We start from the raw sequence: 144,179 nt of genomic DNA on the forward strand, positions 1-144,179 counted from the left end.
GTTTTGTTTTTTATCTGGATCTGAAATTCAGGCTTAGACAGCAGGAATAACTACTCCCCTTTTTACTGGGAGTTGTTCTTGTTTTGGTTTTTGTTGTTTCCCTTCTTGTTCTTCTATTTTATTCAGTTCTGGCATTTCATGGTTTATCAGCAGGCACAGCTCAATAAGAGGCTATGAAAAGAAACTTCTAGGTTAGTCAAATTCTTTCTTTGTTGAGCATTGTGCTTGCTCTACTGATTTGTTCTAGGGTCCCCATGGAAATTCCTAGGGCAATGCAAACTCAGCTCACGACCACCTTGAACCACTGGGGAAAAAAATACATGAAAAATGTAGCTCAAGACCTGAGCAAAAGAGGTTATTTTTTCATAGATTCACTTTTCAGAAATTAGAAATGACACCAAAATTAGTAAATTGGAATTGCAATAGATGACGTGCTGAAGGGATGAGATTGAGGAGAAAAATTTCTTATTTTTTTCCTAGATTTTGTCAGGAATTTTGATGAAAAACACCATTACAATCTGGACAATGACTTTTTGAAAGTATGTATATTTTTCTCTTAGTGATCTTTTTCTTTGTTGAAATTCTTACATATTTAAAGAAGTGTTCTTTCAGGAAAACAGCTATCCACCAGTGATTTGTCTGATCATTATTGTTAGTGTTAAACCTACATCTCAGCATGCTCCTCTTACAACCTGATCTCAACTCGTAGATTGACTTGGTTTCTTATAACTTGATGTGGGGAAGACCACAGTGAGACACTGTTACAATTGAAATGTAACAGATACTGAAGGGAGTCAAATGATTTCTTCTTATTTTCCACTTATTGCCCATCACAGTATCATTTCATTTATAAACAATATCCTATTCTGTACATTAGGTTAAGTTGTGGTTACTTGTACATTTTTGAACTTCTCTTTGACTTTAACAAACTCATTTAGTACAATTTCCTTTTAAACTCTTGTGCTTAATTCTCTCCTATTCCAGGGAAGAAAGCAGTTTAGTAGTGTATAGATTTAATGAGCGTACTTTGTCATTTATGAATGTAGATGAAATTGTTGCTAGAATTGACATCTCTGAGCCACAACTCATGGCTATATTTTATTAAAGTAAACATCCAGAAGAGAAGAGGAACAATCGGACATTCAGATATTTTGTCAACATGCTGTGAAGTGTCCAGATGTTTTAGAAACATCTGGTGTTTGACAATTTTGTTTATTCCCACGACTGTTTTGTGTTGCATAGGCACAGAGATGTCCCCTTAATTTTTTTTTTTTTTTTTTTTTTTTTTTTTTTTTGCGGTATGCGGGCCTCTCACTGTTGTGGCCTCTCCCGTCGTGGAGCACAGGCTCCGGACGCGCAGGCTCAGCGGCCATGGCTCACGGGCCCAGCCGCTCTGCGGCATGTGGGATCCTCCCGGACCGAGGCACGAACGCGTGCCCCCTGCATCGGCAGGCGGACTCAACCACTGCGCCACCAGGGAAGCCCTGAGATGTCCCCTTAATTTGAAGACCCTAATAATCTCTTAGAGCAATGCATTTCATAACGCATACCAGAACCCATGTTTTATATCACAGCCCACTATATTTGTGCATATTCACACCTACATCCACACCCCCCCATAAATGTTTAATTGAAACAACTGCTTCACAGAGTAATACATAGCCTTACTACATGTGATGGATTTTTCTGTTTTCTATTCCATTCCATTATTTTGAAAAATAAGTAGCTCTGCATTAATTCCATTGCTTATGGAATTAAAGGGTTGTAATTATCATTTCAAAAACTTCTATTAGAGTGTGCTTTCAAACTAGGGTGTCCTCCTTGAAGGATAGTGTGGACATAACATAATGGTATGTAACCTTGCAATAACATTCAGAAAACTAGTGCAGTTCAAGCTTTACTCTTCACAAGTACACTCTATGTGTTCATAGTGGACTTCTTGAGTAAGATAAGTATCTTTTAACCCCTACAGGGGTCCCACCAAGGAAAGAAAGGAAGATGGGAGTTAGGAGACAGGGTTTCCCATGTTTGATTGCTTTTCAACAATTTTAATTGCCAGCCTTAGTGAAGATTCCCTAGAGAAAAAATTAGCTGTCAGTAGCAGCAGGCAAGATGCTAGTTCACTCAGGAGCTGTCAGCTCCATGTAGCTAAAATTTCCCAGTGCCATCCTTTATTTAATTAAGGTAGAGGAGCCTCAGTGTACCATATTTGGCTCTGCAGGTGGGGGATGACTTGGCACCCCATTGTCAGAAGGCTCTTGGATCTTGCCTATTATAACCACTTAACACCTACAAATCACCTGCTTGCATTAAGCACATCACCTGATTTGTGCCTTGGTGGCCTAAAGGTAAAAATGTCACCAGACGTCTTGTTTACCTGGTAGCCTCCTGTCTAAAGTATTTAGGCTTTTCATTCAGCTCTTGACCATTCCTCTGACCACATTACTTTTCTAGACCTAAAGCAAATCTCTCCATGGTCCTCATTATCTCCACAGATTCAGGAACACTGAAATATTTAAACAAGGTTACTCTTATTCATCCCAGGGAGATGAAAATCTCTCCTACCTTTAATGGTATCTATGGGAAAAGAATAAACCTCAGGCTTTCATAATGTACACTGCTTTTTTTTTCTGGAAAATATTATTTACAATGATCTTAAATCATTTCTGCTTAAATTTGGACATATTTTCTCATGTTCTCTCTTTATGATAGTGGAAAACAACTGCTCATCACCACTCTTGTAAAAACAAAAACAATTTAAAACTCCATATATTTATATATTTAATTGGAGGATGAATAATCCCAATCTCATGTTTTTCCTAAAATATTTTCAATAAATATTATCCTCATATCTATCTCTGTTTTCCTAAATTATTTTAATGTCTTTGCCTTTATCCTTTATTGTGGAGGACAAATCTGGCCAGTATGCTAGTCTGGCTATGGCATGACTATGAGTGTCAGGTTTCTTAAACTTTAACCTACCAATCATGTATCCCAGCTTTTTCTGTATCAGTGATTTATATTGAGTAGATGTCAGGTATATATTTCTTTAATGGATACATTTAACTGCATTGCTATTTGGCTAATAAATTTTGACTTCTGCATTTGCACTTTTTGTGTTCCCATTATTTCTTTAGTTTATTTTCCATTATAAACAGTATTATACATTTTTATTCCTAGAACTTGCTATTCATGCTTGGCTACTTCTCCAATTTCTCAAGGTAACTTTGAATTCTAGTCTATTTTTTAATGACTGCTAAGGTTTATGTAACCTAAAGAATTAATAATAAACTTTCTAATCCCTTTATCCAGAGAACCAGTGAAATTATCTTGTTTCCAGGACTGACTCATCTTGAACACTAATTATTAAGCATATCCAAGACAAAATTATCAAATGATGAATCCTTGATTTATTCCTACAGTCAGCTGTGTCTGTATAATATAGGAAACTAGTGGTTCTGTGATCCTGATGTTTATCAGAGTATGGACTTATCATGGTAGCTGTACATCTACCAAAATTCATTGAAATATGTTAGGAATTACAAAAAAAGTAGGGCCATATGGAAAATGCATAGACTGCCAGTTTGTTTTCAGATGGTCTACTGTACTCAAAATTGAATTTAAGTTGTTTCTTGTTCCTTTTATAGAGTATCACATTTGGTCAGATTTAGCTCATTTAAATGTTATTGTGAAATGATCTAACACACTCTAGGTACTAACTGTACCTACTAACTGAACTCTTGGATAGAAATGTTGGTTGGGAGGAATACTTGATAGTGTTCCATGATTTTGTTGGAGTCCAGGTAATAGAGACATCTGGTGATGAAGACAGGGAAGAAAATATTCTCCAGGTTTGAGAATGTTATTTTAGACTTAGACCTGCTTTCAAGATGAAAAGTGCAAGATACAAATGAAAAGATGACTAGGAAATCAAATACAATGTTCAACTGGAGAGGACTAATAGAGATCATTAATGGTGCCTGGGCTGGGGCTGGGGTTAACAATGGGGAGAGACATATTGGGAGAAAACAGTGCTTTTTGAGTGTGAAATATTGGAGGAATAGTGAACTCAGTAATGACACCATGTACATAATTTCCACTTGTATTATGGAGAATTGCATTAATTACGGGTCAACCATTTCTCCACGTTTCTCAAGAATATTTTGGCTGTTATAGTTTTATTGATATATATTATGTTTCAATGTACATCCTGCACATAGGTAATTTTTTTTCCTTCTCTAAGAGTGATTCATTTTCAAATATGTTATTAGCAGGAATGCACAGATTCACTGACAAGAGAGAAATAACGTAGGGATTCATCTAAATGGAAACAAATGGAGCCATATTTAGAGTTTTGTTCATCCTGTTAATCCAATTCATTCTATCACTCACTAGATATCTTTTTTTTTTTTTTTTACTATATATCTGTTGACTTCATACTGTGTATAGCTGGGAATGGAGAGGAATAAAAAAGTAATGTAAAATACAGAGCCTTCTTTCCAGAAGTTCATAGATTATATAAGAATACAAGTCATATTCATATGAAACAGTGCATAATGATAAGAGGTGTTATGTACTTAAGGCCAAAATTAGCATTAAAGAGAGCCATATGGACTCTTGTGGGCTGGAAGGGATTAGATAATAAAGAAGTCCTCAGAATTACCCACCTCAAACTGTCAGCTTACTCTAAACCAGATTTGGGGACAGTTCTCTTTCCAGGGAGGAGAAATTTATGAAACTTCAGTTCATTCATCTAGATGGCTCAGAATCACATCAGAATGGCTGCTGGTCCAGCTTTATCCTGTGCCCCAGTTCTAGGGCTTGGGCCCCTGTGTTGTATGTGGGACAAAGTCACAGCCATATACTGTGCTGCCGATTACTTAATCCTGTACTCCTATGCTTTTGTGCCTTTAATATTCAAACAAGGGATGTATAATAGAATTGCCAAGCCAAGAAATGAACTGTAGTATATATTAAGTCAGCATGTTTTTGCAGACTTTGCCAACAATACTTGGGATAGTATAGTTCTATGAGAACAACTCAGGGTGGTGTATTAGAAGATGAGTATGTTGGAAGGCCCAGGGCCTTTGTTTGTGGGTATTGTTTATTTCTGAAATGTTTGATCATACATAGAATTCAGTCAACTAAGGCAGAGTGATGCCAATGGACTGGTAGAATAATGAGGGTGAATGGACTAGAGGATAAGGTGAGGATGAAGTATGCAGTCTATGGGAGTGGGAAAGAAGGTTAGAAGGAAGGATGGGACTGGAGCCCTGTAAGGCAGAGAGCATGATATATTTTTCATTGTGTCCTCATTGCTTAACATAGTATCTGGAACATAGTAGATATAAAACAAAATCTGCCGGGTGACTGATGGAGAGAGAATACCAGATTTGAGATTCTGATTTTAAATGATGATAAAAGATAAGGGATGGTGCCCCTAGTGTAGGCCAAGGTTGAAGAAATATGATGCCAGAGCATCTCTTGGACATTGAGGAACAGTGAGTCAGAGTATTGCCTGGAGGCAAGTGATTTTATTACAAACAAGAGGAGAAAGGAAATCTCAAAGAGAATGAAAGTAGAAAGTGGGTATGAAGCTCATTGGGAAGTGAAGAATAAGCAGATCTTTCATCCCAGCCCCTTGAGGTGGTAGAGGTGATGGGACCCAGGGAAAGGACAGGTGACAGTCTTAGAAGAGAATGTCACATGGTAAGTTTGGTTAATCCATACTTATCAAGAGGAAGAAATGGTCTTAATCAAAAATGTAAAGGAATTTGTTCAAAACAGAAGAGAGGTTCTAAATCTCTGGCACACATGAGCAGTTTTGGAAGAAGAGGACCTAAGAAGAATGAGCTGATATGAATAGGGTTAAGAATACAGGGATAAAAAGTGAAAATAATCATAGGAATTAAGGTAAATGGTGTAAGAGGGATTGGAAACATGAATTTTAAAATCTTAAACATATTTATTTTGCTGCAGTTACTGGGTCTCCAAGTGGAAATAACCAGTGAGCAGATGAAATGTTTGAATGCAGTTATTTATGTCTTTTGTTTTGATTATTTTCAATATTTAATATTTTGTAAAGGAAATAGGCACTATTACAAAGCATGGATAATCAATGCTGGAGAACAGTTTAAGATTGTTTAAGGTCATGAAGTTAACATGTAGTGAGCCCTTAACTATGTGTCAGGCCATTTGGAGAGCTTTAAAGACATAAATTCATGTAATGTCCAAAAAGGCCCTGTAGAGTAAGTACCAGTATTATCCCAAAGCCATGGGGTAGAAAAAAGGGTAAATGAATTATAAACAAAAAATAGAAAATTATAATCAGAAGAAGGTAAATAAATAAACAGAAATTTAGTAATGGAGCTAGGATGGGGCTCTAACCAAATTTTTCAAACAGAACCTTCTTTTACTTCCCAGTATTAACATGGTTTTTAACATTAAATCTCTCTGACAACCATCAACCTTTCTCCATTATTGTGGTACCTTCCTCTTGGCAGAGACCATTCATTTTTCTGCATTTAGCAAAAACAGGTAGAATGGGTTAAACAATTGAGGGAGTAAACACTGACAGAATAACGTGAGCCAATGTGCAAGCATTACAAAGAGATGAAGGATGACACATCATAATTCAATGGGATGATAAAATGTGATGGATTTCCTAACCACCCAATCTTTCATTGGCAGGCTTGTCCTGTTCTTTCTGATGCAGCTTGATTATTCTGGCATGCAAGATACTGAATGACCCTAGTGTTACAAGCTACTGTAATACACTGTTGATCACTCACTCACAGGTGAGATGAGTTAGTTTACAGATAATCCCTAAACTTTTCCTAAAATTATCTGAGTTTATTTTCTATGCTATCCAAAATTCACTGAATATCTACAAAGTCGCCTCGATTATAAGCCCAGGAAATGAGAGGTATATCCAATGAGGATGGGAGATGTGAACTACATAAATTGTAAGTGACATGAGAGCTGCTGGGAACAGTGATTAAATCATTTCTTCTAGTGCCATGCCTAACAGACTCTCCATAAGTGTTTATTGAATTGAATTAAATTTAATTAACATGGAGCCAATAAAATATTTTATATGATGTGTATAAAATTACAGACTATTTCTAGCATAAATTTAAAATGTTGATTTAGATCTCTATTTATTGACCTGGAGAGAAGTTCACAATGTACTGTTGGGTAAAAGAAGTAAGGTTCCAAAATACAATGTATGCTAAGTTATGTTATCTAAGTAGAATATTACATACAGATAGTTCTTTTTAATTGATATATCTGAGGCCATATAGCCTAATTGTTGAGTATGTGGTCTTTAAAAAATTTTTTATTTAAATAAAATTTTTGGCTGTGCCACATGACATTTGAGATCTTAGCTCCCTGACCAGGGATCACACCCGCACCCCCTGCATTGGAAGGTGAAGTCTTTTTTTAAAAATTAATTAATTAATTTTTTATACAGCAGGTTCTTATTAGTTATCTGTTTTATACATATTAGTGTATATATGTCAGTCAAAGGCAAAGTCTTAACCACTGGACCACCAGGGAAGTCCCTGTGGTCTTTTATTTTTTTTAATTTTTATTGGAGTGTAGACGATTTACAATGTTGCATTAGTTTCAGGTTTACAGCAAAGTGACTCAGTTATACATATATATATATATATATATATATATATATATATATATATATATATATATAATCTCCACTCCTTTTTAGATTCTTTTCCCATACCGGTCATTACAGGGTATTGAGTAGAGTCCCCTGTGCTATACAGTAGGTCCTTATTAGTAGAAAACAAATTTATGGTTACCAGGAAGGAAAAAGGGAGGGGATAATTAGGAGATTGGGATTGAGCATGTGGTCTTTGGAGTCAGACAGCCAAAATTTTAACTCTGGATACCCCTCTTACCAGTCATGTAACTGTGAGCAAATAGTTTTTCCAGGCTTCAATTTTCTGATTTATAACATGGGGAAATCATGAACATTAAAAGAGATCATAGGTATAAAAATTTTTTAATATAATGCCTGGTTTATAGTAAGCATTGCAAATAATGTAACTATTACCCTTCTTATGAGAGAAATATGGAATAAGGTTTACCAAAATGTTAACAAGTTTCTTTGTCCATTTTTAATATTACTACTTTAAGCAGGAATAATTTTAAAATTATTTTACAATTTTTTTTTAATTTTAAGGAATAAAATAACATAGAATCTTTGTGTTAGAAGAGAATTTAGATGGTATTTGTCCCAATTTCCCAATAAGTGTCTTAGTACCTAACTAAATTATACCATCTCTGAGCACAGACTCTATATCTTCTAGTCTTTTTGACACTACTTTAATGTGGTATGCTTAGAGAAATCAAGAGTCTTTGTCATTTCTCTCCCAAGGTATAGCCACCCCATCATGGGATGTGTGTACTTAGATTCTTAATACACTTCTCATTCTCCCTTTGCATCTGAGAGGGCTTTAGTAACATGGCCTCCTGGGGACCAAAGGAAAACGTCATTCTTTATCACTCTTCTGGATCTTTTTCATAAGACGAGCTTATACACAGAAGAGTTTAACTTTCCCTGGTATCATTAGCCTTAACAGCTGTCTCCCAAACAGCATCCTGAGTCTTTACAAAGCAGATTAGGAAGATTGCAGCACAAGTAGTACACCACGAAGGGTATCCATGAGGGAACATCTACTGGAGTCCCTACTCTCAGCCCTCTTACAGGTGGCCCCTACACACATATTTCATGCAGTAGTTCTGAGAATCATCCAGGGATCTGGGGGGAAAATGAAAAGAAAACAAATCTGTTCTTGAGAATGCGTATTCGAGGTTACTTTTTGGACCTGGGGTTTTAACCTGGGATTGATAGTCTGTTGAACTGCAACTCCCCAATTTTGTCTGCACTCCAATTACCTGTTGCCCTGGCCATGCCCAAGGCTCTTCTAGGGGTGAGCCTTTAGCCAAGAAGGTACTCTAATCCTTGGGTAGAACTGTCTGGTGGGAGCGTTGAGAAAGGGAGACCTAAAATATATGTGGAAAGAATAGAATTAAATTAGAGGCTACATACCATACAGCTGTCAAAGGAGCCACGTACAGGACTTAAAATACAGATACAGTATAAAAGATTAGATGCACACCACTTCCACCTTGACAGGCATTAAAGAGATTGCGCTTGCTTTTGCTCCCTCATAGGTTTTATCCCCTTTGCCCTTGTGAAATAAGCCCTGATTTTAATCAACACACATTTATACAAAGCTGCCCACATAGAGGAAGAGATTAAGAGCAAACCATCTCGCCTCAGGCAGCTACTCAGTTCACTAAGAACATACTCATTACCTTTCCCTGATCCTTCCTTCCTTTTGGTGACCTCCAGAATTCTTGGCTCTGATTGCACTTAAGGCAAACCTAAGCTCCTTCCTTAAGTTGACTTCTCTCAGCTTGCCTGGTAAAAAGGCACCACTGTATTGCTCTGCTGGGACGACAGTAAGTTAAAAACAAAATAACAATGTTGAAGAATGTGCCAAAAGCCCGGGATGATGGTATTAAAATATATTTCCAACATTCTGGAAAACTCTTCCTGTCAGAGAGATGAGAGATTTGTTTTTTGTTTCGTTTTTTTGGACTCTGAGAAGTATTACTTTGCTATGTTTATTTTGAGGTTCTCAGAAGACATAAGCTTTATTGTAGCTTTCTTGGCATAGCCAATTTTAGGTATATACCTGCTTGTGGCATTAATCCTTATGTATAAGCAGAGACTGCCGTTAGCAATGGAAAACTGCTGAAATCCATGGATACATGCTTGGTCCTTTTCCAGCTACTTGCTGGATCTATACCTCAGTTGCCTCACCTACAAAATGAGGATAATAATTGGTCTCTTCTGTTAGTGAGGATTAAATGAGTGAATCCTTAAGGAGGTTCATCTGCTTTTGTTGTTTTCCTTGCCCTACCACCTAGCTTTCTGTGTTCCTCAGCCACATCCTTCACTCCCACCCCTAATAAACCAATTCCACTTTTCTAGCTTTCATTTTTTATAAAGCCTTATGGTTTCACCCCACCCCCACCCCTTTACCAATTGTTCAGAAGTCAGTTGACCCCCTTCCTTCATTTCATATTATTCACTAATTATCAAAATATCTGTATCAGGAAAAAATATATTTTCAATTAAGAAATAAACATCTCCTGTTCTCATTGGCAGGTATAGTACTCTTTGAACACTTTTGTTCTCTTTAGAAAAATACTTGCAGAGTGCCATCTCTAGTTCCTTTATGGAAAAGATACATTTTAGTAACAATTGTAACATTTTTACTTTTAATACATGAGTAGCTATAACCCGTATTAACTTAAATGCATTTTTACAAATGATAGTACAAGCCTTTCCACTGTTGTTGATTAATTTGATTAGCACTATTCTTAAAATCTTACAATGGACAGTTTTAGCATTAAGTTTATATGAGACCTCAGTTAGAAGCTGTTGATTGAGATATTGCTAAAACATGACTGAACTCCTAGGGGTCAATGATTTAATATTGCTCTAGCTGTCAGTAATTGTGTTGCTTGGAAGAACATGAATGATCATGTACGGTTAGATTGTTTATTTGAGATTTTTCTTGTTTCTTGAGGTAGGCTTGTATTGCTATAAACTTCCCTCTTAGAACTGCTTTTCCGGCATCCCATAGGTTTTGGATCATTGTGCTTTCATTGTCATTTGTCTCTAGGTATTTTCTGATTTCCTCTTTGATTTCTTCAGTGATCTCTTGGTTATTTAGTAACATATTGTTTAGCTTCCATGTTTGTATTTTTTATGTTTTTTTTCCCTGTAATTGATTTCTGATCTCATAGAGTTGTGGTCAGAAAAGATGCTTGATATGATTTCAATTTTCTTAAATTTACTGAGGTTTGATTGGTGCCCCAAGATGTGATCTATCCTGGAGAATGTTCCATGCGCACTTGAGAAGAAAGTGTAATCTGCTGTTTGTGGATGGAATGTCCTATAAATATCAATTAAATCTATCTGATCTATTGTGTCATTTAAAGCTTGTGTTTCCTTATTAATATTCTGTTTGGATGATGTGTCCATTGGTGTAAGTGAGGTGTTAAAGTCCCCCACTATTACTGTGTTACTGTCGATTTCCCCTTTAATAGCTGTTAGCAGTTGCCTTACATATTGAGGTGCTCCTATGTTGGGTGCATGTATATTAATAATTGTTATATCTTCTTCTTGGATTGATTCCTTGATCATTATGTAGTGTTCTTCCTTGTCTCTTATAACATTCTTTATTTTAAAGTCTATTTTATCTGATATGAGCATTACTACTTCAGCTTTCTTTTGATTTCCATTTGCATGGAATATCTTTTTCCATCCCCTCACTTTCAGTCTGTATGTGTCCCTAGGTCTGAACTGGGTCTCTTATAGACAGCATATATATGGGTCTTGTTTTTGTATCCACTTAGCGAGCCTGTGTCTTTTGGTTGGAGCATTTAATCCATTCATGTTTAAGGTAATTATCAATATGCATGTTCCTGTGACCATTTTCTTAATTGTTTGGGGTTTGTTTTTGTAGGTCCTTTTCTTCTCTTGTGTTTCCCACTTAGAGAAGTTCCTTTAGCATCTGTTGTAAAGCTGGTTTGGTGGTGCTGAATTCTCTTAGCTTTTGCTTGTCTGTAAAGCTTTTGATTTCTCCATAGAATCTGAATGAGATCCTTGCAGGGTAGAGTAATCTTGGTTGTAGGTTCTTCCCTTTCATCACTTTAAGTATATCATGACACTCCCTTCTGGCTTGTAGAGTTTCTGCTGAGAAATCAGCTGTTAACCTTATGGGAGTTCCCTTGTATGTTGTCATTTTTCCCTTGCTGCTTTCAATAATTTTTCTTTGTCTTTAATTTTTGCCAATTTGATTACTGTGTGTCTCAGTGTGTTTCTCCTTGGGTTTATCCTGTATGGGATTCTCTGTGCTTCCTGGACTTGGGTGGCTATTTCCTTTCTCATGTTAGGGAAGTTTTTGACTATAATCTCTTCAAATATTTTCTCAGGTCCTTTCTCTCTCTCTTCTCCTTCTGGGACCCCTATAATGTGAATGTTGTTGTGTTTAATGTTGTCCCAGTGGTCTGTTTGGCTGTCTTCATTTCTTTTCATTCTTTTTTCTTTATTCTGTTCTGCAACAGTGAATTCCACCTTTCTGTCTTCCAGGTCACTTCTCCGTCCTTCTGCCTCAGTTATTCTGCTATTGATTCCTTCTAGTGTATTTTTCATTTCAGTTATTGTATTGTTCAGCTCTGTTTGTTTGTTCTTTAGTTATTCTAGGTCTTTGTTAAACATTTCTTGCATTTTCTCTAGCTTTGCCTTCATTCTTTTTCTGTGGTCCTGGATCATCTTCACTATCATTATTCTGAATTCTTGCTCTGAAAGGTTGCCTATCTCCACTTCATTTAGTTGTTTTTCTGGGGTTTTGTCTTGTTCCTTCATCTGGTACATAGCCCTCTGCCTTTTCATCTTGTGTATCTTTCTGTGAATATGGTTTTTATTCCACAGGCTGCAGGATTGTAGTTCTTTCTTCTGCTGTCTGCCCTCTGGTGGATGAGGCTATCTAAGAGGCTTGTGTAAGTTTCCTGATGAGAGGGACTTGGCAGTATTATTTAAAGGAGTAATTCTTCAAGTTAGTTGTCAAAGTCAAGATGGCCTGAACAACCATGGGGACAGAGGAGAGGAGAATGAAGTAATTTTAGCAGAAAAAAATTAAAAACATGAAATAATATGGGACCTGGAAATCAGGTTTAGTAGATCATGGCAAGAGACAAGTTACAAATAAGTGGGCTTAGACCATATGGGGCACCATTCAAGGGCCTGATTTTGGAGAATATTATCTCGTGGTTGTATTTGAAGAAGACAAAGGTTAAATTAGTGATGTTTAGGCAATAATTGGTCTCTTGATGTAATCCAGGAGGAAATTGTAGAAGGCAGGACTAGGCAGAGTTATTGATAGAGGGATGGATTCAAGAAATTTATAACAGAGATTAGAGAAAACCTGGACCTCAGTTGGGAATGGGGGATAATGGAAGGGGTAGGGGATGGATTGGTGGCATCATTGGCCATGTGGTTTGGATAATGTACTGGATAGTTTTTTCAGTAAGTGAAAGAATGAATACATAACGGAGGGGGATGTTAAAGAAGAGTTCTGTTTGCTGCATAACAAATTATACTCAATTTTAGCAGCTTAAAATAACAAGCTTATATTGTCTCACCTTTTCTTTGTGTCAGGAATTTGGGAGCAGCTTAGATGAGTGGTTATAACTCAGGATCTTCCATGATTGCTTCAAGGTGTTGGATAGAGTTGCAGCTATGTGAGGCTTGACTGAGGCTAGAGGATCTTTTTCTAAGATGATTCACTCACATGACTTGGCAGGTGGCTAGTGTCAGACAGGCTTCTCCAAAGGTCTGCTCGAGTATCCTTATGACATGTTAGTTGGCTCCTCTCAGAGCAGGTAATCCAAGGGACATCACAGAAGAAGACACGATGTCTTCAATGATTCAGCCTCATAAGCCACACATACTATTTCTGCAAAATCCCAGTGATTACACAGGGCAGCACAATTTAATGTGGGAGAGAATGTTAAAACAGTGTGAATAGTAGGAGGAGTAGGAGGCGTGGATCATTAGGACTGTCTTTGAGGCTGGCTACCAGAAGGCATATTGAGTTTAAGTCACAGGAAGTAATAAGCTCCATAAGTAGTAATCAGTCAGATAGATGGGTCAGGAACACAGGAGAGAGTTCAGTCTAGTAAAAAGAATGTTTAGAGGGATGATAGGACAAAACCATAACATTCTGGAAAGTCTACATTCAAAAGTTTGTCACAGGGAAGCAGTGCATTAACAAGGCTGAGAAGGAGGGATCAGGGAGTGAGGAACATAGCCAGAAGATAATAGTTGCCCTGAAATTAATAGTGGTGAGTTTCACATGGTGGAAATACAGATTAAGAAGAATGTATTGGGGGCCTCCCTGGTGGCGCAGTGGTTGAGAGTCCGCCTGCCGATGCAGGGGATACGGGTTCGTGCCCCGGTCTGGGAGGATCCCATATGCCGCGGAGCAGCTGGGCCCGTGAGCCGTGGCCGCTGGGCCTGCGCATCCGGAGCCTGTGCTCCGCGACGGGGGAGGCCACAACAGTGAGAGGCCCGCATACCGCAAAAAAAAAAAAAAAAAAAAAAAAAAAGAAGAATGTATTGGATTTGGTAATTATGACATAATTCATGACCTTTACCAGTGAATTAGGAGAGAATTAGAAAACTAATGACACAGAATATGAAAAAAAAGTGAAGAAGTGGAGACAGTAAGTAGCAATTATATTTTCAAGGACTTGGCTAAGAAAGGAAGTGAAAAAGGAGCTATGGCAGAAAGAGGAACTGCAGAGAGATCATGTATGTGATGGGAGGAAACCGAGGATGTTGGGAGAGGAAGACTGAACATTTAGGAAATAGAAAAGGTAACTAAAAGAACAGGGTTCCAGAAGAGAAAGGAGATTTTCATGGCAAGAATCCAAGTAGAAGGCTTACTTCAAATTTGCATTAAAGTTTCCTTTTCTGCAGAGGTGAATGTCTGCAGGAATATGAAATAGTTGAGATTGTTCATGTTGGAGATAGCAATTTTCTCTGAAAAGTATGAGTTCTTGTCAAAGTGGGGTTTAGGGCAGAAGTGGAGTGGAGGACCTAAGAAAATCGGTAGTTTAGAATAGCCTTGTGGAGAGAGAAAATGGGTGACCACACCAGGATGGTAAAGTGCTCAGGATCTCCACTGAGTTTGAAGACCATAAATTTATGGTGGCACCAATGGGTACTCTTGAACTTTAAAATATGGAGTTTAGAAAACTAGGTAAAACAGAGGCCGTATTGTTTTGTGGTTAAAACAGACTGTGGAACTGGGTAACCTGAGTTTAAATGCAGTTCTGCTACTTAAAGCTTTATAATCAAAGGCAATTTTACCTCTATGAGGCTGTAGTATTTAACTTACAGAGTTGTTGTAAGGATTAAATTAATCAGTATATGTAAAGTATTAAGAAAATCAAACAGTACATGCTGAACACTCAATAAAAAGTAGTTATTTTTATGAAGGTTATTGAATTTTATTTTTCTCGCTTAAAAAATTTCCTTCCACATATTTGTTTCTCTTATTTTAATAAACAGTATAGTTTAGTTTCAAGCATTTTTAGAAACAAATTTGAACTACAACAAATGAATTCTCTTGGAAGCTTAGTAACCTGATTGTATAGATCAAGATGTTTTGTGTAAGGACTGAAGGGAAATTCAGTGACTAATCAGTAAGTCAAAAACCAAAACCAGAATCACCCTTTCCACCACTCCTCATGCAGACTTCTCTTTGCTGCAAACTTCAGCATCTTAGCAACCAGGCGTGCTGTGCCTTGGACAACCATACCTGCTTGGTGACACTAGAAGTCCTTTCTTCCCTCTCATGGGGATTTGCAGCTTGGAAGAGTTGGTGTGAAACTTTCCAGGCCAAGCAGAGGTGGGATGGTATGACCCTGGGCCTTCTGCTAGACCTGTCTATACCTCCGGCCCCACTTGAAACCCCAAAGGATAAAGGAATTGCAGTCGAGAACATCCAGTCATCTGTCTCGAGCACAGTTACTACACAGAAGCACAAGGTCTCCTGAACAGAAGAAAAGGCTGGGCTTTTTCAGCACTTTACCCTATCTCTACCTTGTGGCTGACAGGATCTTGGTGCTCTGGCTGGGTGTCAGCCCTGAGCCTCAGAGGTGGGAGAGCCAAGTTCAGGACATTGGACCACCAGAGATGGCCTCACATGATATCAATCGGCGACAGCTCTCCCATAGTTCTCCATCTCAACGCTAAGACCCAGCTCCACTCAATGACCAGCAACCTCCAGTGCTGGACACCCCATGCCAAACAACTAGCAAGATAGGAACACAAATGCAACTATGAGCAGAGAGGCTGCCTAAAATCATAATAAGTTCACAGACACCCCAAAACACACCACCAGACGAGGGCCTGCCCACCAGAAAGACAAGATCCACCCTCATCCACCAGAACACAGGCACCAGTCCCCTCCACCAGGAAGCCTACACAACCCACTGAACCAAACTTCCCCACTGGGGGCAGACACCAAAAACAACGGGAATTATGAACCTGCAGCCTGCGAAGAGGAGACCCCAAATACAGTAAGTTAAGCAAAATGAGAAGACAGAGAAATATGCAGCAGATGAAGGAGCAAGGTAAAAACCCACTAGAGCAAACAAATGAAGAGGAAATAGGCAGTCTACTTGAAAACAAAATCAGAGTAATGGTAGTAAAGATGATCCAAATCTTGGAAATAGAATGGAGAAAATATAAGAAACGTTTAACAAGGACCTAGAAGAACTAAAGAGAAAACAAACAGTGATGATCCACACAGTAAATGAAATTAAAAATTCTCTAGAAGGATTTAATAGCAGAATAACTGAGGCAGAAGAATGGATAAGTGACGTGGAAGATAAAATAGGGGAAATAGCTACCGCAGAGCAGAACAAAGAAGAAAGAATGAAAAGAATTGAGGAAAGTCTGAGAGACCTCTGGGACAACATGAAATGCACCAACATTTGAATTATAGGGGTCCCAGAAGAGGAAGAGAAAAAGAAAGGGACTGAGAAAATATTTGAAGAGATTATAGTTGAAAACTCCCCTAATATGGGAAAGGAAATAGTCAATCAACTCCAGGAAGCACAGAGAATCCCATACAGGATAAATCTAAGGAGAAACATGCCAAGACACATATTAATCAAACTATCAAAAATTAAATGTAGAGAAAAAAATTAAAAGCAGCAAAGAAGGGCTTCCCTGGTGGCGCAGTGGTTGAGAGTCCGCCTGCCAATGCAGGGGACACAGGTTCGTGCCCCGGTCTGGGAAGATCCCACATGCCGTGGAGCAGCTGGGCCCGTGAGCCATGGCCACTGAGGCTGTGTGTCCAGAGGCTCTGCTCCACAATGGGAGAGGCCACAACAGTGAGAGGCCCGCATACTGCAAAAAAAAAAAAAAAAAAAAAAAAAAAAAGCAGCAAAGGAAAAGCAAGAAATAACATACAAGGGAATCCCCATAAGGTTAACAGCTGATCTTTCAGCAGAAACTCTAAAAGCCAGAAGGGAGTGGCAGGACATATTTAAAGTGATGAAAGGGAAAAACCTAAAACCAAGATTACTCTACCCAGCAAGGATCTCTTTCAGATTCGATGGAGAAATTAAAACCTTTACAGACAAGCAAAAGGTAAGAGAATTTAGCACCACCAAACCAGCTTTACAACAAATGCTAAAGGAACTTGTCTAGGCAGGAAACACAAGAGAAGGAAAAGACTTACAATAACGAACCCAAAACAATTAAGAAAATGGTAATAGGAACATACATATCGATAATTACCTTAAATGTGAATGGATTAAATGCTCCAACCTAAAGACATAGACTGGCTGAATGGATACAAAAACAAGACCCATATGTATGTTGTCTACAAGAGACCCACTTCAGACCTAGGGACACATACAGACTGAAAGTGAAAGGATGGAAAAAGATATTCCATGCAAATGGAAATCAAGAGAAAGTTGGAGTGGCAATTCTCATATCAGACAAAATAGACTTTAAAATAAAGACTATTACACGAGACAAAGAAGAACACTACACAATGATCAAGGAATCAATCCAAGAAGAAGAAATAATTGTAAATATTTATGCACCCAACATAGGAGCACCTCAATACATGAGGCAAATTCTAACAACCATAAGAGGGGAAATCGACAGTAACAAAATGAGAGTAGGGTACTTTAGATTGGTTCAAGATGCTGGAGTAGAAGGGTGTGCTCTCATTCCCTCCGGCGAGAACACTGGAATCACAACTAACTGCTGAGCAATCATTGAGAGGAAGACACTGGAAACCACCAAAAAAGATACCCCACATCCAAAGACAAAGGAGAAGCCACAGTGAGATGGTAGGAGGGGCACAATCACAATAAAATCAAATCCCATAACTGCTGGGTGTGTGACTCACAAACTGGAGAACACTTATACCACAGAAGTCCACCCACTGGAGTGAAGGGTCTGAGCCCCATGTCAGGCTTCGCAACCTGGAGATGCAGCAACGGGAGGAGGAATTCCAAGAGAAGCAGACTTTGAATGCTAGTGGGATTTGATTGGAGGACTTCAACAGGACTGGGGGAAACAAAGACTCCACTCTTGGAGCGCACGCACAAAGTAGTGTGCGCATCGGGACCCAGGGGAAGGAGCAGTGACCTCAAAGGAGACTGAACCAGACATACCTGCTGTTGTTGAAGAGTCTCCTGCAGAGGCGGGGGGTGGCTCTGTCTCACTCTGAGGACAGGGACGCTGGCGGCAGAGGTTCTGGGAAGTGCTCTTTAGTGTAAGCCCTACCAGAGTCAGCCATTGGCCCCATGAAAGAGCCTGGGTAAGCTCCAGTGTTGGGTCACCTCAGGCCAAACAACCAACAGGGAGGGAATGCAACCCCAGCCATCAGCAGTCAAGTGGATTCAAGTTTTACTGAGCTCTGCCCACCAGAGCAGCAGCCAGCTCTACCCACCACCAGTCCCTCCCATCAGGAAACTTGCACAAGCCTCTTAGATAGCCTCATCCACCAGAGGGCAGACAGCAGAAGCAAGAAGAACTACAATCCTGCAGCCAGTGGGAAAAAAAAACACATTCACAGAAAGATACACAGATGAAAAGGCAGAGGGCTATGCACCATATTAAGGAACAAGATAAAACCCCAGAAAAACAACTAAATGAAGTGGAGATAGGCAACCTTCCAGAAAAAGAATTCAGAATAATGATAGTGAATATGATCCAGGACCTCAGAAAAAGAATGGAGGCAAAGCTAGAGAAGATGCAAAAAATGTTTAACAAACACCTAGAAGAATGAAAGAACAGACAAACAGAGATGAACAGTAGAATAAATGAAATGAAGAATACACTAGAAAACCTACCTAAGGAGGCAAGAGACCTGTATGCACAAAATTATAAGACACTGATGAAAGAAATTAAAGATGGTACAAATAGATGGAGAGATATACAATGTTCTTGGATTGGAAGAATCAATATGAAAATGACTCTACTACCCAAAGCAATCTACAGATTCAATGCAATCCCTATCAAACTACCACTGTCATTTTTCACAGAACTAGAACAAAAAATTTCACAATTTGTTTGGAAACACAAAAGACCCCAAATAGCCAAAGCAATCTTGAGAAAGAAAAACGGAGATGGAGGAAGCAGGCTCTCTGACTTCAGACTACACTACAAAGCTACAGGAATCAAGACAGTATGATACTGGCACAAAAACAGAAATATAGATCAATGAAACAGAATAGAAAGCCCAGAGATAAACCCATGCACATATGGTCACCTTGTGTTTGATAAAGGAGGCAAGAATATACGATGGAGAAAAGACAGCCTCTTCAATAAGTGGTGCTGGGAAAACTGGACAGCTACATGTAAAAGAATGAAATTAGAACACTCCATAACACCATACAGAAAAATAAACTCCAAATGGATTAAAGACCTAAATGTAAGGCCAGACGCTCTAAAACTCTCAGAGGAAAACATAGGCAGAACACTCTATGACATAAATCACAGCAAGATCCTTTTTGACCCACCTCCTAGAGAAATGGAAATAAAAACAAAAATAGACAAATGGGACCTAGTGAAACTTAAAAGCTTTTGCACAGCAAAGGAAACCATAAATAAGACCAAAAGACAACCCTCAGAATTGGAGAAAATATTTGCAAATGAAGCAACTGACAAAGGATTAATCTCCAAAATATACAAGCAGCTCATGCAGCTCAATATCAAAAAACAAACAACCCAATCCAAAAATGGGTAGAACACGTAAATAGACATTTCTACAAAGAAGATATACAGATTGCCAACAAACACATGAAAGAATGCTCAACATCACTAATCATTAGAGAAATGCAAATCAAAACTTCAATGAGGTATCATCTCACACCAGTCAGAATGGCCATCATCAAAAAACCTACAAAAAATAAATGCTAGAGAGGGTGTGGAGAAAAGGGAACCCTCTTGCACTGTTGGTGGGAATGTAAATTGATACAGCCACTATGGAGAACAGTATGGAGGTTCCTTAAAAAACTAAAAATAGAAGTACCATACGTCCCAGCAACCCCACTACTGGGCATATACCCTGAGAAAACCATAATTCAAAGTCATGTACCAAAATGTTCATTGCAGCTCTATTTACAATAGGACATGGAAGCAACCTAAGTGTCCATCAACAGATGAATGGATAAAGAAGATGTGGCACATATATACAATGGAATTGTGCTCAGCCATAAAAAGAAACTAAATTAAGTTATTTGTAGTGAGGTGTGTGGACCTAGAGTCTGTTATACAGAGTGAAATAAGTCAGAAAGAGAAAAACAAATACTGTATGCTAACACATATATATGGAATCTAAAAAAGAAAATGGTCATGAAGAACCTAGCAGTAAGACGGGAATAAAGACGTAGACCTACTAGGGAGTGGGCTTGACGATATGGGAGGGGGAAGGGTAAGCTGGGACAAAGTGAGAGAGTGGCATGGACATATATACACTACCAAACATAAAGTTGATAGCTAGTGGGAAGCAGTCGCATAGCACAGGGAGATCAGCTCAGTGCTTTGTGACCACCGAGAGGGGTGGGATAGGGAGTGTGTGGGAGGGAGGGAGACGCTAGAGGGAAGAGATATGGAGACATATATATATATGTATAATGGATTCACCTTGTTATAAAGCAGAAAGTAACACACGATTGTAATGCAATTATACTCTAATAAAGATGTTAAAATAAATAAATAAAAATAAATATATTGAAAAAAATACACTAGAAGGAATCAGTAGCAGAATAACTGAGGCAGAAGAATGGATAAGTGACCTGGGAGACAGATTGGTGGCATTCACTGCTACAGAACAGAATAAAGAAAAAAGAATGAAAAGAAGACAGCCTAAGAGACCACTGGGACAACTTTGAACACATCAACATTCAAATTATAGGGGTCCCAGAAGGAGAAGATAGAGAGAAGGGACCCAAGAAAATATTTGAAGAGATTATAGTCAGAAGCTTCCCTAACATGGGAAAGGAAATAGCCACCCAAGTCCAGGAAGTGCAGAGAGCCTCATACAGGATAAACCCAAGGGGAAACACGCCAAGACACGTAGCAATCAAATCGGCAAAAATTAAAGACAAAGAAAAATTTTTGAAAGCAGCAAGGGAAAAATGACAAATAACATACAAGGGAACTCCCATAAAGTTAACAGCTGATTTCTCAGCAGAAACTCTACAAGCCAGAAGGGAGTGTCATGATATACTTAAAGTGATGAAAGGGAAGAACCTACAACCAAGATTACTCTACCCAGCAAGGATCTCATTCAGATTCGATGGAGAAATCAAAAGCTTTTCAGACAAGCAAAAGCTAAGAGAATTCATCACCACAAAACCAGCTTTACAACTAATTCTAAAAGAGCTTCTCTAAGTGGGGAATACAAGAAAAGAAAAGGACCTACAAAAACAAACCCAAAACAATTAAGAAAATGGTCATAGGAACATGCATATCGATAATTACCTTAAACATGAATGGATTAAATCCTGCAAACAAAAGACACAGGCTTGCTGAATGGATAAAAATACAAGACCTGTATATATGCTTTCTACAAGAGACCCACTTCAGACCTAGGGACACATACAGACTGAAAGTGAGGGGATGGAAAAAGATATTCTATGCAAATGGAAATCAAAAGAAAGCCTGAGTAGCAATACTCATATCAGATAAAACAGAGTTTAAAATAAAGAATGTTACAAGTGACAAGAAAGGACATTACATAATGATCAAGGGATCAATCCAAGAAGAAGAAATAACAATTATAAATATATATGCAACCAACATAGGAGCACCTCAATACGTAAGGCAACTGCTAACAGCTATAAAGGAGGAAATAGACAGTAACACAATAATAGTGGGGGACTTCAACACCTCACTTACACCAATGGACAGATCATCCAAACAGCAAATTAATACGGAAGCACAAACCTTAAACGACACAATAGACCAGGTAGATTTAATTGATATTTATAGGACATTCCATCCAAGAAAAGCAGATTACACTTTCTTCTCAAGTGCTCATGGAACATTCTCCAGGATAGATCACCTCTTAGGGCACAAACCAAGCCTCAGTAAATTTAAGAAAATTGAAATCATATCAAGCATCTTTTCTGACCACAAATCTATGAGATTAGAAATGAATTAAAGGAAAAACCCATAAAAAACACAAAGATATGGAGGCTAAACAATACCTTACTAAATAACCAAGAGATCACTGAAGAAATCAAAGAGGAAATCAGAAAATACGTAGAGACAAATGACAATGAAAGCACGACGATCCAAAACCTATGGGATGCAGCAAAAGCAGTTCTCAGAGGGAAGGTTATAGCTATACAAGCCTACCTCAAAAAACAAGAAAAATCTCAAATAAACAATCTAACCTTACACCTAAAGGAACTAGAGAAAGAAGAACAAACAAAACCCAAAGTTAGCAGAAGGAAGGAAATCATAAAGATCATAGCAGAAATAAATGAAATAGAAACAAAAAAACAGTAGCAAAAATCAATAAAACTACAAGCTGGTTCTTTGAGAAGGAAAACAAAATTGATAAACTATTAGCCAGACTCAGCAAGAAAAAGAGGGAGAGGACTTAAATCAATAAAATTAGAAATGAAAAAGGAGAGGTTACAACAGACACCGCAGAAATACAAAGCATCCTAGGAGACTACTACAAGCAACTCTATACCAATAAAATGGACAACCTGGAAGAAATGGAGAAATTCTCAGAAAGGTATAACCTTCCAAAACTCAACCAGGAAGAAATAGAAAATATGAAGAGACCAATCACAAGTAATGAAATTGAAACTGTGATTAAAAATCTTCCAACAAACAAAAGTCCAGGACCAGATGGCTTCACAGGTGACTTCTATCGTACATTCAGAGAAGAGCTAACACCCATCCTTCTCAAACTCTTTCAAAAATTTGCAGAGGAAGGAACAATCCCAAACTCATTCTCTGAGGCCACCATCACCCTGACACCAAAACCAGACAAAGATACTACAAAGAAAAGAAATTTACAGGCCAATAGCACTGATGGATATAGATGCAAAAATCCACAACAAAATTCTAGTAAACAGAATCCATCAACATATTAAAAGGATCATACCCCATGATCAAGTGGGATTTATCCCAGGGATGCAAAGATTCTTCAATATATGCAAATCAATCAGTGTGATACACCAGATTAACAAATTGAAGAATAAAAACCATATGATCATCTCAATAGATGCAAAAAAACCTTTTGAAAAAAATTCAACACCCATTTATTATAAAAACTATCCAGAGAGTGGACATAGAGGCAACCTACCTCAACATAATAAAGGCCATATACCACAGACCTACAGCACACATCATTCTCAATGGTGAAAAACTGAAAGCATTTCCTCTAAGATCAGGAACAAGACAAGGATGTCCACTCTCATCACTATTATTCAACATAGTTTTGGAATTTTTAACCACAGCCATCAGAGAAGAAAAAGAAATAAAAGGAATCCAAATCGGAAAAGAAGAAGTAAAGCTGTCACTGCTTGCAAGTGACATGATACTATACATAGAGAATCCTAAAGATGCTACCAGAAAACTGCTAGAGCTAATCAATGAATTTGGTAATGTAGCAGGATACAAAAATAACACACATAAATTTCTTGCATTCCTATACACTAATGATGAAAAATCTGATAGAGAAATTAAGGAAACACTCCCATTTATCATTGCAACAAAAAGAATAAAATACTTGGAATAAACCTACCTAAGGAGACAAAAGACTGTATGCAGAAAACTATAAGACACTGATGAAAGAAATTAAAGATGATACAAACAGATGGAGAGATATACCATGTTCTTGGATTGGAAGAATCAACATTGTGAAAATGACTGTACTACCCAAAGCAATCTACAGATTCAATGCAATCCCTATCAAACTACCACTGGCATTTTTCACAGAACTAGAACAAAAAGTTTCACAATTTGTATGGAAACACAAAAGACCCCGAATAGCCAAATCAACCTTGAGAAAGAAAAATGGAGCCTGAGTAATCAAGCTCCCTGACTTTAGACTATACTACAAAGCTACAGAAATCAAGACATTATGGTACTGGCACAAAAACAGAAATATACATCAATGGAACAGGATAGAAAGCTCAGAGATAAACCCATGCACATATGGTCACCTTGTGTTTGATAAAGGAGGCAAGAATATACGATGGAGAAAAGACAGCCTCTTCAATAAGTGGTGCTGGGAAAACTGGACAGCTACATGTAAAAGAATGAAATTAGAACACTCCCTAACACCATACACAAAAATAAAGTCTAACTGGATTAAAGACCTAAATGTAAGGTCACATGCTAGAAAACTCTTAGAGGAAAACATTAGCAGAACACTCTGTGACATAAATCACAGCAAGATCCTTTATGACCCACCTCCTAGAGAAATGGAAATAAAAACAAAAATAAACAAATGGGACCTAATGAAACTTAAAAGCTTTTGCACAGGAAAAGAAACCATAAACAAGATGAAAAAACAACCCTCAGAATTGGAGAAAATATTTGTAAGTGAAGCAACTGACAAAGGATTAATCTCCAAAATATACAAGCAGCTCATGCAGCTCAGTATGAAAAACAGACAACCCAATACGAAAATGGCAGAAGACCTAAATAGACATTTCTCCAAAGAAGATATCCAGATTGCCAACAAACACATGAAAGGATGCTCAACATCACTAATCATTAGAGAAATGCAAATCAAAAGTACAATGAGGTATCACCTCACACCATTCAGACTGACCATCATCAAAAAATCTACAAGCAGTAAATGCTGTTGAGGGTGTGTAGAAAAGGGAACCCTCTTGCACTGTTGGTGGGAATGTAAATTGATAGAGCCACTATGGAGAACAGTATGGAGGTTCCTTAAAAAACTAAAAATAGAACTACCATATGACCCAGCAATCCCCCTACTTGGTATATACCCTGAGAAAACCATAGTTCAGAAATAGTCTGTAGCGCAATGTTGATTGCAGCACTATTTACAATAGCCAGGACATGGAAGCACCCTAAGTGTCCATCAACAGATGAATGGATAAAGAAGATGTGTCACCTATATACAATGGAATATTACTCAGCCATAAAAAGAAATGAAATTGAGTTATTTGCAGTGAGGTGGATGGACCTAGAGTCTGTCATACAGAGTGAAGTAAGCCAGAAAGAGAAGAACAAATAACATATGCTAACAAATATATATGGAATCTAAAAAAACAAAAATGGTTTTGAAGAACCTAGGCGTAGGACTGGAATAAAGATGCAGATGTAAAGAATGGACTTGAGGACGTGGGGAGGGGGAAGTGTAAGCTGGGACGAAGTGAGAGAGTGTCATTGATATATATACACTACCAAATGTAAAATAGATAGCTAGTGGGAAGCAGCCGCATAGCACAGGGAGATCAGCTTGGTGCTTTGCGACCACCTGGAGCTGTAGGATAAGGAGGGTGGGAGGGAGATGTAAGAGGGAGGGGAATTGGGGATATATGTATACGTATAGCTGATTCACTTTGTTATACAGCAGAAACTAACCCTACAGTGTAAAGCAATTATACTCCAATTAAGATGTTAAAAAAAAACCCCACCATGTGACATAAGATAGTATAGGTAATCAATAAAAAACACCCCTCTCTGCCTCTTTACTTGCCCCTGCTTTTTGCAATGATTTGTCCAGGCAAACGGTCAGAATCCAAATCATTATGACTTTTATATTGTACCTCCTCATTTTTCCCCAAATCTGTTAAAATTATTTTTTAAAATATGTTTTCTTTATGGAGATCCTTCTAGTAATTTCAAGGGGTTCTGCATCCTTAAATTAAACATTAATATATAAATCAATTTTATGCTCAGAAAAAATTTCTTTTTGCCATTGTCTTTCAATCCACTATAAAGTTCTGGAAAAGCCAGATGACACATTGATGTGTGCGTATTAAAGCTAGGCTTTAGCATTTCATGCCAATGTTTTTCTTCATGGTTGTGGCCAGAAGGTAATTTGTTTACATTTATTTATTCTGATGGAAATGAGAGATTTTCTGAATTGATGTACTTTCAGTTATGCTGCTGTAAAATGCAGCAGTTGGTACAAATTCAGTTTAGAACATTCTAGAACGATTAGTACATTCCAGAGTGAACCATGAGTGGTGTAGGAGATGGTGCAGCCCAGTATTTGCAAGAACGTGATGATACCTTCTGTGTGAAATAGATTATAGCACTATACTTCATTTACGACTTATCTGGACATTAGATTTTGCCTTGATGATGAATTTTCTTATCAACTTCTCAAGCAAAGGAAATGAGGAAATTAACAACTGATTTCAGGGAATGATTTTGAAGGTCCACTAATCAAACCTACTTTTGCAAAATAAATCAGAAATATTGAAAAGAATCACTAGCATGTGAATGTACTTTTTATAAGTGAAACTACTGGATTGTGTAGTTAATTTTACATGTATATCAGTTGAAACTAGAGAACTTTAGAGATCAGCTAAACCTTAAAAATGAAAGGGTAACTTCAGGGTGGGAAAGTACTTATAAAAGGTCTCAGGTAATTGTTTACTTAATCCAGGTTTATTATCATAGGATGTACATTTGTGTCAAATGACATGCAGGCAATAAAGTGTTGTAGTCAGTCTTTAAAAAATAAAATCTTAGTGTCATGGGCCCCTGCTCTTGAAGTTAACTGCTCAGCTTGTCACAGTGTCATCCTCAGGCTGGATGAGTGTACTGGTGCACATCTGCATTTTTGGGTGAACAGTGTGGATTTACCTGCTTTCCCACAATGCGCTGTACTTGGTGCAGCACTGCGCTTCTAATGGCTTACATTGATCTCTTGATTCTGTGGTTAATTAAGATGTATTTTGCAGCACATCCCACAAGTTCCAAGGCTCAGAGGATTAGTCGATAGTTTTCTTCAGCTCTGCCATTAGCAGGGCCAACTGTCTTAAAGACATAGTCCGTTTTTTCTAGTGTGTGTGTTTTCTTACATTTCAGGAGATATGATGCACGGCCATAGCAGTCAGAGATGGAGAGAGATAGGCAGCTATGAGAAGGTAGAAATATAAGGGGACTAGGGTTCTAATTCCAGATCAGAGTGTTACAGACTGGGAAAACTTGGGCAGAATTAATCTGTCTGAACCTGTGTCTTCATCTTTATTTATATAAAGAAGACAACATCTGTTGTTGCAACGTCATAGTATTGTGTAAAGCATCAGCTTCATTAAAGTGAGAGAAAGTACTCTGAAGTCTATAGAGCATTACATATGAGCTTCGGAACAGGCATGAATTTAAAAAAATCAAAATACTACTTTAAAATACTTATAGGAAGAGAATAAGGCACAAGTTGATAAGGGAAAAGAAGAAGTGAGAGGTTAGCAATTAAAGTCAAAGGCTTGGGAGGGAGATGATACACAGGAGTGAGAGAAAAGCTGTGGTTTTCCAGGAAAATAAAAGAGAGCTGCATGTAGGGAGATGGAAATAAAGAGGCAGGATAGTGAAAGCATGAGGTGAAATAAGAGGGAGTGTTTACCTTTAACGAGTCCAATCCATTTGGACTATTGTGTTTCCTAAATTCTAGCTGTTTCTGTGCCAAGTAACTACTAATGTCTGTACTTGATAATGCAGGTTCACAAGGATCACACTGATGGCTTGGCAAAATGAATACACCCTCACTTTTCCAAAAGGTCTTGTTGGCTTGAATACAAGGGACTCAAGGCTGTTATCTCAGTGGGCTGTACAGGTCTCATGGCCATAACTCTCTTGCAGCAAAGGAAGCTCAGCCAATAGTGTTATCACCATAAACCTCCAAAGAATCTGACAAATGGTGCTTACCATTACCACATTGTTCTACTACCGTATTTATATGTCCCTGGAAAGAGGCACCTCTGTGGTTGCCAGTAGCTGAACTATTGCACATAGCTTGAAGAAAAAGGGCAATGTAGTTTGAATAATTGGCCAAGGAAATAGTTGGTTATTCAAGAGATGGCCTATGCAAGGAAAGAGAAGTATTGTTTGTTTTCAAAATGTAGGTATGACAGAAAGGAAAGAATGACTGACTGCTGCCCTCATTCGAGAGAATATATTTCAGAGAGGTAAGAGAATTTCACACATAACTAACTGTGTAGGTGAGACCCAAGATGTATAGGAGGATGGATTTTCTATACTCTTTGACTAATATATCTATAACATTCCCTACTATCAAAGCTAAAGCACTTAGTGAAAGTGGGGTGAAGCTGGGGTCTAGGTTCAGATAACTATTGGGTAAGTTTGTCCAGAGTTTCTTAAAATCGCATAATGATTGAATGTCAGGTTAATTTTTTTAAATGAATATGGTCCATATTTGGGAAGCGTTTGTTTTTTCTTTTTCTGCCTTTAGCCCTCAAGTAAATGATCAAATCAGGTGACTTTATAAAGACTAATTTCTTCAGTATGATTTCACACCCATGGTAGATTCTGAGGGAATGTACGTTAATGGGAACATTATGATTCACTTATGGGTAAAACACATCTTGCTATGGGGTTTACCATATTTGCTGATATAATCTAAATTAACTCTTCAGAATCACATGTGCAAAATCCCAAATGTCTGTCAGCAAAATGACTGTTGAGTGGTTCACCCCTCTCTTAAGGACTCGTTTATCCCTTCCCCCAAATTATTTTTCGAAAGGGCATTATGTCTTTGTCACCTAAATCCCAACAAAATGCAATTCAGGGATGTATTCTAAATAGAGAGAGGAAACTAATTTATATTACTGAATATATCTTCTGAAGTACAGTAGGTACTTAGAATTTCAGGATTTAACAGTCCAAGTTTTAAAGATTTGTGAACAACCCAAAGGGCAATTTCAAGGAATAATTTATAACTTTACCAAGGATAGGATTTGAAGCACATGCTGAGAGCTAGGTTTATGGAAGTCAGTCACCAGCCCATTACCCAGGACCACACTTCAACATGAATTCATGGTCTCCCATTACTTCCATGGACTCTGGAATTCTCATTAAGGGTCTGAAAGAGTCACTTTACATTTTATGGGAGAAATAATATCATATTCGAGAGTCTGGAAATTAGAGAAGGTCTCAGAGGTAGCTAGTGAGAATATCAATGGTGAATTTTTTTTTAAACACAATGATTCATTATCCTTATCTCAACTCTTCTACATCTCTTAGGAATTTCTGCATAAGACTTAAGCTAGAGTATCAAATGGATGTTGAATAATAGCTCCTTTAGTATATAAGTTGACAAGCTGTGATTTGAATCCCTGTCTGACTTCCAAACCCAATGATACTATTACACCGTGTGAATCAATTTTGCCACACCCTGTTTTGCAGACCACATTCATGAGTTTGGTTCTCTCCCAAGCTCAAGTTCTAAGACTCTGCTTCCCCTTCTATAGCCAGAGCTCCACAGGCCTTAGTAAAAGAGTACTTAGCTATTCCAAGAATCAACTCTTCTTTCTCCCTGAAAACATGGTGCCCTCTTGGAATGAGACTTCCTGGTAAAAGATGAAAATCTGGGACTCTGGGGTGCTAGTGTACTTTTATTTCTCAAAGATTAAACAGTTTTCTAAACCTAAGACTTTGGTTCTTGGAGAGTCCACGTGGGCTTTCTGGAGTATTCTGAATCTTGCTTTTGTGGAAGCAGAGCCCTGGGCCACTATTAAAAACATACTTCCTAGAGAGCAGCCGGGTATCTCCCAAATCCCACAGGCTTCTCTACACTTAGGCTGAGAAAGAAGCTGCTAATGGAGTTTAAAAGGTTACCTTCATTAACTAAAAATAAATTTCAAGTGAATGGCCTTCCTTCAAAGCAGGAACATTCAGAATGGGCATATGTTAAAATGAAAGGCAGTTGAGTCTTTGCAGTGTTTTCCTAGTGCGTTTTTCCCCTTTTCTATTCAAAAATGTCTGCTACCTCAGAATCCTCTCTGGAATCTGATTAGACTTCAGAGCCTTCATAATGTTTGAAGGTGAGCTCAGATCAATTTCCTGTAACTTTCCTGCTATGGTAAATCATTTATTGGGATGAATGTTTTACAAAGCCAGGCAAGAGAGAACTCATGAAAAATAAATATGGTAAAATACTTGATGCTGTCCTGCAGCAATCTTCAAGGCTTCATCACATTTAAACTCTCCATGGCATTGAAGCAGTTAGAACATTTCCCCTCATTTGGTCTCACTGTGGCCAGTTGAACTCAATATGTGGTGGCACTGAAGCCAAAAAGCATGCATTTTATTTCCTTACATATCCTTTAATTCACTCTTTCGTGGCCACAGATTTCTTGGTCTGACCAAGGGAACAACATGGAAAGTTAGTCATAACAATAGGGAGTGAGACAGACAAGGTGGATAGATCCATTTTTACTCATTTCTTCTGAAAATAAAACAAGCAAAGAAAGAAAAGCAAGGAAAGTACCTTACTTTGTAGGTCATTAAACCTTATTTCTAAGAAGTATGGACAGAATAAAATGCACATATGGACTCAAAAGTTCTTTACAAATCATTTATTTTTCACAGGTAGGCAAAGTTACAAGAACCGTCTTTTGAATAATGAAAATTTGCACCTGAGAATTCTAGTGACCTCCCCTGGACTGATAAAGTGGCATAGTAACCATCACAAACAAAAACAAACAATAAACAATACTAATAGCCACAGGGACAACTCTGGTCCCCCATTGTATCAACTCTACCTGTATCTCCTCTTGCCTTTGTTAGGAACTCCCACATTCTGGTAGCAGAGGATGAAATGAGGGGTGAAGGAAATAATAAAAATAAATGCATCTAGTATGTTTCAGATACATCCCATAATCTCATTTAGTTTAGTACTCATAGCTACCCGTCAAAATTGGTAACATTATTTTCATTTTACTTATAAAGAAACTGAGACTAAATAATGTACTCGAGGTCGTTTAATTAGTGAAGAGTGAACCGAGCTTCAAATCACGTATGTCTGAAATCTGCAAACTAATTGAGATGAGGTCTTAGAGACATTCCAGTTCTAGAGAGCTGGAAGTAAAAAAACGGAAATACGTCTCAAGTAAGAGAGAAGCAAGTTCATCATATTGGGAGACAAACAGTCAGGATCAGGGACAATGGGAGTAAGATTCAGAATGGCGAAGAACTCTGATTCTCAGATATTACACCAAAAGAAGGTAAATTAGAGGAAAAACCTAAATCTTTCTTGTGGATGACACCCTTTCAACACCATCCTGATGTTCTTGAATAATCTCTCCAGAGCTCTCCTTTGGGAATTTGTGCAGATTCTGTGACGATGCCTTTTGTCAAGAGGAGGAATACAGAATGTTTCTTAATTGTCATTTCATTCACAGAGGCATTTAGTAGTGAATTAATAACTCTTTCCTATATCTCCACTCCCTCACTCCACCTGGTCCACGTGCTGCATTGCTGTCTATGAATCCAAGTGGAACTTTGCATTCAGCAAATCACTATTTGATTCAAGAATGTCAGTGGTTCATCTGGATTTTCTAGGCCTTCTGATATATGTGCACGCTTTAGCTGTCCGGTTACATGTCTAACTCCTCGCAGCCTGTATACCCTTTGCCCCAGCCATGCTCTCATCACTTACATCGGGTACAACCCCACCTATCCACCTTTGCCTAAGTGCTCCTGTGGTTTTGAAATTTCTTCCCAGCTCTGACTGCATATTTGAGTCAAGTTATTTAAAAAATATATTAGTATTTAGAAAACATAGGGAGGTAGGAAGAACTGTTAATAATGATCCCCATAATCTCAAAAAACAGATAACTGCAAGCCTTTTTATAAGCCTCTTTGTATATTTTCATCAATTATGCACATATATTCTTAAAAATATGGGCCATATTATATAAACAGTTGTCTTTTTATTGATGTGGCAGGCATTTTTTCCATGTCATTATTTTAAAAAACTTGACTCTTTGAATAATATTCCATTAGATGTAATTTATACAGATATTAACTTGTTATTTGATAGTTTTAACCCTAATACAATTTGCCTATGTTAATAATATTGTAATAAATGTACTTTTGTATAAATATTACTCTGTATCTTCGATTATGTACTTAAGATAAAATCTTAGGGGCTTCCCTGGTGGCGCAGTGGTTGAGGGTCCGCCTGCCGATGCAGGCGACATGGGTTCGTGCCCCGGTCCGGGAAGATCCCACATGCCGCAGAGCGGCTGGGCCCGTGAGCCATGGCCGCTGAGCCTGCGCGTCCAGAGCCTGTGCTCCGCAACGGAAGAGGCCACAACAGTGAGAGGCCCGCGTACAGCAAAAAAAAAAAAAAAAAAAAAAAAAAAAAAAATCTTAGGTGTGAAAATACTACTGTTTCTAATAATATGAAAAATTTCAGGGCCCTTACTATAATATTATTGACAAACTTCTTTCCAGAAAATTGATTTCAATCTATATTTACATCAAGTGAATATAACAGTGTTATCTAAACTTATCCTAAAACTAGCTATCAATTTTTAAATGTTCATCAATTTGATAAACTTATCTCATTATTTTAATTTTCATTTATTTGATATTTAGTAGAGTTACACTTTAAAAAACATTTATCAGTTATATTAACATTTCTTCTCTGATTTAATTTTATGGCCTCTGCCTATGCTCTTGTTTTTAAAAATATATATTTTAAAAGAGTAAAGAGAAAATAAAAATTACCAAATTTTTGTTTTTCCTAAATTTTCTAAAAGCTTTTTTTGAAATTTAAAAAAGAAAAAAGCATTAAATCTAATTAAAAAACACAATTTTAGTCAGCCAGTACTCTGTTTTAAAGAAAGAAAGAAAAGGAATTTGTGCCATACATAAGGGGATGGTTGCCTAGTTTTCTATTTGTCAAAGAGCTTGGATCTCTAAGCCAGGAAGTAGGAAATAAAGGAGTAATAAAGTAATTTTTTTTCCTCTTCTTTTCCTTTCAGTTAGGAAGATGGGTTTAATGCAGAACATGGGTAGGCTTCCATCTCTCTCTCTTAATATTGTTCCAGATCCTGGAAGAAAAAAAAAAAAAAGGTTTTCTTCCAATTTTAGATGGCACTAAGGGTTTATTATTTTTCATTGGTAGTTCAGCCAGGTGCTAGTTTCTCATTTAAGTCACTCCTGACAGAACTGGGATTGTTTGTTCTTCATTTTAATGTTCAGTTACATCCAACTCAACAATAGCTATTTCTGTGGGTTTAAAAAAAATTTTTTTTTCTTTCACAAGAAATGAAATTACAAGTTCCCTAAGGGCTTATAACCTAAAAGATTCTTGGATGTTGGTGGGTGACATGCTCATGTCTGAGAACATGGAGTCTAAATGCCAACTCAACCAGTCCTTGGCTCTTGGAATTGGAGAGGATTATGTTTCAACCTTTCAGAGACCGTTTTCTCAACTGGAATCCTTGGTTATAGGATGATATCATGGTATTCAACTCCAAACTCAAGTTTTACTTCAAATCTCTCTTTAGTAGGAAGCCTTATTCTTGAATTCTCATGTCTCTCCCTTCTGGCCTGCAAAGTTTCTGCAGAAAAATTGGCTGATAACCTTATGGGGATTCCCTTGTATTATACGATTCTTTGTTTCTCTCTAGCTGCCTTTAGAATTGTCTCTTTTTAATTTTTGCCATTTTAGGTATATGTCTTGGTGTGGGTCTGTTTGAGTTCACCTTGTTTGGAACTCTCTGTGTTTCCTGTATCTGGATATCTGTTTCCTTCTTCAGGTTTGCTAAGTTTTCAGCTATAATTTCATCAAATACATTTTTGGCTCCCTTCTTTGTCTCTTCTTTTTCTGGGACCCCTATAATGAGAATGTTGGTATACTTGATATTATTTCAGCGATCTCTTAGACTATTTTCATATTTTTAATTTGCTTTTCTTTTTGCTGTTCTGATTGTGTGATTACCATTACCATTATTCTATCTTCCAGAGTATTTATGTATTTTCCTGTATCATTTATTCTGTTATTCATTTCTCCTAGTGTGTTTTTTATTTCAGCTATTGAATTCTTCATTTATGGATAGGTATTTTTTATATTTTCTAGTTCCTTATTAAAACTATCACTGTGTAATTTATTCTTTTCCCTAATTCAGTTAACATTTTTATAACCAGTGCTTTGAATTCTTTTTTTTTTTTTTTTGCCGTATGTGGGCCTCTCATTGTTGTGGCCTCTCCCATTGCGAAGCACAGGCTCTGGACGCGCAGGCTCAGCAGCCATGGCTCACGGGCCCAGCCGCTCCGTGGCATGTGGGATCTTCCCAGACCGGGGCACGAACCCGTGTCCCCTGCATCGGCAGGCGGACTCTCAACCGCTGCACCACCAGGGAAGCCCATGAATTCTTTATGTGGTAAATCATTTATTTGTTTCATTATCTTTTCAGGAGCAGTTCCTCTGCCTTTTGATTTTGCTTAACTTTCTCTGCCTTTGTGAATTTAGGTCGGTTACTTATTGCGGTCTGGTAGGGTTGTTCTTATGTGGGAGTGTCCCTGTACAGACTGTATGTGCCCGATACCTTTGGTGGAAGAGCTGGATTTGATATGGATGCAAGTCATGTCCTTTCTGAGGGTATGCTGGCAGCTATCACCTGGTAGGGGTGAGACTGGAGATAGAGGGGCTAGAGCTGGAGCTGGGTGTGAGGCCAGACTTCCCCTCTGATCAGTGACCAACACTACCCTAATGGGAATGGGGGTCTGATACCAAGTTGCTGAAGCAGAAGCCCTGGTAGTCAGTACCGAGCTGGCTCTGTTGTATTTAAGTGTTTGTTTTCCACTCTCTCGGAACCGGGACGCTTGCCCACGAAGCAGGGAGTGCTGAAGCAAGTGGGGCTCGTGCAGGCTCTTGGCTTATGTCAGCTGAAGACAGAAATCTGAGCTATCTCCGACGTGCTGCTGCCTAAGCAAGTGCCCACAGTTGTTTTCCTTGCTCTGCTCAGATGCAGCCTTGCATGCAAGTCCCCTTTGTCCCTTACAGCCAATCAGTGCCCCTGGCCTCCGCTGCCTCAGCCCTGTCATGGAGCCATACCACAAGGCAGGGGTGCCCACGTGGACTCTCGGCATGTGTTGAGAGGTGAGCTGTGGTGGAGCAGCCACCATCAGAGATCTGGGCTGCTTTTGATGCGCTGCTTGATTAAGTGCCAACAATGGCTGCCTCTGCCAACCCAGTCCCCACACAGGGGCTGGCTAACCTCTGTGTCCCACAGTCAGGTCTTCTGTCTGGTTGTGGTCACCCCAGATCCAGTGCTTCACTCTGATGTGGAGTGAATGGGGCCAGAGCATTTACTTGGCTCAGGCTAGGGCCCATGCTGAGGTGGTCATGGGAAAGCTGGCAAGCCAGCATGTGCAGTCTTCATGAGTAGAGTCCAGGCTTCCCACTTCACTCCTGTTAGTCCCACCAGCACTCCAGCCAGCCCAGGGGGCTCGTCTCCCCTGCATAGGACCCCAGAACTGGCGACACCCAATTTGTGGCTCTCACCACTCACTCCCTCGTGTGGGTCTCCACCCATGTAATCTCCCAGTTCCGTTGAGTCCCCTTCCAGTGGCACAGATCCCAACCTGATTGCTTTCTTCCCTTCCTCCCTGATTAAGCGTGTATCTTTCTTACAGCCTTAGTTGTACCAGAGTCCTTCTGCCATTTTCCAGTTAGTTCTCAGTGTGAATTATTCCACATGTAGATGTATCTTTGATGTATTCTTGGGGGGAGGTGAGTTCAGCATCCTCCTACTCTGCCATCTTGACCTATGTCCTATGATTTAATTTCTCTCCACTAACTGAGGTCTCTTGTGTGCAGCCAAGGCATATGACTTGTGTGAGGTTTTTGCTCTACCCCTGCACTCTCATCTCTGTTGCTTTTAATCTTTGGAATCCTAGCTTGTTGTACAGGTGTATAATGCTAGTAGGCCAGTACTTGTAAGTGTCAAATTAAAAACAAACCATTTAGTGATCATTCACATAATGAATTAGCTGCTCTGTACTGTATCAATTTCATATTAGATATAAAGCTTACTCACTTCCAAAATGGTTTCTTATGTTGTGTCAATGTTTTCATAGGATCATAATTAGAAATTCTGAAGAGATGATATCTTTCCAGTCAATTACCATAGGATTTGCACAAAATTTACTGATGCCCGTGGCAGGTTCTCAGAGATGGTTTGTTCCAAGTAAGTTAATTTACAACTGATACTTGTACAGCTTCACAAACACTGAGTTCCTTTTGCTTTCCTGTACTTTAAATACTGAAAGAGTGTTGAGAGCATTGACTGGGGTATAGAAGTTGAAAACTTGATTGGTGATACAAATTAATTATCCTCCCCTGCTGTATTCCTATTAATGAGATGTTTACAGCAAATTTCAAAGAGTTTGTGTTAGAACGGGAAACAAAAATCTATTAATGAGAGGTTTAATCAAATGTTTCCCTTATCAATTGTTAGTAAATCATAGCAACTAAAAGCACAGGCTCGCTCATCAGATTTTGAACATGTCAATGTGCACAGTGATGCCTGAAGGACTCTGAGAATCACTTTTGATTGAATCACTACATGGTAGTGTCATTAAAAAATCTTATTTCTTGGCTTACATTTGTCACATTATGTGTGAACAACATACACTGATATATATGATCCCAAATAAGAGGTTCCTATAAATTGTTCGGTGACTACTGAATAGGCAATGCTGTTATTAACCTTTAATAATGACACCTTAGAAAAAGCAAATATATTCTCATATAAAGATATTTCTTTCTTTACTGATGTTACCCCCAAGAATTTCATACACAGGTTCAAGAAAAAGCCTAAGTTCTGAACTGTTGATGAATTTATAGAAAACTCCATGATCGTATTAAAAGTAATTTTCTATCAAATATATGAAAGGAATAAAACTAAAATACTTAAATAACAAATTAACATTTCAAAGTATGTTTTCTCCTCAGGATGCTTTTTAAATCTTCACAATGATTAAAGTTGGATAGATGTTGGTTTCCCATCATAAAGATGAGAAAACCAAGGCAAAGATGGATTAATTTGCATAATAATATTCTTAACATTTTCTGGGTGATAGACTCTTTTTTTAAATTAAAAAAAATTCAGTTTATATTGGAGTATAGTTGACTAACAATGTTGTGTTAGTTTCAGCTGTACAGCAAAGTGTATTTGATTATATCTATAACGCCTCTTCTGTAGAAATGTATATGAAAATATATAAATATTTTTGCATAGAATTTCAGGTTATGAACTTATAGCTTAGGTAGCATAGGGTATTAATATAGTCAGGACTAAAACCCAGTTAACCTGGATTTCAAATCTATGATCTTTTTGTTGTCGTCGTTTTGTGTTCTATCAACTATAGCAGAGATATGCCTTTTTTCTTCTCTCTCTCTTAATGCTGTGTTAAGATTAAGTAGCTTTCTTCAAAACAAAACAAAACAAAACTATTGCATATTTCCCTCTTATACAATATGCTACTGAGCTATATAAAACTTCTGTAAATTCTGCACAATTTCTACTGAGGTTTCTTTTTTTCATGTTGCTTTCCTAGTCCCCATGGGATGTGGAGATAGCATATGCTGATATTATGGTTTCAGACTGTACAACTTGTGCTTCACACATCAGAGAACAAGAACTTAGTAAGCTGTGCCTTATTATTCGGTTCTGCCACCAAAAAGCAACATATTAATTAGGTTTCTAAATATTGTTCTTATAATGGTGATGTTAATTTGTGGAATAGAGTCTATATGAATTATGGGATTTCATGTTGTGTTTCCCTCAAATGGTTTTGGATTTTGGATAAAGAGCAGAAAGTGGTAGGGATAAAATAAATGTGGTAAATAACACTTTCTAAAACAAGAACCTTACACAGAAACATATCTGTCCTTTGTTACATGTATGCTTTCTTTCTTGTTTTTGTATATTTTTTATTTTCTATTTGCAGTAGTAATCTCAAACATAGAATAGCATCTTTTACTATGTTTTTTTCTCTAAAATAAAACTTCATTAAAAATTAATTCAACACTTTTATTTTTCATAGTTTACTTTTTATCATTTTTATCACTAGATTTAAATGAAGGTGATTCTATGAATTAGAAAAACTGCAAACCCTTTTATATTGAGTACATAAACAGAATCGTTGTAATTAATTTTAATACAGAGATTGAGTTTTCTACCTTTCCTTTTAGCAGTTTTGGTTGAGAGGTGCATAATGCTATAGATTTGAGGGCATATTTGTTTTATTGGATGGATAGTTTTCTGTTCTACTTTTCTTTTGAGGTAGGAAGGCTAAGGAATATAGAAGTTCTCTGCTCCTACAGCCTGTACTTAAGACCCTGTTTCCTCACAGCTTAAGCCAAGGGAGCAGTTTCACATACTGCCCATCCAATAGCAGGATTTGAAATGTGCTAAATCCCATGGTCCTTGTTTCATCCTCTCAGTGAGAAAGACATGGCTTGCCTCTTTTGATGCAGTTGGCTTTTTCTTGTCACACTTAACTGTAACACTGCTTCTTCCTTTTAGCATCCTGAGGGAGTATCAGTCAATACAAGTAATCAGGAGTTGTGACTGGGTGTGGGGAGGAGGAAACTGGAAGGGAAGTGAGGAGTGAGGGCACATGGTGGGAGCTGCCCATCAGAAATGGTGAGGAGAAAAGATTAGCATAGTAATGGAGTCAAGGACAGTCCCCTTAACTAGTCTTTTTTACAGTACCTCCAGGTTGGAGTTTAAGAATTCAGTTTTCGAGTTCTGCTTTCCATTTATCTTTCTCATTAGCTTTTCATTTTGGCTCTTCTGTTTGTCTTGCTGTCTGTCTGACTGTCTCTCTTTTCCTTAACCCATTTCCCATTTGTCTTAGAATTTCCTTTCTTTTTTTTCCTACTTCCTGTCTACTGATACTTACATTTAAACAGATCACCCCTAATTAGTAATTTCATATATTCTGTGGAACTCTTTCCTTATTAATAGTTCTTATGGCCTTCAAGAGAAGGTCCAGCAAAAGATAGCAAATGATCTTGTGTAGCAATGACCGGTCTAATATGCAAGAATTAACTCTTTTAGTGAAAATGTATTAAAGTATTCACAGGAAACAAGGAAGAAGTCACTCAGAGTTATTGTGTATGAGTAGTAATGTACTTGCAATAGTAACCTAAAATCTGAGTTAAATGTCTTAAATAAAAGTTTATTTTTCTTACATAATGAGATTAGTAGCTGATACCTGTTGTTGGTTAGTAGCTCAATAATGTCATAGTGAGTAAATATTTCTGCCATTCTTTTGGACTTTCCATAATGATTATTGCCTCATAGTCCCAAGATGGCTGCCTCAGCTCTAGGCATGATCTTCACATTCAAGATAGAAAGGAATAGGGAAGAGCAAAAGGAATCATGTCACCCCTCTGCCCCTTTCATTAGGAAAACCAAAAGCCTTCACAAAAGCCTTCAGGTGACTTCTGCTTGTATCTCACTGGCCATGTCATTCGTCAGTTCTATATCTCATGCATATCCTCCTGGCTACAAAAGATGATAAAAAATGACTGCTTTGCTCTCCCACTCTCTAGTGTAGAGGTGACATGGGAGAAGGAGCTTGAGAACATGAGAAAGTTAACTGATGAACAGTGTTTGCCACATTCTTTTACTGGAAAATAAGGACAAAACATTTGAACATGCATACACCCACATAGATAAGGTAGGAATATAAAATAAACAAATAAACAAATCAGAGGAAGAAACTATAATGGTACCTTACTCATGCTCAGTTTTGTGTTCATGGTAGCAATTGCCCTATACATTCTCTCTCCTCTAAAGTGTGCTTGGGAATTCTTTACTTCCCAGCTTCTGACTTTGGCTATAAGTAAAAGCTTAAAGGTAGAGAAGACCTAATAATGAACTTGAGGAGATCAACAAGATTCCCAACCTACCATAAATTATTCTTGAAATCTTGGCTCTTCTCTGATTTCTGTAGACAACCTCCCTAAAGATCACTCTTAAACGAGTCTGATTGTCTTGTTAGACTTTTTCTTTCTACCAATGAGGGCCACTTTTTGGCTTTCTTATCAGGGGAGAGAGTGAAGAATGGGTTCTTAGCCACATGCTGCCTTTCCCATTTTCTTACTCTAAGACCTTACATTCTGACATACTCAAGAACTGTGGTGAGGCAGTGACTCATACGATCGGTATGAAAGACCCACTCAGGAGATGCCTTAAACACTTAACAGGAAATCTGGGTAAGTGTGAGGCAATTCCATGGACCCCCCAATCTATTTATTATTATTGAGCTAGAGAAGACAGGGAAGGTGTAGAAGACAGACACTGAGAGTAGCTGCTAGATGTTGGGGAAGCAACTAAGGAGAGTTTACTGTGTGCTTATACCCTCAGTTGCTTTAGTTTGTGTCTTGCTGATTCTGTAAGGAAAAAATTGATGAATTATAGGTCTGCGGTGAAGGGTAATCATTTGTTAGCTTAAGTGAGGTGTCTTGCCTTGATTGCAGCGTTCAGTACTGAATACATTCACTGCACTGCAGATCCAGTTGTTGAAATGTAGATTATGTGAAATGTTTGCGAATATATAAAAGTCAAACACACTATTGAAAGCCATGGATGGGTTGTCAAGTGGAGGCAGCGGATTTTAGCTTTAAATGAATAATTTATTAGACTTGACAGTAGAGAAGTGAACATGGCATTTTTGTGTGCCTACTATGTGCCAAGCAAAATAATCTTGTAAGGTAGTTATTTTCCATCTTCATTTTAAAAGATGAGGCCATTAAAGTTCAGAGGGACCAAAAAAATGATACAAATGAACTTATATACAAAACAGAAATAGACCCACAGACATAGAAAACAAAGTTATGGTTACCGAAGGGGAAAGGGTGAGGGGAGGGATAAATTAGAAGTTTGGGATTAACATATACACACTACTATATAAAATAGATAACAAACAAGGACCTATTGTATAGCACAGGGAACTATACTCAATATTTTGTAATAACCTCTAAGGGAAAAGAATCTGAAAAAAAGTATATATATGTATGTGTAACTGAATTACTTTGCTGTACACCTGAAACTAAGACAACATTGTAAGTCAACTGTACTTTAATTAAAAAAAAAGAAGTTCAGAGGGACCAAGTAATTTGCCTAAGTTTACACAAGTGAAAATATTCAATGTTTTATATTTGTTTTTTGTTATATTCCACAATTTAAATGTATTTAGAATTGTTCTCTTAGACATATCTGGATTATATAATTTAACAAAAGGAAATATCATGGAAATTTTATGTGTCTATAACAGAAATCCCCAAATATACACCAGAGTAGTTTCTTCCTTCCTTCCTTCCTTCCTGCCTCCCTCCCTCCCTTCCTTCCTTCCTTCCTTCCTTCCTGCTGAGATACTCATTTTTCCTCCTAGACAATTGTATACCTAACACTACTTCCCCTGAAGCCATCCCCCAGCCCATGATGACACTTAAGTGAAAAGCTGTACAAGATTCCTCTTGACCTCCTAACATGCAATCTATAAACACACTTACCCTTCACTGATTATGAATTAACTGATGCTGCAGCTTTGCTGTCACAGCTGATGAAAACCTAAAATTAGTGCTCCCAGGTGTGTTGTGGTAGGCGCAGAGGGTAGGTACATTTTGGGAGCCCTTTGCATTTCCTGGCGGCACCTTCTTGAGATGAGAAGATTGGCAACCAGTGGATGATGCAGACATGCCAGGCAAGTCCCATGCAGGCTAGATAGACAGGAGGCCAATTAGCAACCTGTGCATGTGCTGTGTTTGGTTTAGAGGATTCGGGTCTAGTGTTTCATCAGGCCGGTCTTTCTGGGAATCCATTGCCCTGCCTCTAGGTCTGGCATTAGACTCATTCTGGATGGTGTGCACTGGACCACCTGTGAGATCTTGTACATGGAGGAAACACTCTCTGGCTTTGGAAGTTTCTCAGATGTGTGAAATATGAGATCCATTTTTACATGGTGCATCATCTTTATAAGCTCAGTGTAGGAGTCATGGGGTAACAAGCCTTTTTTTTATTCAGAGTTACTCTCATGTCTCAGTGAAATGAAGGCATTTGTCTTGTTCACCTCATTTGTCTCAGCCTTTACATAGATGATGAAGTGGATATCCCAAGATCTGGAAAACAAGCAGAAGGAAATGCTATTAAAAACAGATTGGATATGGTGCTTGACTTTACTGACAAAGATGTTCTTGCTTTGTTGGAGGAATAGGATTATTTTGGAATGCCTCCATGTCTATTTTTCTGTTCCTTGCAATGCCCAGGAAGACAAGTGAATATGTATTTACCCAAATTATATAAATTGTTATTATTTCATCAACACAGTTTTTCCTCTTGACATTTGTAGAGTGCCTGTTAATAGTTGTTATTAGGTGCAATGCTTATAACCCCATAGTAAATAAGAGGAGAATTGTATACCCTCTTCACAGGTAAGATCTTTGAAGTACAGGGTGATTAAATATGCATAGGTGGAATAATGAGGTACCTGGCTAATATCATCTATGTGAAGCAGTTTAAAAGACTGAATTATTCTTTCCTTGAACATACATTTATTAAGCATCCAAGATATGCCAGATAGTGTTCAGGTGTTCTGGATAAAAAGATAAATAAGATAATAAGATACCCTGCCCTCATGGACCTCAAATATTAATAGTAAGAATCCTGTAAACAATTAAGAAAAGTACAGTGGTCCAAGTATTGTAACAAATGACTGTATAAGCTGGGTGATGACTTACTGTAATGAATGTGCTTAGGAGTTAAACTGTGAACTCCATTCTATGCAAAAGTTTGTGTGTAAGTGTATGTGCATGTGTAAGTGTATGTGTGTGTGTGTGTGTACTTTTTTCCTTAAGAAAAAGTCCATTATTTTAATTTAAATTGTATTTTAAAGAAATATGACACACATCAAGTTAAGAACCATTGACATAAGGCATTATTAGGAATTGGGTTGAGGTAAGAAGATCTTACAGGTAAAGGCCCAGAAATTTATAAATGTTGCCTTGTCCCAGTTGCTTCTCTCACGTGAAGTTGCCAAGAGAGCTCTACATGAAAAGGACAAAATTAAACTATGGGCCCTAATATCTAATGCAAAACTTTCTGTTAAAGCTGCCTGGACACTTGACTTAGAACCAGATCCAAGCCAGGACTCTTTCCTTCTTAAGGCCCAATCTTACTACCATCCATCCCATGAATAAATTTGGCCAAACAATGACCTATTTTTTTTAAATCAAATTAGCCAGTCCTATTCCCTTTTTGCTGGAGAGATTTACTGGGGTGGTGGTGAGGGATAGCAGCCCCTTTAATTTTGGTGATAGAGTATAGGCATGGGGTAATGCTCAGGAAACTTTTGAACAAGCTGAGATTTAAACCATAAATGAGTTTTCACTGAAGAGACAGTGGCAAAGGATGGGTTTGGAAAAAGTCTGGTGGTAAACATTTCCCTGCCTCAGAAGTATCTCTTCTTCAAGTGATGTCTAAAATATTTACGTCTATTTAGCTTGGGATCTAGAATGCAGTTTTGATGCCAGAACAAGATGTGATTGGTGGATGACTTATTTTTCAGGCTGTTGTTCCTTCACTTTGAATCTGGCTATTGGGTTAGGAAGCCAATCATGAAACTGGTTTCTGAGGTAACATGAGGTAGATAAGATAGGTTTAGGTGTGAGGAGGGGACCAGCATCAGTGCTGGTGAGTCAGTGGATGACACTGAAGAATGGTTTGGAGGTCATGGATGAATCAGTCAGCACTTCAGGTGCAAACAAAAGAAAACTCTGGCTAATTTAAGCAGAATTAGGAGACAACTAGCCCAGCTAGGAATGAAGGATGGGTGTGCAGCAGAGGGCCCAGCTGTCAGGCCACAACAAGTCTGCCTAGAATGCTACCCCTGATACCTCCTCACTGGAAAGTAGGCCCATCTGCCCCTTCCCTATGTTATGTCCACCACCAGCACCGTGAATTCTTGCTCTGTGAGAATCCCATGTCCTTGTGTCCCTATGTTCAGATTCACAGTCCTGGGCAGGGACCTCCAGTTGATAGAGTAACCTGTCTGCCAGAGGAAAAGAGAAGGGGATGCTTGAACCTCTTTAGCTTTTGTAGCATGAAGAAGAGTCCTGTCTTAGCCAAAATGTGTGCATCCAAGCACATCCTTGAAAAAGAAAGAGAATTCAGGTACCGATCAGTCAGAAAAACATCATAGATATCTAGTACAGTTGGGAAGCCTTTGGTTCTTCCTGAAATCTCAACTGTGTTCCTTTCTTGTATGTTGACCAAACTCAGATTCCTCAGTGGAGGAATCTTTTCAACAGACCCATGGAATCCCAAGGCACTTTTGACAGGCTTGAAAGTAAGGAGACGAGTGATAATGACAGCAACGGAAACTGTTTGATTTGATCAAAGAGTGAGTAGACCAAGTCTGCTGTTGATGGTGCCATGACCTCAGAAAATTCACTTTATTTAAATCTACCTCAGTATCTTCATCAGTAAAATGAAGGCGGAATTTCTAAACACCTTTGAGATATCCTCATATAAAAATTCATTTATTCATTGGATATTTATTTTGTACCTTCTCCATGCTAGTCCGTATTCTAAGCTTTAGGTAACAGTAGTAAACAAGGGTGAAGGTCTCTGCTTTCTAGAGCTTGCATTGGACTGCCTAGGCACTCACTTTGGGGAGGAACCAGACAGAGAGAGTGAGAATCAGTAATTCGGTTTTGGATATACTGAATTTGAAATGATTATTAAGCAATCACATAGAAATGCATGGATTTCAGGGGGAAAGAAAGGACTGAAAATATAATTTGGGGCTTCATAAGCATATTGTGTGGTATTTAAAGCCATCAAATAGAATGACATCTTGCAAGTTGTGAGCACAAATTGAGAAGGGAAGAGAGCTGAGGGCTTAATCCCAAAGTACTCTAATATTTAGAGAGCTCTCATAAGAGAAACCTTGAAGTAAGCAGAGAATGAGACTCCAGTGATATAGGAGGAAATCTGGAAATGTACAAAGAAAGTGATTCAAGAATTAAGGAGCAGCCAACCTTGCCAAATCTTGTTGATCTATCAAGTGAACCATTGTCTTTAGCAAGATGTGGGCCACTGAGGGGTTCAATAAATGCTCTTTCAATCAAGTGATAATGATGAGAACCCAATTGAAGGGGATGGAGGAGAGAATGGGAGCTGAGAATGTGGACACACAAAGTATACACAACTCTTCCAGGAAATATCGTTAAACCACTGATGCTAGATGATGTTGCCACCGTCTCAGATCTCTTCTCATTACCTGTCTTTGAATTATACGGTCCAGATTTAAAGTGCTCAGAGAAAACAATGTATTAGTTGGACCCAAGTGCCATGTCTTTGCCCTGAACCAGGGACAGGAAGGATGAAGTTCTAAAACAGGAGGTGGAGTCCTAGTTCCCAACAATACTCAAACAATGGGAGAACCTCCAAATTAGAAGAGGTTATTCAGATGTGGATCACAAAAAGTTAATAAATGTCCTCTGTTCTCTCCATTGTATCTCTTGAAACCATTATGATCTCCCACTGTAGCTACAACTACCATCATTTTTAAAAATTCTTAAATTTTATTTTATTTATTTTTTTATACAGCAGTTTCTTGTTAGTCATCAGTTTTATACACATCAGTGTATACATGTCAATCCCAATTGCCCAATTCATCCCACCACTATCCCCCCCCTGCCCCCGCAGCTTTCCCCCCTTGGTGTCCATACATTTGTCATTTTGACCATCATTCTTTCTCACCCACTCTTTTTTTCTCCTCCAGCCACTGTCTGTTAGGCACCACTACTGTTAGATTAATTTTTATTTACAACTCTGATCATATCACCACCTTCTATAGAAGTTGTAATTTCTCTTCATTGTCTGTAGAATAAAATCCAAACTCCATAGTTTAGAATCTAAGGCAATGCATGATTAAGTCACAACGATTTCTTTCTAGTCTTTTCTGATATCTTTTTAAGCATTTCTTGGTCCAGCAAGACTGAATTACTGTTTAATGTGCATTTTTTGTCTTGCATAGTACTATTCATTGTCTTTCTTGAGATCGTCTCTGTATCACTACTATTCTACTTAGCCTTCTAGAATTCTACACCAGGTGGAAATAATCCATCATTTTTCATAATGTATGTAGTATGTTAACTAACAATTTGTTACATGAATACACATGAGTGGGGTGGGGAAGAGACATTGCTTTCTAAGCTGCATTTCAGTTTTTGTATTGCACAATTAGATAACATATTACTTATATTAGTAAACAAATAAGGTCTTCTGGCTTGAAGTTTCTGTGTCCAGTAGCCCTGTAGAAAACAAAAATGCTTCTCAGACTCCCTAAGATTTCTGTGAATGTCCAGGGGGCTTATGTTTCTTGTTCACTTCTGCCTCTGGAGTACTGGAAGCTGTCTTTTCTAAGCAACATTTATTCAAATATGAAACTTAGACCTTCTCATTTCTCGTAAGATCAATCAATCAATTCATCAAACGTTCAAAGTAGAAATGAGCTATACATAAACAACCACCCACTGAACATGTATGTGATAAGTCACGGTGGGGGGGGGTCCTGATTTTCCCAGCACACAGACTCAGTTTAAGATTGTTGATTAGACATTTCTATCCTTAAATATTCTTGTGGCTGTCCTACAACTAAAGATTCTCAGCTAATTTCACCCCCTACTTAGCAACTCCCTTTCTGGTGCTTTCTGAATGAGTCCCTTCCTTTCATTATTCTACTATTCAAAGACATTTTAACTCTATACTCAATTACCAAGTATTTTAAAGCACCTATGGTTTGGGGCTCATCCGCTATAGTACATGGCTTATCCAGGCACATTTTCAAAAATAGTTCTCTTCCCACAAGTGCCTATTAAGTGTTAGCTGTTAAGATTTTCTTTTTCACCTTGTTATGTTTTTGTAACACCCTTATCTCTTTTACTAGGCAGCACATTGTCAAGGACATGAAGACAGAATCTTATTTATGTGTTCCCTGGGGTCAAGCACAGTGCCTGACACAGCAGGCATCAAACATGTGTTGAGTGAGTGTTTCTTCCAGGTCTGAAGTTCTATTTTCCTATTTTTCCAAATAGTTTATTCTAAACTCATAAAAATGCTTATAACTTTGCCTATTAATTGTTAATAAGTACTGACATAGAATAACTGGTTGAATAAATATTTATTTAAAAGGAATGAACAAAGACTCCCAATCCTAGTGGATAGGACATCAGATTGTGTTGAAGTCAGAGTCAGGGACCTTGATGTTTGGCACCAATATGGTGGTTGATCTTTGCATTAGTTTATATTTGCCATTACTATTGCTTGTAAGTAAAAGACCATCAGAAATCTTCAGGCTTTAAAATAAATAGATTTATAGGCCATTGATACCCCATAGCATTTATGCAGAAGCTGCTTTGACCATCTCTGTTTGTTTCCCCAGGGCATAGCAAGTCTCCCCCATAGGAGGGTATTACCTCCTTTGGGCAGGCACTGTCTTTGTTCCATATATAGCTCCACAGCACTTAGATGTTCAATAGATTCGTTTTTTATATTTATTTTAAAAATAAATTTATTTATTTATTTTTGGCTGTGTTGGGTCTTCATTGCTGTGCGTGGGCTTTCTCTAGTTGCAGTGAGCAGAGGCTACTCTTCATTGTGGTACATGGGCTTCTCATTGTGGTGGCTTCTCTTTGTTGCAGAGCACAGGCTCTAGGTGTGCGGGCTTCAGTAGTTGTGGCACACGGGCTCGGTAGTTGTGGCTTGCAGGCTCTAGAGTGCATGCTCAGTAGTTGGTGCATGGGCTTAGTTGCTCTGCAGCATGTGGGATCTTCCCAGACCAGGGCTCTAGCCCCTGTCCCCTGCATTGGCAGGCGGATTCTTAACCACAGCACCACCAGAGAAGTCCCAGATGTTCAATAGATTCTTATTAAAGTGAATTGATTAGAATTGGGAAGCTTCTCTGAACCTCTTGGTATTGACTCCTGTCTTTATTCCACTCTAAAAGTGGCTAAATCTTTCATGTTCTCCAGAGACCAAGCATATACCCAGCGCTTCCAAACAAAGACTTGCTTTTCTACCTTCAACATTGAAAAAATAGAAACAAACCTAAATGAAAATGAGCCAAACCTATAAAGATAAAATAGTGCAATATCCCTTTTTAGATGAATCAACAAAAACAATACTCTAAAGACCAAGATATTTAATCAAATAAATAAATCAAACGCTAAGTTAAATTGAGAGCCATCAAAGGGAAGCAGTTTTTCAGATCTTTAACAAGAATGAAAAATTGAACCATATGTCAAAAATAGGAATGCTTTATCTTTCTATAACATAGCAATGTTTCTCAAAATGTGGTCTGCATAAGGAGGAGTTCAGGGAGGGAGAGCTATTAGGCATGAAACAAAGGAGCTATTTAGGCAGAGCAGTGCCTATGATGGAGAGGCAGATACTCAAAATTGAATACAAATGCATTGTTTTGAAACGTGTTAATAAGATCCATGAAAATAGAAGACTAGGCGGTTTCTAAAGTAGAATTTACTTTGCTTACTCTAATAGATAACAGAGATATTTTAGAAATGTTTTAATTCCCCAAAGGAATAAATGAGCTTAGTACCATTATGTTGCCTGGAATATGGAAGAAAGCTCATGGAATTTATTGTCAACCATGTGGATTTGAATCCAATTTTACTACTGACTACCTGAGTAACACAGGGCAAATGGCTCATGCTAGCTTGAAATTTAACTTCCTAATTTATGAAATAAGGAGAACAATACATTCTTCAAAGGTTTGTTGCAAGTATTATATGACATAACATGAAAGTGATCTAGGACAGGAGTCAGTGAACTTTTTCTGTAAAGGGCCAGATAATAAATATTTTAGGCTTTGAAAACCACATGGTCTCTTTTGCAGTTGCTCAACTCTGCCTTTGTAGTGCAAAAGCAGTCATAGGCGATATGTAGCAAAGGCTGTCTGTGTTTCAATAAAACTTTGTTTACAAAAACAGGCAGTTGGGCTTCCCTGGTGGTGCAGTGGTTAAGAATCTGCCTGCCAATGCAGGGGACATGGGTTCAAGCCCTGGTCTGGGAAGATCCCACATGCCGTGGAGCAACTAAACCCATGTACCACACCTACTGAGCCTGCATGCCACAACTACTGAAGCCCACATGCCTAGAGCCCGAGCTCCGCAACAAGAGAAGCCACCACAGTGAGAAGCCCACACACCACAATGAAGAGTAGCCCCCACTCGACACAACTAGAGAAAGCCACACACAGTAACGAAGACCAAATGCAGCCCAAAATAAATAATTTCAAAAAAACACAAAACAACAACAGCAACAAAAAGAGGCAATGGCCCAGGTTTGCCTTGCAGGCCACAATTAGCCAACCATGACATCAGGCAATGATGGCTGGTGTATTGGCAATCCTCATAAATAAACTAAATATAAAAAGTGACCCAGCACAGTTGCTGCCACATAGAATATTTTGAATAAATGCATTGTGTCAATCAGTCAATGAAGAAATCAGGGAATGAATATGGCCTGGTAAGTGTAATTACCATCCCCAACCTCACCACTTAATATTTTGTTATTTCACATTGTTATTTTTTGTTGTTTTTATGAGATCATTTGACAGTTTCTACTAATGTTTCAGATATAAGAAGGCAACAGTATTTCAGTTAGAAATTTTCTTAAGATGATTTTTTTAAACATTCTTAAAACAAATGGCTTAAGATATGGTGTTTGGAAAGCTCAGTGCTTAAAATAGGAGGAAGTCTCCTATAACATTCTTTTCTAAACAGTGTTCCAAGAATGACGATGTACTAGGAAAAATTGATAGTGTTCTATAGTAAAATATTTTTGAGAAATGCTGTGTTAAACAAAAGTAAACAGATTTCTGTATTCCAGAAATTCCCATAGGTTTTGATGTTAAAGAGCATGGAGGAATACATTCTGTACAGTTTTCCAGATATTATTTAACTTTTTTCACATACCTATTACCATCTTCCAGAATATAGTCTTCAGAGAATAGTATTTGGGAAACACTGCTTTACAACATAAATCGCATCTTGATACATTTGAAGTAAATGGTATGAATAGACACCTCAGAAAAGAAACTTAGCAAACCAGAGGGGACAAAGTCCTAACAGTTAACTGTTAAAATTTCTTCATTGTTTCATTCCGTCATTTTTTTAGTAATCATTTAGTGTTTATTCAGTTTAAAGTAGAGCTTTATTCCTATTCCTATTCAAAAGTCGGGGGTAGCTTTATGAATAGAAAGTTTAGATACTCTGAAATAAATGGCTGAAATCTTAGGCTCTTTGTTTCACATCTGTAAAATCTTTCTGAGTTTCATGGGAGGATAAACTTTTATTTCCAAAAGGAACTTCAAAGTTATATGAAGATAAAAGAAGAGCTCCAGTGAGTGAACTGGAGTAATATTTGGTAATAACCTGCAGGAGAGCTCATCTGAATTAGAAAGAACTGTGATAATAGATCTCTTATAGTTTAGGTCCATAGAGGTTTGAAATAGGGTTGAAGCAGCCTAGTTGAAACTAATACTCTTGCATTAGAATCATTTACAAAATTTGATAATGGATTTTATTTAACAAATGAAGAAGATGAATCATTTTCAGGCAACCCTCTGTGTATCTAAGGACACTATGCTTTTTTGACTGGTCTCAGAAGCACTAGAAAACACGAAAGAAGTATTTCAACTAAATGATTGCTATAAATTCAGCATCACCAATCACCAATATTTCTAGTATAGGGTTTTCCTGTGGTGTTGGTAGCAGAAAGGAAAAGAAATTATTTTGTAAGTATTGTGAGGCAAAAAATAACTACATTCTACTTCCTTCTCACCCCCCAACACAGACACACACATATACACACACACAGTTATCAGAATTTCTTATAAGCGTTTTCTCTACAATAGTTTTGTTTCTTCTTGTTCAAGATCATCCTGAAACAACATTTTCTATAGAACAGTGGGACAACAATTTGGATCTGTAATATTTTCTGATAAATTATATGTATTTAGTGATCACATTAAATTATTACATAAAATATATATTTAGTAATCTGTACTTCTAAAGTGCTTGGTACTAAGTACATACAAGGCATTCAATTAATATTTACTTTTTAATATAAACAGATATTGACTGATATGACTCAACCCAAATTTAACAATGTTGAACCATTCTTTGAAAATCTGAATTACAGAAAAGCAATATGGAATAAAAAGTACATGCTCCAAAATACTTATGGGTGATCTGAGTTAATTAGATGGTTATAAGCCAGGCATGGTTAATATATATAATTGCCTAATGTTGCCTAGTGTATTGGGTTGGCCAAAAGGTTCATTCATTTTTTTCCATCAGATGGCTCTAGTAGGACTTACTTGTCTTTAACTTCATTCGAAACAATTTTGTTAGATTGTATGTGACAGCTGTCATATCAACATGCATTTAAAAAAAGACTTATCAAAATTGGTGAATTACTGTGTAGCCATTTTAATATTGAAGATGGAAGAAAAAAAGCAACATTTTCGGCATATTATGCTTTATTATTTCAAGAAAGGTAAAAATGCAACTGAAACACAAAAAAAGATTTGTGCAGTGTATGGAGAAGGTGCTGTGACTGACTGAATGTGCCAAAAGTGGTTTGTGAAGTTTTGTGCTGGACATTTCTTGCTGGACGATGCCCCACAGTCGGGTAGACCAGTTGAAGTTGATAGCAATCCACTCGAGACATTAATTGAGAACAATCAACGTCATACCACTCGGGAGATAGCCGACATACTCAAAAGTATCCAAATCAAGCGTTGAAAATCATTTGCACCAGTTTGGTTATGTTAATCACTTTGATGTTTGGGTTCCACATAAGTTAAGTGAACAAAACCTTCTTGACCGTATTTCTGCATGCGATTCTCTACTTAAACGTAATGAAAACGTTCCGTTTTTAAAACAAATTGTGACAGGAGATGAAAAGTGGATACTGTACAATAATGTGGAATGGAAGAGATCGTGGGGCAAGCGAAATGAACCACCACCAACCATACCAAAGGCTGGTCTTCATCCAAAGAAGGTGATGTTGTGTATATGGTAGGAATGGAAGGGAGTCCTCTGTTATGAGCTCCTTCTGGAAAACCAAACGATTAATTCCAACAAGTACTGCTCCCAATTAGACCAACTGAAATCAGCACTCGACAAAAAGCATCCAGAATTAGTCAACAGAAAACGCATAATATTCCATCGGGATAATGCAAGACCATGTTTCTTTGATGACCAGGCAAAAACTGTTACAGTTTGTCTGGGAAGTTCTGACTCATCCACCATATTCACCAGACATTGCACCTTTGGATTTCCATACCTTTAGGTCTTTACAAAATTCTCTTAATAGAAAAAGTTCCATTCCCTGGAAGACTGTAAAAGGCACCTGGAACAGTTCTTTGCTCAAAACGATAAAAAGTTTTGGGAGGATGGAATTATGAAGTTGCCTGAAAAATGGCAGAAGGTAGTGGAACAAAAGGGTGAACACGTTGTTCAATAAAGTTCGTGGCGAAAATGAAAAATGTGTTTTTTATTTTTACTTAAAAACCGAAGGTACTTTTTGGCAAACCCAATAATTTCTCAGAGATTTGGAGAAATATCTAGACCTCTCTTCATTTCATATCTTAGAGAAAAACCTCAAAATCCCCTTAGGAATATAATTGAATAGGGCTGGGTGGAGAGTGAGACTTGACATCCACATTTAGATTGTGGGTTCTGTGACCTGGCCTTTGTAGGGTGTGGAAAGGACCTTCCTATTCTAACTCAGTGGGTATCACAAAGTGATTTAGATGCAGGCAAGAGAAGGGTTATGTGAGAGAGAATAACTGGCCTAATCCACACAGAAGCTATTTTGCTCTTTGTGAATTTGGTAAATAATTAGTGCTATTGTAGAATTTATCATTATCAATATTAATAGTAGATGTTAAATGCAAATGGTCCAAATCAGATCCCATATTTCTCATTATTTTTTTAGTCCATAACCCTTGAAAACTGGATAGCTGTTGTGGTCACGTGCTTTCTTTATGGGGTATGGAGAAAATGAGAGGGCAAAACACTGAGAAAGATCTATGAAAGAACCTGAAATGAATTGGTGGAATTAATGACAGAAATATGAAATGAATGGTGAAAAGAAGAGTAACTTAATCTTAAAATACCCAGCAGAGCCAGTATAATTAAATAGCAACTATGGTATCATTTAATTATTTTCCCAAACAGCACCATCATTATATATGACCAAGACATCATTTTTCTGTATTTATTTGGCAAAGCAGCAAAAAATGAATTGAAACTTACATTATCAATTGCAAAAAAGGCATTACAATGGATTGAAAGTAATTTGAAATTGCACCTGTAAGAACAAAGCACACTCCAAATTAATGTACAGTGCTACTGGGAAATAAAAGAATTCTTTACTCTTAAGTCTTTTGTTTTAAAGAGAACCTTTAGCAATGAAAGCCAAATAATTGTCCTTAAGACCATGAAATGAATCAAAGCAGCCATAAATGGCATTTGTGATTACAAGAAAAATATTTTCTTCTTTTTGAGTCTCTCTCCTTTTATGCAGTGCGGGCAGGGTCCAGTTGTATGACATAGAGCCTCTTAGGTGTTTTTCTTGCCATAGTTTCTTTGACATAACTATTCTCCTTTGTCTGGTTTCATCTTTTACACTACACTCCTTTCTCTTTACACCCACTTCCTAAGGCTGCTCCTTGCATGCCTGCTTCCCACTGTTTATAAGTGTGTGTATGTTACAAGTTATAAACAAGGAACTGCTATTAAGCCAATTCATTAATTAAGGTTCTGTCTGGAGTTCTCCTGTGAAAGATAATAATTTGTTAGCTTCACTAAGATCTTCTTCCTTCCTGAGAAATGTCGTTCTGAGAAAATATTGATTGAGAGTGGACCCCTGCTAGGTAATGTATGTACAGTTTATACATACTTGATGATATTCAAGAGCTTTATCTCTTTTTTGATAGCTAGTAATGACTGTAATAAACTAAAACCACCTCATTTTAAATAAATAGATGTTTTTAGTTGACAATGGAGGCATAGTTCATAAATATGCTAGTGATTATTTGAGAGGGTGTCAGGGTGTAAGGGCAAGAGAGGGTGTCAGGGAGTCATGTAGTTCAGCTGGGCTCCAGCCACATCTTCAATTCCCTAGAAAGCCCAAGCAGAAGTCCAGTTGTATGGATTAGGCCAACATGAGAGGCATGCTCTAACATTTCGATCAAATAAGCTTGCTTGCTTCATCTGCATTTCTAGGCTAGAGCCTCTGGATCTGAATCGAATATTAGCTCCCAGTGAAACTATTAAGTGACTTCTAAGTAAGTTGGTTTTTCCTCTGTGCTCTCTTAACACCATGTTAAAATATCTAAAATGGAGTTTAACATAATAGTATTTCCATTTTTTAATAAGTCTATTTTCCCTTGAAATCATGGGCTCCTTAAGGTCAGGCATAAATTTGCCTTCAGCTTTATATCTTAATGCTTAGGACAGTGCCTGGCATATGTACACAAGAAATGCTCATTGAATAAATGATTGGAGGAATGAACTAACTAAGCTCTATTCCAGGGCCATGAGATATACCTCTGAATGCTGTTTAACCATCCTGAAAATGCGTGTCTTTGTCACATAATTAACCAGGTTCAACGTAGGAATGATTCGATATCTGTGGCAGATGTTGGGGTAAGGTTGAGGGAGAAGTTGAGGATATTTCTCCACCTTCCTAAGCTTTCCTCTAAATTATCTGGACCAAAGTCTCCATCCCAACTAAGGGCACAGTGCCCCACGGTGGAATGCCTCTGGTTCCTTCTACTGCACTACAAGGAAAGCAATTCCAAGTATACATCCTACCAACGAAGGGCTCATGTTGCCCTGGGAAGTTGAACCATAATTGATTACTTATGTGAATATCCCATTGTAGTACTCAATAAAATGGGCCAGGAAGAAAAGAAAGGACTTTAAAATTCTTTTTCTTAGCATCATGTTTTGCCATTGAGGACCTTGATGAGGAAGTTCTCTAAAATTACTTTGGCTTACAGTGATTCTGTCAGTTTTCTAAATACTTAGAAAGCACTTTGCTGAGGGAAGTGTTATGCCTGCATTAGTTTGGAGGCATTTTGGATTAATTAGGCAGTTGGTGATCCAGAACTGTTCAGCAGGCCCAGATTTCACTGCCAATAAACAGAGAAGTACTTTTCCCCAAACTTAACTTTTAACAAAGAATAAGTTTTTCCAGATTTTTTCTAAAATCCAAAGTTAGGGACTTTGCTCAAGTAGGACTTTTTTGCTTAATCTTCACACCCTCCTATTTCAGAGTGCTGAATTACCAAGTAAGCCAAGAGAAGATTATACTAAAAATGGTACTCTCAGAATTGTGAACTTATTCAGCAGAGATTTTACAGGAACCTCAGGGGATTTTATTCAAAATTGAACTTGAATAATTTTCAATAATACTTTCTGGTTTTGGAAAACTGCCTCTGAAAGTTTCTTTTTTCTTCTTTAATGTGTATAAAGAAGAGTAACTTATATATTAGAAAAAAATGTACCTTTTAAAGAGAATCTTGGAGCTCTAAATCCTTAAGCTGTTAGTTTGAGTTTATGACAAGATTTATGATAATAGTTGCTTTGGGAAAAAGTATGGTCAGGCATAGGATTCTGCAAATTCATTCATTCGACAAAAATGTCTTGAGCGCATACTCCATACCAGGCTTTGTCAGAGTTTCCAGACACCTTGGTAATAATTTGCAGTAGGACCAATCTGTTCATCTTTGTGATTTTTCTCAGGCATAACTCAGAAGCCCAGATGTAGAGAAAGACAACTGTGGCCTTACGCAAGACGTGTAGGACAACAAGAAAGTAATGGATTCAGAATGGAGAGTGTGCATGATGGAAGTGGTTAGCCTCATTTTAGAATAAATACTTCCACCCAACAAATATTTAGTGGGTCCTATTACCTTCCAGTCAGTGATCCAAGCACAAGAAATATAAAGATGAACCATCTAATCAAAAGACTGCCTTCAAGAAGCTTTACTTACATTTTGGTGGTGAAAGATAAATGAAAACATAAATTTATTGCCAAGTAGTGATTAAGAAAATCACTGTTCTGGGATGCTCTTCCTCCAGACATCTGCGTGGTGCTTCCATCATCCACTTCTCCTCCCAAAGAGGCTTTCTCAGCAACCCCATCTAAAACAGTGCCATTCCCATACTCTGTCCCCCTGTGCAACTTCTTAATCACTACTTAACAATATATTTATAGTTATGTTTTCCTTTATCTTTTACCACTAAAATATAAGTAAAGCTTCTTGAGGGCAGGGTCTTGATCAGTTTTGTTCATCTTTATATTTCTCGTGCTTGGATTGCTGAGGGGCAGGTGATAGGAGCCACTAAATATTTGCTGAATGGAAGTATTTATTGCAGATGAGAGATAAACAGTCCTAGGACGCCTGCCTGTAATGCTTTGGAAGAGTTTAATTCTGACTAGAGGTAACAATGAGAAAAGGGCAAATAACAGGCAGGGTATGGGAAGGTAAAAGGGCAGACATACATTTAGAATGAAAGAGGTGAGGATTATGGATTTAGATCTTTTGAGTGCTAAGGGAGAGATCATGGGGGCTAAAGTAAGGGTGGCTGAAGTAGCAGGTCATTGGAATTGATGAAGTTCAGGAGGTGTGAGACCAAGATGAAAGGGGATAAATCAACACGTAGCTTTTAAATAAGGATTATTGTGGTGGATGGCTGAGGGGAAAACCGTTGAAGGAGGAAGGAGTGACTCCCAAAAAGAGTGGAATCAACATTTGCTGGGACCCTCCCTATGATGTACTTATTATTGTTCAGTTTTTCAGAGAAGTCTGATCCTCAGAGGTCCAAATGCCTAGAGTTCCATAACTAAGAAACAGCACAGCTAGGGTTAATACACACCGCTACACTGCTCTAAGTATCATACTTACTCTATAAGATCCCGTCCCCTTCTCACTCCTTTCCTCTCGGTGCCACTTCCTCTACTTTTTCTTATTTTCTTTCTTCTCTTTAACTTATTCCCATTGTCCTAAACATGAGATAGTTTAAAAGTTCAAAAAAAGCCATTCCAAGCATTTTTCTCCCTTTTCCGCTCATTTGAAGGGAAGACTTAGAAAAGCTAAAAGGAACATAAGGTAACCTCCTTTCCAAGATTAGCAGGATATTTAGCTAGTATTTTCTGTGCATAAAGGAGAAGAAAGCCTCTGAGAACAAATCACAATAATAAAGAGAAAATGGTGTCAACATTTGTTTGGAAAAATAAATGTACTAAACTTAAATTTCTAGAATTTAGCCTAGGAAAATTACATCTCCATTAACTTAAAATACCCTGGTTCCTAAAGATTTAGCTACCACCTGCAAAATGCCCCATGTGACCTATTTAGGAGTTATGGGGATAAAAGTTGTTAAGAGAATCTCTAGGAGGTTCCAAAAGGATTGAAATGATTTAGGCGTAAAGCAAAATTTTAGCCAAGTATGTGGCAACAGTGTAATACGTATTTTTAAATGTTTTTGTTTTTGGACTGGCTAAAGGACAAAATGAAAGAATTTCAAAGAACATGGAGCCCATTTGTTACAAAGGAAAAATGAAGCAGAATATTCTATTATGCTGATGATCATAGGTTTGAAATAATGGTGACATATCAGCTGACATCTGGGCATTGATCAATGCCCAGAAGTGAGAAGGGGATGGGATCTTATAGAGTAAGTATGACACTTAGAGCAATGTAGAGGTGTGTTTTAACCCTGGCTGTGCTGCTTATTAGTTATGGAACTCTAGGCATTTGGACCTCTGAGGATCAGACTTCCGTGGGTTACTTCTGTTACTATAATGTGGATTTTACATAGGTATGCTTATAGATGTCTAGCTATTTGTGAGGTCTGCAGTTAAGATTATGTATAATGGAGACATAGTTATGACTTTAATTACCTTTATAATGCCTGTTGGCTTCATTTACTTTTATAAAATTGTGTTTCCATTGTTCATTTCTGGGCTTCGTTCTGTAATAACACAATGGCAGCTTTCTGTTAAACTCAAGTTATTCAGCTGGGTCTCCACAGAAAAGGGAAGTGGACTATGAACAAATAGCTGAGAAGAAAATCTGCCCACTCAGAAACATTGACGGATGAACTTCTCTGTATGTGGCTATCTTCTAGGCTCTGAGGTCCAGAAATGAAAAATGGCAGAAAAATCCTTACCCTCATGAAACTTACATCTGGTTGGTGGGGGGCAGTGCAGACCATAAGCACACATATACACATGTATACTATGCCATTGAGATTAGGGCTATGAAGAAACTAAAATGGGCTAAGGGTTGAGAGGGTAACAAGGGAATGAAGATTCAGAGGGATGCTAATTTAGGTAGTCAGAACTGTTAGTCAGAACTGTTTCCCTAAAGGTGATTTTTGAGTAGGATTAATTTAGTCAGTTAATTGGAGGTGAGAAGAAAGAAATGTTATTAGGTACTTATTAGACACCAAGCATTTTGAAAAGCATTATTCTTCACTGAGTATTTCAGGAAGGACGTATAACAACGTAAAACAACAATATAAAGATTACTACACTCATTTTAAAGCCGAGGAATCTGATATTCAGAAAGATTGACTAATTTCCCCAAGATCGTACAATTTCTAATTGAGTCAGGATTAAAACGCAGATCTGTCTGATTTTATGAAACCATGTTCATAAAAAGATTATACTAATCTTTTTATGTGGGAACAGTTAGGAACTGCAACCTTGAAGGTCTAAAGAAGAAAAGGGCGGAGAGTAGTACTAGTAGAGGTGATAATTGTGTGGGTCTTGGAAGAGTTAGCCAGTCAGAAAGTTCTGGGGAGTAATGGGTTACTGATGGCTGCTGAAACAATTTAGCCACACACTAGCTGTCTTAAAAACAAACAGAACTTTACTCTTTCACAGTTCTGGAGGCTAGAAGTCTGAAATAAGTGTCACTGGAAATCAAGGTGTCTGCAGGCTTGCATTCCCTCTGAGCCTCTAGGGGAAAATCTGTTTCCTTGCCTCTTCCAGCCTCTGGTGGCTTCTGACACTCCTTGCCTTGTGGCTACTTTGCTTCGATCTCTACCTCCCTCTTCACACCTATGTGTGAAAATTTCCTCTGCTTCTCCAAGGACATGTGCAATTGCATTTAGGGCCTACCTGGATAAACCAGAATAATCTCCTCATCTCAAGACCCATAATGTATATATGCAAAGACCTTTTTTTTTTTCTTTCCTCATATAAAGTAATACTTATACGTTCTAGGGATTAGGATGTGTATATTCGTCAGAGGGTCATTTTTCAGCCTACAGAAAGGGTTAAAAAAATACCATGCAGAATACAGGACAAAGCAGATGTTTGGAGGCCTTAAATCACCAAGTATTGGATTCACATTGAGAAAGTGAAAGAGTCTGAGGAAAGTCATTGAATAGTATTGGCTTTGCACTGCTTTTTGAAAATATCACTCACCATTCATTCATTCCATTGTTCATTATGTATTTGGTTAATCTCTGTGCTAGAAATTGGGAGAACGTAATGGTGGGATGATAGCTATGATTTCTGAAGCTTGCAATCTAGTGGTGAAGACCTGCTATTAAAAAAAAAATCACACAGATGAACAATGTGATTTGACACTGTGATAAATGCTATGAAGATAAATACAGGGTGCCCTTAGAACTGACAAAAAGTACCCAAAAAGTCCTAACAGTGTTGCATATTGGTACATAATCCATACAATAGCTAATTCATCCTTTCTGTAACACCTCCACTAAGGTGGTGGTGGTGGTGATTTTAATTTTCATTGGCACAAAGATCAGTTTTCTATACCTTGAGTTCCTTAAGATTTCTTGGCATGCTATCTTTGAGAATGTGATATTTGAACTGAAATCTAATGGATGTATAGTACTTAACTTGCCAAAAGGTGGAAGGAACCAGAGAAGAACATTGTGCACAGACACAACAGTTCTAGGATGAGAAGAACAGTGCTTCGAGGGGATGGAATGAAGACCAATGCAGCTAGTGTGGAGAGAGCTAGGGGGAGACAGGTGGGAGATGGACCTAGAGAAGTGGGCAAAGACCAGATGCTGAGGGGCTCTCTAGGCCACACTCAGATGTTTCTTTGTATTACAAAGGCATTGGGAAGTAAGGGAAGAGAATTTGTGGGGTGGTTTGTGTGCGTTTTGTTGTTTTCTACTTTTTAAACTTTACCTAAAGTAAAATTCATTCTTTCTGTTTTACAGATTGAAAAATGCATAGTTATGGTAATTACACCCACGATCAAGATACAGATCAGTTCCAACAGTCCCCCACCCCAGTTCCTCTTGCTGTGCCTTTGTAGTAAACTCCTACCCTGTCCCCTGGTCCCTGACAAATACTGGTTAAACAGAGAAGTATTATTCAAGTGAGAAATGTGATAGCCTAACACTGTGGTAGCATAAAAATTGGAGAGGACATATATTCAAGAGATATTTAGGAGCCAGAATCAATAGAACGTGGTAACATTAAATATTTTAATTTGGAGAGGGAGGAGGAAGTGTTCAGAAGGTCCTCAGGTCTCTGGCTTGGGTAACTAGAAGACTACTGGGGCCCTTTAAGAGTGGGAAGAACAACTATTGTAATTAAGAGCAGACAGAGATTAAGTTCAGTTTATGGTGCCATTGAGACATCCAAGACCAATGGGTAGTTGGGAGGATTTTGGATCTCGAGCTCATTAGAGAGGTTTGAACTAAAGATTTATATTTGAGAGATGGAAGATTTTGAAAGGAATCTTTGCCCTTCTTTTTCACGGCATAATAACATTTTTGTGAAAATAAAATTCACTGGGTGCAAACTGTGTATTAGGTATTGTTCCAAGTATACACGTATTTAATCCTGGAAACAACCTGTAAGTGAAAAACACTTTTATTTTACAGATGAGAAACTAAGACATAGAGCAATTAAGATACATGACCAAGGTTTCACAACTCATCAGACTCAAAGTTGGTAATGCAGGAGCTGTATCTTAAACTCAATTACCAAAGACTTATTCAGATGCATTTTATTTGATGGTTAAGGCAGTGGTACTTACTGTAGGAAATTAATCATAATTGTCTCTGGAGATTTTAACAATGTATTGATAAATATAATTTTATTCATGACCCCTTCCACCTTACCTGTCTATCAAAGCAGGGGAGCAGGGCCTAAGGATATTTTTAGATGTTTCTAGCTGACTTTGATATGTCTCTCCTTTCCTCCTTCACCATCACACAACACCACTCTCAAACACAAAAGTTGACATCCACCGGGTTGGTGGTTGACCCTGAGATTATTGATTTATTGTAGGTATTAATGGATCATAGAAGTAAGCTGCCAACAGAAGCTGAACAAATAGTTATTCAGGCCTAGAGTACGTACCTGGGCACTGATGACCACGAGAAGATGGCATTCTTTCATAAGCCTGCATGGTATGGACCAAGTGTTGGCCAGTAATGTTATAACATTGAATTTTTAGGCATAATCTTGAATGAAGAGGTAAAATTAAGGTTGTTTACAGTATAGGAACTGCATCACATGGACAGATTTCTAGAAATCTATACTGGCAATAACAGATTACATAGACTACAGGTGTATCCTGATTTTTTTATAGACATATTCTTGAAATTCATACTGTCCATTTTCATATATTTACATTTTTCAATGGAGAATGGTATTTAAAGAAGTATTCTCTTTTTTTAAAAAAAAGATCTTCACAGAATGAGTAGCATTTCTAAGCCATCTACTTTGTGAATCTCCATGTTCATATAATGTATTTGCCTATAGTGATATGCTTTTCTCCATTCATGTTAATGGGGATGAACTTTCAAATCTTAATTCACAGAAAACTCTGGTAATTTCTTCTCTCATCTCTTTGTGTAATTTGAACAGTTAAGGGTCTCTCTCATATATCCTCAAGAGGCAATAGTGAAACCTAAATACTTTATTTGTATTTTTTTTCCTGTCATCACCAAAAAGCAAAAACAAAAATAAAACCGAAAACAAACAGTGACAACAAAGCATGTTAACAATGTTGGTTTCTGTTGCAAGACCAATAGTAAATCTGAGATAAATCTATTATTTTAACCTATGAAATTTGCCTCTTTTTCAGTGTTAAAAATCACCCTTTTCAGTGTCAGAGGCAACAGAATTCTTCTTACTGTATTGTGCCTATGTGTTTATTCAGTATTCGCCTGTGGTGAGAATCACAGAATGAATTAGTAAATAGATCATTGGAAGTGACTTTTGCAATACAGCACTAATATAAAAATGGATTTATAATCCACTCCTATTGCAAAGATTGAATAATGATTGAGCCATAACATTTGGAACATCCCCTGTTCACATTCCAGGGGATCATGGCCCAGATATCCCAAGTGATTTGAGTAGAATGGATAATGTACCCCCTCCCTAGAGGGAGCTAAATGCAGTAGGTCAGCAGCATGACCTCAGAAAGTTTCATTTTATGTTATTCTTCCTTTTGGTTCATTACCTTTTTAGCCTTTAGAAGAGGAAGGTAAAGACAAATGGGCAGTCAGTCCAAGGTGACCTCTTGCACAAGAGAGCCATGGTTTGTGAGATTGTGGTCCAGCTCCTAGGTCCCTTGTGATGATGGTTCCACCCCCTTCCAATAATTTACAATGTTTTAACTGCTGCTTTGGCAGGGCTGGGGTAGGGGAGAGGGCAACAGAGAATGAGTAAAAGAGAGAGAAGCAACTTATGTCGGGGAGGGGGAAACAACTTGGCTGTGATCTCAGACTGTGAAGTCCTATGGAGAAGTAACGTGGGAAATGCTTATAATGTAACATAAAACAAGATTCAAATGTGTGCAAGTTTTATCATCTTAACTGTTTTTTAAAAGTCCCAAATTATAGGCATAGGGAGAAAAAAAAAGCTGGAAGGGAATAGATAAAAATGTTAACAGTTGTCATATTTTGGCAGATAATTTTTTTCATGTTTTTTAAATGCTGCATTTTCTAAAATTTTAAATGAGTTTGGCCAACTTTTACATTATAAAAAGATAAAATTTAGGGACAATCTCTGTGATCTGATTGGTGATCCATGAGTCTCATCAGGGTTCAGGGTAGAAAATAAAGAAGTGAGCAACAATTTAAGCACGATCTTCAGAGTATGTTGTGTTCTTACCATCAACTTCCTGAATTTCCATCCGCATCACTACCACTTGTCCCCTCACCCAGTAGTCTATCCTAAAACCTCCAAGACCTCCTTCTGCAAAAATCTTCCTAATCTTCCCATCCTTATGAACATTGAAGTCATTCCAAAATTTCCACTCAGGATCAACACTTAGCTTCTTCACATAGCTGCTCCCAGCAGGGTATCCATGGCTGGTGAAGTAAGCTAATAGTAGATGATATTGTAGTGTCCTTTCATCATGGTGGGAATTTAAGGCACTGTATGATACCTCTGGGGAAATAGTTTTTGAGAAATGGAGAACTTTCAACCTAAATTTAAATTCATAGAGATCTGGATTTAAATCCTATTGATACTTCTATCACTTCGTGCTTCTATAACCTTGAGCAAGTTGCTTAACCTGTCTTTTCTAAAATTCAGTTTTCTCATAATCACAATGGAAAAAATAATACTTATTTGTTTATTGTGATAATTAGTAGGCATAATTCATATGAACTAAATGAACTATGTTGACTATGCTTGTTATTTCTTACAACAAACTAATGAGTCAGGTACTATGATAATGATGGTAGAGAATATTGCATCATTACAACCAAGCCCTAGCTCCTTTATCTCATGAATTAGCAGAGACCCATTGGCCTACTCCCTTCTCCAATTCAGGTTAAATTTAAGTGAATTTAATTTAACATTTATAGAACAGTTACTATATACTAGGTCATATTCATGTATGTTTACTTTTTATAGATTATATGTTGCCTGGTGACCAGCCAATATCTGGTAGTCAGTGTTTGTTCTAAAATTCAATCTGCAATAGTACTGATTGATGACAAGGCCATGGCATCCTTCAAAAAATTTTCTTAGATTATTCAAATCACCACTTTGTGACTTCTTGTCCCCTCTCAAAGGGTGCATCTTTGGCTATGTGGCAAAGATGTTGTGAAACCAGAATTTCATTCCATATTAGCAATCATTGAAAAGGTTAAGGTTTAGGAACAACGAGAGAAATAAAAAGAAGAAATTATTGTGAATCTTCACTGGCCCCTATATGTACTCCCAGAGCTCTCTACAACTTGGAGATTACAAAGAGATGAGAGGGGAGAGCAGATTAAGTGTTGGTTTTCGTTTTTAAATGTGTTTCTCTGAGGATCAGAGGATTTCTTATTATATCTATTTCACCTTGGAAATGGCATCACTGAGTTCCCCGTAAAGGTTACTCATGAATCTGAGGATTTGCGTTCCTGACTCAGAGTTTACTGGCATTTGCTAAATGTTTGGCTTTGTATTCATATTTGTCTTTGACTATGATGAAAGTAAGGCATTGTCTCATTTATTAGATGGCTCTTGGCTGTGCTGGATTAAGGTTGAATCATTTGACATTGGCCCCTACAGCAGCTTGAGTCTTCTGAGATGTTTTGCAGCCACAGCCTGTTTCCATTGGATTTTATTTCTGCCTGTCCTCTCTCTAGCCTCGTAGAGTTGGCTAAGGCCATATGTTAGGTTAGCTGTTGGTGAGTAACCTCTTTTGCTTCTCTCCAAACTGACCCTTCGCAGGTAGCCTAAGGCATTCTCTCAACAAGAGGGCTCCTGAAATATTGATTGCCCCTGCGTCCCTACTTCTTGGCTCTGTTTCTCTAATTACCACATTTGGGAAACACAGGGTATAAGTGGAGCTGCTCCCCTAGTTACGAATGCTAAAATATTCCCTTCTGCATCCTCGTGGAAAAGGTCAAGAAATTAATTTTAGATGAATATCTTCACCTTCTTAGCCAGTTGCTGTATTAATGATCTGATGACAGATTGCTCCTTAAACTGGCCCTAGCACAGGTCACAGTGAAGTGAGAATATGCTGTATTTAATGAGTCAAGAATCAAAGCCCCTAATATTTTATCACTAGCATATAGATGGAAGAAATCATCAAGGAGCCGAGAATGCGAAAGAAGCCTAGTGCCCTAAGACAGGAATACAGACACAGACCTACTAGAGAATGGACCTGAGGATATGGGGAGGGGGAAGGGTAAGCTGTGACAAAGTGAAAGAGCGGCATGGACATATATACACTACCAAACGTAAGGTAGATAGCTAGTGGGAAGCAGCCGCATGGCACAGGGAGATCAGCTTGGTGCTTTGTGACCGCCTGGAGGGGTGGGATAGGGAGGGTGGGAGGGAGACACAAAAGGGAGGGGATATGGGAACATATGTATATGTATAACTGATTAAATTTGTTATAAAGCAAAAAATAAAAAAAAATAACCACAAAATTAAAAAAAAAAAAGAAGCCTAGTGCCATATGTGGGGCTCTGTGTTCTGCTGAGAAGATAAAAGGCCTCTGTGGGTCTAACCATTTTTCTTCGTGCTTCAGGCTTTTTATCCACTTTAGGAAGCTAACATTATATTGATTTTTTTTTTTTTACTTTTTAGTTTTCCCCAAATACAGAATAGTTGAGAGAATGGAATAATGATCACCTGTGTACTCACCACCAAAATTTAGAAGTTGCTAACATTTGGACACAATGACCACTAATGTTGCTTTCCCAAATAGATAGATACCACTAAATACTTACTAGACATCTCTCAATAATGGCAGATTCATATATATCTACAATACTATTATCACACCTAAGAAAAGAAATAGTTATTCTTTATAACATCTATATTGTATATTTATTCATTCTCCCAATTTTCAATATTTTTTATAAATTTTTTCAACTAATAGCCAAGCAACTTTCTGATCTTTGATTTGTTTTGTTTCTTTTAATCTATGAGAGAGCTCCAAATTTGTTTTTATTTTCTTTCCTGACATTATTTTTTTAGGAAACTAGATCAATTTTGTTGTGACATGTACCACATTCTTCATTTGTCTGTTTTCTGGTGGTGATTTTTAACTTGTCCCTTTATCCTCTGTACTTCCTATAAATCAAAGCTTGTATCAAACTTAATATCAAAGCTTAATCAAACTCATATAAAACATATTTGGCAAGACTACTTTATAAATAATGCTGAGTACTTCATATTACATATACATATAAGAAATAGATGATGTCAGATTGTCCTAATTTTAGTGACACTAAATTTGTTCAGTTGGTTGAGAAGATGTCTAGGAGATCTCTTATTATATATTCCCCCTTCAATATTAGCAAGCAAACTTTGGGGTGATGCTTTAGCATTATCAAATTTTGACCTAGTGGTTTTTGTTTTTTTGTTTTTTTTTCTTTCTGGTACACGGGCCTCTCATTGTTGTGGCCTCTCCCGTTGTGGAGCACAGGCTCCGGACACGCAGGCTCAGTGGCCATGACTCACGGGCCCAGCAGCTCCACGGCATGTGGGATCTTCCCGGACTGGGGCATGAACCCGCGTCCCCTGCATTGGCAGGCGGACTCCCAACCACTGCGCCACCAGGGAAGCCCTGACCTAGTGGTTTTTATACTCATTGATCATTATGGCTTTCTGAATCAGTTATTTCATTCATGGTTGCTGAGTGGTGGTTTTCTCATTTTATCATTTCTTCTACATTGATCTCTGGCATTTTTCTAATTATCTTTTTCCCTCAACATGATAGGGATGAGCTCTGCTCCTTACTATAAAAGCAGGATAACTGTTTGATTCTTTCCATTCAAATATAAATTTTCAGAGCATGAAATTGGTGTAAAAGTCACCTCTAAGTATAGCATATATTTTATGTGTGTTAATTTTATGTTCTCTCTTTATCTGTAGTAGCAAAATGGACACAAACTTTCTAATTAGTGTCACATAATCCATTATGGCCATTATTCTTTTTGATGACCAAATTGTTTGAACAGCTGAGAGCCTCTTAAAACTGGCTCCTATGTCTTTTCCATGCGTCTCTGTTGATCTCTGAGAACTTTCTCTCTTTCCAGCACAAGATTCTGGGTTTATGTTGCACTTTCCCTAATCCTGATCTGGAATCAGTCATTTATCCAAGGAGCCATGTTTCCTTCTATTGATGAATGGTATTTAGAAATGAAGATATGGATGCTAGATGTGTTCACTGCTGCCTGGAAACCATTGCTTCCAGAAATTTTCAATGAACAGAACTTAGTGTGTGTGTGTATAAATATACTTTTAAATTGTGAATTCATATTTAATACTTCAGATATCTGCCAAAAGTTTTTTCATATTTGTTTTTCCCTGTTATATGAATTTTAAATAAGCTGAATTAAAGATCCATATTGTTTCACTAAGATCTTTACTTAGTTTTCGAGTGAATAGAATGATCTGAGAAATGTGTCTGCTCTGTTTCTGACTTCTGTTGTCTAAGCAAGATCTACCCCCACTCAGATATTTGCCAAGTCTCTACAATGTCAATACTGCTAAATGAAAAAGAAATTAGTATTAAAGTCTATTTTTCATATACATAATTCCAAATAAGTTTTTGATCAATTTTCTTGTTTTATTTGTTTAAATAAAACTGGTTATCTTGGTGTTGAGGAGACTCAGTGGGAATCCAGTGCAATTCCCTTGTTCACCGGGACTACTACTAGTACCTATTTCCTCTGCACTGGGACTTGGCCTCTGAATTCTTCTCAACTCATCTCTCTAGGCAATCACCACCTATTGGCATGCTAACTCAAACTTATTTACCATCCCTAACCTAGTTCGATGGACTCTTGCTTAGGATAAGAAATTATAGTTCATCTAAGTGGTTAGTGAGGCACATTAGCCCTGTAGTTTGCAATTATGGTCATGTGGAGCAGGCCAAACAAGAGGAGTTAGTAGCAAAGGTAGTTGGATATAGTTAGGGAATATTTTAGCTCTGCAGAAAATGAGGAAGCCGACATGCAATTTGAGAATGCTTAGCTCCCAGAACAGAAATGGACATGAATCATCTCAAAGTCTCACTCCTCTGTTTTGCTTTAGTAAACTGAGAAATTTTTAAGAGAGTCAGGAAGACTTGAAAGGAATTTATGATGAGTCAATATTGCACTTGACAAACTTAGAGAGAAAAGAATGCCCTTAAATAATGTATAAGAAAAGACTGCTCAATCACCAAGCTTCAAGTAAAAATAGTAGCTGAGGTTGTTTCTATCTGTGTCATGGGCCTCCTTTCCTTCGGTGCTATTTTCAGTGTCTTCATTGTTTTGATTATTGGCTAAGAAGGAAGAGGTTCTTCTCTTTGAAAATAAGAGTAAGTTATCATTTTAAGGTAGAGACTCTTTTCTATATGCCCAGACTGCTTTCCAGATTCCCATCAGGTGCTTCTTAATGTGCCTGACAAGGCTGTGGTGTCCTTGCAGTGGTGCTGTTGACTCACTATCACACATTATCACTGTTGACAGAATGATCCACAGGACACATTATCATGGAAAACAGGTCAGTGTTTGGTTTGAAGAGGAAAACTAACATCAAAATTCAAGACAAACCCTGAACTTGACCTGTCCTTCTGAGTGAAGAGCACCTGCTGCACTGCCCCATTCCCCAGCTCCAGGGGGCACCATTCAACAGGAACCTTTCAGAACAGAGAAGGGAAGAGAGCATAAAATCACTCCCTTTTGTGCTTGGAAACATAGAGGAGAACACCTGGGGATTGGACACAATAGGTCTGTCCCTGCTCCCCAAGAAGTACCATTGGCCAGCTGCTTCCCTGTCCTCACAATGCCTTGAGAAGGACTCTTCTTTTTCCAAAGCATCCTCAGCTTTGCTTGAAACTGTTCTCTCTGCACTTCCGCCAACTCATCCTAAGTGGTTAAATTTAGCTAGGTCTATCTAGCCACGTGGGGAAATAATACCTAGGGATGCAGAGAGTGTTTCTTTCAGTCACCTGGGGCATTTTCTAGTCCCGGTAGTGCAATTGTATGGGCAGCCATGGAGAATCAGACAGAGTGAAATTAGCCAAGCTTGTAAAGACATGAGTTGACTGTAAAAGGTATTTTGAGCTTGGCATATTTAACCACTTGCTAACATCAGGTTAGTGTGATTTCAGTGGAGTTCTGTTAAGAATGGACAATGATTTTGTTAGCATTTAATTATGTACAACATTGTATTATCTTCTCATTATGTTAAATATGTGTATACTGTTTTCTCAAGTTGTATTTTTTCAGGAGAGGAGCTAATCAGCTTGTGTTCTTTACTCCCCACAGACACTTGTACAGAACACAGAGTAGGTACACACTGAACCCTTGTTATGTGTAAAGTATTTTCTACCTTCTCTTAATAGGAGGAAAAACTAAGACACATTCTGTCCTTGTAAGCTTCTAATTTGCAGATCCATTTCACAGCACAAATTAATTTGGAAGGCAGTTTGGAACTTGGAATACATTTTCCCATCAGAATAATATTCCACGTTCAGTTTCCACAAAACTGTTTATACAAATATGTTTATACAAATATGAATCTGAAGCATGGTACCAGTAATGTCTTACTATTTCAACAGTTTGACTCTAATGAACCACCATGTATAAGATTATGTCTGATAAACTTGGTAGGGTAAGGAGCTTCTAGAGCCCAATTTGTTGCCATATACATTGAAGAGAGCACTGTTCTCCAATTTAATGAGTTGGGACACTTCAGTTTTCTACTTTTCCTTCTATTTTGTTTATAGGAATTACTGATTTTATGGCATTTGGAGGTAATACACCTTGGGCAATGAAAGGCTGAGCATTTATTCATCCCTCGGTCTTCAAATGAGTTGAGGAGAAGGCCATCCTCATGTATAAGCAGTCACATATGTCAGGACCAAAATGTGGGTTCTTTTCATCTGTGCTGGGCAATAAATGTCAGTAGCAAACAATTGGAAGTGTATTTCTTCTTTTGGAGAAGTATAACTCGAAAGTAATGGATGAATTAAATCTTTTGGTAGCCTGTAGTCGGCTGCATTTGAATATACCCATTCAGTAAAAGAACACATATAAAAATGAGAAAATAAGATAATATTATATGAAGAAAGAATGCATAATAAATTCTACACAGGTAAAATTCAGATTTCACAAATGCCATTTTAACATCTGGGTTTGTATAACAAGACTATTTCCAAATCCTCCTGACAGCCCTTATATAGTCTATTTCGCTGATATGGATAAAAACAATCTTTTGGAAAGAAAACAACTGTAAAACAGATGTATTCAAAAGTTCCTGAATATGTAAATAGTAAACCTTTATGACAAACAAGCTTGGTGGGGCAGGAGTAGGCCTGGAGAAAAGAGAAACGTTAGAGCAGCCTGCTAGAGAATGAAAGAGTGAGAAAAGTCCTGGGAGGAGAAAGTGGTCAGAAAGGAGGGAGATGGGAAACCTAGGGTCATCCAGGGGATGGGGTCTAGCTAGAGCTCTTTCTCCTGAAGAGCAGTCAAAACACTGCTTCCTGCTGCTACCTAAGGATTTAACATTTGCTCCAGTTAGTGATAGCCTCAAAATCAGTCCATATCCTTACCTGTCCAGATCTCTTTGAATTAAGTCTTCAAGTCAGTCTTTTTAAAGGCAATCAGAATAATTTAGCTTCTTGTTTTGTTTTGCTTTTGTTTTTCTTGGACTTGGCAATGTAAAGTTTAGGCAACTAGTTTTGTTCATCTTAGTATACTGAACCTAATGAAGGCCCTTGATCTAGCTGGGTCTGTCTAGATGCCGAGAATGGTCAACGTCTACTAAGGATTCCTGTGCTTGGACCCCTATGTACCCTGCATCCTCCTTCTTTTCTGCAGTTTGTTTCTCTGCCCTAAATATTTACCTGGATCTTCTTTTTTTTTTTTTTTCTATAAACTTGTTTATTTATTTTTGGCTGCGTTGGGTCTTTGTTGCTGCGTGCGGGCTTTCTCTAGTTGCAACGAGCGGGGGCTACTCTTTGTTGCGGTGCACAGGCTCCTCATTGCGGTGGCTTCTTTTGTTGTGGAGCGCAGCCTCTAGGCCCACGGGCTTCAGTAGTTGTGGCACGTGGGCTCAGTAGTTGTGGCTCGTGGGCTCTAGAGCACAGGCTTAGTAGTTGTGGCACACGGACTTAGTTGCTCCGTAGCATGTGGGATCTTCCCGGACCAGGGCTCGAACCCATGTCCCCTGCATTGGCAGGTAGATTGTTAACCACTGTGCCACCAGGGAAGTCTGTACCTGGAACTTCTTATGACTGATTCTTTTTTTGTCATTTTGGTTTCAACTCAAATACCACCTTCTGAGAGGCTTTTTTTAACCAACTAATCAAAATGACTCCAGCACTTCTTATCCTATCATTCTTGTTTAGTGTCTTCATAGTATTTATTGCCACCTGAAGTTATTTTTGTTGTCTGACTCTTCCCGTGGATCTGTGCCAATCTTATTCACTGGTGAATCCCCATCATCTAGAAAAATGCTGAGCACAGAATACTCAATAACTAATAGATAAATGAAAGAATGCCCACTCTCTGCATCCTTTCTGCCAAATCTATGTATTATAGTTGTCCTCTCAGGTTCTGATGTCCTCATCTGATTTCCTCTAAATGTTTACCCCTTCCTATCCTGGAACCTGCACTATTCTGTAAAGCCAAAAGCACTCCATCTTTTTTTTGGGGGGGGGTGGAAACTTGAGGTCTCTCTTTTCCAATTGTTGACAATTAGTAAATTTACATATGGTTCATAACATCAGAAAGGTCATTCACTCAGGGTAAATAAAATTTAGAGGATTTCTACTCTCAGTAGAGGGTTTACAAATAAGGTGATAGTTGGTCCCCATTGGGGACCAACCAAGAGGATGTAGAAATAGACTCAGATACAATTTGTAAGGTACAATGGAAATGGCAGGTGTCTTATGCCTGGTATTATTATGGTCAGCATGTATAGCTTCTTGGGATGAAACAGTGATTTGGCTGGGAATTCCCCTTTCTACCTTTAGAAGTATTTCAGGACAAGGTAAGCTTGCCTGAATATTAAGGAATAGAACTGTACCTTGGTTTACTTTATCTTTTCTCCCCAGTTGTGACTATTAATAGTAAGGAATAGAAAATGCTTCTCCCCAGCTTTTGACATCAGCCTTAAAGTACTTCCTTACTTTCTCTAACTTTTCCTGTATTAAATCAAAGCAGTAGAAAATAGAATAAGCTGAAAATTAAAGGTCTTTCTTACCCTTTGAGTGTTATTTTAATTGGCACAGAAGTAACCAAATATGGGTATACTTGGAGAGTAATAACTGATAACCTTTACCAAGAACGTTATTTAAATATGTGTTTATATATACATATATACCTTTTGAAGCCCTTGTTACATGCCACACAGCTATGAACTCCACCCTCATTTACTTATAGACAGTGTCTGGTACTTAACTGGACAGTGATAAGAAAAATTATTTGTATTGGATACTTTTTTTGAAAGCAGATTTGTTTGGGAGTAGAATACTGGGTACCAAAAAGGACAGGGTAGTAACAAAATGCCTGTTAAGTTTTGAGTTACTTTAGAGTTTCTTAGTGCCACGTCTTCTCTGTGAACCTCTTTGCCTTCCTTTTATTTCCCCTTGGTTGTTTGGGACTAAGAAGAGGAAATGAGAGGTGAGAATATCTAGCATGAGATGAAAGAGTGTAGTAACCAGGAAAGAAAATGGGAAGGGGTTCTATGGTTATAAGAAGTGATATGAAAGGTGTGAGACACTTCCTCAAAAAAACTCCCATTTTTATGCAAGAGAGAGCAAGAGGGTAGGGGAAAGGCATCTGATGACTACGTATAACAACTAAATTTTTCTCTTATTCATAGGTTGACATTTAATTTATTGTCCAATATGGGGTACTCTTTAGAGTGAAACAAGATATTATTAATAAAGTATTAGAAATTACAGATTTCAATAAGGATGTGTGATTACTTATTTAGAGATTAAGTCATCATAATCTCTTTTATAAAGGTATAGCATAAAGACTTTTACATTGCTCAAAACAAACTCTGAGCAAAAACCTGGATCTAAGATGGAAAAGATAAGTGATATTACCTTAAGCACCTGAAAAATTCCTATCTACCTTTCACCCTATACTAACATTTTTAAAACCAGATTTGGAGATGCCTAAGAGTTTACCCTAGTAAAGTGAGTTAAATATTATCAGCCATTTAGCCTCAGTGTAAGTGGATTTATCAAAACGTTTTCCTAAACTTTGTTTTTATTTTTCATTATGAAATCACCTTGTTTATTTTTTAGCATTATTTATATTTTACTTTTTATTTTTTTAGAACAGTGCTTTTTTATTGGAGTATAGTTGATTTGCAATGTTGTATTAGTTTCAGTTGTACAACAAAGTGATTCAGTTTATTTATATATATATGTATATATATACATATATATAAAGTGATTCAGTTTATCTATCTATCTACCTATCTGTCTATCTATCCATCCATCCATCCATAGTAGGTCCTTGCTGTTTATCTATTTTATATATAGTAGTGTGTATATGTTAATCCCAAATTCCTAATTTATCCCTTTGTTTTGATTGGGATGCAGAAATTCAGAGAGCCTAAGGCATAAGTACTAGAGGGGTGTGTGTGTGTTCCTGTGTGTATAAGCATGTGTGTGTGTTAGGGGATAGGGGTTTAAGAGAAATCACCAAGTAAAATGCCGACTAGGAGACAGAGGCATACTAATATTTAGGTCACCAGTGTACCCAGCAGGACTGGCTCTGATTATACAACGAACTTCTACTAATGTCTTCTATATTTTTACTACTATGGAATTTTACTACTTTAAGTCTAGTGTCACAATCAATTTAATGAAAAGTTAATTTTACAGTTTTTAAAAGTTTGAGTGACAATTGAGAGAAGTAAAATAAAAAGAACATACTTGACATGATTAAACAGTGTGTTTTAAACCTTTTGAGTTCTATAAAGAAAGAAAACAATAGATACAAGCAAATCATTATCATAGGTTTCCTCTTCTCATGGAAAGTGAAATGGAAAATCCATATGCATTTTAGTCCTACCCAAAAGTAACATTTTACAAACTCTGGCCTCAGTCCTCAAGATGGTTCAGACATATGTTTTTGCCTTAATATGTCTAGATGCTGTCTCATTCCTTCCCTTCATTTTACATGTGTAGACTCAGCCAACATGCATGTCGAGTGAACTCACCTCTCCCTTAAACATGCACTGAGCAGTTGACTCAGAATTAAACTTTTAGTATTTTGTAGGTCAACCTTAAATCAGTGATGGAGCAGAAAAGAGAACAGAGGGTCTGTTGTACATTTCTCTGTGGGGGAACATAAAAAAAAAAATAATGGCTTGAGAAGCTATGGTAACTAAAGCTGCTAGCAGAGAAATCTGACAGTCACAGAGTGTTCTTCAAGCATTGGGCCAGAAGGGCAGATTTCTGATTTATGCTTCAGAGTCTGGAGGTTTGTGAAAATCCATTGGAGAAAGTTTAATGTGAGGAGGCCATACTCTGAAAAATAAAGTTTACAGGAATCACACTTCATATAAAATAGTCATTTACTCATGATTGTGTTTAATTACCTAATCGATTAGAAAATATAGATTTGTGTCTGTTTATGTAGTCTATAAACAAACAGCTAGTTTATTAAAATGTCACATAAATGATGCAATCCCATTACTTTTGTGCCATGGACTAGGTAAACTCCTCTGCTGTCTATGGAACTCTTACATCTGCGTGTAAAAGAGAAAAAAAACACCAATTGTATAGCTCTGTGGATGGGCCATAATGTTGCCTGCCCTGGTCATGCCCACCCCACCCTCACTTCCTGCTAAAGAAAAGGAAGAAACATCCCCTAAAGATCTCAGCAATACTGATTGCTGAGAGGAAAATGCCCTTTTGCCTTTTTCTCCTTCCCAGTCTTACAATAACAGTTATAGAAAGAAAATACTGCTTTCTGAGAATTTTTCCAAAAGAGAAAGAGACTAAACAACATACTCAGTGGACAAATTTAGAGAACAAGATCTGGAAGCAGAGTAGGGAAAGAAGAGGAAACAGTTGTTGCCAAAATAATTAAAAAGAGAATCAAGGTAATGGTGAAGAAGATAGTTTTTAATCCAGAAAAATTTTGAAAATATATTATAAATTGTAAGTAGGAAATTGACCACTAGCTTATGGAAAAAAAAGAAAACCTCAAAAGTAAATGCACAAATAGAAGTATTTACTTAAGTATATGATACTGATGTTTAAATTTTAGTTTAATACATGATTGTTTCCTCTAAATATCGTGAAATAGCTGGATATTTCTGAATATTAAGATATTTCAGAATATCTACATGCTTAGGGTTGAATAGGTAATACACTCACATATTTAAATTATCAGTTTAATCTTCATTCAAATGTCTGAGTATTGTACAGACACAGTGTAAAAGAAAACCTAAAAAGAATATTAGGAAATGTGTAAAAAGAAAACAGGATAAAAAATAAAATATGTGAATAGAAGCTTTTTATTTTTCAGACTTAAATTTATGTATTACCAGTATTTTTCTTAAAGTGTTTGAATGCGACATAACTACTTTGTAATCCCAGCTCCACCCTCATTTCATACTGGGCTTACTGACAGGTGTGCTCATTTACTTACCTTTCCTAGCAGAGCAAGCTGTGATACATCACTGGGTAAATTACATGTGCTTTTACCCTATTTTTTTCAAACATTCATATAGTTGGACCATGGGAGAGAGCCAGAGAATTACAGTAAGTGCAGTTCTTAATAGTTGACAAGTCTACTAATAATATTTCTTTTGTATTGTTTCTGTTTCTATTCTAAACTTGATTTAAAGATAAATGAGAGTATGTTAAATATTTTTAAACACCTTTATGCTATTTTGGCAAATTCTTTTGCCAGTGTAATTTTCTATCTTTCTTCCTAAGAGGTTCTATTCTGGATTTTTCTGAAATAAGAACTTGCTCTGACCTTGTGTACCTGGGTGGGGTGGGGAGACTTAGCAAGCTTTGTGAGATTGAATGAGAGTCTTGAAAAACCACTTTGTTGATTAAAGATATTTACTGGACGGGAGGATTTGTTTCCCCTTTCTGACTTAAATTCAATTTTCCCCTTCATTTGCTAAAAGGTTGGCTGTCTTAAAGCATTGAATGGATCTTTGCCCTTTACCATGCTTGGACAAAACAGACATTGTAGGTCCATGCTTGACTCAGTGCTGTCCATATAGGCACCATATAAACCTTAAGACATAGCTAGATTGAACTTGAGCCTTTTACCATAATAGCAAATGCTTCTCTATACAAAAAATGTAAATATACCTTATTAAGTTTGGGATTGCTGTGCTCTTCTGTTCAAAGGTCCAGAAGACTTCAGGGAAATAGAAAGTTGCTTTCCATGGGGAAAGTTAGAAGAAAAGGCAAAGGCAACAATTTATGCAATAAATACTATGCTAAATATTTTACATATATATGACTCTATTTATACCAAAAAACCATCTTCCAGCAAGCATATATGTACATGAAGAGGTTCAAAGTTGGGGTGGTAAAATAACTCTTCAAAATTACCCAGATAGTAAGTAAAATAATTGTGATTCAAACTAGTACAGGGAGTAGTTAGAAGAGAAGGAAAAGCAGACACATGACACCGATGTCACTCAGAATAATCCTGAGTTCTAAAATGCTGCCCCGTTGTCAGAATACATATTCAATTATATTTTTAAAATATGTTCTGTATAAAAATTTGCAGATGTAGTCTGGATATAATATCTCTTGAACCTTTTACCCAGCTTTGTTAAGGTATAATTGATAATTAAAAAGAAATGTATGTGTTTAATGAGTGCAAGTTGATGTTTTGATATACATATAATAGTGAAATAATCACCATAATTAAACTAATTTACATATGCATCACCTCACATACTTACCTTTTTCTTTTTTTCCCATGGTGAGAACATTTAGGATTGACCCTTTTAGCAAACTTCAAGTATACAATACAGTTTTAACTAGTCACATTGTTGTGCATTAGATATCCAGAACATCTCCATCTGGGGAGATGTTGGTCGAGGGGAAATGGAGACATGTTGGACCTTTTTAATTGTGATAGGGAGAATCTGATTAACCAACCACTATAAACATTAGGACAAAATATTGCTGCTTGGAATTACATTCTGATTGTAATATGGTCACAGAATCTGACTTGAGCATACAGGCAATGTGATTATAGCATCTGTTACCACACTCATCACCCAGGTGGATTTAGCCATTCTGGCTGCTGGCACCATCTGACAATAGTCTGTGACACTTAACCTTCAGGCAAAGATCCCAAGTGTATGGTGACATTTTCATGTATTAACTGAACACTTTACCCTTTATCTCAATGCTTTTATACTCTCTGACAGAGCCTTGGTTGCTCTGCCTTTACTGGATTTTTACTGTTTCTTCTACAGTTGGAGTTTGACAGGTAGCACATCAATCCAATGTTACCTTGAAAGCAAGCCATATCTGAATGATAGTAAGTGACCTGCAGATGAAATTGCATAACTATTAAGTCAAATGATCATCTAAGGGGCTTCCCTGGTGGCACAGTGGTTGAGAGTCCGCCTGCCGATGCAGGGGGACACGGGTTCATGCCCCGGTCCGGGAAGATCCCACGTGCCGTGGAGCGGCTGGGTCCGTGAGCCATGGCCATTGAGCCTGCACGTCCGGAGCCTGTGCTCCTCAATGGGAGAGGCCACGACAGTGAGAGGCCCGCATACCGCAAAAAAAAAAAAAAAAAATGATCATCTAAGATCTAGTCATCATTGATCTTTGCTCTTTGTTCGATTTAAATGCTACTAATACAGAATCAACAAATTCTCACCAAAATGGGAAATCATAGCTTTGACAACAGTGTGGTGATATGAAACATTAGGTCACAAGACTTGGGTTCAAGTTCCAGCTCTACAGTTAGCTGGTCACATGACTTTGAGCCAGTTATATAACCATTTTAGAGGCTGGAGGTTTTACTTGCAAGATGATGGAGGAGAGGGGTTAGACCAGATCACTTCTAAGATGCATCCCTTCCACCTTGAAGTTCTGTGAAATGTTTAAGAGAATTCAAGATTTCTCAACCCTGCTTAATATCTATTCAGAAGTCTTAGGCAGTGTTTTCTTTATGTAAGAAGAATGTTTTTCATGTTGCCTATCATTTTGCCTTCATTATACTAGCTATCTATTGCTGTGTAATGAATCACCACAGATGTAGCAGCTTAGAACAGCACATTTATTATCTCACAGTTTCTGTGGGTAAGAAGACTGGGCCTGGCTTAGTTGGGTCCCCTATTTTGGATCTTAAGAGACTACAATCACTTTGCCGCATGGATTGTGCTCTCTCTGGAGGCTCAACTGGGAAAGAATCCAGCACATTCAAGCTTTTTTAGGCTGTTGGCGGAACTCATTTCTTTTTGTTTGTTTGTTTGTTTGTTTAAGACTTTTTTTATCGGAGTATAATTGCTTCACAATGTTGTGTTAGTTTCTGTGGTACAATGAAGTGAATCAGCTGTATGTATACCTATATCCCCTCCCTTTTAGACCTCCCTCCCCCACCCCATCCCACCCATCTAGGTCATCACAGAGTACCGAGGGCCCCAACTTTTTGCTGACTATTGACTGGAGGCTGCCCGCATTTGCTAGTGGTGGCTCTCTGCAGTTCCTTGCCGTGTGGGCTTTCCCAGCATGACTGCTTGCTTCATCACGCCCCCAAGGAGTCTCTAGCATCAGTGTCCTAAAATGGGGTCTTAGATAATGTGACATAATCATGGAAGTGACATTTCTCATCACCTTTGTTATGTAATATAACCTAATCACAGGAATGACATCCCATCATTTTTGCCATGTTCTATCTGTTAGAACCAAGTCGCAGGTCCTGCCTAAACTCAAGGAAAGAGGATTACGCAAATGTGTGAACACCAGTAGGCAGGATTATTGGGTCACCTTTGGGTCTATTCACCACAATAGTATTAATAATGGATAATATTTATGAACCTTCACTTTGTGACAGCACTTTTTAATACTGATACATGTATATAATACTATTAATATATTTTGTCAATGAGAAGTGAGTCAAAAAGAGGACTGGTAAATTGTCCAAGATTACACAGAATAAGAATAATTTTTAATCTTTCTATGTTTGGGTTTCTAAAACTTGCCTTGTGGAAACTGTTTCTATTTTTCTATTTCATATACAGGTAGGGAAGCCTTGACTAAGCAGCTGAGTGTACTTTATTATTTCATTGTCCAAATAGCTAAGCTCTCCTAGAAATATTGAATAGGCTGGAAAGTAGCATATATCTTTTTTAAATAAGCAAACTATTTTTATACATACAGGCATGAGTGGCAAGATAACATTGGGGACCACAGGGGACGTGTGCGCTCAAGTGCACGTGTAGATGTTTCAGTGGCAAATTCCAGTGTAGCTACAGCAGAGTATAAGGAGAAAAGGTACAGACTTAGGATATTGTGTCCAGGCTGTTTCCCACAGCTGCAGTGTGAGCAGTTAGACGCTTTGCTTTTGACAACCCTGGGTAGCATTTGAGATACTGCTTCGAATGCTTGAGGATTCATTTTCCATTTGTTCCCGTGGAACTCCTCTAGTGAGACCCAGTATAGGGGATATTCTTAAGGGTGAAACCACTGACAGACTACACTTTCTTTTCCTCTGGGATTTTTGAGGCGCGGTCTTTTCAGCTCCCTGCATTCATGGAGAAAAGTGCCTCCAACACAGAAATGATTTTAAGATAACATTGCCTTTCACTCAGGAGCTAGAAGGGAGGACACAGGAGAATTGAAGGAAGGAAATAACCGGATTTCTTCTGCTCTCCCTATCAAGGCAATACGGGAAGCTGGATTCAGCTTCATTAATACCAATGAGAAATATTGGGTTTAGTCTATCTTTCAATTCACTTAGCTTCCTTTTAAAAAAAATTGAGAGGTTTGTCTTAGTCACATGGTGTGTCATGATTAATCAAGTATATTGGATGGGCAAATGGTTTAATAGTTATTGTAATTTGTCACATCAGACATGGCTTATTATGCATTATTAATACCTAAATGTAAAATTAGTTAAACGAGGTCTGGCTTCTGTTCAAGATGGTTGTATGTTAGCAGCAGCAAGCTTGAAAGACCCCCCCCCCCACACACACACAGGGATGCCTTAACCAATATCACCTTATCCTTTTTGTTTCAGTATCAGGGCTTCCTCATAGGATAATTATGTTGAGGAAATCTTTATTCAGCAGGAAGGCAAATAGCCATCCCAGTGAGAGGAGGAGTCTCCAGGCTTCATTAACACAGAGACCCAGGAGGTCACATAATCTAAGAAGGTGCTTTTTTTTTTTTCTCCAAAGCAAGGTGGAAGTTCAGAAACGTAATTTTAAAACATTTTTATTTGCAAACCCTAAAATGTGTTTATTTTGGTACTTGTGTTCTTTTGCTAAATTTGGTGAATGTACAGTTGTATGTTTTAAACCTGAGTAATAAACCTTGAAACCTTTATCAGAACTGGATATAATTACAAAAGAAATAGGAGTCATGTTAGTGTCTACACAGGAGTAACGGTTCATTTTGAGGGATGTGAGGGGTTCAGATCTTTTCACTTTCTACTTCAGTCAAGAAAGGACCTTGGTCTTGTGTATCTATTATTAATATTCACTTTGTTAATTTCCCAGGTGTTTTATGATCAAAGAAAGGGGAGTGTCTCAATATAGTGTAAACTATATCTGGGACAGTGGTTGCTGCCTCATAGTTCTAAGTCTACTCTGATTTTAGTTGCTCATATCAATCCTTTCTAAGGAGGTGACCATCCCTAGTTAGGAAAGGTTCCAGGGGTCCGTCAGTCCAAAGATGGCTCAGCCTGCCAGCTCTCACGCTGCTGCCATTCCAAGCAAGCCAGCTGTATACTTTTAACATCTCTTGAAAGTTGAACAGCTCCATATCTTACCATAAACAGACATATTCTTTTCTAATTGTTTGGCAACATCGGTTTCCTAAAATATTCATCATTTCATGTTCAGTGACCATTTTTTTTCATTCAGTTCATATTGAAAACCTGCTATATAATTAGAGTCCTACTAAACACAGTGAGACATTTCAAAGAATTATAAAATGTGAGCCCAGATGGCAAGGAGATCACAGTATACTTGGGGAGAAAAGATTAAAATATTCAAAGAGAGAGAATATACTTTATAGTTAGTTTGGGACATGTAAATTCTATGTCTTGTGGAAATGCTGGGGAGATCAGGTGAGGTCGGGGCTGTCAGCTCAGGCTTCATGGGAGAGTGAACTTGAGCTTGAGCTAGAGGATGGCTGGTATTTCATTGGGTGAAGGACAAGAAAGGGAATGATGAGCAAGAGGAACAGTGTGAGGAAAGGCTTTGGGCTCTAGTTAGCTGTGTGCCACAGAAGGTGAGAACCTGAAACTGATTTCTTTCGGTGGATAGGATAAGGTCAGGTGATAGAAGACTTATAAAAAGGTTGGGCAAAGCAGTTTGATTTCGTGTGCCAGTTCACCAGAATCTCCCGAATATTTACTTGTCATTAGAGAGCTGGCACGGAGAAAGTAGGGATTCACCCAGGAGCAGTATAAACTGTCAGTTTTGAGATGTGAACTCATGTTTGCACTTGCTTGACACATGAGTTTTAGGCTTAAGATCCCAAAGTGACCTCTCTTTTATGCAGAGGCCAAATCAATGTAGTATCTTCTGTTCTGTGAAGGGACATAGAGTCATGATAGGCCAGTACAGTAATCACTGAACGTTTTGTAAATCCACCAGGAGTCTTAGGGGCTTCTTGTTCATTCTAGGAGAAATACCAAAGGAAGGGGACAATAAAATATTTTTTTACCTAAGCCTTTTAAAAAAACTGTCTTTGAAATTCCAAAAGTGATGTAATTATGCCATTCCATCAATGAAACCTAGAAACACTTTGGCTATGATGCTTTGAAAATGATTACTATTGATTGGACTTGCCTCAATTTTAGGCCTGATGTATTGTCTATGTATTTGTCTGAGCAAATTCTCTGGAACTTGTGTCATCAAAATACATTTGCTGCTTAATATGCTAGATTTGCTGTATAACATGGTCAGTTACAAAGTGGCTTCCACAGAATGGATTCTCAATGTACCTCACTTTGTTTATAGTATGATATAGAAAATATCAGTAACATATATGCCCATTTATATTTCCATACTCTTCCATACTTTCCATATGGAAGTACTCTTCCATATCTGCAGTCAACCCCTCTTTTATAACTTGCATTAAATATACATTCAGCCTCCTTCATATGAAGTCATCATGGCTAGAATATTTCTAATTAATGATGACACTTTTCCCAGTAACATTCTGTTTTCTACAGAAGAGGATTCTTTGCGGTAAGAAACATTTTTTTTAATCCAACCAGCAATTATCCAACAATTTTGGATTGAACTTTCAAGGAAAAAGAATCTAGTAAGCCTTGCCCGATATTAGTGGGTTATTTTAATTCCATTGAAACTTTTTAGGGCTGTCTAATATTTATATCACCTAGTCCCTGTTCACCAGTTATTTCTCAGTTCCAGAAGAAATAAGTTATAATAGAATCATAGAATATTAGAAGAAGCTTTAGGTTTCATTGCTTCCAAGGTTTCCTAACAGGTGGCCAGCAGCCTCAAGTTGTTTGCCATGAATTTTATATTATTCTGCTCAAGTATATAAGTGTCTTTAGGTTAGATGTAAGGATACAGTCTGGTTTACTTCAGTCCTGAACACGCCCTGCCACCTTTCACCTAGCTGCTTCCTACCTGACGGTACCTACTGTGAAAGAGTTTGTATTTGTGTCTCTGTAGAGATTCTCCTCTTTTTTTTAAGTGATTAATTATATTAGGCTGAGAGGGTGTGAAAGATCTCCTCCAAAGTAATTTCTGAAATCTAAAAATATGGAGTCTCTACTTGGCTCCGAATGTATCTAGGATGACGATCTAACATACTCTTCACCACACTATGATTTACTTGATATTTTTCATGTGCATAATTCATTGCCATCCATTGCCAATTTATACATAAGGAAAACTTATGAAAGTTGCATTTTATTAATATTTCACCTGCCATCTAAATCGAAGCGAGATCCTCAAGGTGCTGCAAAATATTTAAATAAGTCATTTTCTTTTGTTATTTTTAAAAATTGTTACTATTTATAAGAAATTGATTCTACCTGGAATTAGAAGAAGAAAGTTAACGGTTCTCCTTACCTCTAATCACACCTGGATGCACTGGCTGGAATGCTTTGAGGGGCTCCTGAGATGACTGACATTTGGTTGACTTGTGTGATTAGACCTAATTCCATTAGGATGTGAAGCTTCTGGTACTTGAGACTCCTTGAAAGGGCTACACCTTTCAGTGTGTGCCCAGGACTTTTTGTTCCCCTCTGAGTTGCCTTCTTCTTGAGAAACTCTAATGCCTTTTCAAGGAGAAACTTTGAAGGATTTTTTTGTGTGTATGTGGCTAGTTCACATGGCACAGGCTGGCAGAGAGAAGCAGAGCCTGTGTAAAGGTATAAAGGAGAACAGGTGGCTTATGAGCTGCATAAGCTGCAGGAGATAACCGGCTTTGATTCCTACTCATGAGACGTCTTCAGAAACGTGGTCACGGAACTCCCGGGTTCTGCCTTCCACTGCCCTACTTTCACCATTCCACCCTGCCCTCTCTTCTTCCTGCAGTGGTAGATCATCTGAACGCAAAAGCAGAAAGATGCTCCTCAGTGCTAAGAAGAGTGAGATGGCAAGAAGACAGTGCGGCATTGGGAAAAACATCGGTTCCAGAAACTGGATTCTAGGCATGTAGTGCCAGGGTGGAGGACTTTTATTTAATTTTCTAGAAAAATGTTCGGGTTATTTTACACTGAGATGTGAAATCTCATTTGCAGCTAAGCCCCGGAGGGAGTGAAAGAAACTAGGAGAGCTCATAAAGACAAGCATAATAGGATTAATTAAAAAAAGGCCAAAAACATAAGCCTTTATTGTAGAAACTCAGTGCTAAATTTTAGCATTGATGAAGGGGGAAATGTCGATACTTAGCCAAACATTTGTGCCTTCAGGGTACAACAGCTGAGGGATGGTGCCTTCACAGGTCGGTGCTGCTTGGGTAGGTTATCTGCTCTTCCCAGGAGAGAGGGCCACTCTGATAGAACAAGGAAAGAAAATCACTGCATGGCAGCAATTCATGAAACCTCATTCATAGAAATAATTCTCAGAATTTATTCTATGTAATTAAAGTAACATTTAGGGTTGAATATTAATCCATTGAATTAAGAATTGGAAACTCATTTGACAATCAAGGGCCTGAATGTTAAATTATCTGTTTATAAATTTATGGCTTGAATGAAAGAAAAAAGAAACACAGATAGAATTCTCAATCTAAAGAGTCAATTTATATGAGAGTTCCAGGTCACTCATGAACATGGATTATAGTCTAAGGTGGTAATCAAATTGTCAACTTCATAGTTGGTTCTTTTTCCTCTTTTATAAAGGTCGATTGCTACAAAATAATTTGGGCTGAAAATGTGGCTGCTGAAGCAATTTAAATAACTGTACCGAAGGGAACATTATCTAGTTATTTCAACTGCATAGTCATACCTATTTTCAGGGTAATGTTTGCAGCACCTATTTGATAACTGGGTAAAGAAGATGATGTTGACTCTAGGCTAAGGGATAGTCAGGTGCTGATGATTTCAATTCCCAAAAGGCTTCATTCATTCTTCTAATTTATGGCACTGAATTGATTTTTTCCAGTATTACTTTCCTAATAAGATCAGTGTATTTTTTTAAAGTATTATTTTTAAAGCAATATTAATGCTGCCAAATTGACAGTTGAAGTGAACAGACGTATCATAGTTTTCAGGGGAACCAGTTTGAGTGTTTTATATACTACAGAGAACAATGCAATTTAAGTTTAGAAATAGTGCTAGGCATGAGCGGACATCATGTATCTATTCCTAGCATCTTTGTCTATTTAACCATCAGGATTCCTATTATAATAAAAGACATACATTATAATTATACAAATATAATCTACATATAAACAGATGTATTATGTAATTTCCATATTCCAGAATTTATATTTTAATTTTGTCCAAGGCAAGAACATAAAAAGTGGTTTTCTGGATTTTAGTTTTATTCAGATAAAAACATTTGCAAATTCGGTCTTCTTGATAATCTGATAATAATATCAACACATTCATATACAAGAGGGATGTCTCTGTATGGCTTTTATGAGATGATCTTAAGAATGTGGTGCCAATTAGGATGGCCAAATCATTTTTCCATGTTTCACTCAACAATGTTTATATATAAACGGAAGACCACCTGCTTTTAATGTGGGAAGACTACTGTCCAGTAGCGACGTAGAGTCCTGAAGTGTTTATTGAAAAGATAGATTTGCAAAGAGGTCACAGATTTTAGTTTAGTTATGAGGAGGCACTGTTTTCTAAGGTTTGGAGGTATAAACTAGAGTCCTTTTTAGGAAAGGTGGCCACTAAATTCTTTAAATCCATTTAGAATAGTTCACTGAGGAAGAGGAGGCCCTGATATACCCTGTTTTCTAAGTCTGTCTCCATCGTTGTTGTCATAATTAACATGGTGATCTTTTTGTCATCACTGTTATTATTTTCAGCACCATCACCATCCTCAGACTTTAGATCTCATGATTAAAAATGATCACCATGTGCACAGCCAAGTCTATTAAGACCAAAATAACCAGTCTAGCTGTTTCTTGAGAGGCTGTTTTGGCCTCACATGCAGATGCTGGGTCCAATGTTTTGAGTATCCACCATGTGGCTTGGTTCTAAAGATGAATCTCAGCCAATGTGAGGCACTGAATGTTCTGGCCCCACCATATTTATACAGACTCAGCCATAGTCTTAATTTCAGCTGTACTCACTGGCTCATACTTGTTGAAGATGGTAAATAAAAATGAGATATGTCCGGCAATTTGTCCATTTCTATTTAAGTGGGTTGTCAGTACAGCCGTGCAAATGACAAGGTCCTGTAAACATCAGACACTCTTGTGACTGGGCTGCCTTAATGGGTCCATTGGAATGACTACATCCAATTCAAACAGGGACACAGGGCTGAGGTCTAGACTTTTGCCAAATCATGCTACTCCCGGCCCTCTAATTTTGCTGCATTTTTATTTGAACTTCCTTTTCAACATTCAACCCTAATTACTCAGTGCACTCCTCCTGGAAATGCTTTCTCTCTGTCCCTTTATGATCCAAACAATGAAACCCTTTGATCCTGCCTTCCTTTCCTACCTTTTTTTTTCTCAACACACCAGGACTCTTGCATCAACAGTCAATTTTAGGAGAAGGCTCTGCTCCTTTCTTATTTGAATAAAGGACTCATTGAGAAATGGATGAGAGACCTTTGACAAAGGAGAGAAAATGCAATTGGGTGCCTGAAGGAAGGAGTGAATCCGTACCCTCATCTATCACTACTGATTAGCTGCAGTATGAGAGAGACAGAAAATAACAAATGGATTCGCAGGAGAGGCTGGGCTTCGCTGCCTGGTTTTTCTGGCTCATCCATCATGTCCATTGTGGCTGATGTGTGGCTCTGTCACTCCTACCTCCATCCTGCCCACCAGAGAATCAGGAACTGTGACAGGCAGTCCCTGGTCCACAGTCTTTTCAGAAGCAACGGTATGTTCAGCCCCTGCACGAAACGTCTGAGAGTCGGTATCTTACTGTCTGATGTTTCTATTGCAGTTTACCTTAGGAAAAGTGTGCTTCCATGATGCCAGTCATTCTCTCTTGTCAGTCCCTCCTCGGGGCAAGTGCTGGCAGCGTGCCCATCATGTTCATTGTGCCCACACAACTGATAGGCTGATGTTACATAAAACGTTTACAGGAGGTGGGGTAGGGGGTGGGAGGGTTCCTAAAAATGTTGCAGCCGTCCAAGTGTGAAATAGAAAGATGAAGAAGGGTGCTTCCTGAAGCCTTTTCTATCTGTCATCTGTTCTGGGTCTCACTCTTAATGTGTCTCCTGTTTGGTCTCTTCCTCCCCCCTCGCTCCTTAAGCTGGATCCTTCTCTGGGAAGACACATCTGGAGAGACATAGTGGAGAGAAGAGAGGCATCTTTGTATATAATGAAAACTTTTGTAGCAAAGTCTTCGGCTGACATCGTCCCTTCTCCAAGGGGCTCAGTAACATAGCTTTCAGGCACACATGCGGAGTGGTTACCAGATCGCACGGTTTCACATTTGAAATGTGTGAGGGAGAGCATGTATGTTTCCATTTAATTGTGGTTATATCAGCTGTGAAGGAACATCACACCACTTTGTACCACTTAGAACAAAATGATGAAGCCACTCTGTCAAGACACCATCCCTTTTCTTCACCCTAGTCCTTGGTTCCATTTTCACTTTTCCCTAAATTCGAGACCATAAATATACTAATCTCACAGATTGATAGGCATTCTCAATCTGGGCAGGGCGACTCTTCAGTGTAGATGAGCTATTTGTATATTTTGCATTTGTCTTTACTCTCAGAGAATTTTTCCTGCTGAACAAGACATGGGTGAGCTTCAGTGAGGTAGAAGGCGAGGCACTCACACTGAATGCTTGCTATCAGTCAGACAATGACTAATCGTATTTTCTTTTGATCTTTATAATATCTGCGTGAATTGGGAGTTATTAGTTTCACCTTACACACATGGAAAGTGACCCCTGGTCATGGACTGAAAACACAGCCATGGCTTCTTCTGATGCGAGCTTGCCTACTGACTCAACTGTTATGCAGTGATGCCTTTACTGTCTGCTACCCCTTTAGCTCTTCAAGCATGGTGTGTCTACTCTATTAGTACTGTAGTCATCCTTTTGGAAAACACTCAAGGGCTAATGTCTGTTGGATTCACCTTCAGGAATTACAGATTTTACTCTCAGCCTCTTCCCAGCCCAGGCAATTAGAAGTTAAGACTATAAAATAATGAGATTATGGCTTGAATAAGTAAACTGAAACATATACATAGAAATGACTATTGTAGATTTCCAGGCCACTATTCTAGTAATGCTGTTATTGCTCATATTACGGAAATTGTTTTTGGAGGAGTATAATTATGTTAAGGATCACACAGGGAATCAATCTGATTATTTTAAGATCACTCTTTAGTTTTGGCCCATATAGTGTTACCCAGATTGAGCAACCACAGTTTATTTATGGCTTGATTCAAGATGATGATGATGATGATGATGATGATGATTATTATTATTATTATTATTTGCAGTATGTGGGCCTCTCACTGTTGTGGCCTCTCCAGTTGCGGAGCACAGGCTCCGGACGCGCAGGCTCAGCGGCCATGGCTCACGGGCCCAGCCGCTCCGCGGCATGTGGGATCTTCTCGGACCGGGGCACAAACCCATGTCCCCTGCATCGGTAGGCAGACTCTCAACCACTGTGCCACCAGGGAAGCCCAAGATTATTTTTTTCTTATCATAAGAACATTCTGGTTATGGAGGTCAGAGAGTTCTGACATTTATATCGTGGCTCAACCACTTCCCAGTTGTGTGTTCTTGGGTCAGTTGGTTAATCGGTTAATATCTCTGATTCCCAGTTTTTTCATCTGTGAAATGGCTATAGCGATATCTGTGTTTTAGGATTCTCAAGGATTAAATGATGTGCTGCAATATATCTTACAAACTTAGTATAGCGCTTAATATATAGTAGGAGTTAAATAAATGCCAGATTCTACACCTTAACAAAATGACATTTTTAATCACTGAAAATTCCAAAGAATGTATAATAGATTTTTTAAATCACTATCAAAAGAGAAATGTGAAATTATCAAGTGATTTTTAAAAAAGGATATAAAACATGCATAATATACAGGGTCCTGATTTGATTAGAGAAATATCTGCTTGGTTAAGAATTCAGTTCTTTCACTGAGAGCTAATTAGACTCATAAAGCATATGCTGGGTGGGCAGTAAAGAAGAGTGACTCACTAATTTTATGGTCTGTAGATAAATTTAGAGTAGGATTGGCTAGAAAATTTTTGAACATGTATGCACAGAACATGAATATGAAAAGAAAATCATTCATATTTACTATTATTTTGTATGTTTCAATGTTTTCATCATCAATATGTCTGTTTTTAAATGGAAAACCCATAAAGGCAAGGACCACCTCTTTGTATGCATGACACCCAGTGTGAAACCCACTGTGGGTGTGTTTGAATAAACTTTCTATTCTGTCCATTTATCTGAAACTATGTCTTCCTGTGGTCAAGTTTAAGAATGACTGGATATTTCAATCCTTTCAACAACTTTGCTGGATTAATGGATAAGTAATTAATTACTCTATATTCTGCTTGCCTACAGCCAATTAAAGATACTGGGATAAATCCATCTTTTGCCTATGTACACCTTAGAGGATTGACCCCACTTTAAGAAAATCCAGTATGGGACACTTTACAAGTATATCAGGGGCCAATGTTTACATTCTAAAAAGACACATCACAGTGTGTATCCATATGGTATTTAAAATAAGCATATCTAGGAATACAGTTACAGTGTTGAAATGAGAAATGCTTGTTATTAAGCTGCATCATCATAACAGCCATTGTTGCATATTTTTGTGGCACCAACTCTTAATCTTCACACTGTATTTTTAAATCAGTGTAGTTGGCATATGTATATATTTTTCACTCTCCATATCCTGGTTTCTCATAAGAATTTTATTTCTCCAATTGGAGGGTTTAAACTAAGGTATAATAAACTGGCAGGGAGATACCTTCACACGTTTAGGCTGGTAAAGAGGAAGTCTGTTCCTGTGAGTATAGTTGCTCTGCCTGAGACCATGCCAGGTTTGGAGTTGTATGTGTAGCTATAGAAAGTGCAGTAGCAACTCCCCAAACTCACTCCCTACTCCACTACTTACTTGGGGCTCTCATAGCATTTTCCTCAGGTATTATATCCAGAGACATAGGAAAATAAAATCCTCAAAACTGGGCCAATGCAGGAAGCAAGAGAAGGCAACAGTTGACTGAGGTTGTGATAGCTGTGTATACCAGGACTTGTTCATTTTTACTGTTTTAAAATATGGCCTCTAGAAAGTTTTAAATGACATATATAGCCTACATTGTATTTCCTTGGTGGAATGCTCTTCTCGGGTCAGACTGACTTAGATTTAAATACTACTTCTGCCCTTTCCTGCTGAATTTAGTCAAAACTTCTTAACCATTCAGAGCTTCAGTAGCCTATAAACACCAATAAAGAATGCTAAAATCATATCTTATAAGACATTGTGAGAATTGAGATAAAATATGAACTCAGCAGATGCCTTCAAGAGAGCCAGCATTTCATAAATGTTAGTTTATTCTCACACTTATCCCCTAAACACAGGCACACATACAAAGAAATAGATGTGTGTGTGTGTGTTTGTATAAAATTAGTGTACGTGTGTGTATCTTGGCCTTCAGGGACAACAAAAATACTGTTTTTAAAAACTCCTGTTCTTTTCAAGCCCTCCTTTCAAACACAGCTCTTTCACTCAAAAGTTGTGTAATTTGAAGCAGTTTATATATGTATATACTACTAAAGGGTTAATAACACACCTACCTCCCAGACATGTTGTATGAATTAGAAAAGATCTTTGTAAAATACCAAACACATAGCTGAACACAACATTCACTTTTAATAAGTGCATATACCGTCATCATCATAAACCATCACTGTCACTCAACAGAGCAGCTGGAATCTGACTGTGGATATAGCCTACTGTTCTTTTTGCAGCCTCACTGACAGGGAAGCCAGTTTAATTTTGCCACGACCCTAATTTGTTTATGTGTAAACTGGGAGATACCTTTAAGAGATAAAAAGAAGTGTGTGGGGGCCGAGTAACAGTCACTTGGTGGGCATTTTAGTCCAAGTTGTTTCCTAGAACTTGGTGTACTTTTTCCTCCATCGTTTTTAGCAAAACTAGTGTGCAGTCCTTCTATTGCTGGTGTGATTTTTCTCTGAACGATTCTTTTCCTTTTTTCCCTCTCTCCCCTCTTAGATTTCCTTTGCTGTATTCCCACATTTCCTATGTCCCAACCTGTCCCTTTTCTCTCTCTCTTTCAAGTTTTCTACTCTGCACATAGTCCTCTTGCCTATAGTCCTCTCGTTAGTCAATTAAGATATCATGTTGTAAGGGTGTGTGTGTGTGTGTGTGTGTTTTCCTTATGACTAGCTATTATTTTTCCTGACTGTGACTTGGCAACTGTATATATTTGAAAAAAAAAAAGTGGTGTAATTTGCCTTTCTAATTTTCAGAGAGAGCTCTCTGGGTTACCTGGGGGTCGAATTTTCAAATGGCTGTGTCAGGAAGCTGGAAGTGCACACAGAGCTCTGTGCTAGGCAAGGAAATACTTCATTAGACTTGTATTCCACGAAGATGCTTTTGCTTTGTAATGCCTGTGATTTTAATTAAAACCTGAAAAGTAAAGAATCCCCTGGTTGTATTAATGCTTCCATTTCCATTAGGACCGTGGAGTTTATAAACACTCTCCGGGTTTATAAATTAGTCCTCATGTGAATAATAAGTACCCGATGTCGCATAGAAAGTAAAACTCTGCTGGCCCACCTGTTCCTCTCCCACTTTTTTCTTCCATGGTTGTTTTCCTTTTTGGAAACTCTTACAGGAGTGATCCTTGATTTCTTTTATCTCTGTCTCTGTCACCCATATCTTTTAACTGTGTCTCATTGGAATGAGTATGCTAAAGCCAGATTTTATTCTGGATTGATAGAAGGGGACATTAGTGGTTCGTGTGGATGTAAATCTAAAATAAAAGTAAGTGAGAATTCAACCATTAAATTCACATAGGAGACAAGATCTTCTTCTAAAAGTCTAAATTTCTTGGAATATTTGGATTTTCATAATAAAAAACGGTGTGTGTGTACACAGATATATATATGTGTGTGTGTGTGTGTGTGTATATATATATATATATATATATATAATCACACATACACCCACACAAACAAACACATACATATCTATCTTTCCAAAGAAGCAAGGTCACCAGACGCATGTACTTGTTAATACACAATGTTTGATTAATGTCTCATCATTTTCCTTCATGTGCATCAATAGATGTAACCAAATAAACAAGTACAGAATTATAGTTGAGATTGTGGCAAAAATACATAGCATTAGTATTATAAGAAATGGCTATGCATGCAAAAGCAAATAATAGTATCAGTCTCAGTGAAAACTTTCAATTAGGAAAAATGACATGGGGATCAAAATGAATCAGGAACTGGACAGAAGTCAGTTCTACAGTCATTTTGGTCTCTTGAATCCCTTTTGAATGTAGGGCAGTAGAAATTATAAATAAATGTCGACATATTTAAAGAAGCAAGTGTTCTCTGGGGAGGAATAACCCCGTAGAACGGCCTTATATTGATTAGAGACTTAGGTGACTTCCGTTCCATGAGCACCTCAGGAATACTGCTGCTTCTAGGGCTCAGAGGAGTTGATTATAAAGTTATAGATACTTTTTGCAGGTATTTGCTGAGAATTCAGCCTGGGGTGGGCTATGTGACTTTTTGGTTGAGAGAATTTTCCACTGCTGTGTGTATCTGCCTCCATTTGAAATAAGTGGGCAACACAGAGAAGTGACCTTTTTTTCACTGAAGTATAGTTGATTTACAATGTTGTGTTAATTTCTGCTGTACAGCAAAGTGATTCAGTTATACATATATATATACATTCTTTTTTAATATTCTTCACCATTGTGGTTTATCACAGGATATTGAATATAGTTCCCTGCGCTAGACAGTAGGACCTTGTTGTTTATCCATTTTATATATAATAGTTTGCGTCTGTTATTCCCAAACTCCCACTCCATCCCTCCTCCACCACCCCTCCAGCCCTTTTGCAGGTATCAGGAGGACATAGGAGTGTCCACATGGAGTAGCTCTGCCACATGTGGGTGTAGGACTCTCCCCTCTGAATAGGTTGTTGTACGTCCAGCTCTTTTCTCACAGGGAGTAAGGTCCAGGCTCGGTATGCCCATGCCTCACAAATGTAGGAGTGTCTTAGGGAGGAGGGCCCTTGGTCCTCTCTGAACATGCCTGGCTGCAACAGACAGAACATAATACCACTAATAGGCACGTCTGCCGTGAAATGTGCTGAAAATGAACATGTTTCCTCATAACAAAATATGCATAGCACAACAAACATATGTATGGCCATGTGATTTAAGAACACTGCACATTACCATAATTACCAAGTACCAAATTATCATAGTATATACCTTTTATTATCAGAAAAACTATGTGGGCCTTTTATTCACTGAAGAAGGAGCATCTTAGAGGTACTTAAAAGAACCTTTATGATCTTGATTCAACTTTTTGCCATATTCTCCATTCATTTTCTCCCACTGATCTCTTAATCTCTTATGAATGTAGGCATTTGAGATAAAGTAATAATACCTTCCATACTGGTATTTTTCATAGCACTTTACTATTTTCAAAGAGTTTTATCACATATGTTACCTCTTTATTAACAGTATTTCTCAGCTAGTGAGTAAGTGAGCGTGTGTGTGTGTGTGTGTGTGTGTGTGTGTGTATGTATGTATGTATAACTACATGTGAGAGATGAGAGTTTGGTCACTGGTGCTAACACCAAGTTGATATAAAGTTCCTAAAAACATGAGTGTGTTGTATGATTATATCTCTCATTATTCTGTTTGCTTATTTGAAAAGCGCTCCTATGTGTTGCCTTATTTTCAGTGTGCAGAACACGTTGACCCAGGGACTGTTTTCCTACTCTACTCCCACGTAACTGCTTATTGCCATGTGTACAGGTTATTGTTTTCCTGCCAGTAGCATGGAATCTATCTCCAAAGGGTACAAAAGCCATTTTATTCACATGATAACCAGACTATTGGTACTGTAATTATTTATGTTTCCAAGGAGCTCTCAGTCAAATAGGATCTCTCTTCTCATCCTGGGTTCCGAGCAAGTTAAGAAAAAAATGAAGGGAAAACAGTTGCTACAATTTCACCTTAGCACCGATAATGGCGAAGCAAGTGGTTGTGGCCATGGACCTGTTAGCCACGTGGTTTACTATTACTGAGTCCCTGACTTAGAGGATGTACCCCTGCCGAGCATGGCAGGACTGGCCCCCGGAGGTGGCCCCATGGGGGTGGGCTCCGGCCAGTGACTGACAGAGAGGACCAAGAAGCTTTGATCTTGGTGGGTAGGACCCTTCCCAAAGGGAGAAGAGTGAAACTGAGCCAACTGTGTGTTATTCTTCCAAAATTTAACCATCAGGAGAGCCACACCACCTATCCAGGGGCAAGAAGCAAATGGATGTGGAGAACCCAGGGGGTTTCCTAGGGAGAATCTCCCCACGTGCTGATGAGGAGCGGAGTAAAGGCATTCCTCGCTGCCAATGTATTTACCCAACTACTCATATATGTACAAAATCACCTGCAAGATTTGGGCTGAGGAAATATGGCACGGCCTCATTTAAAACAAATCTTGGGGGCTTCCCTGGTGGCGCAGTGGTTGAGAATCTGCCTGCCAATGCAGGGGACACGGGTTCGAGCCCTGGTCTGGGAGGATCCCACATGCCGCGGAACAACTAGGCCCGTGAGCCACAACTACTGAGCCTGCGCATCTGGAGCCTGTGCTCCGCAACAAGAGAGGCCACGACAGTGAGAGGCCTGTGCACCGCGATGAAGAGTAGCCCTGGCTTGCCACAACTAGAGAAAGCCCTCGCACAGAAACGAAGACCCAACACAGCAAAAATAAATAAATTAATAAAACAAATCTTGGTAAATATTCAGCAAGATCTGTTTTTACAAGGGGTATGTAGTATTTGGATTTTCAGAAGATTGGTTTTAATTGGAAGTGGAGATGGGCCATCTATTTATTTTTTGGAGCATGTGTATAATTTTTGGTCTATTACTGAGCCTTATTGTGATTAATGGATTTAAACTCATCGTTTAAAATGGGTGCTTACCAGTGTCACTCAGACAGTGCTCAGCAGCTGTCTGTCCTGTTTGTTAACCTGATGAGTACCTGAAGACAGGCTCTTCTGTCGAAGGTCCTCAGTCTCTGTAGCCTCTGTGAGATCAACCAGGATTGAAGGCTGGGTGCAGAGAAAAGGGCAGATGGATTCTCATCTTCTGTCTTGTGGCGCTCACCAAAGGATGTTATTGAGATATCCTTCCAAGTAGTTTAAATAGAAGTGTCTGGTGGCAAAATGAAAACAAGTGGAGAAGCCAGCGAGTCCCACACAGGGGGCTCAGTTTCCTGCCACCTGCAACCCCTGTGGGAGAGGCAAGCTGGCACTTCCATCCAGAGGGATGCGTCTCAGGGCGGGAGCTGTCAGAATTAGCAGGGAGGAGGAGGTGTTGTTCCCTGATCATTTTCTAAGCTCCCTGGGATTCTCTGACATTGCCTAATCTGTTAGAGGCTGATATTCAGGCAGCTTGAGGAGATGGGCTTTTTGACTCCCAAAGGAGTCCAAATGTATCCATCAGTCGGAACGGGCTATCTCCCTTAGAAGCACCGTCTCGCCCCCCCCCCCCCACCACACACACACACAGATGCAACAGTTCCTTCCTCGCTGCTTTCTTTGACCATTCGCATGTTAGGCGAAGCTGAGGAGAACACGCAGCTTGCTGGCTCCCTTCAGGGCACGTTGAGGAAGCACCTCCTCTCTCATTTCCATTGCAGCGCTCAGTGCGGCTCTCTGCTGAGACCTCTTTCTCCTCCTCCTTCTCTGCCCCTTCCTCCACCTCTCTCAATAAAAGCAACACTAGACTTGTCTGGGTAGTACTGTCTTAACATCTGAGGATTTTGAGAAGAATGCCCGACCCAGAACTTCACTTCTACGCCGATCCTCTGCCTATTGACTGCTGGTGCCTAAACATGGGGCTAGTTTCTTGGTCCAGGCTGTTGTTTCAGCACGCTTATAACTATACCCCTGTAAGAGGTGGAGATCGAGGAAGCCTGGGTTGTTTCGAGAGTGCAAAACGGGAAGCCATGGAAGAAATTATTCTGGTGAGAACATGGGCATATGAGAAAATGACTGAGAGCCTCTGTTTCGCCAAAGGAACAGAAAATGAGCCTTTTATCAGGTCAGGCGCATTGATCAGAGAGGGGAAAAAGATTGTTTTGACCATGCACACTAAACAGTACACATTTGGATACCGGGATTTTTGTTAAAATGCCTGAGAGTTTAGGACGAACATTAATAAAAGCAGAAGGGCTCTTATTTCCTGTAGTTTTACCTTCCTCAGTTGCTAGTAAATTGCACGCTCTTAAACTGATTAGAAAGGTTAGGAGAATAGAACTCTGGTTCTGAAGAGCAGAGTGCCATGTCAAGCGTGTCATAGCAACCTGACTCACACATCCAAATTTCACTCTTACCTGTTCTCAAACACTAAAGGGTAGAGAGGGTTTGTGGGACAAAGTGTATGATAAAGACAAAGTGTTAACTTTTTCAGGGCTCTTTTGGAGGCTAATTGAAGTTTTCTACCATAAGCACGTGAAACTGGTAGAAAACCAGTAAAGAAAATAATAGTAATGTAAAACTATGCCTGATATTCTGTTGGCAATTGTTTTCCTCTGCCCTGAAAAAAAATGCTAGCTCTAAAGCCTTTTCATATATACTATCTCACTAAATTTGTACAACAGACTTGTGAAATAAGGACTAGATTATTTTTAACTTAATTCCTCTGTGCCCTTGTTCCCATATTTGTAAAATGAGGATAATGACACTCATTTCATAGGCTTATTATGAGAATGAAAGGAGATCATTTCATTCACTTGCTTGGTATGTTTCAGTTTGGGTCATCAAGGAACAGACACCAAGACGGGATGAGAAGCACAGGTGAGAAATACAGAGGGAGGGAACAGAGCAGGGGACAGGAGGTGTTAGACTGCAATGCAGGTTTGAAACCTGTGAACAGAGGAATGAATAGGAAGGGATGGGCTGGAAGAGCTTCAGATTGCAGTGCAATTCTGCGAAAGACTCAGTCCAAGCAGCAAGTTGCCTCCGAGAGTAGTCTGGCACTGGGTAGAAAAAGCCCTACTACACCAGTACCGTACTGAGTCATTGTCTGGGAACAGCCTGGGGGAAGCATGGCCTCAGTACAAGTACCAATGGACCCCAAAGTGTGGCAGCCGGAGCCTCCCCGTGAACTTGACCTACCTGCAGCATATTCTCTTGAATTACCCCTCCAGGACCCTCTTAGCACAGGTGCCTGGAATATATCTTACTGCTTGAAATAGCTGTTCTCGCTCCCATTTTACAGGTAAAGAAACTGTGCTCCCAATGACAATGCGTGATTTGGTTAGCGTCACTTGTAACAGAGTCAAGACTTAAACTGGTAGTTGTTTCTGCCTCTAGATCTTATGCTCTGTCAAGCACATGATACAGCTGCTCTCCAACAGCCTGTACTTACCACATTTCCTTTTGTGATAAAGTAGATACTAATTCCATTGAGAACAATAAAACTCTGCCCTGAGCCCTTTGGGTTGTGTAGGCTTGCTGCCTTTGAGAAAGCCTTGGTGTATTCCCATGGCTTCCCGGGCATGGCACTGTGCCCTTAGCTTCCAAAGAGCCCAGTTCCTGGGATGGGAGCCAAGGTAAACTCTAAGGCTGCATCCCAGCTCCCAGGAAGGCCATACCATTCTTGGCTTCAGTATTCAGAAGGACAACACGCAAAGCTTCTTTCTGCGTTCATGGAGAAGGGTGTGGGTCTCTTCTGGTGCCATACTGTGTTGGGATTTCATTGCATATAATTTTCACTTAACTCTCCGAATGATGTGCCAAGTCCTTTTAAGCAACTAAATAAAGTCACCTTCTCTGGCCTCTAATCTGTTTTTCCCTGAACAGATTTTAATTTTCCCATTTTATCTAAAAATATCTTTTAAGATATATGTGTTAACAAGTCCTTTTCAATGTCTGAAAAGAGTTTCACTAGATGCAGTTATTTAGTTCATTTCTGAGAGAGAAGAATGTAATGCAGCCAGTCTCCAGTCAACCTGTGCTTAGATTACAGCAGGCTAGCTTCTCACTGTCCTAGCAGGCATTCAGCTGCATGACTGGCTCTTGAGTCAAAAGCACAAGAAGAGTAAACTTCTGTGTTTTGTCATGTTTAAATAATTATAAGCTCTTTTAAAAATAGAATCGAATATCCCTGAATTGGGAGATGAGAAGTTAAATGTGCCCATACATATACATGGAGACACATGCACATACCTGACATTTTTGGCTAGCGGGTAGAAACTGGGGACAAGTGTAAATTGGGGACAAGCTTGAGAGAAATCTGGTGCCAATATAATCAGGCTTTCCGGTGGAGAATTGCAGTACCCCTCTGTGTTGGAATGGAACTTTGCAGGATTATATTAGTAAAGACTAAAGGGCATGCCCTCCTTCTTGTGGAGAGTCTGGTATAAAGGCTTTAGTCCTACTACTGCAGTGTTCTCACAGGCCCCCAGAGCTGCTCGGAAACTTTCAGTAATAATCCTCTCCAGGATCACCAGCTGGGAATTGGACGACTACCTGATGATCCAGTAAATGCGTATTTCTGAATCTTTTTCTCCAACGTACTCAAAGAAGGCCTTAGGACCTGAGACTGTTTGTAGGCATTCTTGACCAAATAAAGCATAGGCATGATTGGTAGAGCTCTAAATAATCAACCTACAAGGAACACTGGAAAAACAACCGAGGCATGCTTGTTGTTGGGAGTAGGGTTGCCTCAAAGGATCTGAGGATAGTGAACAAGACGGCTATGCCAGTGAGTTTTCACCTGCACCAGCTGTGGCACATCTTTATTCAGTGTGCTGTGCCTTCTTTCACCTTAGCCCTGTGGCTCTAGCTTTCTCTAGGAAACTGACAGAATAAGCTGGGGGGTTTCTTTCCTTAACCTCTTGCTTTTTCCCTGGCATAGTTCCCTTACCACCCTCCACACAAGATGACATTTTAAACATTTGAACTGAGACCACAGGAGAATTCCAGTGGCAACCAGTCCCAGTCCCAGTACAGCAACAAAAAAATGTCTGTACTCCGTCCACATGGCCAACTTTACAGAGCAATATTTAGTGATAATTAAGTAGATAGGGTAGTTCCTTGGACTTTGTTTATAAGGATTTAACCTACATAATTTATTTTTGTGATTTGTGCTTACTAAAGGATGTTTTTAATCACTGAATTCTAATTTCCTTATCTCTTCTCCCTTACTGTGTCCCTGTATTTAGTCATCAGGTTTGAGAGTCAACAATACTTACAGCAACATGGATGGACTTGGAGGGTTTTATGCTAAATGAAATAAGTCAGAGGAAGACAAATACTGTATGGTATCACTTACATGTAGAATATAAAAATTAAAACAAACTAGTGAATATAACAAAAAAGAAACAGACTCAGATATAGAGAACAAACTAGCGGTCACCAGTGGGGAGAGGGAAAGGGGGAGGAGCAAGATAGGGGTAGGTGATTAAGAGATACAAACTATTAGATATACGATAAACTACAAGGATATGTTGTACAACACAAGGAATATAGCCAATATTTTATAGTAACTATAAATGGAGTATAACTTTTAAAAATTGTGACTCACTATGTTATATACCTGTAACATATCAATATAATATTGTACATCAACTATACTTCAATTTAAAGGAAAAAAAAGTAAACCAGATGAGGTCATTTCCCACTCAGAAACCTTGGAAAGATTTCCCTCTGTAGAGTAAAATCCAAATCCTTGCCATGACCTCATTTAACTAAGAATGTGACCTCATCTCGTCCCGCCTTTCTCTGCCCTTAACAAACTCAAGCCACAGTGGCCTTCTCTCTATTCCTTGAGCACATCAAGTGTATCCTCACCTTTACAGCCTTTCCTACTTGCTGTTCCCTCTCCCTGAAACTGTCTGTTGTGAGGTTTTTGCATTGTTTGTTCCTCCTTGTTATTCAGGTCTCCGTTCAAATGTCATACAGCTTTAGAGGTACATTTGTCAAATCAAATTTCTTTATGGTACATATTATCAGAAATGATCTCTTTATTTTCTTTGCTTGCTTGCATGTCTATTTTATATCCCCTATCAAAAAACACATCCTCAAGTAATAAACTACACAAGAGCTGAGATTTTGTCTCTCTTATTCTTTGTGGAGTCCCTAACATCTAGGACACTGCCTGAAAATCTGGTATATAGTAGATGCTTCATTTCAAAAGCTAACTTAAAAACTGTCGTTTCTCCAAATGTTCATAAAATCTTCAGACTTTCATGAAGAGGTAAATATTAACTTATACAATAAAGCTTTCGCGATATAATGCTAAATGACTGTACACAAAATTATAGTACCATTGTAAATGTATGCAAAAACTGGCATGAAACAGACCCAGTACTAACAAAATAACACTATTTTCTTTTGTGTATTGTTATGTATTTTCCCAATTTTTCTATAGTGATATAATCAGGAAAAAGATTACTTTTAAAGCACAAGAAATAAAATTTAAAGGAGTAAAGCTATTTCTCAGTACTGAAAGAACTGTTTCCTAAATTGACTCAGCTTTTCAGTGGGTGTTAATATTAATATTCACCTGTTTCCCAGGTCACATGGCCTCATTTTTCCACTGTATCTTATGTGATGGTTCAGAGTTTCTCTCTTAAGAATGTATTTCAGTTTATTTATATCTCTGCAGGACTCAGCATTGTGTATAATTCTCTAGGAATGATGTAAATGTTTCAGAGTAAAGTGGAATTATCTTCTCCCACTTTCTAGATAATTCCTAGATGTTTATTGCTGCCTAAGTTTGCATCAGATATTTTTGGCAGCTCATGTTGTGGAATTAGAAACATAGGCCATTTCCCCCATAGGCATAGCTATTATTCCTGCACTCCTTCCCCTCATACTTAATATGTTTAGTTTTGTTTGTATTCACAAACAAGACCTGACATTGTATTTAAAATATTTCATTGATTTAAATTTGTCTCATTCTTCTAGTCATTGAGTTATTTTAAATGCCCAATTTTATCACCCAGATGATTCCTTCTTCCTGCCCCCCATTCATCTTATTTACAAATGTGATCTTCACTTAATTGAATTATTTTTTATTTATTTGTTTGTTTGTTTGTTTATTAGTTTCTGCTTTATAACAAAGTGAATCAGTCATACATATACATCTGTTCCCACATCCCTGCCTTCATGCATCACCCTCCCTCCCACCCTCCCCATCCCACCCCTCCAGGTGGTCACAAAGCACCGAGCTCATCTCCCTGTGCTATGCAGCTGCTTCCCACTAGCTATCTACCTTACGTTTGGTAGTGTATATATGTCCATGCCTCTCTTTCGCTTTGTCACAGCTTACCCTTCCCCCTCCCCATATCCTCAAGTCCATTCTCAAGTAGGTCTGTGTCTTTATTCCCGTTTTACCCCTAGGTTCTTCATGACATTTTTTTTTAATTCCATATATATGTGTTAGCATACGGTATTTCTCTTTCTCTTTCTGACTTACTTCACTCTGTATGACAGACTCTAGGTCTATCCACCTCATTACAAATAGCTCAGTTTCATTTCTTTTTATGGCTGAGTAATATTCCATTGTATATATGTGCCACATATTCTTTATCCATTCATCCGATGATGGACACTTAGGTTGTTTCCATCTCCGGGCTATTGTGAATAGAGCTGCAATGAACATTTTGGTACATGTCTCTTTTTGAATTACGGTTTTCTCAGGGTATATGCCCAGTAGTGGGATTGCTGGGTCATATGGTAGTTCTATTTTTAGTTTTTTAAGGAACCTCCATACTGTTCTCCATAGTGGCTGTACCAATTCACATTCCCACCAGCAGTGCAAGAGTGTTCCCTTTTCCCCACACCCTCTCCAACATTTATTATTTCTAGATTTCTTGATGATGGCCATTCTGACTGGTGTGAGATGATATCTCATTGTAGTTTTGATTTGCATTTCTCTAATGATTAATGATGTTGAGCATTCTTTCATGTGTTTGTTGGCAGTCTGTATATCTTCTTTGGAGAAATGCCTATTTAAGTCTTCTGCCCATTTTTGGATTGGGTTGTTTGTTTTTTTGCTATTGAGCTGCATGAGCTGTTTATAAATTTTGGAGATTAATCCTTTGTCAGTTGCTTCATTGGCAAATATTTTCTCCCATTCTGAGGGTTGTCTTTTGGTCTTCTTTATGGTTTCCTTTGCTGTGCAAAAGCTTTGAAGTTTCATTAGGTCCCATTTGTTTATTTTTGTTTTTATTTCCATTTCTCTAGAAGGTGGGTCCAAAAGGATCTTGCTGTGATTTATGTCATAGAGTGTTCTGCCTATGTTTTCCTCTAAGAGTTTGATAGTTTCTGGCCTTACATTTAGGTCTGTAATCCATTTTGAGCTTATTTTTGTGTATGGTGTTAGGGAATGATCTGATCTCATACTTTTACATGTCCCTGTCCAGTTTTCCCAGCACCACTTATTGAAGAGGCTGTCCTTTCTCCACTGTACATTCCTGCCTCCTTTATCAAAGATAAGTTGACCATATGTGTGTGGGTTTATCTCTGGGCTTTCTGTCCTGTTCCATTGATCTATCTTTCTGTTTTTGTGCCAGTACCACACTATCTTGATTACTGTAGCTTTGTATATAGTCTGAAGTCAAGGAGCCTGATTCCTCCAACCCCATTTTTCGTTCTCAAGATTGCTTTGGCTATTCGGGGTCTTTTGTTTTTCCAAACAAATTTTGAAATTTTTTGTTCTAGTTCTTTGGAAAATGCCAGTGGTAGTTTGATAGGGATTGCATTGACTCTGTAGATTGCTTTGGGTAGTAGAGTCATTTCACAATATTGATTCTTCCAATCCAGGAGCATGGTATATCTCTCCAACTATTTGTATCATCTTTAATTTCTTTTATCAGTGTCTTATAGTTTTCTGCATACAGGTCTTTTGTCTCCTTAGGTAGGTTTATTCCTAGATATTTTATTCTTTTTGTTGCAATGGTAAATGGGAGTGTTTTCTTGATTTCATTTTCAGATTTTTCATCATTAGTGTACAGGAATGCCAGAGATTTCTGTGCATTAATTTTGTATCCTGCTACTTTACCGAATTCATTGATTAGCTCTAGTAGTTTTCTGGTAGCATCTTTAGGATTCTCTATGTATAGTATCATGTCATCTGCAAACAGTGACAGCTTTCCTTCTTCTTTTCCAATTTGGATTCCTTTTATTTCCTTTTCTTCTCTGATTGCTGTGGCTAAAACTTCCAAAACTATGGTGAAAAAGAGTGGTGAGAGTGGGCAACCTTGTCTTGTTCCTGATCTTAGTGGAAATGGTTTCAGTTTTTCACCATTGAGGACAATGTTGGCTGTGGGTTTGTCATATATGGCCTTTATTATGTTGAGGAAAGTTCCCTCTGTGCCTACTTTCTGCAGGGTTTTTATCATAAATGGGTGTTGAATTTTGTCGAAAGCTTTCTCTGCATCTATTGAGATGATCATATGGTTTTTCTCCTTCAATTTGTTAATATGGTGTATCACATTGATTGATTTGCGTATATTGAAGAATCCTTGCATTCCTGGAATAAACCCCACTTGATCATGGTGTATGATCCTTTTAATGTGCTATTGGATTCTGTTTGCTAGTATTTTGTTGAGGATTTTTGCATCTATGTTCATCAGTGATATTGGCCTGTAGTTTTCTTTTCCTTGCCTTGTTTTGGTATCAAGGTGATGGTGGCCTCGTAGAATGAGTTTGGGAGTGTTCCTTCCTCTGAAATTGTTTGGAAGAGTTTGAGAAGGATGGGTGTTAGCTCTTCTCTAAATGTTTGATAGAATTCGCCTGTGAAGCCATCTGGTCCTGGGCTTTTGTTTGTTGGAAGATTTTTAATCACAGCTTCAATTTCAGTGCTTGTGATTGGTCTATTCATATTTTCTATTTCTTCCTGATTCAGTCTTGTCAGGTTGTGCATTTCTAAGAATTTGTCCATTTCTTCCAGGTTGTCCATTTTATTGGCATAGTTTCTTGTAGTAATCTCTCATGATCTTTTGTATTTCTGCAGTGTCAGTTGTTACTTCTCCTTTTTCATTTCTAATTTTGTTGATTTGAGTCTTCTCCCTTTTTTTCTTGATGAGTCTGGCTAATGGTTTGTCAATTTTGTTTATCTTCTCAAAGAACCAGCTTTTAGTTTTATTGATCTTTGCTATCATTTCCTTCATTTCTTTTTCATTTATTTCTGATCTGATCTTTATGATTTCTTTCCTTCTGCTAACTTTGGGGGTTTTTTGTTCTTCTTTCTCTAATTGCTTTAGGTGCAAGGTAAGGTTGTTTACTTGAGATGTTTCCTGTTTCTTAAGGTGGGATTGTATTGCTATAAACTTCCCCCTTAGAACTGCTTTTGCTGCATCCCATAGGTTTTGGGTCGTCGTGTCTCCATTGTCATTTGTTTCTAGGTATTTTTTTATTTCCTCTTTGATTTCTTCAGTGATCACTTCGTTATTGAGTAGTGTATTGTTTAGCCTCCATGTGTTTGTATTTTTTACAGATCTTTTCCTGTAATTGATGTCTAGTCTCATAGCATTGTGGTCGGAAAAGATACTTGATACAATTTCAATTTTCTTAAATTTACCAAGGCTTGATTTGTGACCCAAGATATGATCTATCCTGGAGAATGTTCCATGAACACTTGAGAAACATGTGTATTCTGTTGTTTTTGGGTGGAATGTCCTATAAATATCAATTAAGTCCATCTTGTTTAATGTATCATTTAAAGCTTGTGTTTCCTTATTTATTTTGATTTTGGATGATCTGTCCATTGGTGAAAGTGGGGTGTTAAAGTCCCCTACTATGAGTGTGTTACTGTCGATTTCCCCTTTTATGGCTGTTAGTATTTGCCTTATGTATTGAGGTGCTCCTATGTTGGGTGCATAAATATTTACAATTGTTATATCTTCTTCTTGGATTGATCCCTTTATCGTTATGTAGTGTCCTTCTTTGTCTCTTCTAATAGTCTTTATTTTAAAGTCTATTTTGTCTGATATAAGAATTGCTACTCCAGCTTTCTTTTGATTTCCATTTGCATGGAATATCTTTTTCCATCCCCTTACTTTCAATCTGTATGTGTCTCTAGGTCTGAAGTGGGTCTCTTGTAGACAGCATATATATGGGTCTTGTTTTTGTATCCATTCAGCCAATCTGTGTCTTTTGCTGGGAGCATTTAGTCCATTTACATTTAAGGTAATTATTGATATGTATGTTCCTATTCCCATTTCCTTAATTGCTTTGGGTTCGTTATGGTAGGTATCTTCCTTCTGTTGTGTTTCTTGCCTAGAGAAGTTCCTTTAGCATTTGTTGTACAGCTGGTTTGGTGGTGCTGAACTCTCTCAGCTTTTGCTTGTCTGTAAAGGTTTTAATTTCTCCATCAAATCTGAATGAGATCCTTGCTGTGTAGAGTAATCTTGGTTGCAGGTTTCTTTCCTTCATCCCTTTAATTATGTCCTGCCACTCCCTTCTGGCTTGTAGAGTTTCTGCTGAGAGATCAGCTGTTATCCTGATGGGGATTCCCTTGTGTGTTATTTGTTGTTTTTGCCTTGCTGCTTTTAATATGATTTCTTTGTGTTTAATTTTTGACAGTTTGATTAATATGTGTCTTGGCGTATTTCTCCTTGGATTTATTCTGTATGGGACTCTCTGTGCCTCCTGGACTTGATTAACTATTTCCTTTCCCATATTAGGGAAGTTTTCAACTATAATCTCTTCAAATATTTTCTCAGTCCCTTTCTGTTTCTCTTCTTCTTCTGGAACCCCTATAATTCAAATGTTGGTGCACTTAATGTTTTCCCAGAGGTCTCTGAGACTATCCTCTGTTCTTTTAATTCTTTTTTCTTTATTTTGCTCTGCATCAGTTATTTCCACTATTTTATCTTCCACCCCACGTATCCGTTCTTCTGCCTCAGTTATTCTGCTATTGATCCCATCTAGAGTATTTTTCATTTCATTTATTGTGTTTTTAATCGATGCTTGATTCATCTTTAGTTCTTCTAGGTCCTTGTTAACTGTTTCTTGCATTTTGTCTGTTCTATTTCCAAGATTTTAGACCTTGGAATTAGAATCTTGGATCATCTTTACTATCATTATTCTGAATTCTTTTTCAGGTAGACTGCCTATTACCTCTTCATTTGTTAGGTCTGGTAGGTTTTTATCTTGCTCCTTCACCTGCTGTGTGTTTTTCTGTCTTCTCATTTTGCCTGTCTTACTGTGTTTGGGGTCTCCTTTTTGCAGGCTGCAGATTCGTAGTTCCCGTTGTTTTTGGTGTCCGTCCCCAGTGGCTAAGGTTGTTTCAGTAGGTTGTGTAGACTTCCTGGTGGGGGGGACTAGTGCCTGTGTTCTGGTGGTTGAGGCTCGATCTTGTCTTTCTGGTGGACAGGTCCACGTCTGGTGGTGTGTTTTGGGGTGCCTGTGGCCTTATTATATTTTTAGGCAGCCTCTCTGCTAATGGGTGGGGTTGTGTTCCTGCCTTGCTAGTTGCTTGGCATAGGGTGACCAGCACTGTAGCTTGCTGGTCGTTGACTGAAGCTGGGTGCTGGTGTTGAGATGGAGATATCTGGGAGATTTTCACCGCTTGATATTTTGTGGAGCTGGGACGTCTCATGTGGACCCGTGTCCTGAACTTGGCTCTCCCACTTCAGAGGCACAGCACTGACTCCTGGGTGCAGCACCAAGAGCCTTTCATCTACCCGGCTCAGAATAAAAGGGAGAAAAAGTAGAAAGAAAGAATTAGTAGAATAAAGAAAGAGAGAGAGAAAGAAAGGATGAAGGAAAGAAAGGAAGGAAGGAAGAAAGAAGGAAAGAAAGGAGGGAGGGAGGGAGGAAGGACGGCAAGAAAGAAAGAAAGGAGGGAGGGAGGGAGGAAGGAAAGAAAAAGAGTGAATGGAAGAAGGGAGGGAGGGAGGAAGGAAAGAAAGAAAGAAAGAAAGACGGGAGGGAGGGAGGGAGGAAGGAAAGAGAAAGAGTGAAAGGAAGAAGGGTGGGAGGGAGGGAGGAAGGAAAGAAAGACAGACAGGAGGGAGGGAGGGAGGGAGGAAGGAAAGAAAAAGAAAGAGTGAAAGGAAGAAGGGAGGGAGCGAGGGAGGAAGGAAAGAAAGAGAAAGAAGGAAAGGAGGGGCGGAGGGAGGGAGGGAGGAAGGGAAGGTAGGAAAAAAGAAAGAGCAGGTAAAGTAAAATAGAATAAGGTATAAAATATAGTAGCGTTATTAAAATTAAAAAGTAATTATTGATTAAAAAAACGGACAGATAGAACCCTGGGACATATGGTGGAAGCAAAGCTATACAGAGAAAATCTCACACAGAAGCATACACATACACATTCACAAAAAGAGACCAGGGGGAAAAATCAAAAATCTTCCTCTCGAAGTCCACCTCCTCAATTTGGGATAATTCGTTGTAAAAAGAGGAAAAGGGAGAAAAGTCTGAAATCTTGCTAAGTCCACCTCCTTAATTTGGGAGAATTCGTTGTATAAAGAGGAAAAGGGGGGACAGTCTTAAATCTTGTCCTCAAAGTCCACTTCCTCAATTTGGGATGATTCACTGTCCATTCATGCACTCCACAGACGCAGGGCACATCAAGTGGACCGTGGAGCTTTAATCCGCTGCCTCCGAGGCTGCACAGAGAGAATTCCCTGTCTCTGCTCTCACAGCTCCCGGGTCTCAGCCTTGGACCTGGCCCCGCCTCTGCGCGTAGGTCGCCGGAGGGCGTACGTTCTTCACTCAGACAGGACGGGTTTAAAGGAGCCGCTGATTCGGGGGCTCTGGCTCACTCAGGCAGAGGGGAGGGAGGGGCGCGCAGTGTGGGGCGGGCTTGCGGCGGCAGAGGCCGGCGTGATGTTGCACTAGAGCGAGGCGCTCCGTGCGCTTTCCTGGGAAAGCCGTCCCCGGGTTCCGAGACTCCGGCAGTGGCGGGGCGCACAGGCCCCCCCGGAAGGCGGGGCGGACAGTGACCCACGCTCGCACACAGGCCCCGCGGCGGCGGCAGCAGCAGCAGCCCCAGCGTCCCACGCCCGTCTCCGGGGTCCGCGCCTTTAGCCGCGGCTCGCGCCCGTCTCCGGCGCTTCCCAAAGCAGCCCTCTTAATGCCCTCTCCTTGCGCACCAGGAAACAAAAGTGAAGAAAAAGTCTCTTGCCTCTTCGGCAGCTCCAGACCCTTTCCCCGGACTCCCTCCGGGCTAGCCGTGGTGCACTAACCCCTTCAGGCTCTCTTCCTGCCGCCAGCCCCAGTCCTCTCCATGCGCTTCGACTGAAACCCGATAACCGAGCCTCAGCTCCCAGCCCCGCCCGCCCCGGCGGCCGAGCAGACAAGCCTCTCGGGCTGGTGTGTGCCTGAGGGCACCGGTCCTCTGTGCCAGAATCTCTCCGCTTTGCCCTCCGCACCTCTGTTGCTGTGCTCTCCTCCGCTACTCCGAAGCTTTCCCCCTCCGCCACCTGCAGTCTCCGCCCGCGAAGGGGCTTGTAGTGTGTGGAAACCTTTCCTCCTTCACGGCTCCCTCCCACTAGTGCAGGTCCCGTCCCTATCCTATTGTCTCTGTTTATTCTTTTTTTCTTTTGCCCTACCCAGGTATGTGGGGAGTTTCTTGCCTTTTGGGGGGTCTGAGGTCTTCTGTCAGCATTCAGTAGGTGTTCTGTAGGAGTTGTTCCACATGTAGATGAATTTCTTTTTTTTTTTTCTTTTTTTTTTTTTTTGCGGTATGCGGGCCTCTCACTGTTGTGGCCTCCCCCGTTGCGGAGCACAGGCTCCGGATGCGCAGGCCCAGCGGCCATGGCTCACGGGCCCAGCCGCTCCGCGGCATATGGGATCCTCCCAGACCGGGGCACGAACCCGTATCCCCTGCATCGGCAGGCGGACTCTCAACCACTGCGCCACCAGGGAGGCCCGTAGATGAATTTCTGATGTATCTGTGGGGAGGAAGGTGATCTCCACGTCTTACTCTTCCGCCATCTTCCTCCGGGCCTGAAGTATTTTTTTTAATGTTGAATAGATTAGGGTCCAGAACAGAGCTCAGTGTCAACCTTTTAGATACTGCTTAGTTATTACCGATCCCATTCATGAGATACACCCTATGGTTGTCATTGCTCAATCAGTTACAAATCCAGCTAATATTACAATCCAGTCCTATCTTGATCTTTAACAATAAGGAGATTGTGACGATGGGCAGAACATTTTACTAAAATCCAGATAAATCATACCTATTGCTTTTCTCATGGGTCTAAATTCTTAATAATTATGTAGGGAGAAAAAAAGCGTTTTGGAAACTCTGAATGGGTCTTTTCTTAGTGAATCCATGATATCTCATAATAAGCATTGCATTATTTTTCTCAGACTCAATATCAAAAATATTCAGTTCAAACAGTTCACATTTTCTCTTCTGAAAATCAGCTACTTTGCCTATCTTTGGCCTTTGTCACCCTTGTACTTCTCCATTATTTCTTTGAAAACACTCAAAGTAATTAATTTACTTCAATTGTGAGATTTATCAATACCCCAAGGTTGTAATTTGTCTCAGCAGGAAGACTCGACCTCATTTAAAGTAATTGGATATTTTTTTCCCAGTTTCTTCACCCATCTTGAGCTACATTTCTCTAAGCCTAAATGACAAATTTGACTATTTGTCTATTGACTACTCTTTGACTGTTTCATACTCAAGTACATAATTCTCTTTAACAGAGAAACCATTAGAATCAAATTAAAATTTTTCTGTTTCTTCCTGTCATTTTGCAGCATTATAATCCCTGTACTCTGTAGCAGGAACCTCCTTTCCTTATCTTACTTTTCCTAACAGAGACCTTAACATTTCTTAGTGTGATGTCATTTTAGACTTCATCTTACCCTCTCTTCCTCACCTTGCCTCTTGTTTGATTCAGAAGCTTAGCTGTCTGTTTATTGCTAGCTACACTTAATTCTATCATTAACTAAACCAATATATTCATTGGGGTTTGGCTCCAACCAAAATATTTTTCTGGGTACCATGGGGAATATCAAGAGTAATAGAAGGTGGCCCTGGCTCTCAAGGAACTTACACGATTTTTAAACTGGTGTAGTGCAAGTCTTGCTTTATAGTCTGGATGATTTTACAGAAGAGGCATTAATTATTCTTCACCAGTGATGCAGCACCAGAGGTGATGCCCATTGTAATATTTGCAGCCACTGTGAATGTTATAAAGTGAATTTGTATTCATTATCATATTTGAGTCCTTTTACCATGGAGTCACAAGGAGACATCCTGTTTGTAGCTACTCTGCATAGGTTTATTAACCTATTGTCTGTATGTCTTAGGCTTATGTCTTGGCCAAATCTTACAAAAGTTTCCCATTCTTGATCTTTTTATGCATTCATTGTTTTGGAAATAGTTGAACAGGGGTGAGAAACGAGAGTAATAGCAAGCTTTACATTTAATACCTTACATTATACTTTTAACTTTGGCAGTATCTGAGACACTGGGGACTCAATGGCTAAGAGTACCAAATTGGCCCACTGCTAATGCCTGTCGTGAATTGTACCAGGTGCCAAATAATGTATTCAAAAAAATAACAGTAAGCTGAGTAAACTCTATGGATGCTGATAAAATTTGAACATGCCCTCTGGTTTCTAAGGTGGCTGAGATTTTCTTATCTTCTAAATTTTCCTGCAAGACAGAGTTGGATTTCCCACCTACCAGTATATAATTTCACTGAATGTACATAGGCATTGGCATGGAAGGAATGAAGACTGGCAATTTGACTCTCCGGATGCCCGGGGACATCTACTCTAGGCAACATAGCATTACAGTGGTCATGAGACATATTAGAAAAATAACCATTGAGAGGAAGACAACGTATTTTTCAAACTCTAGGCAAGCCCAGATGCTTCTTTGGGAAGAACTTCTAAAGCTCAGACAACTGCAAATGCTTCTTTTTTCAGACTATCATCTTCTTGACATTTAAAAATATAAATACACATTAAAGGCTTCCTCAAATTGCAGCTGGCTGTTATAAATCAGATGTTTGGTGATGGGCAGTATGTTATGTGGAATATTTTCACCCATTTTTATACTTTCCAGGGTTTTGTTTCTTTCTTCCACTTAAAAGATATTTTATTACCCTCCTCCATGTAATTTATTTTCTATTCATACATATACTATCTATGCAAAGGTTTTATTTCTGCTGATTTACTCACCTCATTCTGTATTCACCACATTCTTACTCCAGTCTCTAAAGAACTTATTATAATAAACACTGCAGTAAACATTAACTTGAGAATCCTCAGCACTTTCCCCTAAGGTGCCATTATTCCAATTTCACAGATGATGAAACTGAGGTAGAGAAAATGAGGTATTTGTAACTTCAAAATAAATAAGATTATACCCTAGGAAAATTTGCGTCTTTAATACCACAGCAGTCTTCTCATTACATAGTTCCAGTCTATTTTCAAACTCAAATTTAATCCTGTTGACTTTTGACTTCTTTCTTTTTCATCTGAGGCTGTGCTTACGTGTGACTAGTTGCTGATTGCTTTTAAGACATGTATTTCTTTTCAGCATTCTTAACTACCCATTTCTTCACCATTGTTGAAGAGGGCATACAGTCAAGGTATTGTTTGTGAGATAGTTCGGGTATATAATCCTTCAATCTAGTATGTTTATTCCTAGATGAAGGTCTGTTTTGGTGACATCAGAAATCCAGATCAGGAAATGACACTGTGGGCATTTTAAACATTATTCAAACGTGAAATCAATATCAAGCCCATCCATTTATTTATGTGTTTGCTGCCGTCCTTTTTGGTGTCTTTATCAGCTCACACTTCTCATGCGCCAGCAGCAAGTAATTTTCAGAGTTGAATTGCAATCCATATGCTGTATGGTGTTTCGTAGGGATACCTGTCAGCTGAGGCCAGAGCCCAGAGGGAGCATAGAGCCTGCTAACAGGCACCTGGTGATTCTTTCCCCACGCAGTTCCAACCATGCATTCTTAAGCCATATGCAGATCTGACTCTAGTGTGTTATCTGAAGAAACACATATATGATGATATTCCTCACTCAGAATTGTTTCCAGAATTCCGATAAAAATTCCATAAGACACTGATTTCTCAGCAAGCTTATAAAAAACACAGACTATCTTATCCCCAGTGGGCTTATTCTAAGTAGCAATCTAAATGGATCTAGGCAGAGTGTCATGGGGGACATGCCACTGTGTAGGATGGTAGTATGTCCTCTACTTAGTATTGCAGCAGTGAAAGGAAGGGTGGGGGAATGGTGCATATAAACTGGTGCATGTAAGCTGGGTTGATTTTCAAGATCAAGGTCCTTCTGGGAATTGGGAGGACTATTGAGGAGGAACGATGTGTGTTTTTGTACAGAAATTTTCAGAGACCTGATCTATTGGGAGACTGTGCTAAGGGATTTATTGCACTTGAGACCATGATCATAATTAGACTTCAAGCATATCTGAATTATCTTTCTGAATCACCAAAGCAAGTCTGGATTGGTCTTCTCCAGAGATGATAAAATGGGTTTCTTGATACCCTAATGTTTCAGTTGGAGGAAGAACCTCTCCATATCCATACCCTTGGAGGAAACCTAGCAAGCTATGTTGAGGACCATAAGATGTGTAACCATGAGATCTTCATGCAGCAGGAAGAAAATGTAATTGTTTAAAATAACAGGGTGTGACATTATAGAGACTAATGGGAAAAGGGTCTAACTAGAGCTTATATGCCCTGACTAAAGGTTTGCAAATTGAGCCAACAATGTAAAAGTAAAAAGCCAGGCACTAGACAAACCAACCGCATAAAACAGCTAGATTTTGCCTTCAAGCATCTATTTAGAGACACTTGCTAAACACTATGTCATTTTCTCTAATGTATGACCTCAAAGTGATGACTTACTGGATTTCTTTTCAGCCTCCGTAAGAGTATAAGAGCCCCTTTCTTTGATCTCAGGGATTGTATTTATAATTTTGTCACAACTAATTCATAATAGCTGATATTTATTGAGTTGCTTCCTGTGTGCCAGACCTAGCATTAAGTACTGTCCATATATGTTTTTAATTTCATCATTTTATAGGTGAGGAAATTGTGCTTTAAGGAAGCTAAATGAGTTGCTGAAAGCCAAATTACTCTCCTAATTTGAAACACACACATATGTACATATATATATATATACACACACACACACCTATACATATATATACATATACACATACAGATGCATGTATATATGTTATACTGTATCTTAAATGAAATAATCCATTAAAATCAAACATTTTGTTACCATCAGAGCACAGTCTGTGTTCCTCAAACCTGAGAGGCTCAAGAGAGCTGAGAGAGAAATAATTATAAGGAACCTTAGGGAAGGATGAGATGTGAATCTCAATAATCAAATACCATGTTTTCACCTGTGTTACACCCCTACCTCCTGTGGAAAAACCTGACACATCTCTTATCACATTTGCTTAAAGCCCATCAATGGCTTCTCAATGCACTTACAACAAAAGCTACAGGCTACAAAGTTCCTGTCAGATTAGGCCCCTGCTCTGACCTCATCTTACTCTTCTCTCTCCATTGCTCCAGGAGGAAACCACTGGGATTTCTTTCAGCTTCCCAAATTGAAAGTTCTTTCCCAGTTCGAAGACATTGCACATGCTGTTCATCTTCACATACTGCCTTTCCACTCACTCTTCACCTTGCTCTTACGTGTCCTTCAGGCCTGATCTTAACATGGCCCCACTATGAGAATCTACCATGAGCCATTCATCGAAATTCTCTCCCACTCCAACTCTAGACCCTTTATTATCTTTCATTGTTTGTACTCAGTATGTATTTTTGAAATTGTTGAATAGACTCCTTACTGAGGACAGGCCCACCTGTCTCATCCATCATTTTTACCAGGCTCGTAGCAGTTGCTTTGTGGCCAAACATTACAATGAATTGTTGTACTGGGTACTACCATGCAGTTGAGGATGTCAAGGCTTACAGAGGTTAAGTAACTTGTGCCAAGTCACACTCCCAGCAAGTGGCAGAGCTGGGATGTGAACCTAGGGCTGTTCAATTCCAGAGTCTGTGTTCCCCTTGGTTCTTTAGACATTTCGAGGGTCAAAGGCTCTATTTAACGTGCCAGAGTATCAAAGAAGCCCAGGTGATTCTATTTCTAAAATAGTCAAAGCATTGGTTTGTTGCCATGTGCATTAAATAGCTGGTTGATGGATTGATTTGGGCCATCAACATTCCTCAGGGGCAGACCTGGTCTAACATCATAGAGGAATGGAACGTGGATCAGCTGTAATCATGTTGAGGCTTAGTTATTCTAAATTGTTGTTTTATAATACCTTGTTTTGATGTTTTAAAAGAATATTATAAAAGGGGCTTTTCCTTTTATTCATAAACCACATTATGTATAGATTTTCACTTTTATTTATTGAAAGTATGAGGAAAGAAAAATTAGGTAGAAATAGAAAGTAAAAGAAAACAAACAGATCTCTCACTGCCTACATGTCTATGACTATTTAAATATGAAAACTCCTTACCTAACTGGAGACTGATTTCTAGCTACCTGAGCATGTGGGGGGCCGTGAGCTGCTTAGGGAAGAGCACAGATTTTATAGCCAAACAGACCTGGCTTTGAATCTGTTGCCACTTACGATCTGTGTGTAGACAGGTAAGTTACTGAATTTTTCTAAGCCACAGTTTTCTCATATGAAAATGGGAATAGAAATGAATACCTAGGACACAAGTTTATTGTAAGGATTCTATCAGTTGGCTCTCCCAAGTTCTTAGAAAAAAAGGTAGACAACCAACAGTGTTTATTCCCTCTTCTAGAAAACAGGCTATGCCACAGCTGCCAAAATTAGCAGGGGCTTTCTATTTTGGGAAATAGCCAAATATGTCATACTATTAATAAAATTTATTACTATACATTAGTTTTCTATGTGCTTATATATGTGGGTTTTTTTTGGAGAAGTAAAATTTTATTTTATTTATTTATTTTTTAACATCTTTATTGGAGTATAATTGCCTTACAATGGTGTGTTAGTTTCTGCTATATAACAAAGTGAATCAGCTGTACATATACATACATCCCCATATCTCTTCCCTCTTGTGTCTCCCTCCCACCATCCCTATCCCACCCCTCTAGGTGGACACAAAGCACCGAGCTGATCTCCCTGTGCTATCTGGCTGCTTCCCACTAGCTATCTATTTTACATTTGGTAGTGTATATATGTCCATGCCACTCTCGCACTTTGTCCCAGCTTACCCTTCCCCCTTCCTGTGTCCTCAGGTCCATTCTCTACATCTGCGTCTTTATTCCTGTCCTGCCCCTAGGTTCTTCAGAACCTTTTTTTTTTTTTATATTCCATATATATGTGTTAGCATATATATATGTTTTTTATCCTCAATGCTTTACACCCATTACCTTGTATAATCTGAGACAATATAAAATTTCCCTAAGATACATAGTCAGTAAGTGGCCATAAACGCTTGAACTGAATTATAAACTTGTTCTATTTCTTGATGAAATACAGTTGACCCTTGAACAATGTGCAGGTTAGGGGTGTTGATCCCCGCACAGTCAAGAATATGTGTATAAATTTTGACTCCCCCTGAAATTGACTGTTATTAGCTTACTGTTGACCAGAAGCCTTAGTGATAGCATAAACAATTGATTAACACGTATTTGGTATGTTATGTTATCATATACTCTGTTTTTACAGTAAAGTAAGCTAGAGAAAGGAACATTTTATTAAAATCATAAGGAAGAGAAAATTCATTTATAGTAAATATATGTATTGAAAAAAATCCACATACAAGTGGACCTACATGGTTCAAACCCATGTTGTTCAAGAGTCAGCTGTATTTCCAAAGACTCCAAAGACTGTTGCTTACGTGGCAGCAATCAGCTGTCACAATAGGTACTGTTATTCCCACTTGACAAATGGGAGACTGAGGCTCAGAACAACTGTTCTTCACGGCCTTTCATATTCTAGCTCAGCTTTGCTACCTACATGCTTGACTTAATCTCGGCTTCAAGTCAAGGGCGGGGGGATGCTCTTTCTCCTCTTTTTGCCTCTCTGAATATCACAACCCATCCTAGGCACTACCTTCTCTTTGGGCCTCTAACTCACAATGCTCTCCATTTTTTTCTGAATCTACAGTTCATGCCTGACACTGCATTACGGGCTATTTTGCTTAATAACTGGCCTCCCCAACCATGCAGGGGATTCTGGTGGGTCAGTAAACATAAACTAATACACAAATCAAGAGTGCCTGTTGCAGGAACATAAACTAATACACAAATCAAGAGTGCCTGTTGCAGGAAAAAGTCTGTGCTTGATGTGGCCTGAGTGTATAAAGTTAAGTAAGATGTTGTCCAGCTCTCAAGAAGTTCTCATCATCACCTGCTGACCACTGTGGATTTTTTAAAGTCTCAGGTACTTGGGATGAATAAATAGATGGACGAAAAAATGCTGTGGCAAAGGTAGTTTTTCTAGACACCAAGGAGATTTCATAATAATAGAATATACACTCTTTTCCTTCTTATGATTTACAGTCAAGTTGAAGAGAGAATACAAACACTATGCAGTGGGTAGACTCAATTACTTTTCACCACCTTAATGGGGAAATTGTGACCCTTTGGGTTCAGAGCAATCTTCTGAGTGAAACCACAATATGACCTTGAATAGAAACAAATTGGCATGTTTGCTTCTGACTAAAAAGCAGCCAGCTCTGGAGTTTGTAGGAAGCTGATGTGAAGGAACCACTAAAGAGCTTCCACTTTGCATTATCACCCATTTTATAAAGCAGGAAAACTCTTAATGTTAGTTCTGTAATTTGAACGTTAACACTGTGGTTTCATATCCTGTAAATTAAAGCTGTATGATGACCAAAGAGCTGGCGTGCAAAGCACTGGACACCTTACCTCAGGACGTACACAGCTCAAAACATGGGCCAAGAACAAATGGCCTGGCCATCCCATGGATCTGCTTTGCTTCCTGGAATGAACAGCGACGCACTTCTTTCCTCTAGTTCCTTTGCCCCCGTCCTCCCTTTGACATTTTCTTTTCAGCTCTCCAGTTTGTACTTGATTAATTTACACTTGCCAATATGTTGCCATGGATTGAACAGAAGCTAGCTGTTAATACAACTTCAGAGAGCTAAGCCTCAAAATAGTACATGCATTGACTTTGTGTAGAAAAAGAAACACAATGGTTTTCTTACAGTCCAGCTCACTTTGATACTTTGTTGGTCCCAACCACAGTGGTCATGGTTCAAGATGTTCTGGAAATGCTCTTAGAGACCTTTGCTTGTTCAGAATTAAACACCAGTTCTCTGAAGGAAATCTTCTCCTTTCATATCTGAATCAAGAAGTAATAAAGGTAGACATCCTTTCTGACTTCCTCGGGGGTGGCCGAAGATTGGTCACTGTTCTGTAACTAATGAAGACCCCAAGAGTGTAGCATAAATTACACAAAATGGAATTACAAGTGAAACCTCTGTCATAAAAAGTCCTGGTCATTTTCCTGGAAATGTTTTAGGGAGATGCTCTAGTTGGCATGAAAGTAGTCATTTTCTTGATGCAGGCATTCAGAACCATGGGTTCAATCTTTCAGCCTTTTTCTAGGTTAATGAGTATTTTTACCTTTCAGAGTTGCTTTTGGATTAAGTCAGGGATAAGAAGATTTGGCCTTATAACTTTAGGAAAGCAAAGTATGAGTAGATTTTAAGTGCCATCAATGTGGGGACCACTCTGTCTGTCATGTTTATTTCTGCATTTTTATTCCCTAGCAGATAGTAAATGCTTGATACATATTTACTAACCAAATGAAAAAGAAATACCTGGGGCTTCTAGGTGTATTCTAGAGATATTGGTGGCAATTTATAATACAAAAGGGTGTGATACTACTTCATATATCTCTCCTCAAGGGAAGATGGGATATATTGCCACAAAACAGCTTTCAGGGTGGAGGAGAGGGTGGGGAAAGGGGACTGGAATCCAGAAGTAGCATAAATAATCTTGCTAAAATTGACCTCTCTGGACCCAGGCCTGTCGCTATGTTATTGAGAAAACCAGTATATCTTAACGGACTCAAGAGTAGTAAGTCACTGGTACAAATTGGAGAGACCTTCAAAATACACCTACTTCAGAAAATGACCAGGCTTTTTTATGACAGAGGTTTCACTTGTAATTCCATTCTGTGTAATTTATGTTACACTCTTGGGGTCTTCATTAGTTACAGAACAGTGACCAATCTTCAGCCACCCCTGAGGAAGTCAGAAAGGATGTCTACCTTTATTACTTCTTGATTCAGATATGAAAGGAGGAGATTTCCTTCAGAGGTTTGGTGTTTAATTCTGAATAAGCAAAGGTCTCTAAATCTTAGAGTTTCATGTCATGAATTTTATCACATGGAAAATATCCCACTTTATATTTCTCTGTGCTAAACAGGTAAGGTTTCATTAAGGCTTGTAGTAGCAATAGTAAAATTACATGTTTTAACCTAAATGCTATGGAACTACTAAAGTGAGGGCAGCCATTTTCGTAGGGAATGTATGCCTCAAAGCAGAGAGGTATGTTTTGAGACAGTGGCAGTGAAATGATTTTGAAGGAGACGAGTGTATACTTTGCCTTAGACAATGGCTAGTGGGGGAAGCATTTATAACCTACAGTCAGAATTAGGATGTACCAAAAATGACCCATGAATACAATGTCTGGTGAGAACTGAAACAGGCAGTCTTAAGGAGGGCTGCAAAGCAGCAAACTTGACTTTTTAAAATTTTCATCTTTCTGGCAACCTCTTTGTACTCCAAAATGTGCCAACGTAGGTGTTACAATGTATTAGAGACTATAGTTGCTAACTGAAATGGACAAATTTATGAGGCTATGCTTTAGCCCCTAGTTTTGCAATTGGGAGATAACAGTATTGATGCCGTAATTAACTAGCTGGTTTTCATTGCATTAGGACACCATTTCTAACACCCACGTGACACTCTCTTTCGGCCCAACAAGATCAAGAGCAGAGGACTGAGAATATATGTTCTATGACTCTTTCTGCTGTTGACGAGTCTGTTAATGGGCTCTTAAGGGATATAGGGTCACAGCAACATGATCCCGAGCAGCAACTTGTGGGGATCCCCTTCAGAGACAGGCACGTGTAACCAACCCATCCTCACAGGTCTGCTTGGGGTGACACCGCACCCAGCTTTGTTTGAGATCAGCTTGTCTTCTTGGGGGATGAAACAGGTGGTATTCAGTGTCGCTGCTCACCACTGAGGAACTGATATGAATAATTTTTTAAAGACACAATTTTATAGTTTATAAAAACACATATTTCAATATTGAAATTATTGCAACTAGTGTTTATTTGACATTTCAGATATAAATGTGCTATAGCCAATATGTCATCTAAAATCTCCCTTTTCAAAAAGGCAGCTTAGAAGAGCTCAGCATTGTCTAGTGGTCAGTGGGGGAAAGAGAACCTGAAGATAATGGCTTTGAAGGTTGACTCAGGCAAGACAGAAGAGGAGGCAAAACAGTTGCCATGATAAATCTGGGAAAGAGGAGGAAAATTTGAGTTGATTATATACTTCAAAACTTGTAGCAGAATATAGTGTTTTGCTTTGTTTCTGAAAATCCATCTCAGCATGTAGAGGGGATTAATGAAAAATAATTATTATCATTTTAAATATTAATCAGTAGGAATTTCTAAAGTGGCTACTCTGTAGAGAGTACTGTAAAGGAACCAGGAGCGTTGAATACCTCACCTCTGTCCTGATGGAGCATATTAATCTAGTGGTAGAAACAAGATGAGAATACTTGAATCAGTTAGAGAGCAATAAAAGCCATCTATGATTAAAGGATGCATTGTGTATTACACACTCTAAATTATGTAGACATTCAGGGGAGGGAGATTAGAGAAAGATGGAATATTCAGGAAAACAACAGGAAGAGGTGATGGTAGAAATAGGAAAATGTTTCTTGACAATGAAATCCTTGGTGAATGTGATTGCCGAGCCCTAGCGTAACAATTATAAAACGCTTTCACAATGTGCAAGGCTTTTTGTGATCTGGTCCTTATCATCCCTACAGCTTCAGTACCGACTTCTACCCACTTTTACCCCTCCAACCCTATAAAGTAATTTTCAGTTCCATGAAGTCACGTGCAGCTACCTGATTCTATTCTTGGCTTATCTGAATCCTTATACTAGAATGGCTACTCCTCCTCTCTGTCATTCAATTGAGAAGTTCTTTCTCATCTTTTAAGGTCCAATGGAAGTACTACTTTGGAAAAATTCACTCAAGTCCCCTTCTGTTCGATATTTCTGTCTCTCATGCTACCACTGAACTTTGCTCCAAGTTGCCTTATGTCACATACAAGGTCTTGACATTATTTATTGTAATGACTTCTCCCTCACCAGCCTGTGGGTGTCCTGAGAAGAGAAGCCACATGCTTGTTCTCCCCATTCTTGGCTCATAACGCCAAGGAATGTTGGCTGAATGAATGAGTATATGAATGTAAAAGAGGATTTTGAAAGTCAGACGGCCTGGTTAATTAGGATTGCTAATTAACTGAACATTAAATAAAGTTGCATTTTCATTTTAACCCTTGTGATAAAAATATTTTCAATAAAGAATTTGTCTACTTCCCTGCCTAATGACATGGCACACGATCCAGTGATTCATTTTTTTAAGCCTTGAAGATGTTGATTTGTTTCGTTTTGAACATCAAATTTCTCACTTTGGATTTTCATGGAGAAAATGTCAAAAGATAGAGTTGAATCTCTACCAATATAAGCCGTACCTGAAAATTAATCTTTTGAATAAATCCCTGACACCAGCTTCTTTTACTGTGATTTATCTGTTTTTTTCCCTAAAAGCTGAACATGAGGAAAATTTCTGTTTAATGAAAATTCAAATCAAAATGTGCTTGTCATGAGAATAAAAACACAGTGAATAGCAATTACATAGACAGAGAAGGATAAGGGATTCACTGAGTACAGTAGGTTTCTCTAGTTGCATCGTGCAGGCCCAGCCACCCTGTGGCGTGGGGGATCCCAGCTCCTGACCAAGGATCGAACCTGCGTCTCGCACATTGGAAGGTGAACCCTCAACCACTGGACCACCAGGGAAGTCCCTGGGTTACATGGTCTTCATGGACAGGCAGATATGTGTTGGGCACAGGAGCTTAGGAGAGCATTCCAGGTAAAGGTGCAGCCACGGACTTGTGAAGGTCCTGGAGAACCTTCTGGAAGAGTCAAGGGCCCTGAGCAAGGCTAGCTGTGACATTGGACCTTACCTGTGCTGAATTTTCCTCCACACCCAGAGGGGAAATGAGCTGATGGAGCCAATTGGCAGGTGGCAACTCCTCGACAAGCTGAGAGTCCCTCTGAGGTTTCCCTGTGGACCTGGCTGAAGGCCAGCCTGGCCCAGCCCCCCTGTTTTAACTTTCGCTCCTTCCAGATCACAAAATGAAATGGAGTTTTCTTCAAAGTGACAGCTAAATCTCAGCCCCTCACCAGCCGCTGTACCAGTGCCGCTTAATTCTGTAATCCTTTTGCCCTCCATTCCTCGCTGTGGTTAGCAAATGCCAGGAAATGTTGGAGTGACAAGTGAGTTCTCTGTGCCTGACACCTCTGCTGGAAGACTTGATAAACTACAAATACCATCACAGTCATTTTTCAGATGCAGGCTCATTAACACGCCCAGGGAGGGACCGGTCGCGGAAGGTAAAAGTCTCCCCATCCTTCCTGGCTTCCTTCCCCTGTCTTGCATTTCTGTGAACTTGGCGTGTTGCTCAGAGCTGTTTTCCAAGGGAATACTTCTGGGGAATGTTTTCTTTTACATCTTTAAAATTGAGTGACATCAAATCATATGCTTCGTTGTCCCTCCATGGACGATACTATCCCCCTACCTGCAGGGGGAGGCGGAGATGGGCTAATGCTGAACTCCCAGAATAGCTAACAGTTGTCATCCCACATCCTGTAGCTTCTCAGAGTGCAGAGACTAGGATCTGAGTGGCTAGGATTTCCCCTGCCGTCTATACCCTACGATGCAGTTTCCGCATGAGCTTCCTCTACTGGGCAAACTTGAAACCCTTCCTCATTTAGCACACTGTCATTCTGTTTTTCACTCTGCTGAGAGAGACATGTGAATTGCTTCCTCTCTCTGTGTCTCTCTCCTCTCTCTAACTCACTCTCTCTCTCTCTCTCTCTCCCTCCCTCCTTCCCTCCCTGCCTCTCTCCTCCCTTCCTTCCTCCCCCCCCTTTCTCTAGGGAACAGTATTAGTATTCCGTGGTGCACTCTTAAGCAAAACCTGAGAAGGAATTAATCTGTCACTAGGAATGAATGTACTGGACAGTGATTTATGCAGATGCTCTACTCAAAGTGATGGCGTTCATTTCATCTGTACTTCTCCCAGCCCTTCTCGGAGGAAACACACAAACGTGCATTTGAAATAACATCGCAGCTGGGTGACTGTCTGGGTACTGCCTGGAGCCGTGCTGCTCTCGTTCTAGCCACCAGACAAACCCAGCAGAAGGGCAGGCAGGCAGCTCAGGTGGCAGGGTAGGATTCTGGAACTTCCAAATCCACACCACTGTACTCTGTAGGTCTGATGAAGAAGCTGATCCAAGCCCATTCACCTTTCCTCCTCTCGAGCCTGGACTCAGAAATGACCCCGGAGTCCCTTTGGCCCTTGCCTCTCTTCCACAGCCCTCAGTGCTTTGAGATTCTGGTCATAACCAGGGAAAGATTCATTAGGGCTGGCATTTCTGCTGGCTGGCTGGCTGGCTGGCTTCTCCGCTGTTTTCTGGCAGCAAGACTGGGAGTCTCCCTGGAGAGCTTATTTTCCTGAAATTCCCCTTGTAGTTTTACATACATAAGTGGGCTGGATGAGGTTGGGAGAAACCGCCTAGCTTTTGAACGCTAATCCGAATCAAACTTCCAAATCCCTTGAAGTTCAAGCTATCAGGAGAAGAAATCCGAAGTAAACAAGCCTCTCACCACATCCCCACCCAACCCAGCCACCTCCTGGCTCAGGCCCGGCTCCTCCTCAGAGCCCAGAAGGCTCTCGAGCTCTGCTTTTACACTAGCAGGGCAGCAGGCAGGACCTGGGGCCCTGCTCTTCCAGGCACGTAGGTTTCTGCGGACGTTCCTTTTGCTGTTGTGCTTGTGATGACTAGTATTTTCCCTACTCCCTCCAGTGTCTGGAGATTCATCTGGGATTTATGTCCATAATGAGAAAAGGGAGATAGGAAAACGCTGGGGCATTTTTCTCTGACTTAGATTATTTGTCATTTTGATACTCATTTTAAAAGATGCTTTTCAAATATTTAAATGTATGTGTGCTCACATCACAGTCCCTTGGGATGAATTGCTGATGACACAATCACCGCTTTATCTCTCTCATGCTCTAGGCCTCTCTCCTGAACTGATTGCCAGCAGTGACTTGGCCAGAAAAAAAGAGGAGGTTAGAAAGAGGAGGGACTCAGAGCTTCATGAATAGCAGTTTTCCTGTTATTCATTCAGAGATCCTAACCTAAGTGTATTGGCTTCTTTATCTCTCATCTCCAGGATACCCCGATCATACTGGAAGTGATTGACAGGGAGCACAGCCTGAACTTTGTTAACTGAAGTATGCTCTATCCCCATAGAGACACACACTTCACAAAACAGAACCAGCTAATTAAGATCCTCTTCCCACTTTTCCAAGTTCTGCCTAGAGATATCACAGATATAAAAGAGAATAAGCCCCATTTATAAGCAACGCCCACTTTATTGATAGTGGATCAATGAGAGCCTGTGTAGGTTTAACTATGCAGGCAGTGAACAGCACTGGAAACGCAGAATGTTGAAAGATCCAAGACCGATTATTCTAAAATTGGCACTTCTGTGTAGAAGAGCCGATTAAGAATCCACATTACTAAAGCACATGGGCTGATTCAGGAGTAAATGAGCACTAGAATCTTAAAAAGGCCTGCCACCTTTTCCAACAAATATTTTTTGAGTTCCTACTATGTGCCTGCAAATGCACTGGGTACTGTGGTTACAATGGATAATAAAAATAAGACTCCCTGTTCAACAGGTTTTACCTGGAGGGGGAGTAAAGAGATAGGAAATGAAGGTGTAGCAAATCATAAAGAGCAGTAACCAGGGCTTCCCTGGTGGCGCAGTTGTTGAGAGTCCGCCTGCCGATGCAGGGGACGCGGGTTCGTGCCCCGGTCCGGGAGGATCCCACATCCCGCGGGGCGGCTGGGCTCGTGGGCCATGGCCGCTGGGCCTGCGCATCTGGAGCCTGTGCTCCGCAATGGGAAAGGCCACAACAGTGAGAGGACCGTGTACCACAAAAAAAAAAAAAAAAAAAAAAGAGCAGGAACCAAAAATACATGGCTCAGGGATGAAGAGAGCCATATCCTGGCCTCCGCTGGAGATGGGACCAGAGACAGCAGGCGGACAGTGTCAGCTACTTTAAAACTCTAAAAAGCAAGAGGCACTCTCTCTCACCAATCTATGGTGGTTCTAGAAAGGGCACCCCTGATTAATCCTTTGTCATGGCATCAAAGGGGTCAATTTAGGGCAAGATAATGGAGGTCCCATGACCTCCATTATTAGACAACCAAACTTTGAGCAGAAAATTACAGATCTCTCCCATACAAATGACATATTTCCTAGAAGCAACCTACCTTCTTGGAAATCATAGAAATACCAAGATTATGGAAGTTCTATAGAAACACCAACTCTCCTGTCAATTACCTTCAATAAGTATTCATTTAATGCCTCTTTTGTGCAAGGTGCTATGCGGGATACTGATGCATGATGGTGGCTACAATGACTTTCAAATATCCACTGCACTAGCCGTCTCCCTGGACAACTCATCCATCTCTGTCTTCATCCCGAATTCTCGTATTTCTTCTATTCAAGGCAACAAGCCATCAGGCAATACCTGTCTGACCAGCTGCGTGCCCAGTTCTATGTGTGACTCTGAGCAGGCTATGAAAATAGAGACAGTGCAGTTTCTACACTCAAGGTGATTACTATGTGTTTCAGCAGACAAGAGATAATTACATAATAAAACTACAGAATAATTAAGACAGCATATAACTAAGTTCTGAGCTGTGTGAGCATGAACTGGATGCTCAGAAATGTAAAAGTTTTCGGAAATAAAGACATCATGAATGGAGCCACAGAGGATGGATGATGAGGATAAGGGTATATGCATGGTATGCCCTTAACTCAGTGTTTCTTCTGCATGGAATATTTTCTTCTGCTTTTCCATTGTTCTAAATCTAGTTCGTTGGATTTTTCAATGTCCAGCCCAAGACGTTTTAGGCTGTCCCTAAAAATCTTACTCATCATTTCTCTATTAGAATCTGAATTATTTGTGGTCAGGTTATCTCCCATCTTTACCATTTTTACATCCCCTACTGCCTATTGCACAGGACCTGACAAGCAGCAGGCCTTCAATAAATACTTGATGGTTGAATGATTTATGTTATTCTATATCCTACAAAGCAGTCCAAGAAAGAGTGACTTCCTAGTAAATGTCTTCTGAACTGAACTTCTGTGATTTCCTAGTAAATGTCCCCCTGATCCTTGAACTTGGTAACAATGAAAGGTTAAGTCTGGTAGACAGATTTGGGAACAGAAAGTGGTCCTCACAGATCCAAGAGGGACTAGATAAAGGTTATGGAGGTTGGGGAGGCACTGCATACTCCCAGCAAAGCAGTGGGGGTTGAGAAGGGGGGTCGTATTTCCCGAACACGTCCCGGGTGAAAGTGGTGCTGCTCTGGGTTCTTTGCTCTGATGCGCTTTCATTTTCACATAGCTGACCCATGGTAACTGGGAGGTGTCCTGCATCATATATCATATATATTTATATAAATATTTATAGCCTGTGTGTATACACACACACATATTCACTGTTTATATAACCCTTGAACAACACGGAAAGGGAGGGCTGACTTTAAAGTTACATGCAGATTTTGGACTGGGTGGAGGGTCAGTGCCCCTAACCCCTGCATTGCTCAAAGGTCAACTATATATATATATATTTTTTTCCTTCTCTTTATGATTTGTTACACCCTTATTTCATATCTCTTTCCCCTCACTTGAGAGTTTAACCAGGAGTCTTATTTTTTTTTTTCTATCTGTCTATCTCATGTATCCTGATTATACTCTGACTTTGCTTTAGAGATGATACCCTGGTCTCCTTACTTTCTTTAAAGATTTTTACTCATTAGAATTCCCAGATTAATAATAGGGAGACCTTTATGCTTTCAGTGGTTCTTGACTATTTGAGATTGACATCTAGACTTCCTTTACCCTCAGATGCACCAAAAAGAACTCTGTACCTACAGTTTGCACTTTACATCTCCCCAGAAGTTTACTTAATCTTCACTCAGGTGGAAGGCAGGCCCCCCAGGAACATTCCTGTACCAGTGGCTTTGGCACAAGCTTCTCATTTGTCCCTTGTTTGAGCTGCTGGAGGGCACAGGAGCTGAGAGTACTCTCAGTGATTCTCAAAGTGAGGCTGCTTTTGGCATTTATGGTTGGCCAGGACCGCCCCCTGCACTGCAGGGCATATGGCATTCCTAGTTCTAAATACCAGCAGAAGCCTTTAGTTACTGTGATAATCAAAAATAACCCCACGAATTTCCAAACCCTCCTAGCGAGTGGTATCAGTCCTTGTTTAAAACACTGGAATGGCTGAGACTGTGGTTGGAATGACTAAACAAAGCCTCCCTTCTTTTCAGTTGCTAGTACTGGTGATAGAATTCTCACCCCTGGGATGCACCATGTGGTGGTTTTACATCCACAGGTATACAAAGAGTAATGGAGCTTTTTAAGCACACTGTAGACCTTCTCAGACAATTCTGAAAGGCCATGTGGGGAGCCATGCCAACAGACACAGATGGGGAGGGACGCCAGCCTTGTCATCCTGATTTGCCAATTACACATTGTCTTCAGTGTGTACCCTTTACTATATTCAATCTTGTTTCCTAACCCCCCTAAGCACAGTGTTTGTTTTTCTGCCACATCTTTATTATCCTGGATTTATTCTATTCCTGGCTATGTTAAAACCTCTAAACTCCTATGGGAAGACGCAGAACCAGAGAGATTTCTACAATTAGCTGACACAGTTTAGAATGTTTCAGAAGGCTTGACAATATTAGTGTTATAGTTACCACTGATATGTATTTTATTGTATGCCGGGATGTACATTAAAATATTTGTAGCAACTTGATATTGTGGAAAGATTAAGACTTGGGAGACCTAAGTCTCCTACTCCTGGATTCTGGGCCCTGCCACCAACTAGATGGGTAGCCTTGGGCTAGTCACTTCCCTTCTCTGGGCTTCACATGTCTCGTGTGAAAAAATATGGACTGGGCTTTTGGAAATTCAAGTATATACATTCTATAAAGGTTGAAATAAAAAATGTAGGGCACTTCAGTGGACTGGAATAAACCTTAAAATCCCCAGCTACTAACATAAATTGCCCATCTTTTTATCCCCTCCTTCCTTACCTCCCACAAACCCCAGCATAAGTGTGATGGGCTGTGTTGCCTGAATCTAGAACCAAGTCTTACCTGAAGGCATATGGAGAGATTGCAGTTGCGGTTGTGTGTTGCACACCAAGCATCAGGGAGAGCCACCTAGAGGAGGTTATGTGGAAGAATGATAGGGTAGGGCTGTAACTGGCTTGACTCCCACCTTCTGTTTGGAATTCCCATTTTATTTCCTTACTCTTTCCCTCATAGACTTCCTGTTCCATGACAGAAGGTTGAGTGAGAGGGAGTAGATGTTGGTAGCTTTCTTCTTTTCTCTCCACCGCTATGAAGACCCCCCTGATTACCTTCTGTTGTACAAAGATGACTCCACCCATGGCATCCAGTGTGGATATAGCCAGTGAGTTTTCTTATTATAATTTATATCAACCTTTTAAGAATTTCTTACTACGATTCAGATTTTACTGCTGCTTGTTCTTCAATTAAGACCATGGGTTCCTTAGGTCTATTCTAAGTATGTGATTCTTTAAGTGTAAATCACTGAAACAATTCACATGTTTCAAAAGACTTCTCAGTATCATATAGCGATATCAGTAGACAGGGCATACTTTAAGGTAGGGGGAAGAGGTCAAGACTTCCTGAAGATCTCCTGAGGGGGAAAAAATACATAAATATGCCTAACCATTTTGTATTCAATTTTAGGAGTTTGTCAAACTTCCTGAAGCTTACCATGAATCTTAGCTTTTTTTTTGTGTGTGTGTGTGGTACATGGGCTTCTCACTGTTGTGGCCTTTCCCGTTGTGGAGCACAGGCTCCGGACGTGCAGGCTCAGCGGCCATGGCTCACGGGCCCGGCCACCCCACAGCATGTGGGATCTTCCTGGACCGGGGCACGAACCCGTGTCCCCTGCATCGGCAGGCGGACTCTCAACCACTGCACCACCAGGGAAGCCCAGCTTTCTTGATTAAAGCCTTTAAGGAAAGGAAAAGTTCATGGAAGACTTTTCTAGGCTCATTAGAGAATGAAGTGTGTCCCTGTGGCCACCATCTCCTCTCCCCGCACTACAACTTAGTCTCTGCCCTCAGGCAATCTGCTCCCCCTCAGCCCAACCATCTGGTCTCAGCGATGAGAGAGCAGCGTGGTCGCCATAAATCCTGGCAGATGTTGCAGTCTGGCAGTGGGAATGACAGCATGCAGTATGGAGCCTTTGGCAAAGGGTGAAGCTGTGGCTACAAATCCAAACACTGTAAACCAGAAGATGGAGTAGAATGAAGTGCCTGGCTTTTTCCTTAACCACCAGGTGGTATTTCCAGAAGCAACCATGCATCTTTGTCAGTGACTGATGAGTTGTAGTTATCATCAAAAAAAAAAGAGTGTAGTAGATCCTACCCCTTTCAACCTTTTTCAGCATTTCTCATACCTCCTTCAGCATAGCTTGTTGTTTTACTTAAAATGTTTATACAGCCCTGCAAAAATCGTTATTTCTTTTTTTGGGTTGGGGAGGGGGACCCTTTTATAATTGCCCCCCAAATCATTTCTTTCAACCAACACATTCAATTCAATGCTTTTGAATTCCAACTATACGTACTCTAAGACAGAAAAAAATAGCCAATTATTTTTAGATCACTTTTTTTCATCATTAATTTGGTACTAAGTAAAATTGAATAGTCAGCAAACCTGCAGGGCCATTCCTGTTAGCTATGTGGGTTTATCTACTGCAATGAGTGTTCAGGCAGTGTAGGTCTGAGTGGAGGCTGTAGGGGTCGTGAAGCTTATTGGTGGGTGGCAGAAGTTAAAGATGAAGAGGAAGGATGGGACCAGATCTTAGGTGATGTTAAATGCTGTATATTTAAAATACATCATGAAGGCTACCAAGAGTCAACCATGGTATAGCTGAGTCAGGTTAGCTCTTAGGATGATACACACCTTATAAAAAGTTTAAGTTTTAGTCAATACTTTAAAAGTCCTTTATGGCTCTCTAAAGGAAGATTCCAGTTAAGTGCCAAATAATACCAAAAAATAGATGTTTACAGGCAAGCCTTAAGATGTAGAGTAGCCAGCATGACAGTGTCTACAGATACACAGCACGTGATGTGCTTTTTATATTCCAATAGGGCCTGCATCTTCTTGACATTTCATCAGGGGCTCTTTCTTCCCATCCTGTCCCAATATATATGGAGTTTTTATCTAATCATATGTTAAACAAACAAGCACAAGGATAGGAATTGCTAGCTGTATTTTCCACGTATGTGTACACTAAAGGCTGGATATACTAGGCTTGGATTCAAATATATAATTTAAAATATTCAGATGAAAATTCAAGTGTATAGTCAGTCATGTGAATAGTTACAAAGATGCGTATAGTTTGGCACTGCATAGGTAAAATATTTATAATATTTTCTGAATTTTTCACCTTATAGATGGGTATTTTGCTAATATTATAAATATAGCTCTTCACCCCACCCCCAGCAAAAATTCCAAATACAGAGTATTTTATAACTATGTTTAAATTTTAATTTTATATACATATTAGAGAATTAAGCATGCTTTAGATACATTTAATTTAGGTATTTTTTTTTTCTCCAAACTGTACAGTGAGATTTCCTCAGACTTTTCTAATGGTAACTCTATAAAGTAGTGGTTTCTTCTTTGAGTCAGCTTACTGCAAGAATCAAATCTCTGAACTTTATTCACTTATAGTGGTTATTGAGTATGTAAGGCATTTAAGATACTGTTCGAGGAACTCGACAAGTACATCTGTCCTGTAGGAGCAGTGCTAATGGCAAATACCAGCCACAGACATTGCTGGCAATGAATTAGGCAACATGAATCCTGGGACTCGGACTCTGGGCCTGTTTCCACATTGAGTGCTCCCAAACTTCCTTCCCTAATCTGTAAAATGGAAAGAATAACATTTGTTGCTTCTTGAGGAATCAATAAGGTCATAAAATGAAAAATGATAGACATAATTAAGGTCCTTTCTAAACTTAAGCAATATTTACATAATAATATTATTGTATCATTTTTAATATTATGTATATACATCATAGTTATACATAGTATAGCAATACATGTATAAAAATCAAGTGAGTAAGTTAATGCCCTCCCATGTCCCTTTGATCTGCTTGCTTAACCAAGGAACAAGCACTTTGAGTTTCAGTCAGTATTTTAAAAGCAATTCCCTAAAGGAGAGTTCATGTCAGTGTCAAATTATAATTCGATGCTCACACCAAGTTACTAGACTACCAGCGTGTTAAAATATATAATGGCCCCAGACATTAAAATTACTGCAGTGTTTATTTTATTATTAATTGCTGGTGCTGCATTATATTCGCTAAAGGAGCCAAAAGGCAAACAAGTTTTTCAGTGTTGAGGTGCAAGTGATTTAACAAATTCCTAAGGGAAATTGACATCTTAATGATGTGTCAGAGAGCCACATAATAATATTTTCTTCCATCACAAACTGTATTCTTCTCTATGTTTCTAGAGCCCTTTGCACTTGTTTCTCCTCTGGCAGTGACTAAAATGTTTCCTAAAGGGGTGTTTACACTTCTCTCCCATGCCTGTTACATCATCAGCACTTTGAGAGCTGGGCATGTATATAGTAGCTGGCACATGATAGGTGCATGGTCAACTTATAGACTTGTAATTAGGTAACATTCTCTACCCCTCGCAATGCTCATTCATGCATAAAATCTCATTTTCATTTTTTCAGCAACTTTCTGGGTAGCCATTATCTCCTCAGTTAGGTGACTTGCCCAAGGAAGCTCTGTCGGTAACTGGTAGGACCATAACTTCTGATTCCTAGTCCAGTGTACTTATCGCTGTTGAATCTCACCTCTAGGAATCTCTGTTGTCTGAATTTTCATGTTCTGATTGAGAGGTATTCCTGCCTGGCCAGTGCAGGCATTATGCTGTTTTACTGTTCCTCATCAACCTGGGCCTGAACCCTCACCCTTTTCTGCTCATCATGTTAGGGCCAGAATTGCTGAGATGTGAAATGAAATCTATGGCAATTTATTACTGTTTATGGGAGACTCTGTGACATGGCTGAGTCGAGTTGCCTTCTACTACCTTGCATAAGAAATCTGAAAGCATCGGCAGATAGAGTAATTTAAGGCAGCTTTTGCTGACACTGGTTGCCTCTAAATGGATAATGATTTATCAGTAAATGACTCTTTTCTGAGCCAGGTAAGTTCTGATCAACATGCTCACTCTCATTCTCTCCCCCATCCCCTCCCTTTCTTTTCCTTCCCTCCTTTCCATTTCTCTCTCTCTCTCTCTCTCTCTCTCTCTCACACACACACACACACACACCCTTGCACACTCCCACCAACACACATACACATACATATTCACCCAATATGTATGCCTTCCAATGTAAGCATGAGTTAAGACATCGATACATTTATAAAGCCATTTCTATTTGCTAAGCCAAACTCAAAATTGAATGTGAATTGCATAAAAACAGGGAGAGGTTATAGTGCCCATTATAAGGAGGGGATGGGTACTAAGTAAAGGGGAACAGTCTCTGTGCTATTGCAGTAATCAAAGCAAGTTTAGAACTTTATCAGCACTGTAACATTCTTGCAGACCATGAAAAATAGGTGAAACTAGATCTTGGATGTCATCAGCAAACAGCAGGCTTTATAAGTGCCTTGATACCTACGTAATGGGAGCGACTCTGTTAAACTAACACCCCTCTTACACTCTGAGAGCCCACCTCCCAAATGTAATGTATGGTATCGTGGAGATGGGCTTGATTTACTTACCAAGAGCTCTGGGATGGAAAAGATAGCAAAGAATCCAGGGCTTTGGCAAGTCTGAAATGAAATTCTAAACTGTGGGCTTAGAGAGGCAGGAGAAAGAGAGAAGATTAAAGTTTAGGTGGAAAAGTACATTATAGAAAGATTTAAGTGAAACTGTAACTTTGGAATTTTGTTCACTCAGGGTTGCCGGAAACAAATGCCGACTTGTAGTTGAGGTCCTCAAAACCTTGATTCCCAGGGATACAATTAGTCGCTCTGACTCTGATAGGTTGTGATGACTTTTCCCAAACAAAACAATCTTAATCCTATACTATGGCGTCATAAGCATAATGTATTCCATAGTCATGACCTAATTGCCATGAATTAGTGTTATTCTCTTTCTTCTTTCTTATATTGTCTATCCAGAAATTAAAACTTTCCCCTGAAGTAAATCTGGACGTCAAAGCCGTCTCACCTGTTGATGAGCTTTAGGAGGAAGGGGGCTGATTGATTCACGAGTGCCAGGCAGTATAGGCTGGAAAGGTGTGTTGAGAATCTGTCAGTTTGACTGTAGAGACGGCCATGCCATGGTGGTGTGAATGGCTGAGATTCCCAAGTGCTGATTTGAACAAAGAGAAGGAAGGAGCTGTTAGTAACTTTTATTTTATTGCCTTGAACATTTGAAATCCATTCATATTTGGGATGTGAATTAGTATCTATTAAATGCCTATCTTGTCCCTGACCTTTAACTGATCATTTGGCCTTTGGTGAGGGGAAAATAAAAATAACACCATAGATGACTTTTGTGCCTTGGTCTGTGTGAGCTGCTCTCTATGATTCATGAGTGAAACAATGCTGTGCTACCAGACTGCAGATTTCTTGAGTGAAAGGTCTGTGCACAGCCCTGGCACCTAACTTAGAGCCTCACACCCACAGGGAGTGTGTTCCCTGGGAATCACTGAGTAACTGATTCAAGGACTAAACGTGGGTTATATGCTAAATAGTTGCTGTGCTCGCTTTCTAGTTCATGAGAACCCTGAAGAACAGAGTGATACACACACTCTCAGAACCGGATTATCATCAGAGATAGACTGTGGGAGAGTGGGGGAAGCAAAGTGGGCCTCAAATCGTGAATGAAAGCATCACTGTAGAGGCCTTGCTCTGGGGACAAAGGGCCCTTTTGTCTATGTTCCCTACACATGGGCATATGCTCCGAAGCAGCCGGTAGTCACTCAATGTGTTTAGTGTTCAATTTGACCTCCTCGACGCTCCCCTCTTCCTCCACTCTAGGCATCTGTGCTGAGTATACTCCTTAACGCTCTCCCCAAGGCCTGTCTCCTCTCTCTTTTTTCCCACCGATATCTTTTCTAATACCCACTGTCAGAGCCACTAAAAACTGCGAGGTTTGTTTCTTGACAAATATCCCATTTTCACAGGCAGTTGAACTGAACTGCAGCTTTGCTCCGTTCAAACGTGTCAATAAACATTATTGCAAAGACGTAGAAGCAATAATGGGCATGTATAAAACTCACCTTTATTGCTTCTTGCCGTGAATTTACATGCTGCTCTAAGCAGCTTTCACTCCCTCAAGAAGAAGCTGCAGGAAATCTGTTTTGGGTTGTGTGGGGGACAGAGAAGCTGATTTGGTTGCAGTCTCCCTTGGAGACTGGAAGCAGAAGGTAGCAGTGCCCACCAGCTCAAATGTATGCACATTATTTCATGCCGTCATGGTCTTTTATGAGTGATGCTAGTTGTTACCAGTGGGACCAGGGTCCTGCAGGGCGAGACATCCAAGGTCACGGAACAGCAATGCTTGTGACAATAAAGATCACAAGCATGGTGATATTCTTAAGCCAGCTTTCCAGGCCTGTAAATCTGCTTCAGTGGGAGTACCACCGTATGGAGGGAAGATACAATGAAGAGACTGGCCGTAGTGGTGGGAGAGAGATTTCACCCTGCTATACCTGACTCTGACACTGGGGACTTGGGGCCTGCAGCTGGTTGGGATCATCAGGTAAGATGCTTGAGGTAGGTCCTAGAAAGCAAAGTGAGTCTCTGTGGATACAGTGTCAGGATAGGAGTGGTATATCCCTGGGGATTGGACATGTCAGGGAATAGTGCATCCCATGGTGAAATGCCCCAGGTGGGTCTCTGAGTAGGGTTGTGACCCTGTAGCAATGGGTCCCACAAACAAGAGACACTCCCTGGACATCAACCAACCGACATTTGTATAGATCTAAATCTGCAGATGGTAAAGTTGAGGCAGAGAGGCCTTCCGAGAGGCAGTCAGAATCACCTGTGTTCCTTCCTAGTCAAGTGTGTGTGTGTGTGTGTGTGTGTGTGTGTTTATGTGTGCGCATATGTTCCCTTATGTGACGCTGTATCGTTTAGATGTCCTGTACTGCTTTACGGCAGGGACTTTGAGATCGTCTACAGCTAATGCCTACTGTAACACTGCCACCGCTTTGACATTTCTCCTTTCCAGAGATATAACAGCATTCGGAATTATATTGATTTCACTTACCAGCTCCTAATATATCAAATTAATTTTGGAATTTTGTAGTGACACTGAGCCAAAAGGCATAGGTTTTTGTATACCATGCTTGGCTACAGTTGGTTTTGATTTGGAACGTAATACAGACCTTAAGAAGAAAACAGTTAAAGAAGAATAGCGTTATCAGAACAATCTGTATTCATTCCGATAAGGTGACAGTATCATTAAGCTAGAACAAATAATAGATCTAATATATATTAACTTTATTGATAACTTTAATTGTATATGGCATATGTTTCAGCATTGGTTCAATCAACCAATATTTACTGAGTACCTGTTATGTGAAAAACAGAGTGTTAGGTAATAAGCTGTTTTAGGAAATTAGTTGGAATGGAGCATCTTCTTTTTTCTTGCCTCACTCTAATTCATTAATTAGTTATTTTTAAATCACAGTGAACATTCAGAAATGAGAGGCAGAATTTAGTCACAAGGGTATTTTCAGCAAAATACTTTTTATTCTCTATTGAAGATAAGATTAAATAATAATCTGATTACCCCTGTACTGGTTTCTCAGCACTTTGTACAGTTTCTTTCTTTTGTTTCATAAGTCCAAGCCGTAGTCAGCCCCTGCCCTGATCCTAGGAGAGGTGGACAAAGTAAGGTTCCTATACATCACACTCCACAAACACAGACTTGCCTCTGCCCCAACAGACACAGTGGCTTGACTGCTGCTTTTCTAACCTAGATTATTTTATCTGGTCACAGTCAGTGGGTATTTTTTGAGGCATTTGAGGCATGCAGGGAATGACCGCTTCTGTTCTCTAATAAGAACGTTACAAAATAACGAGCTGATGCAGAGGTACGTAGGATAGACATCATCTTTGCTTTATACTCCAGGGGGGACAGGCATTAGCCTGGCACCTGCTATCAGTACTGTGATGGAGAGGCACTATGGGAGTAGAGGGTAGATAGAAAAACAAGGGCAACATCAGGGAAATCAGGAAAATGAACTCTGAGTGGAACCTGGAAGCATGAATAGGAGTTAGTCAACTAATGGAGAAGCTTTCAGAGGGAAATGCCCAGAGGGAATAAAAGTGTGGTATTTCTGAGGAACTGGATAAAGGTCCATATGACCATTGTACACGTACGTAGAGGGCCAGGCAAAAAGGAGGTGTGAGAACAGTGTTAACTCTGGGAAGAAAGCTAGATCCAGATCCCAGAAGCCTGATCAGGGTGCTGACCTAATTTTTAGGGGGATGGAAGTCATAGAGAATTTAAAGGATGGTGCTGTATTAAAGACAAAATGTGTGTACCTAAATGTATACATTTTACTTTGTCACAACAGGTGTACAGGATATTTCCTTTGATTTATCACTTCCTGAGTTCTTCACCCATTTTCTTTCACCCACATTGGCCATCTTTATCTCTTCCCCAATACTTTCTACAGCCAATGCTAAACCCTGCAATTGATTCTTGAAAATCAGTGCAGAAGGGAAGGCAAGCCCTGGGACTTTCTGGTTACCCCCCCCCCACCTCAAAGCTTATGCTGGACAGAGCCCATAGTCAGGCAACTGACGTCCTTATGATTTCTGTCATTCTGGGTAGACTTTCTAGCATAGGTCTGAGGTGAACTTGCTTTTTGGAATAAATTTAGGGCAGAAGTTGGGCCCTGCCAGATGTTACAATAAGAGAGGGCTATTGTGGCAAGATTTTGGGACATCAGAAGGATGGGGTGGATAATGATAGCATCTTTGTATCTGTGCTCCTAGTAATATAAAATATTAACATGACTCTTGAAAGAATTCTTTTAGAAACCCAGTATCCTGCCCGTAGTTTGACGTTTATTGTTAGTACTATTATGAAGCAAACGTGACAGTAATTCATGTTACCTCAACTCTCAGAGATTTCAGAGGGAACTTCAGAATGCAATCCTGAAGCCCTATCTCTTAAGTAATGGCTTTGTCAGCTCACAAGAGATAGGTATTGTCGAGGATAAGAGAAAAGAGTACAAATAAAGAAAAATCTTCAGTGCCCTAGATTATAATCTTCTCAACTCCTCGGGGATTCATTTCTGCACTCATGGTGGTCCTTCTGTTACTGTTCTTGATCTCTGAAGTTTATCCATATAACTGTGGCCATATCAGGTAATATCTAAACTGTAGTTCATCTGATTCATGGTGGCTTATTTGTCTAGTCATGCCATATGAAGGGAATCCTGATATACCGGTCCAGTCATTTTGTATGGCATTAAGACAGCCCCCATTGGCTTGGGTCAATTGAATGTTAAGGTTTCATAAACAGTGTTCCCACATGGGGATCTCTTTGTAAACTTGGCCACTTTCTCTTTCATTTCCATTCTAGAACTTCCCTAGTTTCCTCAGAGAATTGTTCTGCCAAAGACCTATACAGCCTCTAGCTCTTAGACTGGCAATATTGAAGGATGCAGCAGAAGGAACCTAGTACAGATGCTGAATACAAAGAAGCTAAGAGAAGTGAAGCAAAAGGGAAGGACAGGGAGGGAGGAGAGGAGGGGAGATTGCTTTTGGAGAATAATAGGAGATGTTTCCCCTAGTGCTTATAGAAGTGAGTTTGTTACTGCTCTGGAGAGTTCTTTCCTTTGGTGATCACATGTAACATTTATCAAGAGGAGTTTCATCTTTGCCATGGAAGCTACTGGAGAGACTCAGATTATCATGAGCATTTTTCACATACAGCCACTATGAAGAAGAGTATGGAGGTTCCTTAAAAAACTAAAAATAGAGCCAGCATACGACCCAGCAATCCCACTCCTGGGCATATATCCAGGGCAAACCATAATTCAAAAGGATACATACACCCCAATGTTCATTGCAGCACTATTTACAATAACCAGGACATGGAAGCAACCTAACTGTCCATCGATGGAGGAATGGATAAGGAAGATGTGGTACACATATACAATGGAATATTACTCAGCCATAACAAATAATGAAATAATGCCATTTTCAGCAACATGGATGGACATAGAGATTGTCATACTGAGTGAAGGAAGTCAGACAGAGAAAGACAAATATCATATGATTTGACTCGTATGTGGAATCTAAAAACATGGTACAAATGAATCTATTTACAAAACAGAAATAGAGTCACAGATGTAGAAAACCAACTTATAGTTACCAAGGGGGAGAGGGGTAAATTGGGAGAATGGGATTGACATGTACACACTACTGTATGTAAAATAGATAACTAATTAGAACCTACTGCATAGCACAAATAACTATTCAGTATTCTGTAATGACCTATATGGGGATAGAATCTAAAAAAGAGTGGATGTATGTATATGTATAACTGACTTACTTTGCTGTACAGCACAAACTAACACAACATCGTAAATCAACTATACTCCAATGAAAAATTAATTTAAGAAAATAATGAAGAGGAACCCTTTGCCTTGATAGCATGTAGTCTTAAACGGGCAAAAGAACTTTTAAACTATCATATACCCAGATAATAATAATTTTATTTTTTAGACTGTGACTTTGCTTATGTTGTGTGTTAGTCTTAGGCATCCTGGTAGATGTTGGAATGGAAAATTTTAAAACACTGTATCTTGACCCTGCAGCATGATGACTTTATTTCAAGAAGTAGGCCAAACTGGAATAACCCAACCTAGAGCTTGATGTGCTCATGGAGGTGATATGGGTTCTGAGAAAAGGTGTCCCAATTCTAGATGATAGAGAGTAGTTCAGGCTGTCAGGGAAAGCATGCAAGAGCATAGACTGAAAAGCAGAAGGAGGAACATGCATTAGGGAGAAAGACAAAACCAGCATTTCCTTAGATGACTGGGCAGTTGGGAATCTCAGAGAGGAGTGATGGCTTCAGGGAAGACTGTGAGCGTGTGGGTCATCCCAGTCTCAGCTCGGGGCTGGGATTCAGTATAGGGAGGGAAATATGAAGTTCCTAGAGGACAGGAAGGAATTGGGTTCCCAAGACAAGTTAGAGTTTCTATCCAATATCACTTGGCAAAGGTAGAGCTGGAACCACGACTTCCTTACTGCTTCCAGTGCTCGTCCCGTCTCTCAGGCTGTGCTTGGCTCTTGGGCAGCGGGATGCATGGGGCCTCTAGGCTTCCACTGTAGTAACTTAGATGTTTCCTCTGTGCATCCTCTGTGCCTACCGCCATGATCCCTGCCCCACCACACCTGGCAGTGTGTCCACATCCCTCACAATGCCATAGGCCTCCTGATTGGTAGGAAGCTGATAGTCCCTTAGAGACCATTCTGCTCACTTGGCACAGCTCAAATCACATCTCTTGGCTTTTGCACACCAATCTCCTGTTCTGCTCAAATGTGTCACCTTTGCCAGTTGGTGGGCTTCCGTTAAACCCACACTGTGGATGTTGCCCATCTCGTGCTCCTCTGGATATCTGATTTTGCCTTTGGCTCTGCATGGACTGGCTTGCCTTGCTGCCAGTGGGTTGAATTGACCTGATTTAGATGTTTTCCATTGAGCTATCCTGTGCTTGGCTGGCAACGTACTGCCTGTGCCAGTGGGCAGGTTCCTTCCAAGGGGGCTACTTGGGCTCCATCTTCGACTTCCGCTGCCTTTCTCATTTCTTTTACCATGCTGCTTGGCCAGGCTTGGCCCCAGCACTCAATTGCCTCCACATTGTGGCTTGCCCTCTCTTCTTCTACTGGCTGCTTCCTGGTAACTCTGACTTGTCTGACCCTGGTGCCCCCATCTTTCATGTGTAATGTGTTCTTCACAGCACATTAAATTCAATTTGACTGACTCATGGTGGCTGAGAACATTTCACACTATTATGTGGGATGTGCCGCATGTATAATTGGTTATCGTTAAAAACCAGATTCACCCATTATTCAGATATTATCTTCCCCAACAATATTACCTATCTACTCTCAACCAAGAAGTCAGTTAATATCTATGAAGTACCTACTAATTTTACAGGTTCTGATCTCTCTTTACTGTACAACCTGTTAGCTATGAGAGTCTCTTGGAGACTCTTGGACGATTCATCTCAGGGGAAACTTGAAAGAAAACCCACTCCATTTTTTTACTTTAGACATGGCAACCCCACAATTATTCCAGACAAATGAGTATCTAATTTCTAATGGCCTCAGGAAGAAGCTCTAGGGAACTCATTCTAGTATTTAACAACCTTCTCTGTTAGGAATATGTCAAAACCAATGTAATGTCGTATGCTCTTTTTCACCCCTTTATAAAGTTAGTTGCCTTTCACTCATCAGAGGACATAAACAACAGGTTATTAATTTTTTTTTCTTTAAAATGACTTGTTAAAGTAAGAGAACCTGTACTAAATGCTGCCATATTTTTTCTTATTTTGTCATGACTACGTGGTTCAAATCCCTTTCAGTTTCCTCCTTTAAGGATTTGTTTGATTAGCTCTCTAACTTGTAATTTAGAGACTGATTTGGCATACAAGTAAGAGGAAAGCCCTCAACAGGCTCAGAATGCTTAGAAAAAAACAAAACAAATATCAACGAGGCAGCAAAAAATGTAGGGACCATCCACTTGGAAGTCTAGTGTTGGGATATTAAGGCCACTCCCTGGGACCATGGCACTTCTGTGATTAAACCCGTCCATGGTTTCCCAATGATTGTCCTCTGACAGTGCTTCTAGGCACAGCCATGAATCTCTGAAGGATTTTGATCCCTGCCTCCGTCACAAATCTAACTTTTTCTGTCTTCCACTCTGCTCCCGTCTTACTGGGCTGCTTTCAGGTCCACAAATACCCTAAGTAATTTCTACCTCAAGCCTTTCATATGCTGCTGCTTCTACCTGAAACTTTTTCCATCTCCCTTCACAAAGCTGATTCTATCTCATCTTTTAAGTTTTCAGATGAAATGTCGTATGGAGTGCCTACTTGATCATCCCCTCTTCTATTTTCTTTGTTGCACTGCTCCCCCTAGACCCCTTAATGGGATCTTAAATTGGTAATTGATTAATTTTTCGTTTGCATATTTATAGTCTCTTGGCCCATCAGACCATGAGCTCCATTAGGGCAGCGACCTTTATTATTAAGCCTAATGTCTCATATATAATACACATTTAATAAATACGTACAGGATGAACATCTTAAGTAGAATAATGAGTCTCTTGGCTGTGAAAGAAAGAGGCCCTGTGAGTTCCTGGTATTTTTGTGGTATTGGAACGGTACTATCTAAGAATCTGTTCCTGTGTTTGCTGCCTATCTTTCCCAGCCATGCACAAAAGGAAAGATGCTAGAAGCCAAGACTAAGCTGCCAAGATTGGAAACAGCAAGCTTGTCCTGGAGCCTATCATCACTTCACATGCTTAAGGCTGTAGTTAATTTAATGCTAGTTAAGCTGGCACCCTGTTTCCACTACAAGGAAGAACGAGATAAAAAGACGCAAACAGAATAAGATAAAGGATCAAGGGGAAATGATAAAGAAATCAACAAGATAGGTTTCATCCTCAGTCACCTGCCCTTTGCTTCATATATTTTTCTCTTGGAGGAGCTCATTCACTCTCAAACCACTAAATACCTTGTTTCTGATGCTACCCAAAACCTTACCTCTAGTTCCGTTTCTTTTTATTAACCACAGACACAGATCTTTAGATTCTTGCTGAACATTACCAGCTTGGCATCCTTCTACTGATTTAACTGGTCTGGAACTAAACTCAGTAACTTCATTTATTTCATAGTACTTATTGAATCCTTCTAATGTGCCAGGCACTACTCTGGGTGCTCGGTTGCTCTGATGAACAACATCCATTCTAGCAAGGATGACTGGTAATAAACAAATGATGCCACAATCAACATGCGATTATTATCTGATACATCGTCTGACACATTTTCATTTTCAAGTGAGTTGCAATTATTTTTATTGCGTTGTATCCTGGTTACCAGTCCTTTGTCAGACATATGCTATGTGAATATTTTCTTCCAGCCTATGGTTCGCCTATTAATTTTCTTAATATTGTCTTTTGATGAACATTGTTTCTAATTTGGATAGTTTATTGTGTTACTTTTCTTCATAAGTTATTGCTTTCTTCATCCTGTTTAAAAATTTTTGTCTATAGCTAAATATAGGATTTTATATTTACTCTTATTACATTTCATATTGTTGGTTTCAGCCCAGTATTTCAGCCTGTCAAGATTATTGTGAGTCTAGCTCCTGTCTTCTGCTATATTAGATATGGCTTTCAGCTTTGTGTCACCTGCAAATTTGACAAGGTATTGAATGTTGAATGGGAAAGAACCTTTTTCCAGTGCAATTAGAATCAAGGATCACATTTCACCATCTTATTTTTCAGGATATCGTAGGAGACAAAGTCAAATTCTCTGCAGAAATCAGTAGCACAGAGGACTGACTGTTTGTGGCGGTGATTATATCGGCAAGTTGTATACGATCCAGCATATACAACTTGCTTTCACTACTCAAGAGCTCTATTTCTGAACTTTGACATTACTTTATTGAGTTACCTATTGCCACCTGGAGGTTACTGATTTCTTTTCTTTTTTAATTAGTTTTTATTGGAGTATAGTTGATTTACAATGATTTCTTTTCTAAATTTCTTTTTCCAAATTGTCTCTCCAGTATAATGTAAGCTTCATCAGAGTCAACACCTTGTCTCTTAGTTACCAACATGTACCCAGAAACACATGGATACATTAATTAATATTTGTTGAATTCACTAACAAGCTCATGTCCAAAATTTATCATTTAATGCCTTTTCCTAGAATTTTGTCAGAAGTTGTCCATTGTTTTGACCTGAACTTAGGAAATTGGCCACTTTGTCCTCTTGATATCTGGGACATTTTCTGGCTGTAGTGTTCTGTTAATTAACTTTCTTATGTTTCCATCATTTTTTTTCTCCAGCTTTATCGAGGTATAATTTATAAATAAAATTGGAAGATTTAAAGTATACAGTGTGATGATGATTTAATGCAGGTATACATTGTGAAAAGATTCTTCTCCAATGAGTTAATTAACACATCCATCCACTCATGTTTGCCATTTTTTTGTGTGAGAATAGCAAATTTCAGTGTTACAGTACAGTGTTATCAGCTATAGTCGCCATGTTATACATTAGATCCTCAGACCTTATTCATCTTAAAACTGACACTTTGCATCTTTTTACCAACCTCTCCCTATTTTTCCTGGCAACCTACTCTATTTCCATAAATTAGCCATTTATTTAGATGCTACATATACATGATACCATGTGACATTTGTCTGTCTCTATCTGGCTTATTCCACCTAGCATAATGCCCTCTCAGTTTATCCACGTTGCAGCAAATGGTAGGATTTCCTTCTTTTTTTAGGGGCGACTAATAATACCCCATTATATATATTACATTTTCTTGATCCATTCATCTGTTGACAGATACTTGGTTTGTTTACATACCTTGGCTCTTTTGAATAATGCTTCTATGAACATGGGAATCCAGATATCACTTGGAGATAATGATTTCATTTCTTGATATGTACACAGTAGTGGGATTGCTGGATCATACACAACTTGCCCATATAATCTAATATTCGTTATCAGTATACTTGTATATAACTTTTCTGATATACAGTATATTGATAATAAACATTTGATTATACAGCAAGTATCTTTAGAACCTGGGATTTAATTTACCTTGATATGAAGACTTGAATTCATTTGAGGGAGCTAAATTTATTGAGCCCAACCTGAACAGACTCTTTGCTAGGTACTAGAGAGACAGAAGTTAAAAAAATAAAGTTTCCATGTACAGTTAGTCGACAGCTCAATAATATGTGAGTCCGTATCTGATGATCTGACGCAGTTTTCTTACATCCATCCATACTAAGGAATGCCCATCGAATAATCAGGAGCTGAGTTGAGAACCAACTGCCTTGTCTTCACTTCCTATCTCGTCTGTTCTGTTCTCCCTCATCCCTCTATACAAGATGCATTTAAATGGAAATAATCACTAAAACCCCTAGTTTTTTGATACAAATACTTTTGTAACTAGTAATCTATAAGTAAACTGGAGATTTGTCATATAGAAACCCAGCTTGAAATTAGGTGCTGTACATAATAAGAAACAAGATTTGACTCCACTCTTGAATAGAAAAATAGCTATAAGAATAATATTTATAAAATTAATAGCAAACTTAAAATTATTAGACCCTGAAGAACTAATAATAAAATTTGCTGACAATTTTGGAAAAGGGAAGGCAGTCTAAATTGATAGAGGTAA

This window comes from Mesoplodon mirus (genome assembly GCF_964341445.2).
Source record: "Mesoplodon mirus genome assembly, chromosome: 6".
Taxonomy (NCBI): domain Eukaryota; kingdom Metazoa; phylum Chordata; class Mammalia; order Artiodactyla; family Ziphiidae; genus Mesoplodon; species Mesoplodon mirus.